The sequence below is a fragment of the Eschrichtius robustus genome, chromosome 16 (assembly GCF_028021215.1).
Source record: "Eschrichtius robustus isolate mEscRob2 chromosome 16, mEscRob2.pri, whole genome shotgun sequence".
Classification (NCBI taxonomy): domain Eukaryota; kingdom Metazoa; phylum Chordata; class Mammalia; order Artiodactyla; family Eschrichtiidae; genus Eschrichtius; species Eschrichtius robustus.
Window position 1 is genome coordinate 29,219,944 of NC_090839.1, and position 121,896 is coordinate 29,341,839.

A 121,896-nucleotide genomic window follows, 5' to 3' on the forward strand; every position below is an offset into this window, starting at 1 on the left:
TCTGAAGTAGTGAGTGTGATTTCTGTTGCCTGTCCTTGCATCTTTCTTCAAGTCTGATTCAACACCTCAGTAATGGCTTTATCTTTATGAGGTCAGAGCAAGAAAGGCAGGGCTGTAGTCTTATGTACATTGACCCATCCCTTGATGCAAGGGTGGGTTTAATAGAGTGTTTCAAAGGCAGTGACTGGCAGCCAAATTGTGGCGGCATAGTGGGCTGTGTGATCTGCTCCTTGCCTTATCTCTCCAGCCATTTCCTTTTCCAACCACCCTTCTTCTCACTAAGCTCCAGCCACACAGGCCTCTTCTATCCTCCTTAAAAATGTCTTACTCTCCACCCCTGCTTCCTCATCACAGTGCCTTTGTACATTGTTTCCTCTACTCTTTGCTTGGCTGACTCCTTTTCATCTTTCATGTTTTGGGTCAAACATCATTTTTTCAAAAAGATATTTCCTTGTAAACTAGATTTCTCCTGTTTTCATCTATTTCAGTACTCTGTTCTTTTCTCTCATAACAAATGTAACAAGTCATGACGTATAGCTGTTTGCATCGTGATTGATGGGGTTCACATGACTCTGAACTCGGTGAGGAAGAACCAAGTCTATTCTGTTTGCCATGGAATCCCCAGCACCTAGAACAATGCACCATGCAGCAGATGCTCAATTAACAATTGTTGAATGAATGAATGAACTACCACCTCCCAAATACACTAGAGGGAAGGAATCTCTGAAAGAGAAGGACCTGATCATGGCATTAAAGGGAATAGGATGGTCATATAAGATAGGGAACCTCGTACTCACCTTACATGGGGTTTGGTGAAGAATGAATGGGAGGACTCAGGTGAGGTGCTCCAAACAGGGAGCAGGTGGAGGTCACCTAGGTTGGGCCATGGGGGTAAGTGGGTGGGCCCTTACCTTGAAGAAACTTGGAGATGTTCACATGCCCACTGAGGGGGCTTTGCAATTCACTGTGAGCCACTTGGCAGGTGACCTGGGAGTGGAGTTAGGACAAGGCAAGGGTCACCAGGGCAGTGCTGATGATGGTGTAGGAGGAAGCATTTCCAGGACGGACGATGAGGGTGGAAGCTCCACATCATTTTCAAACCATTTGACGTGTACATTTTTGGGAAAGAAGCCAGTTAATATGCAGGTGAGATTCACTACCTGGCCTGGGCTGACCCTGTTGGAGGGGCCAGAAATCTCTGGAAGAGAGGGCTTAGTTTTGATCAAGGCAAGATGGAGAGAGACGAGAGAGAAATGAACGTGGCAAGTTACTTTCTAGTACAATACCCACCCTTATGGGTCACCCACTAAGACATCACCCCAATCTCTCAAGTTCAGTTTTCTCCTCTTCTTTATTTTTATTATGACTCTTCTTATCATAAGAGCTTGCCAGTTGACCTCATTGATTTGCTTCTCCACCTTTGCACCCACGCTCAGAAACCAGACCTTGGTGATCGTGCTAAAATGCAGGTCCGAACATGTCATTCTCCCTCCCTTCCTTCCTCCTTTCCTCCCTTCTTAAAGTACTTTATATAAAAGTCATATAAGATGTGTAAGGCTTCCCTGGTGGTGCAGAAGTTAAGAATCCGCCTGCCAATGTAGGGGATATGGGTCCGCACCCTGATCCAGGAAGATCCCACATGCCACGAAGCAACTAAGCCCATGTGCCACAACTACTGAGCCTGTGCTCTAGAGCCCACGAGCCACAACTACTGAGCCTGCATGCCCCAACTACTGAAGCCTGCCTGCCTAGAGCCCTTGCTCTGCAACAAGAGAAGCCACTGCAATGAGAAGCCCATGCCCCACCATGAAGAGTAGCCCCAGCTCACTGCGACTAGAGGAAGCCTGTGCACAACAACGAAGACCCAGTGCAGCCAAAAATAAATACATAAAGTAAATAAATTTATTTTAAAAATATGTAATGAAAAGTATCAGACCCCTAGCTTCTTCTCCTTGCGAAAATTATAAACCAAACACTTCTAAGTATTTTAGCTGATTCTGTGGACATTTCTTTCTGTGTTTCTAAATAACCTGCTTATATTATCATTTCTCTCTCAATATTATATATTATGGATAGACCTACTACAATAGAAGGTGATGATTTAGTTCTCTTACATTTCCCTCCACCTGCCACTCACACTTCCCCTTCTCACATCCTCCTATCATGGTCACATCCAAATCTTTAATTTTTATCAGGATTCAGCGTTTATAATATTATGACCAAAAGAGTATTGATCACAACTGGGCCATGTCATATACCATTATTATATTTCCCTCTTGTACAGCGTTTTGTTTTCCTAGGAGTTTTTAATGGTTTCGCTCTTTTCATTTGCTCACTGTTCTCTGAACTTATGACAAATTCTGGGAGTGCACAAAGACTTATCAGAGGGTATAAAGGCTGGAAATTTTAAAAAAAGTTTTTATTATGGTAATTTGTAAGCACACATAAAAATAGAAAGTACTCATCATGGGACTTATGACAAATTCATCCCTAAACTTTCTACCAGATGGGTATAACTCCTCTCAGTATGTTTGAAAGCACTAAGTATTGTAGTGGGCTTCTGTTTGGGGTACATGTTTGTTTATGACAAATTCATCCCGAACTTTCTACCAGATGGGTATAACTCCTCTCAGTATGTTTGAAAGCACTAAGTATTGTAGTAGGCTGGAAATTTTAAAAAAAGTTTTTATTATGGTAATTTGTAAGCACACATAAAAATAGAAAGTACTCATCATGGGACTTTAACAATTATCAACAAATGGCCAATCTTGTTTTCATCTGTAGTTCTCCTACCATCCACTAGGTTATTTTAAAGGAAACAGCAGACACTATCATCTCACTCACAACTACCCCAGCATGTACATTTCACAGTTAATAATTCTTTTTTAAACACAATCAAAGCCAAGATCACACTTACAACTTAATAATGATTCTAGTATCACTTAATACTTTTCACCTTTTAAATTTTCCTGCTTGTCTCCTAAATATCATTTTACAATTGGTTTGTTTGAATCAGGATCCAAACAAGAGTCATATGTTGCTCATTTTGCATTTCTGTCCAAGTTCTGATATCAGTCATTCCCCAAAGCAGCCCTAGTTCTTTTAGTGGAAATACTATCTAGAGTACATAATCTGTGTACTAGCAGTGCTCATTACTACTGAGTTGTCATTGTTCCAGGTCTTTTTGGTGAATAGGGCTATTAAGTAAGTTTTTTAAAGGAGAAATACAATTAAATGTGTTAATACTTAATGTTGTAATTAATATCTAAGAATATCACTAATTCAAATCTATCACTAGCATACCGTTTTTACCAAATGGTATGATAATTGAATAGAGTTTATGATTTCCTTGTGGTTCTTTTTGTTATTAGGGTATGTGTCATTGGGGAGATATATATATGTATATTTATTATTATCATTATTATGTGTAGCATATGATCTCCAAGGCTCACCTAAATTCCTTGATCTTGACCTCTCCAGTGCACTCAGGACCACCACAAACCCCAGTATATGCATGTTTTCACCCAAAAGGTTTTTGGGTGGTTGCTTTTCTAGAAAGTTGCCTGTGCACATGGAATATTGGAAGTACTGGGCATCTGAGACCCTCTGGAAGCAGCTCTTAATCAATGACTATGAGAGAGTTAGTACATAAGTATTCCAAATTCCTTTCCTCTTCACAGGGATGAATCTGAGAATTATGTTCTGTATCATTTTCCATAGTTTCCCAACTGGAATAAATTCTAGTTGCCTATAGTGGTAGTGGGCTTAATGACCCACCCTTTACTGACTGTTTGACTTTATCACTGCCCTACTGGGGGTCTTTCACTCAAATCCTAGTCTCAAGATCTTTTTCTTGGTGGTTCCAAACTAAAACATGATGTCTTAAAGTCCCTTGAAATAATTCGTCTTTGTCTGGATAAGCCATCAATATATAGTTAGATTATTAGTTTCATCTTAGATTGAGTAATTTAGATATTTAGGTTTTTTCTTTGAAATTTTTGTTTAGTATTAATTATTTAAAATGTTCATGTGTTTGCAAAGTCAAAACCTCAATCAAGGTACAGCTAGAGAAGTCTAGCTTTCACCCCGTCCCTTCTACCCTGTTCCCTCACTCCCCTGTAGGTAAATATTAAAAATTTGATTTTGGTTTATTCCTTATATTTTAAAAAAATATATAAGCAAATATATACAGCTGACCTTTGAACAATGCAAAGGTTAGGGCACCAACATTCTGCACAGTTTAAACTTTACTTATAACTAACTTATAGTCTGCCTTCCAGCTGTGTGGTTCCTCCATGTCCAAATTTCCTCTGTATCCACAGTTCCTCATTTATGGATTCAAACAACCTCAGACCACGTAGCACTGTAGTACTTCGAAAAAAATTCGCATGTATGTGGACCCTGTAGTTCAAACCTGTGTTGTTCAAGGGTCAACTATATATGCTTGCATTCCCACTCTTCTTAACATAAAAGGTGGTGTGCTCCACACACTGTACTACATGTTGCTTTTCTTGTTTAATGTTATCCTATGGTCCCTCTGAAGCAGTGTGCTGAGTTCTTCTCATGCCCTTTTACAGTGCATAGAATCCCATTATTTGACTGACCATAATTTATTTAGCTGCTCATCTTTTGTTCTTACCAACAGTGTTGTAATGAAGAGCCTAAGCATAAGTCACTGTGCACTTATGTTAGTATATCTTTGGATACGTTTCTAGATGTAGGATTGCTGGGTCACAGGGTAAAGTGTAATTTTGTAATATGTTTATGTAATATGTGAATTTACTAGATATTGCAAAATTCTCCTCCTTATAAGTTATATGATTTTGCATTTCAACCAGCAAAATATGGAAATATCAGTTTCCTCACAGCTCCCCTACAGACTGTGGTGTCAAACTTTTGGACTTCTGACCAAGTGGGTAGGTGAGAAATTGTGTCCCAGTGCAGGTTTTTATTTTATTTTATTTTTTTTTAATGTGATGATCCATTTATTTATTTATTTATGGCTGTGTTGGGTCTTCGTTTCTGTGCGAGGGCTTTCTCCAGTTACGGCAAGTGGGGGCCACTCTTCATCGCGGTGCGTTGGCCTCTCACTATCGCGGCCTCTCTTGTTGCGGAGCACAAGCTCCAGACGCGCAGGCTCAGTAGTTGTGGTGCACGGGCTTAGATGGTCCGCGGCATGTGGGATCTTCCCAGACCAGGGCTCGAACCCGTGTCCCCTGCATCGGCAGGCAGACTCTCAACCACTGCGCCACCAGGGGAGCCCCCCAGTGCAGTTTTAATTTGCATTCCTTTTTATATAAGAGCAGTTGAACATAATTTTATATGTTTAAGAGACATCCATATTTAATTTTCTATAAATTATCTTTTTATATTTCTTGCCCATAATTCTGGAAGTTGCTTGCCTTTTTCTCCTAACATTTTAGAATTTCTATATGCATATTAGGAGTGATTCTTTGTCAATATTATAAGTTGCAAAATATTGTACACACACATGTCCATATACAAGTTTCTTTTTATACAATGTGATCAAATTATCATGTTTTTCTCTCTTTAATTCTGCAGTTTGAATTTTTGTTGGGAAGATTTTCCCCACTTCTAGGTTATAAAAGAATTCACACATGTTTTCTTCTAGTACTTGCACAGTTTGATCTTTTTTTCATTTAAATTGCTGATCCATGTGGAATTTACTTGGGTGTATTGTGGGACGAACTGTATACATCTGAATTTTTTATTCTGTTCCATGTGTTTGCCTACTAATGCTCCAAGTTATCCAGCACCATTGTTGAAAAGGCTCTTTCTTCACCAAACTGCCTTCAGATATATATTTTTAAGGAAATCAATTGGTGATATGCATGAGTTTGTTTGTGGAATCTCTATTCTCTTCCACGGATCTACTTGTCTATCTTGATGACAATACTATAGTGTATGATTGTTCTAGCTTTATAGTAATTCTATGCTCATGAGGGATATTGCTCTATAGATTTCTTTATCTGGTTTTAGTATCAGAATAATGCTGACCTTAAAGATTAATTAGGAAGCATTACTTCCTCCTCAATTGTTAGTATTTCTTCCTTAAATGTTTGTAGAATTCCTCAGTGAAGTCATCTGGGTCTAGACTTCTGTTGGTAGGAGGCTTTTAAAACTACAAATTCAATTTTTAAAATAAATATAGGGATAATCAGGGTGTTTATTTATTCTTGAGTGAGATTGGTAGTATGTGTCTTTTCAAAGAATTTGTTCATTTCATCAAAGTTGTTGAGTTTACTGGTATAAATTTTTTAATATATCTGTGGAGTCTGTAAGATGTCACCTCTCTCAATCTTCATATTGGTAATTTGTGTCCTCTCTCTTTTTTTCTAATTGTCTGTGTGGTTGGGAGTTTATCAATTTTACTGATATTCTCAAAGAAGCAGGTTTTGGTTTTATTGATTTTATCTGTTGTTCTCCATTTTCTATTTCTGATTTCTGCTCTGTTCTGTATTATTTCTTTTCTTCTGCTTACTTTGGGTTTCACTTATTCACTTCTTCTAGTGTTTAAAGTCACTTTTTCACTTCTATCCTAATACAGGCATTTTAGTGCTATAGCATTTCCCCTAAGTACCATCATGGATGCACCCTGCAAATTACGTATGTTGTGCTTTCATGTTCATTTAATTTAAAATACTTTCTAATATTCCTTTTGATTTCTTCTTTGAGGACATTTTATTCAGAATTGTGTCATTTAGTGTCCAAATGTTTGGAAAATTTCCAGACATTTTTGTTCTTATTAATTTAATTCCCTTGTGGTTAGAGAACGTATTTTGTACGATATGACTTATGTTAAATACACTGAGTCTCAATTCATTATCCAGAATATGATGTATCTAAGTAAATCTTCCTTTGCACTAAAAAAGAATATGTGGAGGAGACCTTCAAGATGGCAGGGGAGTAAGGCTTGGAGATCATCTTCCTCCCCACAAATACATCAGAAATACATCTACATGTGGAACAACTCCAACAGAACACCTACTGAATCCTGGCAGAAGACCTCAGATTTCCCAAAAGGCAAGAAACTGCCCAAGTACCTGGGTAGGGCCAAAGAAAAAAGAAAAAAACCAAGACAAAAGAATAGGGACAGGACCTACACCTCTGGGAGGGAGCTGTGAAGGAGGAAAAGTTTCCACACACTAGGAAGCCCCTTCACTGGCAGAGATGGGGAGTGGTGGGAGGCAGCTTCAGAACCATGGAGGAGAGCGCAGCAACAGGGGTGCAGAGGGCAAAGCAGAGAGATTCCCGCACAGAGGATCGGTGCTGACCAACACTCACCAGCCCGAGATGTTTGTCTGCTCACCTGCCAGGGCGGGTGAGGCATGGGAGCTGAGGCTTGGGCTTCGGAGGTCAGATCCCAGGGAGAGCACTGGGGTTGGCTGCGTGAGCACAGCCTGAAGGGGGCTAGTGCACCATAGCTAGCCGGGAGGGAGTCCAGGAAAAAGTCTGGAACCTTTTTGCAGCAGCCTCAGGCGCGCCGTCTGTTCTCCCGGGGAAGTTGTCCCTGGATCACGGGACCATGGCAGTGGCGGACTGCACAGACTCCTGGGAGGGGAGGTGTGGATAGTGACCTGTGCTTACACGCAGGCTTCTTGGTGGCTGCAGCAGCAGCCTTAGAGTTTCATGCCCGTCTCTGGTGTCCGCGCTGAGAGCCGCGGTTCGCGCCCATCTCTGGAGCTCGTTTAGGCGGTGCTCTGAATCCCCTCTCCTCATGCAGCCTGAAACAATGGTGTCTTGGCTCTCTTTTTTTTTTAAGTTTTTATTTATTTATTTTTTTTTAACCAACCTTAGCCACTGGGGCTAAACACTTACTGTGTTTGGGGTGTCCTTTTTGCAGGCTGCAGGTTCGTAATTCCCGTTGTTTTTGTTGTCTGTCCCCAGTGACTAAGGTTGGTTCAGTGGGTTGTGTAGGCTTCCTGGTGGAGGGGACTAGTGCCTGTGTTCTGGTGGATGAGGCTGGATCTTGTCTTTCTGGTGGGCAGGACTGCATCCGGTGGTGTGTTTTGGGGTGTCTGTGACCGTATTATGATTTTAGGCAGCCTCTCTGCTAGTGGATGGGGTTGTGTTCCTGTCTTGCTACTTGTTTGGCATAGGGTGTCCAGCACTGGAGCTTGCTGGTTGTTGAGTGGAGCTGGGTCTTAGCGTTGAGATGGAGATCTCTGGCAGAGCTTTCGCCGTTTGATATTACGTGGAGCTGGGAGGTCTCTGGTGGACCAATGTCCTGAATTAGGCTCTCCCACCTCAGAGGCACAGGCCTGACACCCAGCCGGAGCACCAAGACCCTGTCAGCCATACGGCTATTGGAAAGTTTGAGGTCTTCTGCCATCGTTCAGTAGGTGTTCTGTAGGAGTTGTTCCACATGTAGATGTATTTCTGATGTATTTGTGGGGAGGAAGGTGATCTCCACGTCTTACTCCTCCGCCAACTTGAAGGTCTCCCAACCATTGACTTTTAACATTATTATTTATCTGACTAGGTTTAAATATACCATCCTGCTGTATGTCTCATCTCTCCTTTTTTCCTTTTTCATTTTCTGCCTTTTTGGATATGATTGATTTTTTCTCTTTTGTTTATAGCTTTTACTGTTTGTAGTGTTATTTTATACACTTTTAAAATATATTTTATACATTTTTGTTTTTTATACATTTTTTTGAGTGATGTGTATGATTAACTCATCATTGGCTACCTTCAAGTGATAAGATACCACTTCACATACAATATAAAAACCTTCCTATAGTATATTTCTATTTATTTTCTCTTGGTTTTTGTGCTGTCTTTGTCATACATTTTGCTTTTGCATTATAGCCTTAAATATATTGTTATTGTGTTTTCTTTGAATGGTGGATTATGTTTTAACAAATTTAAATAATAAAATATTTTTTACATTTCTCACATTGTTACCGTTTCTCATGTTCTAAAATCTTTTGTGTAGATCCGGATTTCCATCCAGTTTAATTTTACTTGTGCTTGAAGACCTTTTAAAAAATATTTCTTTGTCTGTTTTAGTGGGAAGCAGCAGCATAGCACAGAGAGATCAGCTCGGTGCTTTGTGATGACCTAGAGGTGTAGGATAGGGAGGGTGGGAGGGAGGCTCAAGAGGGAGTGGATTTGGGGATATTTGTATGCATATGGCTGATTCACTTTGTTGTACAACAGAAACAAACACAGCATTGTGAAGCAATTATACTCCAATAAAGATCTATAAAAAAAATCAATCTCTATTCTACAAAAGTAAAACAAAATATCTCTTGTAGTGCAAGTCTTTTGGTGATAAATTCTAAAAGTCTTTATTTTAACCTCAATTTTAAATGTGGTAATATGAACATAGAATGAAGTGTATCATCTCAATAATTTTTAAGTATACAGTTTAATGGCATTAAGTACTTTCAAATTGTTGTGGAACCATAGCCACCATCCATTTCCAGGACTCCTTTCGTCTAATAAAACTGAAAAAAAATAGAGTGCTTCACAAATTTGCATGTCATCCTTCCATGGGAACCATGCTGATCTTCTCTGTATAGTTCCATTTTTAGTATATATGCTGCTGAATCAAGGAATTTATTTTTGAAAGATATTTTTGCTGGACAAAAAATTCTGGGTTGACTTTCTAATGATTCTTTCCTTTAAAAAATACTTTAAAGATGTTTCTCCACTATCTTCTGGCTTCTATCCTTTCTAAGAGAAATCCATTCTCACATTTATTTTTTTTCCTTTGTATCTAATGTTTCCTTTCCCTCTGGCTACTTTTAACATCTTTTCTTTATTATAAATTTTATGCAATTTGCTTATGATGCACCTTGGTTTAGTTTTCTTCATATTTTTTGTGCTTGGGGTCACTGAGCTTTTTGGAAACATAGGTTCATAATTTTCATCATATCTGGAATATATGTGACCATTATTTCTTTAAATATTCTTCCTGTCCCTTTCTTCTTTTGGAGTCTTGTATATATAGATATTAGATATTATAGTTTTCATCTCTAAAAGTGAAATATTGTTCTGTAAAAATATTTTCCATGCCTCTGCTTCACATAATCAATCTTTTCTGTAGCTACTTTATTGCATGCCAGACATTGAGAATTTTACTTTTTTGGGTGTTGAATATTTCACATTATAATAAATATACTTCAGCTTATTTGGGGACATGAGAAAGTGTCTGATCTTTTCATGTATTATATTTAAGATTTCTGATGCAAGGCTACAGCATTATTAAGTCTAGGGTTGAATCTTTTTCCTCTATTCTGGAAGAAATTTTATGTGTACTCTACCAGATACCCATGAATTTTGAGTTTTTTCACTCATGTTGGTGGTGACAGGCACTTGGCTGTTATGTCAGCTCCAGGGATTTTTTCCCCAGAGGCCATGTAATACACTCATGTACATATAGGTTCTCGTGTACACACACTTTTCATTACTCTGCTGAATGCACAAGATCCTTGGAGTTCTCTCTGTTTGTATCTCTCTCATCTTTGGTGCTCTACTCTGAAAACTTTAGGCCCATTGCCCTCCTTGGACTTCTAGCTCCTTCTTATCAAATCTGGGAGACATCCAAGCTCCATCTGGTTTCTCTTTTCCTGAATGGTGGGCTGGAAACGTTCTCAGAGAGTAAGATGGAAGCAATTTTGGTTCTAACCTAATTTGTTTCTATTTGTCAAGGATCACTGTCCTTTGTTGCCTGATGTCCAGTGTCTTGTCAACAACAATTTCATGTAGTTTTCCAGGTTTTAGTGGGAGAGTAAATCAAGTCCTTGTTAATATTTTGGTAGATTTTGCCCTAGAATTTAATTTAGTTTAAATTTGTTATTGTATCTATGTTCATCTTTTCTATGATCCCAACTGCTTTTTTGTATATATGAAGATTATTGATTTCTGTTTGTTGTTTTTGTAACTTTCTAATGTACTGAATTATGTTACTGTTTGCAATAGCTTAATGTTTTCCAGATACCATATTATCTACAAAGAGATGTAGTTTTCCCATTTCTTTTATAATTCTTACGCTTTTTGTTGCTTTCTTCTTTCTAAATCATTGTCTAATACTTCAACATGATGGTAAATAGTATTAAAAATTGTGGGCATGAATTTGAAGACTATTTAAATATTATAGCAATTCTATCTTCTTGAGATGCCCCTCTTAAAGCCATCAGTCCTCCTATTCTAGAATGACACAGTGGGCATTCCTATTCCTCTTGCACAACTGTTATTTTGGGAATTCCAATTCCTTATTCCTAGTTCCATTCTTACCTTTTCTTTAACTCCCATTTTGGTGAAGCAAAAATGGTGCATGAAATATAGTTCTTGTTGATCTTGAAAACTTGACAGATGGGCTGGGTATAGAAGTTTAAGTTGGACGTCATTTCTTCCAAGAATTTTGAAGGCACTACTCCTCGGCCTCCATTTTCTAATGTTGCCTTTAGACAGCTTGTGCTGATTTCATACAAATGTTCAAATAAACTGACTTTTAATTTTCAATTCTTGAACATCATATGACCCCTTTTCCCCCAAAGACTGCTTACCGTTCTCTTTGTTTCCACGGCCCTAAGGTGCTATGTTTTTAAAGATTAAAAAATTCTGTTGATGTCTGTTTCTATGGTTAAGTTATGGAGTAACTATGGGGTAAGTTATCACGTTCATTTCTTACAGGAAAAACATTATAACTATTAATTCATCAATTCAAACAGGGCTGAAATAATTGCTTTGCTTCTCAGGCTTCCCATTAATGGATGCTGTTTACAGTCTTGCAGGCTTTGTGTTCAGCCATGAATCTATCAGCCAGGACCACACCCAAGAATATATAGATTTACAGAAATCAAGGTCAATTTAAATGCGGTTTTTATAATTTTCTGCCTCAATAATTCTATCATTCTTTGTTTCTGTGAATCTATGGTTCTAAGCTGTTAAGATTACATTTTCATGTCTAATTGGTTTAATATGTGAATACTGACAATGTATACAAATATAATAATTGTTATGTTATAGGCACTCTTCTAAGTATTTTACATTTATAAACTCATTTAATTTGTAATCTTCACAACAAATCAACAACATGAGCACCTTTATTATCCCTGTCTTACAGAAAAGGAAACTGAGACACAGAGAACTTAAGAAACTCAAAAGTTACACATCTTGCAGTGGCAGAGTTAGAAGTTGAACCAGGTCATTTGGACTAGGAGTTTGTACGTTTACCTACTCTGCTTTCAGCCTATGTTGTAGGCCTTTGGAAGCTGGCAGATTCTAAAGGATTAGGAGTCTATTGAAATATGACTCTGTGGGTTATATTTCACTCTGCACTTTCACTGTGATTTCTCACTATCCCCATCTTCTATCCTCAATCTTGACATAAGAGCTAACAATGGGAGACCTTGGGCTGGGGCCTGGGGATTGTGACTGTCTTAGAAAAGAGGGCTGGATTTTCAGGGGTATGGACTTACCACACACAAACACCCAAGTACCTTGTCCAGACTTAAACTCCACATCATCAGGGCTTCCTCTCTGGAATTTCACACAGTAGTACATACCAGCGTCTGCTGGGGTGATGTTATTGATGTGGATGGAAAAGTCCCTGTTGTTTCTCCATGTAGTATCTGAAATATTTGTTACTTGGGGGAAGTGGCCTTCTTTGTGGTTGTAGGTTAACTCCTGGCCTGGCCCTTTTCCTCTGAACCACTTCACAGGACCCACGGAGAACAGAGAGGTCATGATGCAGCGCAGAGTGGCTGAATCTCTCAGTGTGACCAACACTAACTTCTCTGGCTGAATCACCTGCAGCTCCTCCTCACCTCCTACTCCTGGAAGGAAACACAAGTCAGCTCCAAGTCCCCTGCCATTGTTCAGCTGGGGCTGAACTGGTGTTCAGTTTCCTGGGTTCAGATTGAAGTTGAAATCCCACTAGTTCTTTCTTTCCACCATATATTAACTTTGGGGATGGACAGATTGCTGGAATGGGTGCTGAGAGGGTCACAGAGACAAGACAAGGCAGACAAGCAGCCCTTGCAAAAGCCACAGGCAGAGAAGTAATGGGAAAACAAGCAAATCTATGAGTAGCTGTTTAACAACCCTAGTAAATGATGAAATTTACATTTAATCCAAAGTCAAATGCTGGAGTCCATGGCAGAATAGCTGCAAAAGTTAAAAAAAAAATGAATGCAGGTCTCAGCATATTCAGTATTTCAGACTGCATAAATATGGAATAGTTGTTACCAAGATACGTGTGTCAATGAAACAGAAGAGAGAGCCTAGAATTGAACCCAAGGAAGTATGTGGAATTACTACACCATAAAGGTGACATTTTGTATCTGTGGTAGAAAGCTATCTGGAAGAAAAAAAATCCTTAAAAAGTGGCTGCATTCAGGGAGTGAGTGGGAATGGAAACATTTATTGTTTTCTTGTACATTTCTTCCTTGGTTGGATTATTTGACAACAAGCCTGTAATGTAATAAAAATAAAATGAAATGAAACATTCCTCCCTCTGTAAGGAAAAACAGACACAATTTTTACATTATTAGCATAGCCAAAAAATGAGGGATGTTCTCAAATCGCAGTGTTGCTGAAGGAGTGGCTGAGCAGGCACTCCCATGTTCACACAACCTTAATAGAAGGCCATGTGGCATCATAGTCCTGACTCTGTGATATGTATACATTGATGAATCCATTGTTTAACAAGCAGAGGGGAAAGACTTAAACCTCTTCTGGTCACAAATATTCAAAATGTCCCCATATCCACTGCTGCTCCTGTGTCATATTTGTTGAGATAATGTATTACTAACTTAGAGACACCCATATTTTATCAGGAAATTCTATATTTCAAAAGCCTTCGAAGTGCACTCATAACCTTTGACCTAGCAATTCCTCTTCTAGGGACTTATTCGAATGAAACAATCAGCCAAGGGTGAATACATTTTGTAAAGGAATGCCATTAATAGTATATTTACAATACAGAAAAGTTTAATGTGAGACACTTGTCCAAGAACAGGGAGTTAGTTAAGTAAGTGAAGGTACACCCATACAATGGAAATCCTATAGCTGTTAGAAACAGTGATGTATAATAAAGCATATATTGGGGATGTATTGATGATGATGTAGACACATAGATCAACGTGGAAAAGATATCTACTTATTATTAGTGAATGAACAAATAAAAATTCCACATTTAGTACTATCCCATTTTTGTTAAAAATTCAATTTAGACGGGAGAAGCAGAGTGAAGAGATTAAAGCAAAGGCTTGTGAATCCATTTGATGTGGGTTTAATGCCTCCTCTATCATTTGCTTGATGTTTGATCTTGAGAAAATTACTTATACTATGAGTTTCTATTTCCTTATCTAAGAAACATATACATTAAGAAAATAAAGCATCTTTTGTGCTTTTGTTGTGAGTCTGAAACTAAAAAAAAAATTGAGATATGTTCGGACTGCGCCTGAGGGTCCTCCTTCTGCTGTCCTGGAGTCCAAAGGGAGAACCCTGGCCTGGACACCAGGCTGATGTGGGCTCAAGGTCCAGATCCAGCCCTGACAAGCCTGGAGAGTGTGAGAAAGCCACTTCCTTCCTCTGTTTCGGTTTCCTCTTCCTATGACGCATGATGGATCAGTTCTCCTTTTCATGTCTGCTGTGAGTTTTAAATGAAGACACAGGCTTGTCAAGGACACAGACTGAGTGCTATGATGGCCAAAATCACTGGGACCTTTTTTATGTCTTCATATCTGCATTCAATAAACCCCGGAGGTTATAACAACCAGAGCATCCATAGAAGCTTTTGTGTGCCACACATCACTCTAAACACTTAAATATATTATATTAACTAAGTTATTTAATTTTCACCACAACCATATTAGTAAGGCTTTATTGTTTATCCCCATTTCACACATAAGAGAAGAATAGAGAAGTTTAGTAACTTGTGAAAAATCAGTCTATAAGTGATGAAATGGATTTGAATCCTGGCAGATTGGTTTCAAGAAATATTTATGCCTTTAACTACCTTACTACATGACCTCTGAACTGAGATGGGAAGAGGAAGGGTGCCTCACCTGTCTGCCTGGGTCTGGGTCAGCTCTGGGGAGAAGGGAGTGGACAGGAAGGAGAAACTACAATGTCAAGAATATAATGGTAGGATGCTGAGATTCTGGGAGGCTTAATAGTCTAAAAAGCACCATTTACCAATTTTTAAAATTGTTCTACATTGTGTGTGTAATATGTGGGATCTATCTATCTGTCGTCTGTCTATCTATCTATATTTATCTATGTCCCTCTTAGTTAAGGCAGCCTTGACTTCTAGGTTCTATGGTCTTCAGCAGGATGGAAGAGTCAGATGCCACACATTCACCTCCTCTCTCAGGATGGTACCTATTTCTGCAGGTAAACCCACAGAGGGTGATGGATCCTTCACCAGGTGCCAGGGATGTGGGGGTTGAGGAACGGCCAGGAATGCCTGTCACTGAGAAATGCCAGGGTGGGCTAAATGCTGTCTGGACATGAAATGGAGAGGAAAGGACTTCTGTAAGTAATAATTCCGGGGGAATTCATTTAGGATATTCTTGTTGTAAAAGAGAACATTTAGAGAAATATCTTAAAGAGGAAGAGACAGCAAAGAAAGAGGCCCTGGAACAGAGATCCATCCACTGCCAGTGGGGAAATGGTACCACTGCCACACTCAGGTGATCATCCCTGTACAGTGGTACCTGAGGCCGTGGCACTCACCTATAAGTCCCAGTAGCAGAGCCAGCAGCAAGGATGGCAGAGGCAGGAGGGACCAGGAAGCAGGGGTGGGCATCTTGTTGGCTCCTGGAGCCTGCTTTGTCAGAATATTGTCCTGGAGAGGCTTGGGACTCTTCTCTGTGGTGGGAAGTGAAACCTTGCCTCCCTGACATAAGAGGAAGTGACTATCATGGGAGGAAAGGGCTGTGGGATATTGAGAGTTCCTGCTTCTAGATTGTGAAACAGGAATCAGACACAAGTTAAGAAATTACTGCTATAAGGACCCCAAGATGCTTTGAGAGGCCCTGGCAGACTCTCTTAGTGCCTAGGCTGTGACCCCAGGAACCCACATTCCATCTCAAGGGTGTTGGTGGCCATTCCTCATCCAGGAGCCTCAGGGACAAATTTTGCCATATGGAGCATCTGTTCAGTCTTCTGTAACAGTCCAACAAGTGGGCTTAGTGAACTGCACAGCTGTTCAGGGGGAGAGCTCCTGGGATGGGGCCTCAGGGGAGTGGGGCCCTGTTCTCCCCCCTTCAGAGGTGTCAGTGGTAAAAATGAACCATGTCTGATGGGCGCCCCTGACTTAGAGAGTGCATGGCAGGGGACGTGGCTTTGGGTGAGCAAGGAGTTACATACGTGGAGGGGAAGGATGGCTGCTGTTTTAGAGGATGAAGGAGGCCTGTGGGAGGTGAGGAGGAGCCTTAGCGTGTTCATCTGCAAGGAGAACAACACAACCAGATCACAGCCAGGAGGAGCAGGGGTGCCCCTTCTGTCTGCTCTGGTCTGGGGCCAGCTCTGGGGCAGAAGGGAAGAAGGGAGTGGGATGAGCAGGGGAAACTCCCATATCAGGAATGTGCCTCCTCTTTACTTCTGAGCAGCAAGAGCCAGCACAAAAGACTGTATCCAGTCCTCTCATCCATGAGCTACTCCCTTCTATGGGCCCCGTGCCAGACACTGCCTTCTGTGATTCAGTTTCCCCTCGGCTCCCAACACTTGCCTCCGTCCTGCAGCAGACTGTATGATGGTGATGAGAAGTGCAGAACCAAAGAGGAAGTTAGAGACCAAATTAGATTGTTCTGTCACATGACAAGTTCTTTCTTAGCTTGAGATCTTGTTATTTTAGCTTTTTTTTTTTTTGGCTTTTTTTTTTTTTCTGACTGAGATTCCCTGTGGAGCCCTTGACAAGGAACTGGCTAGAGTGTTCCATTCATTTAGCACTCATCATTCCAACCCACTCCCTCTTTTCAACGGTGAGAGATTGTATTTTCCAGAACTGACTGCAGATATATCCCACTTGCTGCCATGCTATGAGGATGACCAAACTAGTACACACACAGAGACTGCATGAACAGGACACATGTAGGAATTCTAGCTGAAAGCCCAGTTAAGGTGCCAGCACAGCCAGTAGCAAACAGTTGTTTTTTGGGTTTTTTTTTAAATTGAAGCATCGTTGATTTACCATATCGTGATAGTTTTAGGTGTACAGCACAGTGATTCAGTATTTTTGCAGATTACATTTCATTATAAGTTACTATAAGATAATGGGTATAATTCCCTGAGCTATACAGTATATTCTTGTTAGTTATCTATTTTATATATATATATATATAGTAGCTTGTAGCTGTTAATCCCACATGCCTAATTTGTCCCTCCCCTTTCCCTCTCCCCTTTGGTAACCACAAGTTTGTGTTCTATGTTTGTGAGTCTGTCTCTGTTTTGCATATACATTCTTTTGTATTATTTTTTAGATTCCACATTTAAATGATATCATATAGTATTTGTCTTTCTCTGTCTGACTTACTTCACTAAGGATAATATTCTCTAGGTCCATCCACGTTGCTGCAAATGGCAGTATTTCATTTTTTTATGGCTGAGTAATATTCCACTCTGTGTATGTATGTGATATATATATAATCTCACATCTTCTTATTCCAGTCATCTGAGTACTTGGGTGACTTCCATGTCTTGGCTGTTGTAAGTATGCTGCTATGAATATTGGGGAGTGTGTATATTTTTGAACTAGTATTTACATTTTTTCTGGATATATACCCAGGTGTGGAATTGCTGGATCATACATTAGTTCTATTTTTAGGTTTTTGAGGAACCTCCATATTGTTTTGCACAGTGGCTACACCAATTGACATTCCCACCAACAGTGTAAAAGACTTTCCTTTTCTCCACATCCTCACCAAAATTTGTTATTTATAGACTTTTTGATGATAGCAATTATGACAGGTGTGAGGTGATACCTCACTGTGGTTTTGATTTGTATTTCTCTAATAATCAGTGATGTTGAGCCTCTTTTCATGTGCCTGTTAGCCATCTGTATGTCTTCTTTGGAAAAATATCTATTCAAGTCTTCTGCCCAGTTTTTGATAGGATTGTTTTTTTTAATTTTTGTTCAATTTTAAAGGTTATTTTGCATTTACTGTTATTATAAAATAGCAACTGTAAATTGTGTTGTATAATTTACGACATCCTTGAGCCTATCTTTTTTTTTTTTAACCAAACTTTTTTTTTTTTTTGGCTGCACCGTGTGGCCTATGGGATCTTAGTTCCCCAACCAGGGATCGAACCTGTGCCCCCTACACTGGGCGTGTGGAGTCTTAACCCCTGTACCACCAGGGAGGTCCCGCCAAACTTTTTTTAAAGTCCAGATAGTAAATATGATAGGTCTGAGTCCATACTCAGTTGTAGTTACTTAACTCTGCCCTAGTAGTACAAAAGCAGCCATAGACAACACATAAATGAATGGACATGGCGTTGTGCCTATAAAATTTTATTTATGAAAAACAGGCACCCAGCTTTGATGTTTTTGTTTAATTTCCAAATGTTTGTAGAGTTTTCTGTTATCTTGCCGCTATTGATTTTTAGCTTAGTATCATTAGGATCAGAGAATATACTATGTATGACTTTATTTAAGTTTGTTAAGGTTTATTTTGTGACCTAGGATATGACATGTCTCTCTTGGTTTCATGAGAGACATGGAAAGAATGTGTATTCTGCTTTTGTTGGAGTGTTCTATAAATGTGCATTAGTTTCAGTTGGTTGAAAGTTGCTTTCTGATTTAGTTTTCTTACATCAACTGAGTGTCCTACAATTCAATTCAATTCTGACACTAACTGCTTGGTGTTAGAGAAGTCCTTACAGGCTAAGGGGCTCAGTTCCACAAGACTGCCCCTGCTTCAGACTCTAACCTGAAGTATACCCTCTAGTCCTGGGTATCCTCAAGCCACTCATACTTTGCCTGGCTGGCCATGAATTTGGAGTTTCCCACAGGTTCAATAATTTGCTAGAACAACTCACAGAACTCATGAAAGTGCTGTACTTATGATTACCATTTTATCATAAAGGATAACAGTGAACAGCCAGATGAACTCTTTACAAGTCTGTAAGAAGTCCAAGCACAAGAACTTCTATCCTTGTGGAATCAGGGATTCCACCACCCTCTCAGTACATCAATATTTTAACCAACCAGGAAGCTCCCTGAGCCTTGTTGTTCAGAGTTTTTAATATCAAGATTTCTTTACATAGACATGTGTGATGAAATCATTGGCCATGTAATTGAGCTCACATTTCCAGCCCCACTATCCCTGGATGTTGGAGATTAGAAGGTTAGGCTGAAAGTTCAAACCCTCTAATCACATGTTTGGTGTTTCTGGTGACCAGCCCCCATCTGAACTGATCTAGGAGTCCCTCCAGGAGTCACTTCATCAGCATAACAGACATTCCCGTCACTCAGGAAATGCCAAGCTCTGTCAGGAGCTGGAGATAAAGATTTATAGACCAAATATAAAGACCCAATATATTTTTTATTATACCATAGTAGTGTTGTTCAGTTCTGTATTCTTGCTGATATTTTTGTTTACTTATTTCTTTGAGACAGGAGTGATGAAGTCTCCAATTATAATTATGGATTTGTCTATTTCTCCTTTCAGCTTGTTAATTTTGCTTTCATGTATTTTGATGCTCTTTTTTAGATGCATACACATTTATTTGTAAATTGGCACTCTGTGATTATGTGATGTCCCTCTTTATTTCTGGGAATTTTCTTTGCTCTGAAGTATAAATTATCTGTTATTAATACAAACAGTCCTGACTTAACAATGGTTCAACTTACAATTTTTCAACTTTACACTGGTGTGAAAGTGATATGGATTGAGTAGAAACCGATCATGAGGGATACAGTTAGAACCATTCTGTTGTAACCCATATCCATTCTGTTTTTCACTTTCACTAAAGCATTCAATAAATTACATGAAATATTCAACACTGCAGGTAAAATACATTATTTTGCCCAACTATAGGTTAATGTAAGTGTTCTGAGCACATTTAAGGTAGGCTAGGCTAAGCTATGATGTTTGGTACATTAGGTGTTTATTTATTTATTTATTTACTAAATAGTTTTTTTCTATTTTTTTTATACAGCAGGTCCTTATTAGTCATCAATTTTATACACATCAGTGTATACATATCAATCCCAATGGCCCAATTCATCACACCACCCCCACACCCCCGCAGCTTTCCCCCCTTGGTGTCCATACGTTTGTTTTCTACATCTGTGTCTCAATTTCTGTCCTGCAAACAGGTTCATCTGCACCATTTTTCTAGCTTCCACATATATGCGTTAATATACGATATTTGTTTTTCTCTTTCTGACTTACTTCACTCTGTATGACAGTCTCTAGATCCATCCACGTCTCAACAAATGACCCAATTTCGCTCCTTTTTATGGCTGAGTAATATTCTATTGTATATATGTACCACATCTTCTTTATCCATTCATCTGTCAATGAGCATTTTGGTTGCTTCCATGACCTGGCTATTGTAAATAGTGCTGCAATGAACATTGGGGTGCATGTGTCTTTTTGAATTGTGGTTTTCTCTGGGTATATGCCCAGTAGTGGATTGCCTGATCATATGCTAATTCTATTTTTAGTTTTTTAAGGAACTTCCATACTGTTCTCCATAGTGGTTGTATCAATTTACATTCCCACCAACAGTGCAAGAGGGTTCCATTTTCTCCACACCCTCTCCAGCATTTGTTGCTTGTAGATTTTCTGATGAAGCCCATTCTAACTTGTGTGAGGTGATACCTCATTGTAGTTTTGATTTGCATTTCTCTAATAATTAGTGATGTTGAGCAGCTTTTCATGTGCTTCTTGGCCATCTGTATGTCTTCTTTGGAGAAATGTCTATTTACGTCTTCTGCCCATTTTTGGATAGGGTTGTTTGTTCTTTTAATATTGAGCTGCATGAGCTGTTTACATATTTTGAAGATTAATCCTTTGTCCGTTGATTCGTTTGCAAATATTTTCTCCCATTCTCAGGGGTGTCTTTTTGTCTTGTTTATGGTTTCCTTTGCTGTGCAAAAGCTTTCAAGTTTCATTAGGTCCCATTTGTTTATTTTTGTTTTTATTTCCATTACTCTAGGAGGTGGATCAAAAAAGATCTTGCTGTGATTTATGTCAAAGAGTGTTCTTCCTATGTTTTCCTCTAAGAGTTTTATAGTGTCTGGTCTTACATTTAGGTCTTTAATCAATTTTGAGTTTATTTTTGTGTATGGTGTTAGGGAGTGTTCTAATTTCATTCTTTTACATGTAGCTGTCCAGTTTTCCCAGCACCACTTATTGAAGAGACTGCCTTTTCACCATTTTACATCCTTGCCTCCTTTGTCATAGATTAGTTGACCATAGGTGCGTGGGTTTACCTCTGGGCTTTCTATCTTGTTCCATTGATCTATGTTTCTGTTTTTGTGCCAGTACCATATTGTCTTGATTACTGTAGCTTTGTAGTATAGTCTGAAGTCAGGGAGTCTGATTCCTCCAGCTCCGTTTTTTTCCCTCAAGACTGCTTTGGCTATTCGGGGTCTTTTGTGTCTCCATACAAATTTTAAGATTTTTTGTTCTAGTTCCGTAAAAAATGCCATTGGTAATTTGCTTAGGATTGCACTGAATCTGTAGATTGCTTTGGGTAGTATAGTCATTTTCACAATATTGATTCTTCCAATTTAAGAACATGGTATATCTCTCCATCTGTTGGTATCATCTTTAATTTCTTTCAACAGTGTCTTATAGTTTTCTGCATACAGGTCTTTTGTCTCCCTATGTAGGTTTATTCCTATGTATTTTATTCTTTTTGTTGCAGTGGTAAATGGGAGTGTTTCCTTAATTTCCCTTTCAGATTTTTCATCATTAGTGTATAGGAATGCAAGAGATTTCTGTGCATTAATTTTGTATCCTGCAACTTTACCAAATTCATTGATTAGCTCTAGTAGTTTTCTGGTGGCATCTTTAGGATTCTCTATGTATAGTATCAAGTCATCTGCAAACAGTGACAGTTTTACTTCTTTTTTTCCAATTTGTATTGCTTTTATTTCTTTTTCTTCTCTGATTGCCGTGGCTAGGTCTTCCAAAACTATGTTGAATAATAGCGGTGAGAGTGGACATCCTTGTCTTGTTCCTGATCTTAGAGGAAATGCTTTTAGTTTTTCACCATTGAGAATGATGTTTGCTGTGGGTTTGTCGTTTATGGCCTTTATTATGTTGAGGTAGGTTCCCTCTGTGCCCACTTTCTGGAGAGTTTTTATCATAAATGGGTGTTGAATTTTGTTAAAAGCTTTTTCTGCATCTATTGAGATAATCATATGGTTTTCATTCTTCAATTTGTTAATATGGTGTATCACATTGATTGATTTGCATATATTGAAGAATCCTTGCATCCCTGGGATAAATCCCACTTGATCATGATGTATGATCCTTTTAATGTGTTGTTGGATTCTGTTTGCTAGTGTTTTGCTGAGGATTTTTGTGTCTATATTCATCAGTGATATTGGTCTGTAATTTTCTTTTTTTGTAGCATCTTTGTCTGGTTTTGGTATCAGGGTGATGGTGGCCTCATTGAATGAGCTTGGGAGTGATCCTTCCTCTGCAATTTTTTGGAAGAGTTTGAGAAGGATGGGTGTTAGCTCTTCTCTAAATGTTTGATAGAATTCACCTGTGAGACCATCTGGTCCTGGACTTTTGTTTGTTGGAAGATTTTTAATCACAGTTTCAATTTCATTACTTGTGATTGGTCTGTTCATATTTTCTATTTGTTCCTGGTTCAGTCTTGGAAGGTTATACCTTTCTAAGAATTTGTTCATTTCTTCCAGGTTGTCCATTTTATTGGCATAGAGTTGCTTGTAGTAGTCTCTTAGGATGCTTTGTATTTCTTCAGTGTCTTTTGTCATTTGTCTCTAGGTATTTTTTGATTTCTTCTTTGATTCCTTCGGTGATCTCTTGGTATTTAGTAATGTAGTGTTTAGCCTCCACGTGTTTGTGTTTTTTACATTTTTTCCCCTGTAATTCATTTCTAATCTCATAGTGTTGTGGTCAGGAAACATACTTTATATGATTTCAATTTTCCTAAATTTACTGAGGCTTTATTTGTGACCCAAGATGTGATCTATCCTGGAGAATCTTCCATGCACACTTGAGAATAAATTGTAATCTGCTGTTTTTGGTGGAATGGCCTATAAATATCAATTAAATCTATCTAGTCTATTGTGTCATTTAAAGCTTCTGTTTCCTTATTTATTTTCATTTTGGATGATGATCTGTCCATTGGTGTAAGTGAGGTGTTAAATTTCCCCACTATTGTTGTGTTACTGTCGATTTCCTCTTTTAGAGCTGGAAGCAGTTGCCTTATGTATTGAGGTGCTCCTTTGTTGGGTGCATATATATTTATAATTGTTATATCGTCGTCTTGGATTGATCCCTTGATCATTATGTAGTGTCCTTCCTTGTCTCTTGTAACATTCTTTATTTTAAAGTCTATTTTATCTGATATGAGTATTGCTACTCCAGCTTTCTTTTGATTTCCATTTGCATGGAATATCTTTTTCCATCCCTTCACTTTCAGTCTGTATGTGTCCCTAGGTCTGAAGTGGGTCTCTTGTAGACAGCATATATATATGGGTCTTGTTTTTGTATGCATTCAGCAAGCCTGTGTCTTTTGGTTGGAGCATTTAATCCATTCACGTTTAAGGTAATTATTGATATGTATGTTCCTATGACCATTTTCTTAATTGTTTTGGGTTTGTCTTTGTAGGTCCTTTGCTTCTCTTGTGTTTCCCACTTGTAGTAGAAATAACAGATTTCTGTTTATTAATCTTGCATCCTACAACCTTTCTGAATTCATTTACTAGCTCTAATAGTTTTGAGGTGGAGACTTTAGGGCTACCTATATAGATTATCATCTCATCTGCAAATAGTGACAGTTTTACCTCCTCCCTTCCAATTTAGATACCTTTTATTTCTTTTTCTTATCTGATTGCTGTGGCTAGGACTTCTTATTTATGTTAAAAAGAAGTGGTAAGAGTGGCCACCTTGTCTTGTTCCTGATTTTAAAGGAAAGTTTTTCACCCTTTCACCGTTAGGTATTATGTTGGCTGTTGTCATAAATGGCCTTTATTATGTTGAGATATATTCCCTCTATACCCAGTTTGATAATAGTTTTTATCATGAATGGATGTTGAATTTTGTCAAATGCTTTTTCTGTGTCTGTTGAGATGATAATGCTATTTTTGTCTTTCCTTTGGTTAATGTGGTGTATCACATTGATTGATAAGGATATCTTGAACCATCCTTGTGACCTTGCAATGAATCCAACTTATTCATGGTGTATGATCATTTTTATTTATTGTTGCATTCATTTTGCTAATATTTTGTTGAGGATTTTTGTATCTATATTCATCAATGATATTGGCCTGTAATTTTCTATTTTATAGTGTCTTTGTCTGGTTTTGGTGTCAGGGTAATGGTGGTTTCATAGAATGGATTTGGGAGTGTTCCCTCCTCTTCAGTTTTTTGGAATAGTTTGAGAAGGATAGGTATAAGTTCTTCTTTGTACGTTTGGTAGAATTCCCCTGTGAAGCTGTTCAGTCCTGAACTTTTGTTTGCTGGGAGTTTTTAAAATTACAGATTCAATTTCACTTCTAGTGGTTGGTCTGTTCAAATTGTCTGTTTCTTCTTGACTCAGTCTTGGCAGGTTGTATGTTTCTAGAAATTTATCCATTTCTTCTAGGTTGTCAATTTGTTGGCATATAACTGTTTACAGTATTCTCATGATTTTTTGTATCTTTTTGGTATTTGTTGTTATTTCTCCTGTTACATTTCTTATTATTTGGTCCTCTTGCTTTTCTTCTTGGTGAGTCTGGCTAAATGTTTATCAGTTTTTTTTATCTTTTCAAAAAAACCAGCTGCTCTTGGTTTCACCAGTCTTCTTTATTGTTTTTCAATTAAGGGTAGTTCTTCTGCCTTTTCATTTTACATAACCTTCTCTGTCTCTGTGAATTTAGATGAAACAGTTATCTATTGTGATCTTGAAGGGTTTTTTATGTGGGTATGTGCCTGTGTAGACTGTGTGTGCCCACTATCTTTGGTGTGAGGGCTGGATTTCTAAAAAATTTTATTTATTTATTTATTTGGCTGCATTGGGTCTTCTTTGCTGCACGCGGGCTTTTCTCTAGTTGTGGTGAGCGGGGGCTACTCTTCTTTGCAGTGCAAAGGTTTCTCTTGTTGCAGAGCATGGGGTCTAAGTGTGTGGGCTTCAGTAGTTGCAGTGCATGGGCTCAGTAGTTGTGGCTCATGGGCTCTAGAGTGCAGGCTCAGTAGTTGTGGTGCACTGGCTTAGTTGCCCCACGGCACGTGGGATCTTCCTGGACCAGGGGTCGAACCCATGTCCCCTGCATTGGCAGGTGGATTCTTAACCACTGTACCACCAGGGATGTCCTTGGGGGCTGGATTTGATGTGGATACCAGCCACGTCTTTCCTTAGGGTGTGCTTGACACTATCACCTTGATAGTAGGTGTGGCTGCTGTTGGAGGAGCTAGAGCTGGCACCAAGTGAGGCAGCACTTCTTCTCAGCTCAGTGACAGTCACCACCCTGTCAGGGGCAGGGGTTTGCTCCCAAGTTTCTGGAGAGGAAGTCCTGAGGGTCAGGCTGGCTCTGTTCCATTTAGGTGTGTGTTTTTCCTCCTCCTTGCACTGGTGCCTTTCCCCAAAGGAGGGGAGTGCTGAAGTAAGTGGGGCTCATTTATTTTTAAGTAAGAGATTTGACATGCTGCCTGTTTAGACATCTACAGCACTACTCAGATATAATCTAAGTCTTTTCTCCTGTTGTGGTCATCCCAAATCTAGTGCAAGTGTGTGGCATGGAATGGGTGGGGACTGCAGCATTGCGGTTACAAGAATTGAAGCAGCTGCACTGCTGTCTGAAGTATGGGCTGCTTCGATGGACCACTGCCCGATCTGGACCATTTTCCGGCCCCCTGGGTTACCTCTGCATCCTTAGATTGAGTCTTTCCCCAGGTCCTGGCTGCCCTAGATCCAATGCCAGGTTGTGGTGTGGAGTAAGAAGGGCCAGGGTGTTCACTCAGCCTGGATTGGGGAGTGCTGAAAGGCAACATCTGCTAGGGTAGACCTCTCTTAGCCCTTTCTGGCAGCAAGCCAGCACCTGTGCACTCCTCACAAGTGGAGTCTAGGTTTCTCCAGCCTTTCTGTCTGTCCCAGCCATTCTCCAAGCAGCCAAAGGGATTTGTCTTCTCCATGTAGGATCCCAGGATCCCTATCTGTGGCTTGAGCTGCTCACTCCCCAGGGTGAGTCTCCACCCATGTGATCTGCCTTTTCCTTAGTCCCCTCCCAGGGGCATAGGTCCCAACCTGATGCTTTTCTTCCCGTTCTACCGAATAATGTGGGAATATTTCTTACAGTCTTGGTTGTATAGGAGTTCTGCCAGTTTCCAGTTAGTTTTCTGGGGGAATTATTCCACATGTTGATGTATTTTTGATGTGTTTCTTGGGGGAGGTGAGTTCCATGTCCTCTTACTCTGCTATATTGAGCCCCCTCCCTTCACATTCTCTCAGTTGTTACACATATAAATGAACAAGGTTCCAGATGATTCCAGCCCCTTGAAGTTTTTACCCCTAGCTGAGGCTTCCCAGGTGAGGCCCCAGACAACATACAGCAGACACAAGCCATTCTTGTGTTTTGTCTGAATTTCTCAACCACAGTATCATTGACCATCCTGAAATGGTTGTTTATTTCCCCTATGTTTTGGGGTGTTTTATGCAGGAATAGTAACTAGCACACCATCCTTGATGATATTGCTCCCCATCCCCACTCATTAAACTTTAACTCCTTCACTGTATTTGGTATTCCTTGCTGGCAAGGACCATTGAAAATGTCATTAGGAGACAGGCTCTGGGGTCAAGGGAACTTGGTTGGAATTATAGGGCCACCTGGTGTGTGCATGACAGTGGGCAAGTCATCATCAACATGCCTACATCCTACTGTCTAGTTGGCATCTATAAACTGATCTCATTACTTACTTCCCCATCAGGCTGTTTGTCTTGCGTCCCCATCCACTCAGTTAGTCAAGCCAGAAAACCCTGGTGTCATTTTTGCTAACTCCTCTCATTCCTCCACATTCCTTTGTCTAAGTACATCTTAAATCCTTCTGTGTGTCTCTTTCTCCACATTTATGTCTGGCTTGGACGGCCTATCAATTTGCCTCACTTACCCTTTCCTGATTTCAGTCTTTTCCTCACACTGTAGCCAGAGGTGTGCTTTTACAACAGAAATCTGATCATGTCACTCTCATCAAGTGCCTTCTCACTGCTCTTAAGGTAAAACTAGAGTCCGCTCATGTGCTCAGCTGACCTTGATTGACACAAATGCTTTGCCAGCTTCAAATAGGAAGCCCTTTCTCAGCTACACTGGCTTTTCTTCAGTAAGGCAAACTCTACATATTCTCCCTTTCTGCATTGTACTGGGGATGCCCACCCCATCTCCTCTGTGTTATAGAAAAACTTAGAGTATTCTTAATTACCTCACCAGAATCTGTAATCATATATTTATGGTCAATGTTTGCCTTTCCCACTAGAGTGTATTCCTCAATGAGAACAGAGGTTGGGTTTGCTCTGTTTCCCACTGAGAATGCTCAAGATGTGGCTTTGAAGGGAGGGAATGGCTAGTGTATTCATGGTAAATGTTCATGCAGTGCAACAACTGGTGTCAACAACTGATCTGATCCTCCACAGAAGCATAGAGCCACAGGGTCTCTACATTTCTGGTATCCCACAGATTTTCTCTCCTCCAATTTTTCCTTCTTGGAGCTCCTCCATTTTTGGAAGCCCTGAGAGCCTGACAATCATTAACTAAACCACAGAGGTGACCTCACAGCTACCCAATCTTAACCTCACTTTGTCGGGGCTGTGCTTTACTCTTAGTATTGGACGATCCCTGGATGAATGTTATTGGGTGTCTAAATTGCTGGTGTCTTGCTTGTGGGTGAGCTTTGGAAGGTATTATAGAAAGGAATGGGTGAGGGGAACCACATGCCTGTTGGGTGGGATAAGGTCTGTGGATTTTAACACAGAAGACACCTACCAAATATTTTGTGAATTGTATATACAGACAGTTACCCCAAGTTTCCTTTAGAGTTAGACCCTAAACTCAGGCGACATTACTAAGGGTGAGAGTGGACATAGCTAAGAACAAAGAGGTGGTTGAGTTCCTAAGTGGGTCTTTTAAGCTAAAGTCAAGGTAGTAGACTATAGAACTAAGGTTTTTGAATGCAAGAGTCAGGTGTCTTGTGGAGAAGTTTTTGAATTCCTACTGCTTTACATTGAAAATAGTAACCAAAGTCCTGAAGGAAGCAACTAGTCATTCATTCAGAAAGTCTTTATTAGGTATCTGGTTGGTTCCTGCCACTGTTCTACACAAGGGGGTATAGCAGTAAAAGAAAAAGCAATCTTTTAGTTACCAAGGAACTAATATGCATGTCAGTGAGGCCATCTAATAAACAATCCAGTAAATACATAAAATGTCAGATGGTGATATTGTTACAAGAGGCATATGGCACTATAAAGGAGATGGGAATGCTAGACTTGGGGGTCCTAGAGTCTGTTAAAAGTAACATGATATATGGGTAGAGACCTGAAAGAAGTGAATGAGTGAGTTTTGCAGATATCTGGAGAAGACCATTCCGGGAAAAGAGGACAGAAAAGGAAAGGTTTAGGGAAGACAGTGAAGGTCAAGGGCCCACTGTGGCCAGAGCCCAGTGTGTAAGGGGAAAAGTGGAAGCAGATGAAGTCAGAGAGGTGGGGGCAGCTCGAATAAGGGCTTGTAGTCATCACAGACTTCTTCTGGCTTTACTTTGAGATAGGAAGACACTGAGGTGTTTGAAGAGTGATGGAGTCCCCCTGGTTCCTCTGAGGAGAAAAGTCTAAGGTGCATAAGGGTGGAATCAGAGAGACCAGAGTTAGGAAACTATTGCAATAATCCAGGTGAGTGGTAAGAATGACTTAGTACAAAGTGGTAGCCTTGGAGGTGGTGACAGGTGATTGGATTCTAGGTCTGTTTTGAATGTAGAGATGATAAGATGTGGGGTATGACTTGGATGTGGAGTATGAGGGAAAAGAGGATTAAAGATCATTCTAAGATTTTGGCACATGTAGTAGACAGCCCTTAAGGTGGCTCCCAACGATCCTGGAATTCACATCCTTGTGCAACTATTTTACCTTGAGTGTAGGCTGCACCTACTCACTGAATTCTAAATGAATAGAATACAGCAAAAATGATATCACTTCCATAATGAAATCACAAAAAAGCCTGTGACTGTTGTCTTGTTCTTCCTCTCACTTATAGTGAGGAAAATCAGCTGCCATGGTGTCAGGTGTCCCAGAGAGAGACCCATGGGGCAGTGAACTAGTGACTTATGTTGTGGCCACCAAGGACCTGAGTCCTGTCACTAGCTATGGAGGTGAGCTTGGAAGCAGATCCTCAGCCCCCAGTGAAACCTTCAGTTGATGGTAGCTTTGGTTGACACACTAACTACAACCTTTACGAGACTGTGAGCCAGAGGATCCAGTTAAGCCACAGTCAGATTTTTGACTGAAATAAACTGAGAAAATATTTGTTGATGTAAGCCACTAAATTGTGGGGCAATTTTAAAATCCAGGAATAGAGAAAAATACACCCAAATCTTTTAAGCTAGAGAAATTGTAGACCGGGCCCAGAGGGAGATGAGTTGAGTGAGCTCATGAAAACTTAGACATGAGAGTGGGATTCAGGACCCTTTGTTCTACCTTCCTGGGGAGATGGGGTGAGTCCCCCAAGGCCTCCTGTTCAGCTGCTCTAGGTCTTGTCCTGAGACCCTTTCTGGGGGCCCTGTGGTGTGTAAAGGAGTGTGGGGGGCAGGTGGTCAGTGAGTGAAGCTCCCTAGACCTGAGTGGCTTCCCCTCTCCTTCTCTCAGGCTGAATTCCTCAGGAAGGAAGGAGGTAACAGAGATTGAAGTTCCCACAGGCAGGGAAGGGAATAGCTGTCCATGCATCTACTCAATCAGTCAGTACATGTTTCTTGAGTGTATACTCATGCCAACATCTGCGCTCAGCCTGGGGAGGTGTGGGGAGTTGATATCAGCCTTGTGAGAGCAGACACTGCCCCTTCCTTGGGTCCTACATTTCTATTGTCTTTTGGACATCTTCTGCAAACCTTCGATCAAGCCCCCTTCCTCTATCACACTCCAGATGGAGCTACTTACAAGATTCTCTAGGAGTTCCTGGAAAAGTAATAATTGTGCGTCCTTCTCATATCTCCAGATGCACCTTGGCACAATGTAACCTTTTGGACATTTCTTCGACTAACTCATCCTAACCCTAGCCTGCTCCTAGACCGGGCTGTGGCCACCACTTTGTCCTACATCCTTGAGTCTCCTCTCAATTTACAGTCAGGTCCTCTGCCTCCCGCAGAAGAGAGGTAGACACCTCCATCACCAGCAACACTTTGTGGCCTAGGAGGAGAGTCCCAAATGAAAGGGTGGGCAACAGGAGCCGTCAGAATACATGTAAGTCCATACCCCAGGGTCCGTGCTTTCCCATCATTGGTGACAACTGTTTCTGCTGCAGTGTGTCCTGCCTAGCACAGAAACCTGAGGCAGAAGCCCAGGCAATCACAAATACATCTCACACTGCTCGGCTGGGATTTATCTAGAATATAGGAGGAGCATCCTCAATCATTTAATTATCTTGCATGACATTGCTTGCTCCTCAGCATAGTCCCATGAGATAGGTATTATTATCCCCATGTTGGTGAGAAAATTGAGGCTCAGAGATTTTAGGAAACTCTTTAGGGTCACAAGTTAGTGAGAGTCAAACCCATGTCTGAAATACTATGCTCATCATTGCTGTCCTTCTAGATCTAGAAAGTACAGGATATCCAGACATCCAGAGGGGGACTAGGAGAACAACAACATATCAGGGCATAGGTCATATGATTGTTTGTTTATTCTAGTAGTAAGTGGAGTATAAACATGTTCCTCTTTGGAGAATTTCAAGGCTTCCCTGCTCAGCATAGGACTTGAGCTCAATAGGAACTGAGAGAATAATAAGAAAACCTCCTGGCAAGAAATCATTAAGGTCATTCAAGGGGACATTGGCTCCCTGGTTTCGGTAAGGACCTCAGACCTTATCTAGTCCTCCCACGACCAAGTAACTGAAACCCACTTTTTTTCAGAGACCTAAGAGGATGTGAACAAATCATAAGCAGGAAATCTCTCTGAGAAGTTGGATTCGGTGTACTGTTTTCTAACAATTATATAATTTCTATTACACATCTTATAATTTTGAGTTGTTTGGATTATTTGGAAGTGTGTGTGTGTGAGAGAGAGAGAGAGAGAGAGAGAGAGAGAGAGAGAAAGCTTTACTTTTATAATTTATAATTTCGCAATTTTAAGAAAAAAGTTTTAAGGAAAGATAAATAAATCACTTGCCATTGACTACTTTTTAGACTTATTCAGAGGAGCAGAAACCAAAAATGTCATTTTTGAAGTGACCTCCTGCCGCCCATCTTGTTCTGCCTGGCAGGCGAGCACAGTGTCCTCTATGTGATCAGGTCTGTCCACCAGGATTGAGCTCTGCACAGTGTACAGTCCATCTCTCCTCTTGGTGTGTGTCAGGGTCTTATCCATCCAAGAGACTTTTCCATTCTTCAGCCAGGTCAGCCGTATGCCCTGGGGGAGAACTTCTTTACCTTGCAAGTGACATTTATCTTGTTCTTTGAGACAGGGTGTTCAAAAATAGACATGGTGGGTAGAACTGAAATAGCATAAGACAAAGGTTCAGATTCCAGGAAACAATCATGTCCACCTTACTTATTACTTGGTGACCATTTACTTAGCACCTACATAGCATGTGGCAGTCCCTAGCACATAGTAGGTACACAATAACTAGAAGATCCTATTATTATTTAGGCCTGTCCCCTGAAGTAAATTTGGGGGAAACTTCTCCAAAGCCAGGTGAAAGCCTGGCCGCATGTGGTGCCAACTACCTAGCATGGTCTTAGACAAATCAGCAGTCCCTTGAAGAGGATAAGGTAGGCTTAGGTGGTTTACATCACAGGTGATATAAGCATAGAAGTCCTGTAGAGACAGGACTACCTCAGCAGTACTGGAGATTTTGTAGGTATTGCTGTCCTTCACCCTGACCACGCGGGTCTGGAGGGATGAGATTTCCTTCCCATTTTTGAACCACTTCAGGATGATGTTTTTGGGAAAGAAACCATAGGATGTGCAGCTGAAATTCACAGCCTGCCCAACTAGGGCCCTTTCTAAGGGGCCTATTACCACAGGCAGAGAAGTTGGAGCTACAAGAAGAAAGATAATAAACCATTAATATTGGTGAGCCAAGAAGTATTGTGTGCATTTTATATAATTTTAATTCTGACAACTCTGTGACTGGTATGATAATGTTCATTTCATAAATAGGAAAATGGAGACTGGGACAGGCAAGGGACATACTAGCCGTTAGCAGAGCCGGAACTGGAATGCAGGTTTTTCTCTTAATCCTCAGGCCACATTGTTTCTCTGTTCAGGAGCCACTTTCCTATATCTTTACCATTTTTTGTATTGATTCTTCCTCCTACTCATTCTCATTTAATAACTTTTAGACAACTAGGAGTAGAAGAGAAATTTCCTCATCTGATATTTATTTATCAAAATTCTAAAAACAACATGTCATTTTTAATGTGAAATTTTACAAGAATGTCCTTTAAAATTAGCAACAACAGGACACCCACTCCACTGCATCTCTTCAATGATGTACTGGAGATCCTGGCTAATACAATGAGGCAAGAAAAAGTTATGAATAATTTGGAAGGAAGAAGAATATAATATACATGTACACAGAAAAAGATGCAATTAAATCTGTTGACCAAAATACTAATGGATTAGAATACCTACATATATTGGGAATTTGGGGACCAGCGAAAAAGTGGGCCAAGCAACATTTTGTGTTGGGGATAATTATTGTTTTATAAATCTCATTGAACATGGAAAAAAATCCTAACAGATTACATTCTTAAATCTAAAAGTTGGTAAAACTATTAGAGGAAAAATAATAAAAGAATATCTTTAGATCTAGATGATATCAAGGCAAGATATGACAAACATTCAAACAATATTTCAATCTTACATAAGCTTTCCCAGAGAATAGAGAAAGAGTACACTTCCCGTCTCAATTTTGAAGCTAGCATAACTTCAATAACAAAACTCCAACAAGGATAATATAAAGAAGTAAAATGACAGATCATAGATCATTCTCACTTAAGAATATAGATTGTAAAATTCCAAGTAAAACTTTAGCAAACCAAGTAATACACCAACACCCAGTTGGTTTTATTCCAGGAATGGAAAATTAAATTAATATTAGAAAATCAAACCATATAATTAATCACATTTACACATTGAAAGAAAGACAATAGAAACCATATGATAATCTCAACAAATGCAGGAAAAACATTAAAATATCAATACTCTATACCTGTTTTGTAAATAACTTCATTTGTACCATTTTTTTAGATTTCACATATGAACTCTGAAATAGTCACAGATGTAGAAAACATACTTATGTTTACCAAAGGGGAAAGGGGGGAAGGATAAATTAGGAGATTAGGATTAATACATACACACTACTATATATAAAATAGATAAATAATAAAGACCTACTGGATAGCACAGAGAACTCAATATTCTGTAATAACCTATATGGGAAAAGAATCTAAAGAAGAAAGGAGATATGTATATGTATAACTGATTCACTTTGCTGTACACCTGAAACTAACATAACATTGTAAATCAACTATACTCCTAAAAAATTTTTTTTAAAAATCAATACTCATCTTTAAATATTAATTGAAAATAGAAGTGAATTGCTTAATCTGGTAAAGATAATCTGTTATATGGACACTTATGCAATTGCTATTTTTGTTTTATACAAAATGGTAAAATATTAGTTATATCATATGGTTCATTCTAGTTTAAAAAATATAGCAAACATCATACTCAATGGGGAAACACTCAAAGCTTTGAAATCCTGACAATATAATCTTGCTTATTACCACAACTTCAATTTATTGTTTTATCAGAGGTCTAGGTTGCTTATTAGATCATGAAAGGGGTATATATAAAAGGCATAAAGATAGGATCGAAGACAATAAACTGTTATCATTACTGTATGCTATCATTATGCATCAAGAAAGTCCAAAAGAATCCATAGAAAAATTTTTAGAAATTATATTAGATATAAGCAACGTTGCTAGATGCAAAATCAATACACACAAATCAATTGTAAGAAAATTAGAAAATGAAAAAAAATTAATTGATGTCATTTATAATAACATCAAATATATCATGTAGGAATAAATCTAACAAGAAATGTGCCATTTTTATAGGAAAAACTACAAAACTTTATTGATTAACATTATAGAGGACCTCAATGAATGAAAAGGTATATAATGTTCATTGATAGAAAGATGATATGGTAAAGATATGTATGATATTATAAAGAGATGTATGTTTAAACATATATAAAGACATAAACATTTCATTGCTTCCCAATTGATAGTCAGTTCAATCCCAATTAAAATTCTAAAAGGTGTATATATGTGTGTGTGCTGAATTTAATAAAAATATTCTAAACTTTATGTAAATGAAAAAAGTCAAGCATAGCTAAGTAGAAGAACAAAGTGGGATGACTTGTTTTACCACGTATGAAAACTGACTCTGGAGCTGTAGTTATAAAGATGGTGCTAATTAATGGAGGGATGAACAAAGAATATACAACATGGAACAAATTACAGAGCCCCAGATCAAACCCACTTATATATGTATACTTAATTTTTGACAAATTTACACCATACAGAGCGGTGGGAGAAAAGGCATCTTTTTCAATAAATAAGGGAGGAACAATTAGATATCCATATAGAAAAAAATACAGTTGAACTCATATCATATCACAAACGTGTATTACAGGCTACATGTGAAAGGCACAAATATAAGGCTTTAATAAGTTATATAAGGGTATATTTTCAGGATTTTGGTGGTAAGGAAAGGTTTCTTAAACAAGTACTAAAAGCTATAACAATAAAGGAAAAGATTGACAAATTTGACCACATTAAAATTAAAACCATTGTCTTTGTTTTGCTAAATTCTTGATATGGATGCTTCAATTACTGGTTTTCAGTCTTCTTTGTTTTCTAATACAGGCATTTATGACTACATATATCCTCTAAGAACAGCAGTAGCTGCATGCCTCAAGTTTGATATTTCATAATTATTCAGTTCAAAATATTTTCTAATTTGCATTGTAGTTTCTTTAGGTGGTTTATTCAGATTATTTCCTAAGTTTCTAATACATAGCAATTTCTAATTATCTTTTTGTAATTGATTTATAGCTTAATGGCATTAAAATCAGAAGGTATATTCATATAAGTTCAATATTTTGAAATTTGTTGAAACTTACTTCACGACCCAGCATATGATTAATTTTGGTTAATATTCCACATGCACTTGAAACGAATATTTATTTTCCAGTTGTTGGGTGGAGTACTATATATATGTCAATTGAATCAACATTGTTAATCATATTGATCAAATATTTTTACCCTTACTGTCATTTCATCTGCTTGTCCTAATAGTTACCTAGAGAGCTATGGTGGTAGGCAGCCTCTAAGATGGTCCCCAATAATGGACACCTCCTGGTATTCATACCATTATGTAATCCTCTCCCCTGGATCTAGTGACTTATTTCTAATGATAGAAGAGCAAAAAATGATGGAATGACACTTCTGATATTAGTTTACAAAGAGACTGTGATTTCTATCTTCCTTACCCTCTCTTTCCTGCTATTCAAGAGAACCCGTCTGCCATGTTGTGAGATGCCCTGTGGCCTAGTGGAGGGTAACTATCTTCAACCAATAGCCAACAAAGACCTGACGCCTGACAAAAGCCATGGGAGTGATCTTTGAAGTGAATTTTCTCCAGTTGAGCTTTGGATGACTGCATTCCTGGCTGTCACGTGGACTGCAGCCTTGTGAGAGACCCTAAGCCAAAGTCACCCAACTAAGCAGCACCTAGATCTACTTCTGACCAACAGGTACTGTAAAATAATAAATGTTTATTGTTTTAAGACGCTAAGTTTTGGGGGTAATTTTTAAAAAAATTTTATTTATTTATTATTTATTTATTTATTTCTTATTGACTGTGTTGGGTCTTCGTTTCTGTGCGAGGGCTTTCTCTAGTTGTGGCAAGCGTGGGCCACTCTTCATCACACTGCGCGGGCCTCTCACTATCGTGGCCTCTCTTGTTGCGGAGCACAGGCTCCAGACACGCAGGTTCAGTAGTTGTGGCTCACGGGCCTAGTTGCTCCGCGGCATGTGGGATCTTCCCAGACCAGGGCTCTAACCTGGGTCCCCTGCATTAGCAGGCAGATTCTCAACCACTGCACCACCAGGGAAGCCCTGGGGGTAATTTTTAATGCAGCATAGAAAACTAATAGATTTGTTAAAATCCTACTACTATGATAGTGATTTTCTCTCTTTTATTTCTGTCATTTTGCATATTTTGAGGCTATATTATTAAATGTATACACATTTAGGACTGTTATAGCTTCCTGGTGAGTTGAACTTTTAATTGTTACAAAATTTGTATAATAATTCTTTACTTAAAGTCTATGTTGTCTGGGGAAACCTTCAAGATGGTGGAGGAGTGAGACGAGATAGCCTTCCTCCCCACAAATACATCAGAAATACATCTACATTTGGAACAACTCCTACAAAACACCTACTGAACGCCGGCAGAAGACCTCAGACTTCCCAAAAGGCAAGAAACTCCCCACGTACCTGGGTAGGGCAAAAGAAAAATCAAAAAACAGAGACAAAACAATAGGGACGGGACCTGCACCAGTGGGAGGGAGCTGTAAAGGAGGAAAACTTACCACACACTAGGAAGCCCCTTCACTGGCGGAGATGGGGGGTGGCGGGGGTGTGGGGGAAGCTTTGGAGCCACAGAGGAGAGTGCAACAACAGGGGTGCAGAGGGCAAAGCGGAGAGATTCCTACATAGAGGATCAGTGCCAACCAGCACTCACCAGCCTGAGAGGCTTGTCTGATCACCCACCGTGAGGGACTGGTGGGGGCTGGGAGCTGAGGCTTGGGCTTCAGAGGTCAGATCCTAGGGATAGGACTGGGGTTGGCTGCGTGAACACAGCCTGAACGGGGCTAGTGCACCACAGCTAGATGAGAGGGAATCCGGGGAAAAGTCTGGACCTGCCTAAGAGGCAAGAGACCATTGTTTCGGGATGTGGGAGGAGAGGGAATTCAGAGTACCTCCTAAACAAGCTCCAAAGATGGGCAAAAGCCACAGCTATCAGCGCAGACACCAGAGATGTGCATGAAACACTAAGGCTGCTGCTGCAGCCACCAAGAAGCTTGTGTGCAAGCACAAGTCACTATCCACACCTCACCTCCCGGGAGCCTGTGCAGCCCACCACAGCCAGGGTCCCGTGCTCCAGGGACAACTTCCCTGGGAGAACACATGGCACGCCTCAGGCTGTTGTAATGTCACGCTGGCCTCTGCTGCTGCAGGCTCTCCCCATATTCCATACCCCTCTCTCCCCCCAGCCTGAGTGAGCCAGAGCCTCCTAATCAGATGCTACTTTAACCCTGTACTGTCAGAGCGAAGAACAGACGCCCTCAGGCAACCTGCATGCAGAGGCGGGGCCAAATCGAAAGCTGAACCCCAGGAGCTGTGCTAACAAAGAAGAGAAAGGGAAATCTCTCCCAGCAGCCTCAGGAGCAGCAGATTAAATCTCCACAATCAACCTGATGTACCCTGAATCTGTGGAATACCTGAATAGACAACGAATCATCCCATAATTGAAACAGTGGACATTGGGAACAATGATATATATATACATTTTTCCTTTTTCTTTTTTTATAGGTGTGTATGTGCATGCTTCTTCACGTAATTTTGTCTGTGTAGCTTTGCTTTTACATTTCTCCTAGGGTTCTGTCTGGCCGTTGTTTTGTTTGTTTGATTGTTTGTTTCTTTTTAAGTATAGTTTTTAGCGCTTGTTATCATTGGTGGATATGTTTTTTGGTTTGGTTGCTCTCTTCTTTCATTTTTATAAATTACTTTATAATTTTTTATATTTTTAATAATTATTTCTTATTTTTTATTTTAATAACTTTATTTTATTTATTTATTTATTTTTTCTTATTTTCTACATTTTCTTCTGAGCTGCGTGGCTGACAGGGTCTTGGTGCTCCAGCCAGGTGATAGGCTTGTGCCTCTGAGGTGGGAGATCCAAGTTCAGGACATTGGTCCACCAGAGATCTCCTGGCTCCACATAATATCAAATGGCGAAAGCTCACTCAGAGATCTCCATCTCAATGCTAAGACCCAGCTCCACTCAACGACCAGCAAGCTACAGTGCTGGACACCCTATACCAAACAACTAGCAAGACAGGAACACAACTCCACCCATTAACAGACAGGCTGCCTAAAATCATAATAAGGTCACAGACACCCCAAAACAGTACCAGACAGGGTCCTGCCCACCAGAAAGACAAGATCCAGTCTCATCCTACAGAACACAAGTGCCAGGCCCCTCCAAGAGGAAGCCTACAAAACCCACTGAACCAACCATAGCCACTGGGGGCAGACACCAAAAACAACAGGAACTACGAACCTGCAGCCTGCAAAAAGGAGACCACAAACACAGTAAGTTAAGAAAAATGAGAAGACAGAGAAACAGACAGCAGTTGAAGGAGCACCAGAAAAAAGCACCAGAACAAACACATGAAGAGGAAATAAGCAGTCTACCTGAAAAAGAATTCAGAACAATGATAGTAATCATGATCAAAAATCTTGGAAATAGAATGGAAAAAAAACAGGAAACGTGTAGCAAGGACCTAGAAGAACTAAAGAACAAACAAACAATGATGAACAACACAATAAATGAAATTTAAAATTCTCTAGAAGGAATCAATAGCAGAATAACTGAGTCATAAGAACGGATAAGTGACCTGGAAGATAAAATAGTGGAAATAAGTACCTCAGTGCAGAATAAAGAAAAAAGAATGAAAAGAATAAAAGACACTCTCAGAGACATCTGGGACAACATTAAACGCACCAACATTCGAATTATAGGGGTCCCAGAAGAAGAAGAGGAAAAGACAGGGACTGAGAAAATATTTGAAGTGATTATATTTGAAAACTTCCCTGATATGGGAAAAGAAATAGTCAATGAAGTCCAGGAAGCGCAGAGAGTCCCATACAGGATAAATCCAAGGAGAAACACACCAAGACACATATTAATCAAACTATCAAAATTTAAATACAAAGAAAAAATATTACAAGCAGCAAGAGAAAAGCAATAAATAACATACAAGGGAATCCCCATGAGGTTAACAGCTGATCTTTCATCAGAAACTCTGCAAGCCAGAAGGGAGTGGCAGGATATATTTAAAGGGATGAAAGGGGAAAACCTACAACCAAGATTACTCTACCCAGCAAGGATCTTATTCACATTGGACAGAGAAATTAAAACTTTTACAGACAAGCAAAAGCTAAGAGAATTCAGCACCACCAAACCAGCTTTACAACAAATGCTAAAGGAACTTCTCTAGGCAGGAAACACAAGAGAAGGAAAAGATCTACAGTAACAAACCCAAAACAAATAAGAAATTTGTATTAGGAACATACATGTCGATAAGTATCTTAAATGTAAAAGGATAAATGCTCCAACCAAAAGACATACACTGGCTGAAGGGATACAAGAACAAAACCCATATATATGCTGTCTACAAGAGACCCACTTCAGACTTAGGGACACATACGGACTGAAAGTGAGGGGATGAAAAAAGATATTCCATGCAAATGGAAATCAAAGGAAAGCTGGAGTAGCAATTCTCACATCAGACAGAGTAGATTTTAAAATAAAGACTATTACAAGAGACAAAGAAGGACACTACATAATGATCAAGGGATCTATTCAAGAAGAAGATATAACAATCGAAAATATTTATGCACCCAACATTGGAGCACCTCAATACATAAGGCAAATGCTAACAGCCATAAAAAGGGGAAATCGACAGTAACACAATAATAGTAGGGGACATTAACACCCCACTTTCACCAGTGGACAGATCACCCAAATTGAAAAAAAATAAGGAAACACAAGCTTTAAATGATACATTAAACAAGATGGACTTAATTGATATTTAGCGGACATTCCATCCAAAAACAACAAAATACACTTTCTTCTCAAGTGCTCATGGAACATTCTCCAGGATAGAGCATATCTTGGATCACAAATCAAGCCTTGGTAAATTTAAGAAAATTGAAATCATATCAAGTATCTTTTCCGCCCACAATGCTATGATACTAGATATCAATTACAGGAAAAGATCTGTAAAAAATACAAACACATGGAGGCTAAACAATACACTACTTAATAACCAAGAGATCACTGAAGAAATGAAAGAGGAAATCAAAAAATACCTAGAAAAGAATGATAATGAAAACACGACGACCCAAAACCTATAGGATGCAGCAAAAGCAGTTCTAAGAGGGAAGTTTATAGCAATACATTCTTACCTTAAGAAACAAGAAACATCTGCAATAAACAACCTAACCTTACACCTAAAGCAATTAGAGAAAGAAGAGCAAAAAAACCCCGAAGTTAGCAGAAGGAAAAAAGTCATAGAGATCAGATCAGAAATAAATGAAAAAGAAATGCAGGAAACGATAACAAAGATCAATAAAACTAAAAGCTGGTTCTTTGAGAAGATGAACAATATTGATAAACCATTAGCCAGACTCATCAGGAAAAAAAGGGAGAAGACTCAAATCAATAGAATTAGAAATGAAAAAGGAGAAGTAACAACTGACAGTGCAGAAATACAAAGGATCATGCAACTACATGCCAATAAATTGGACAACCTGGAAGAAATGGACAAATTCTTAGAAAAGCACAACCTTCTGAGACTGAACCAGGAAGAAATGGAAAATATAAACAGACCAATCACAAGCACTGAAATTGAGACTGTGTTTTAAAATCTTCCAACAAACAAAAGCCCAGGTCCAGATGGCTTCACAGGCAAATTGTATCAAACATTTAGAGAAGAGCTAACACCTATACTTCTCAAACTCTTCCAAAATATAGAAGAGGGAAGGACACTCCCAAGCTCATTCTTCGAGGCCACCATCACCTTGGTACCAAAAACAGACAAATATGTCACAAAGAAAGAAAACTATAGGCCAATATCACTGATGGACATAGATGCATAAATCCTCAACAAAATCCTAGGAAACAGAATCCAACAGTACATTACAAGGATCATAAACCATGATCCAGTGGGGTTTATCCAGGAATGCAAGGATTCTTCAATATACGCAAATCAATCAATGTGATACACCATATTAACAAATTGAAGGAGAAAAACCTTATGATCACCTCAATAGATGCAGAGAAAGTTTTTGAAAAAAACTCAACACTGATTTATGATAAAAACCCACAGAGTGTAGGCATAGAGGGAGCTTACCTCAACATAATAAAGACCATATATGACAAACCCACAACCAACATCGTCCTCAATGGTGAAAAATTGAAACCATTTCCACTAATATCAGGAACAAGACAAGGTTGCCCACTCTCACCACTATTATTCAACGTAGTTTTGGAAGCTTTAGCCACAGCAATCAGAGAAGAAAAAGAAATAAAAGGATTCCAAATAGGAAAAGAAGAAGTAAAGCTGTCACTGTTTGCAGATGACATGATACTATACAAAGAGAATCCTAAAGATGCTACCAGAAAACTACTAGAGCTAATCAATGAATTTGGTAAAGTAGCAGGATACGAAATTAATGCACAGAAATCTCTTGCATTCCTATACACTAATGATGAAAAATCTGAAAGATAAATTAAGAAAACACTCCCATTTACCACTGCAACAAAAAGAATAAACTACCTAGGAAGAAACTTACCTAAGGAGACAAAAGACCTGTATGCAGAAAACTATAAGACGCTGATGAAAGAAATTAAAGATGATACAAATAGACGGAGAGATATACCATGCTCTTGGATTGGAAGAATCAACATTGTGAAAATGACTATACTTCCCAAAGCAATCTACAAATTCAATGCAATCCCTATCAAACTACCACTGACATTTTTCACAGAACTAGAACAATAAATTTCACAATTTGTATGGAAACACAAAAGACCCCGAATAGACAAGCAATCTTGAGAAAGAAAAACGGAGCTGCAGGAATCAGGCTCTCTGAGTTCAGACTATACTACAAAGCTACAGTAATCAAAACAGTAAGGTACTGGTATAAAAACAGAAATATAGATCAATGGAACAGGGTAGAAAGCCCAGAGATAAACCCACGCACATATGCTCACTTTATTTTTGATAAAGTAGGCAAGAATATACAGTGGAGAAAAGAGAGCCTCTTCAATAAGTGGTGCTGGGAAAACTGGACAGCTACATGTAAAAGAATGAAATTAGAACACTCCCTAACTCCATACACAAAAACAAAGTCAAAATGGATTAAAGACCTAAATGTAAGGTGAGACACTATCAAACTCTTGGAGGAAAACATAGGCAGAACACTCTATGACATAAATCACAGCAAGATCCTTTTTGACTCACCTCCTAGACAAATGGAAATAAAAACAAAAATAAACATATGGGACCTAATGAAACTTAAAAGCTTTTGAACAGCAAAGGAAACCATAAACAAGGTGAAGAGACAGCCCTCAGAATTGGAGAAAATTTTTACAAATGAAGCAACTGACAAAGGATTAATCTCCAAGATTTACAAGCAGCTCATGCAGCTCAATAACATAAAAACAAAGAACCCAATCCAAAAATGGGCAGAAGACCTAAATAGACATTTCTCCAGAGAAGATATACAGATAGCTAACAAAAACATGAAAGAATGTTCAAGGTCACTAATCATTAGAGAGATGCAAATCAAAACTACAATGAGGTATCACCTCAAACCAGTCAAAATGGCCATCATTAAAAAATCTAAAAACGATAAATGCTGGAGAGGGTGTGGAGAAAAGGGAACCCTCTTGCACTGTTGGTGGGAATGTAAATTGATACAGCCACTATGGAGAACAGTATTGAGGTTCCTTAAAAAACTAAAAATAGAACTACCATACAACCCAGCAATCCCACTACTGGGCATATACCCTGAGAAAACCATAGTGAGGTGGATGGAGTTAGAGTCTGTCCTACAGAGTGAAGTAAGTCAGAAAGAGAAAAACAAATACAGTATGCTAACACATATATATGGAATCTAAGGGAAAAAAAAAAGGTCTTGAAGAACCTAGTGGCAAGACGAGAATAAAGACACAGACCTACTAGAGAATGGACTTGAGGATATGGGGAGGGGGAAGGGTAAGCTCTAACAAAGTGAGAGAGTGGCATGGACATATATACACTACCAAATGTAAAATAGATAGCTAGTGGGAAGCAACCGCATAGCACAGGGAGATCAGCTCTGTGCTTTGTGACCACCTAGAGGGGTGGGATAGGGAGGGTGGGAGGGAGGGAGATGTAAGAGGGAAGAGATATGGGAACATATGTATATGTATAACTGATTCACTTTGTTATAAAGCAGAAACTAACATACCATTGTAAAGTAATTATACTCCATTAAATATGTTTTTTTAAAAAAGTAAGGTCTATGTTGTCTGGTGTTAATATAACAACATATGCTTTCTTTTCATTCACGTAATATAACTTTCTATGTTATTATCTTAAAGTGTGTTTCCTGTAAGTAGTTGGATTGAGCATAGTTGGATTGTGTTTTTATTTTATGGAGTCTGACAATCTTTATTAATTAGAGCATTTTTGCCACATATATTTAATATAAATACAAAAATATTTATGTTTTAGTCTGTTACATGTGTATTTGATTTCTATTTAGACTGACTATTCTTCGTCTCAATCTCCTTTCTTGCCTTCTGGCTATTTTAAAATTACTTTCTTTCTTTTTTTTATTATTTTGGCTTATGCATTCCTTTAGCGATTGCCTAGAAATTGCAACACACACTTTAACTTATTAAAGAATAATTTAAATTAGTACCCATTACTCTAGACAAGACAAGGATCATAGGACACTTTGGCTTCATTCATTTCCCTCAGTTATATTCTACTATTGTGTATTTAATTCTATAAATACTTTCAGGCTTACAAATGTTATATAACATTATTATAGTCATTTGTTATAATAATTACTTATACTTACTCAATATTTACCCTTTTAGTTGTTCTTCATTCCTTTTCACATTTCTGTATTTCTACTTGGGATTATTTTTCTTTTACATAAAGAACTTTCTTTAGCATTTATTTTATTGAAGGTTTGGTGGAGATAATTTATCTTTTTAATGAATGAAAATATTATAATCTCGCCTTTATAATTTAGAGCTTTTTATACTGGTTATAGAATTATAGGTGCATAGTTGTTTTCTCTCTTCCATATTTCTGTTGAAGAGTCAACAGAAATATGTCAGGACTATTATTATAATTTTGTGGATAATATCTTTATACTTTAATTGTTTTTAAAATTTTTCTCTTTATCTTCAGTTTCTAGAGTTTACTATGATGAACTTCGGTAAGCTACTTTTTTTGTATTTTCTGTGCTTGAGATTTGAAGTGTTTTTTATTCATTTGTTCAATTTTGGAAAATTTTCAGCCATCATTGTTTCAATAATTGCTTCTGCTTTATTCTTTTCCTCCTTCTATTTGGGGACTTGAGTTCCATTTTGTTTACTTCTATTATGTCCTAAATGTTTTACATTCTTTGCATTATTATCTTTCATTTTCATTTTCTGTGCTTCATTTTAGATACCTTCTTCTTACCTCTCACTCAGTTCATTAATTCTCTCTTTAGCTGTTTCCAATATGCTTTTAAGCATATTGATTCAGTTCTTAATTTTCATTTTTGCACTTTTTTGTTCTAAAAAACTCAGATATGTCTTTTTACAAATATTTACTTCCATTCTGTGGCTTGTCTTCTCATTCTCTTGACAATTTCTTTCACAGAGCATAAGTTTTTAATTTTAATAAAGTCCAACTTACCATTTTGTTCCATGGATCATGTCTTTGGTGGTGTATCTAAAAATGCATCATTTTACTTAAGGTCATCTAGGTTTTCTTCTATGTTATCTTCTAGAAGTTTTACAGTTTTGTGTTTTCCATTTGAGTCTGTGATCCATTTTGAGTAATTTTTTGTGAAGGGTGTAAGATCTGTGTCTAGATTCACTGAAACAGATTCACTGTTTTGCACATGGTTGTCCAGTTGTTCCAGGACCATTTGTTGAAGAGATAATTTTTGGCTCCATTGTACTGCCTTTGCTCCCTTGTCAAAGATCAGTTGACTGTATTTATGTGGGTCTATTTCTGGTCTCTCTATTCTGGGCCATTGAACCATTGTTTATTCTTGCTGAAGAGATCAGCAACTTAAAACTATCATGTGCAATAACCTCAAGCTAATCACAAACAAAAATGTAGAAAATATACACACAAAAAAGAGAAAGGAATATGAACATAACACTAAAGATAGTTATCAAATCACAAGAGACAAGAACAAAAGAAGAAGAAAGGGGAAAACAAAACCTACATACACAAACCTAAAGCAATTAACAAAATGACAATAAGAACATAGATATTGATAATTATTTTAAGTGTAAATGGACTAAATGCACAACAAAAAGACATAGATTGGCAGACTGGATACAAAAATAAGACCCATCTATATGCTGTCTACAAGAGACTCACTTCAGATCTAGAGACACATACAGACTGAAAGTGAGAGGATGGAAAAAGTTATTCTATGCAAATGGAAATCAAAAGAAAGCTGGAGTAGCAATACTTGTAACAGACAAAATAGACTTTAAAATAAAGAGAGTTATAAGAGACAGAGAAGGACACTACATAATGATCAAGGGATCAAACCTAGAAGATGATATATCAATTGTAAATATATATACACCCAACATAGGAGCACCTCAATATATAAGGCAAATATTAACAGACATAGGCAGTAACACCATAATAGTAGGGAATCTTAACACCCCTTTTACATTAATGGACAGATCATCCAGATAGAAAATGAATAAGGAAACAAGGGACTTACATAACACATTAGACCAATTGGACTTATGGACTTAACTGATATCTATCTATCTATCTATAATGCACACTTATATACATATCTATATATATATATACATATATATATATATATATATATATATACATACATATATACAATTCCATCTGAAAACAGAAGAACACATTCTTTTCAAGCACACATGGAACATTGTCTGAGATAGATCACATGCTAGGTCACAAAACAAGACTTGGTAATTTTAAGATTACTGACATTATATCAAGCATCTTTTCTGACCACAATTCTATGAGACTAGAAATCAACTACAAAAAACAAAACAAAACTGCAAAAACACAAATACTTGGAGGCTAAACATTATGATACTAAACAACCAATGGATCACTGAAGAAATCACAGAGGATATAAAAAATTACCTAGAGACAAATGAAAAAAAAAAAAAAAACAACACGACAATCCAAAACCTATGAGACAGAGGAAAAGCAATTCTGTGAGGAGGTTTATAGCAATATAAGCTTACCTCAAGAAAGAAGAAAAATCTCAAATAAACAATATAACCTTACACCTAATGGATCTATATAAAGAAGAATAAACAAAACTCAAAGGTATTAGAAGGAAAAAAAATCATAAAGCTCAAAGCAGAAATAAATGAAATAGAGATGAAGAAAACAATAGAAAAGCTCAGTGAAACTAAAAGCTGGTTCTTTGAAAAGAAAAACAAAATTGATAATCCTTTAGCCAGACTCATCAAGAAAAAAAGGGAGAGCACCCAAAATAATAAAATCAGAAATGAAAATGGAGAAGTTATGACAGACACAACAGAAATACAAAGGCCCATAAGAGACTACTATGAATAATTATATGTCAATAAAATGGACAACCTAGAAGAAATGGACAAATTCTTAGAAAAGTACAATCTCTCAAGACTGAACCATGAGGAAATAGAAAATATGAACAGTATTGAAACTGAATCAGTAAATTTAAAATTCCCAACAAACAAAAATCCAGGACCAGATGGCTTCACAAATGATTCCTCAAGCTCCATTCTTCTTTCTCTATATTGCTTTGGCTATTCATGGTCTTTTGTGTTTCCATACAAAATGTAAAATTTTTTGTTCTAATTCTGTGAAAAATGCCCTTGGTAATTTGATAAGGATTGGCTTGAATCTGTAGATTGCTTTGTGTACTAGAGTCATTTTCACAATATTGCTTCTTCCAATCCAAGAACATGGTATATCTCTCCATCTATGTGTGTCATCTTTGATTTCTTCCATCAGTGGCTTATAGTTTTATGACTACAGGTCTTTTGTCTCCTTAGATAGGTTTATTCCTAAGTATTTTATTCTTTTTGATGCCATGGTAGATGGGATTTTTTCCCTTGATTTCTCTTTCTAATCTTTCATTGTTAGTGTATAGGAATGCAAGTGATTTCTATGTATTAATTTTGTATCCTGAAACTTTACCAAATTCATTGATGAGCTCTAGTAGTTTTCTGGTAGCATCTTTAGGATTTCCTATGTATAATATCATGTCATCTTCAATCAGTGACAGCTTTACTTCTTCTTTTCCAATTTGGATTCCTTTTATTTCTTTTTCTTCTCTGATAGCTATGGCTAGGACTTCCAAAACTATGGTGAATAAAAGTGGTGAGAGTGGACATCCTTGTCTTGTTCCTGATCTAAGAGGAAATGCTTTTAGCTTTTCACCATTGAGTATGATGCTAGCTGTAGGTTTGTCATATATGCTCTTTATTATATTGAGGTAGGTTCCCTCTAGGCCCATTTTCTGAAGAGTTTTTATCATAAAATTTGTGTTGAACTTTGTCAAAAGCTTTTTCTGCGTCTATTGAGATGATCATATGATTTTTATTCCTCAATTTGTTAATGTGGTGTATCACATTGATTGATTTGCATATATTGAAGAATCCTTGCATACCTGGGATAAATCCCAGTTGATCAAGGTGTATAATCCTTTTAATGTATTGTTGGAGTCAGTTTACTAGTATTTTGTTGAGGATTTTTGCATTTTGTTCATCAGTGATATTGGCCTGTAATTTTCTTTTTTGTGTGATACCTTTCTCTGGTTTTGGTATCAAGGTGGTGTTGGCCTCGTAGAATGAGTTCAGAAGTGTTCCTCTGAAATTTTTTGGAAGAGTTTCAGAAATATAGGTGTTAACTCTTCTCTAAATATTTGATAGAATTCACCATTGCAAAGCCAGTATACTCCAAAAAAAAATTACAAAACAAATAATAAATAAATAAGAGCTAAACCTCAGTAGTTCTAGTTAATAATTATGTCCTATAGGCTAATTAGGACTTACCTGATGGTCCAGTTGTTAAAACTCTGTGTTCCCAATGCAGGGGGCGTGAGTTCAATCCCTGGTCAAGGAAGATCCACATACCGTGTGACACAGCCAATATAAATAAATAAATAAAGGCTAATTAATGAATATACATTTTGTTTGACTTGAGACAATCAGCCTTTTTCTGACTAATTCTAACTACCTCAAGCTAGTTAAATTTACAAGTATCTAGAATTCAAATTTAAGTGCAGGGCATACCACATTTACCACATCCAAGAAATGATATCAATATTCTCACTGTGGTAGTATTAGAACTTTAAAAAGAAACTATTGGTATTTCTCTGTTGGAAACGTATTGGGGTGAAGATGAGTATGTATAAATAAGTTTTTTTAAATGACAATTTTATTTCTGAAATTTCAACTTTGTAAAATATATTTCTGAGGTTTCACTTTTTAAATTAAAAATCTGCTGAAGATTTTTAAATTCCTAAAAAAAAAAAGGAAAAAGAAAAAGGAAAAGAAAGATTATGCAATCAGTGTATGACTCATTTCAACAGTTACCAATAATTACGTAATTACTATAACATAAATAGTAAATAAGACTTAACCAAAAAAAGAAAAAGAAATTAGCTGGGATTGTGCTGAAGCTGTAGATCAATTTTGCCATCTTAATAATATTAAGTCTTCCAATTCATGAAAATGGGATTTTTTTTTTTCATTATTTTAGATCTTCTTAATTTCTTTCCATATTGTTTGATAATTTTCAGAGTTTAAAATTGCACTTCTTTTGTTGAATTTATTCCTAAATATTTTACTTTTTGATCTTATTGTAAATAGAATTGTTTTCTTAATTTCATTTTCAGATTGTTCATCTTAAGTGTATAGGAACACAACTGTTTTTTTTTTTTATATTGATCTTGTATGCTCAACCTTGCTGAACTTGTTCAGTCAGTCTAATTGATTTTTACTGGAATTCTTAGAAGTTTTCTAAACACAAGATTATGTTATTTGTGAATATAGGTAATTTTACTTCTTTCTTTCCAATTCCAGTGTCTTCTATTTCTTTTTATTACCTAATCGCCCTGGCTGGAACATTTAGTACAATGTTGAATAGAAGTGATGAGAGCAGATATCTTTGCCTTGTTATTGATCTAATGCTTCCAGCCTTTGTTTAATAAATATAATATTCTCTGTGGGTTTTTCATGCTTACCCTTTATTAGGTTGAGGAATTTGCCATATATTCCTATTGTGTTGAGTATTTTTATAATGAAAGGGTTTTAGATTTTGTCAAATGCATTTTATGTGTCTCTTGAGAGGATCATGTAGTTTTCTTTTTATCCTATTGATATGATGCATTACATTGATTTTGATGCTAAACCAAACCTATCTATCAGACAAATCCAGATTTGTCATGATGTTTATTACTTTTTATATGTTAATGGATTCAGTTTGTTAGTATTTTGTTGAGTATTTTCATGTACATATACATAAAATATATTTGCCTATTTATTTTCTTTGTGATATCTTTGTCTAGTTTTGATATCAGGGTAATTTTTTGATCATGACTTTAACCTGTTTACTTGTTATAGCTAATTTCAAATGCTCTTTCTTCTTTAGTCAGTTTTGGTAGTTTTCGTGTCTTTCTAGGCATTTTTCCATTTCATCTAAGTTATCTAATTTATTTACATATAATTGTTAATAGTGTTCCTTTAGATTTCTTTTTATTTCTGTAATGTTAGTAGTTACAGAAATAACTTCTTATTTGATTTTTTGTTCTAGTAAATTGCCTTGTTTATTTTTATCTTATCTAGTTAAAGGGTTACCAATTTTATTGATCTTTTCAAAGAGCCAACTTTAGATTTTTTCAATTTTTCTTTTTTAAATTTCATTAGTTTTGATTTTTATTTAGGTTTAATTTGCTGTTCTTTTTAAAGTGTCTTAGGTGGAAGGTTATGTTATGATTTGAGATCATCTATTTTTATTTGGAGATGTTTACAGCTATATTTCCTTCTAAGTGCTTTGTCAGCTGCGTCCTATAAGTTTTTGAATATTGTTCTTCATTTTCATTCACCAGAAAGTATTTATAATTTCTTTTCTGATTCCTTTTTTGAATAAAATTGATTATTTAGGAATGTACTGTTTAATTTCCACATCTTTGTGGGTTTGTCAAATTTCTTTCCATTATATATGACTTCTAATTTTATTCCATTGTGGTTGGAGAATATACTTTGTATTATTTCTATTCTCTTAAATGTATTTAGGTTTGTTTTATTGATTATTGCATGGTCTATCCTGGAAAATGTGCCATGTGCTTTTGAGAAGAATGTATTTTCTGCTGTTGTTGGATGGAATGGTCTATGTATGTCTGTTAGGTCTGGTTGGTTGATAGTGGTTTTAAACTCATTTCCTTGTTGATCTTCAGCCTAATTGGTCTATCTATTTCTAAATTGAGATATTGAATTCTCCAACTACTATTTTTGAATTGTCTATTCTCCATTTATTTCTGTCAGTTTTTACTTCACATATTTTTGTACTCTGTTGTTACATGCATATATATAGTATTTCTATTGCTTTATTTCTGATGGATTGAATCTTTTATCATCATAAAATGTCCCTTTTTATCTCTTATAACATTTTTTTGTTTGTTTTAAAGTATATTTTATTGAATAACAGTATAGCAAGTCCTGGTTTCTTAAGGTTGTATTTACATGATATACCTTTGGCTTCCTTTTATTATCAATGTATTTGTATCATTGAATCTAAAATGTATCTTCTGTAGACAGCATATATTTGGATGTTGTTTGTTTGTTTTTTAAATCCAGCCAGACAATCTCTGCCTTTTGATCAGTTCATTTGATCCAGTCACATTTAATATTACTTTTTTTTTTTCATTTCGCAGTACCACACAGCATGTGGGATCTTAGATCCCTGACCAGGGATCAAAGCCACGCCTCCTGCAATGGAAGCATGGATTCTTAACCACTGGACCACCAAGGAAGTCCCATTACCTTTTGTTTTCTATGTTTATCATGTCTTTTTGTTCCTCTATTCCTCCTTTTTGCATTAAGTAAATATTTTCTAATGTAGCATTTTAATTTATTAAATTTCCTTACTATGTATTTTAAAAATCATTTCCTTAGTGGTCACTCTAGAGTTTATGATATATATGTTAACTCATCAGAGTCAGCTTCAGATTTATATTAATTCCAATGAGACATAGAAATGTTACTTCTATATAGTTCTATTACTCCTTTCCCCTTTTTTTGGTATTATTGCTGTACATATCACATTCATAAATGTTACAAACCTAAAGGTACATTGTTTTAGTTTTTACTTGATATAACTTTATGTCCTCTAAAAAAGCTAAGAGAAAAAAGAACTTAAATATTTATAGCTTTTGTCATATTCATCTTATTTATCATTTTTTGTTCTCTTCAGTTATTCTTGTGAATTTGAGTTAACAAGAAGAGTCATTTCCTTAGGCAAATTCAGCTTTGTTCTCAATCAATTCCTTTGTGAAGTTTTTGGCAAATATTACATTTCCATGTTATAGGCCCAATATGTTATGTACATATAATTGTATATAATTGTTTTTTAAAAATCTGTTAAGGTAAGAAAGGAGAATAAATATGCATTTATGCTATCTTTTATAATTACAAAATTACCTTTATCAGATATATATACCTTATATATGAAATACGTTATGTGTATAATTTCTATGTAATTTACGTATATAAATTATATAATATATTATAATTTATCATATATGTATATTTATCATACATATATATATATGGTGGGTTTGAATTACCAGCTGGGGTCATTTGCTTTCAGTCTTAATAACTTCTTTTCATATTTTTGTAAGTAGGTCTACTAGCAACAAATTATCTCAGCTCACAGGTTTTGTTTATCTGGGAATGTCTTTATTTTGCCTTAAATTTTGAAAGGTAGATATAAGGAATCCTAGCTGACTTTTTTCTTTGGGCACTTTGAATATGTGAGCCCACTGCCTTCTTGCCTTCATGGTTTCTGCTAAAGTTAGCTGCAGATCTTATTGGGGTTTCCTTGTGGGTCATTTTCCCTTGCTGCTTTTCAAGATTTTCTCCTATCTTTGCCTTCATCATCTTTACTGTGATGTGTCTGCCTGTGGATCTCATGCATTTATCCTACTTGGAGTGCTTTGAAATCTAGATGTGTAGATTATTTTTCAATAAATTTAGGAAGTTTCCAGCCATTTATTCTTTGCATATTTCTTCTGCTTCTTTTTCTTTCTCCTTTGCTTCTGCTACTCCTATGATACCTATGTTGGTGTGCTTAATAATGGCTTACATTTCTCTGAAGTTGTGTTCACTATTTTATTTTTCTTTGTGCTTCAGATTACATAATCTCTATTGATATTTTTTTCAAGTTTGCTACTTCATTGTTCTGTCAGTTCATATCTACAGTTGAGCCTTTCTAATGAAATTTACATATCAGTTACTGTGCCTTTGAACTCCAGAATTTCCACTTCATTCTTTTTTATAATTTCTTTTTATTGATATTATCTATTTTATACAAAATTATCATCACACTTTCCTATATTTATTTATTCATGGTTTCTTTAGTTCTTTGAACATACTTATAATAGTCACATTGAAGGCTTTGCCTGTTAATCTTGATATCTGAGTGCATTCACAAGCAGTTTCTGAACTCTCTGTCTCATACATCCACACCTCTTCTCCAACTAGAATGTTATTAGGAAGGAGTCAAAGCCATAAAACCAAAAAAATTCTGGGGGTAGGCAACCTGAGTTCTAATATCAACTGCCTGTGTACCTTCAGGCAAGCCCAGTCTCTGGGTCTCAACTTGAATCTATGTTAAATGAAGGATTTGGACATTAGGTGGACACATGCTGTTTTTAGCCTGTTAAACATTGGATTGATGGTTTCCCTACTTAGCACCTCCTCTCCCTTGCAATGATGAGTAAGTGAAATATTGGATATATGACACAGGAAGGAAAATTCAAATGATTCCCTGGGACTCATTTATGGAGGCTGAGAAGAAGCTCTTTTTCCATCCTGGTTGATAAGCTGGGGAATGAATGTTATTTTCTTCATTTATTCTCTCCATCGTATGGAAAAGATTCTTGTGTAACAGGAGAGAACAAATTCAGACAGAGATGAATAGAGAGGAGAGAATATCAGAGAATAAAGAGTCTTGGAGGCACTGAGCCCAAATCCAGACCTTTAGTCCTTGATTCCTAAAACTCTGTCTTGGATGCTTTGAGGAAGCTAGAATCCTCCACAGCTACGAGATCAATCAACTCTTATTTTTGGTTTAAACTAATGTATTGTGTTCTTATCCCTTGTAAGAAAAGATTCTTCAGTAATGTAGAGCATACTGGAGAAAGACCAGACCAACTTCACCCCTATTCCCTACTATCTGTACTCCTGAATATCCTTGAATCTGTTTCCTCACCTGTACAATGAGGACAAGCATCTTTACACTCAAGTTGCTAAGAGGATAAATACAAAAATGTGGGGAAAGTGCTTGGGATAGAGTAGATGACCCAATAAACAGTAATGTTATAATATCACCAGTTTAATCATTTCTCAGGTTGGGTATTGCTCAGATTTCAGATAGCATCACAAGTAGCAAAACACTAAAAATTATTAAGGGTTTGGGAACAGAATACATTTGATTTGCAATTGTATTTCAACACACTGTGGATGGGACTTTTATCACCTGTCATCCCTCAGGACATTGGTGATTTTAAACAAATTGGCTTAGGAAAGTATTTTCTCTCCCCTAACTTAGAGTACAGAAGTTAAGTTGAAACCAGGACAGTATGGCCATAAAATGTTGTCAAAACATACTCTTTATATCTCTGCACTCATCTACAGCAGATTTTTCAACTGATCCCTTTATGATGATATAATATCTGTCTGGAGCACATGGGCCACACAATTGTTTGTTTCCATTCAATAGAAAAGAGAAGTTATAAGTTTTCCAGATTTTCCTGCAAGCCTGTCCTTATCTCTTATAGACCAAAATTGGTTTAAGCCAGTCTCATATTTGAATCAACCACTGGTAGGGCCCATGACATTACCTTAATTGGTTTAGCTTAGCTATTGGGGCATGTTGAATATTGGAATGCTAAACAAAATATTTCTCATCACTCCATTAACCTTCCTGAGTCTCCCTTTCTCTTGCTGTAAAATACTTAACTCACAGGTTGCTGAGAGAGTTAAACAAGATCAAATGTACATAGAACTCTCAATAACTTTTGGCATACAGCAATTGTTCAGTGAATGGAGGATATTATTACTGAGGAGATATCACACACCAAGGGGTAGAGGAGACATCTCACCAATAACAGTCACCTTGGTGCCCTGACCTGACTGGTACTCTATGTCAGGTTTCCCTTCCTTGAACTTCATGCAGAAGTAGGTGCTGGCATCTGCAAGAGAGATTTCACTGATGCGGATGGAAAAGTCTCTGTTGCCAGCTTCAGCAGCGTTTCCAATTTGTTTTACTCTGGGAAAAACACCTCCTTTGAAATCGTAGATTAAGTCACGGTTTGGTCTAGTCCCCTTGAACCATAGGACGGGTCCATTTGGAAATGAATCTGGTACACTGCAACTCAAGATGAGTGTTTCCCCAGTTGTTACAGCCTGTGATATCTCAGCTTGTTGCACCGTGAACATTTCATCTGTGATTCCTGGAAAGAAACTCAAAATCATCTCCCATTTCCCTGGCTGTGGCCAGGAAACTGGATCCAGATCATGGTTGGGCCTCATTCATCAGTTGTTTTAGTGACATATATGAATACCCACACACTAAGTTCAGAGCAAGTGGAGGCAGATCTTTCCCTGAATGCTAACAGAAGGAAATCATTTCAGAGGAACAGATGTATCACCTCCCAATTTCATTTCTCAGCCCTTAAGAAAGGTAAGAGGAGAATGGAGAGGGAGGGGTGGAATTGTGAATGGGTAGTGTTCATAAAGATGAGTCCTTCTTCCCATCTAAATGCCAAAAATTCCCCAATACCTTTGGGGACTCATCCAAGGCCCTCATCTCACCCCACACATCCAGAGAGTTTGGGATTGGTCTTCATCTCTCCCCTGAAGGGCAATCAGTCACTGATTCTTGTGGAGACATTAGTGCTGAGAGGTGTGGAGAAAGGGGAAGACAAGAAATCAGAAACCTAAATATCAGGTGGACATATATTCTTGAAGGCAGAGTGTGGGTCTTTTGCTTATCTCCTCAAGAGGGAAGAGGGAGAGACTTTATTCTCCTCAAAAAAAAGAGAGTAGAGCCTCAAGGGGTTGCATTGATTTTGGAGGGTCCACCACTGATCCCTAACCCCCACTACCACCAACATTACTACCCCGTACAATGTCAGGTCATGGTAATAATCTCTCCCTTCAAGTTGTCAAGGGATAAAGATCACAGATGACCTAAGATTCAGGTTAGGGGGAAAAGGACCTCTTAGCTGGTGAGGCCAAGAAAGAATGGCAGGTAAGCTACCTGTACTCACTTTTTTCAGTTTGAAAGAAATATGTGAATTTTTCCTGGCCAGTTGGATGCCATGGAATGTGGCTGGACTTGAGGAAAATATTACTGGTGAGGACCAGCTTTCCTGGCAGAACAGAGGGACACACTCATCTCACTGTATTTCATTAAATTAATTCAGACGGTGGCAAGGAGAAGGAAATATTCATTGTTTTAAGAGAATAAGAGAAAAGCAGAGCTAGAAGTACAACTCTCAGGGCAGACCAGGGAAAGTTCAGGTACCAGGAGAGTGACTCAACCCCCTGGGAGAGTTTTCCAAACAAGACCTGAGAGTGGATGACACTCAGTATCCCTCCTTCTGGTCTCATAATTCCGTAGAAGCTACTCCTGGCTATAGTAGGAAAACACGCCCTGTCATTGACTCCTGGTGACTCCTTGGGTATCTGCCACCAGGCCCCAATCACATTTCAGATGGAAATGGGCAAGTGAAATTGTGCAGGCTTGTAGTGATTTTGCCTGCCTGAACATCCCTTTGGTTTGGTTCAGAAGATATTGGACATTTGGGCACAAACTTCATCTATGTTGAGATTTAATTCTGAATCTACAAGCTAACATGTGGCTATGAGGGTCAGCAAATAGAAATTCAGCCTCAGGGAGTAGGTTAGAAGAGAAACAATGGATAGTTCTCATTCCAGGATTGTTCCTAAAGTCTTAGAAAAGTTGGTCAGCTTTTAAGTCTTAGTTTGCTCACTTTTAGGAGCATGTAGTGCAATCATGCAGGTGCATTTTGCCTACCCAGTGTCTTTTTATATGGGAGTGTCCCTTGCCATACATATTTCATTGGGTTCTGTTGGAGTTGGCCACCATGGAAGGGAGTAACCTGTAACACATCCTAATTCAATATTGGGCACAGGCCCTCAGAACAGCTGATTAGAAAGGCCATCTGTAGAGTTCTAGCCCACAGTGTTGTTTGTTTGTGGATGAGGGGGCATAGTATCCAATGTGTAGTAATGATTTTGTGCATGTTACAGATTTTTAAATATTTATCTTTACAAACCCAGAAGTGGATTAGATTGTATTCACCATTTACATATACATAGATTACTTGTCCAGACGTATACTGGTCTGGATGCCCGTTTCTTAACTTGACACAGTAGTAGGTGCCAGTATGCTCAGGTAACACATTACTGATGCGGATGGAATAGTTTGTTTGGTTGGCCATGTCGTTATTTTCCATTTGGGTTACTCTGGGAAAGTGGCTTCCATTGAAACTGTAGATTGTCTTTTTGGCCCAGTGTCCTTGAACCATAAGGTGGTCTTTGCTGGGGACAGAGTAGACATGTGGCAGCCCAAGATTACAGCATCACCAGTGTTGACTGATACTAACTTCTCAGGCTGGTTCACCTGGAACTCTTCACCTGAAGTTCCTGGAAAAAACAGAATCATTTCTCATGTACCTTATTTTGGTCCAAGGTAGTCTGAGGTTCTGGTGTTATGTCAAGGGGGTCTGACTATGTAAGAGTGTATATTCTTTCAGCAACTTGTACTAGCATCATTTGTGTGAAAATTACAAATCTGGTTGTCATATGGGATGAGGGGATGGGGACAAATGTACAAAAATGAGGATGGCACCTTCCTTCTGCTTTGGGATATATATATAGTGTCCCAGAATTAGAGATAAGGTCCCAAGCTAAGGGCAATGTACTGATAGTCCACACATATTGAGTTCAGAGAATGACCTGCAGATTGAAGTATCTCCGATTTTCTACCAGCTCTTCCATGGTGAAAAGCCCACTCGTACAATTCCAGCCAAATAATCACTGACGTATGCATTCTCAACCAGGTCGATATTTTCCCTAACAGGTGAAAATCAGTTCTTGGGAGTTTACAACATTTTAGATAGTATACTGGTTTGCATTTCATAAAAACTCAACCCTCCCCAACAAAATCGTATCTTTATTATCTCTAGTATTTAATTGTTCTTGCTATGTTTTCTAGGGTATCACACAAGCAGCACTGACACTGAGTTAATGGAACATACACAAAATGTATGCAAGCTAAGTTGTACAAAACTATGAAGAACTTTCTCTTGATCAATTGCTCTATCTTATTCAGTGTATTGATTTTCTGTTGCTGTATAACAAATTACCATAAATTCAGTGGCTTAAAACAACATGTATTTACTATTTCATAGTTTCTTTGAATCAGAAATTCAGGCACAGCTTAGATGGTTTCTCTGCTTCAGGTCTCACCAGACTGCAATAAAGGTGTCAGTTGGGTTGTGTTCTTATCTGGAGGTTTGACTGCAGAATGTTCATTCTAAGTTCACTCAGGTTGTTTGCAGAATTCAGTTCTTTGTTGTTGTAGGACTCAGGCCTTTACCTCCTACATAATACCCACAGTTCCTTGCCAAGTGGGCCTCTACATAAGCAATTCCCACTGTGGTTCTTTGCTACTTCAAGGTCAGCAGGAGAGTGAGAGCAACTTTAGTGCAATGAATCTTTATATAACCTAATATAATCAGAAGAGTGACAGCCCATCACTTTTGCATTAGTCTTTAGTTAGAAGCATGTCACATACCCAGCCATATTCAGATGGGGACTATATAGGGGTGTGAACACGATAACAGCAAGGATTGTTGAAGATTACCTTATGGGTCAGTGCACCACACTAAGCAGGTACAGTTAAAATTTTAAGTACATTTTAATAGCTTTCAGTGCTTTAAAAAAACTTTTACCTTAAATTTTGTATTTAGTGAATTTTAACCTTACATTGAATGAAAAGACCAAGCTTTATACATACTCTTACCATGAAGAAAGCATGTGTGCATATGTGCATGTGTGCAAACACACATGTATATAGTACATAAACAGAAATATATATATTTGAGTTTTTAAATATATGGGAGAGTTGTTATAGATTGAATTGTGTCTCCCAAAAAACATGTTGAAATATTCACCCTCCAGTACCTTAGAATGTGAACTTACTTGGAAAGAGTCTTTACAGAGGTAATCAAATTAAAATGATGTCATTTGGGTTGGTTCTCTTCTAATATCATTGATATTTTCATAAAAAGGTGAAATTGGACAGAGGGGTAGACATGCACAGAAGAAAGGTGATGTGAAGATACAGAGAGAACACCAGCTGTAATCTAAGGAATGCTTGAGGATACCAGAAATGAGGAGAGTGGCATGGAACAGATTCTTGCTCACAACCCTTAGAAGGAACAAATCCTGCTGATACCTTGAACTTCTGGCCTCCAGAAATATAAGATAAGAAATTTCTGTTGTTTTTACAACCCAGTTTTAGTACCTTGTCATGATAGCCAAAGGAAATTAGTACAGGAGTGATTAGAAAAAATATCTTAAAAGAATTAAGGGGGCAATTATGATTTTTAAAAAATTTGAGAAACACTGAAACAAGGGAAGGCCATGGAGAGAGGAGGTTTCTTGGGAGGGAGAGCTGACAAATAGTCACCTCTACTGAGCTGGAGATTTGCTCAGAAGCTAAGACTTTCATTGTCAAAGTCAGAAAATGGGAGTTAATTTTAGGCACAATAGACACCCTCACCCCTCACATTGCTTGAGTCAGAAAACCTCCATGGAGGGGTTTCTAGGGCAGGGACCCTTAGGGTGATTAATTTCCTCAATGAGAGGGAAGTGATTTCATGGGAATCTTAGCTGTGCAATTAATTTTCCTTTTTCACTTCTTACTTGGGATGATAACTTTGAATTAATGTCATCAAATTAAGGGATATTTCTCTAAAACCAACAGATAAGTTTAAAATAAAAGTTGTCATTTATTTATCAAATATTAATTAAGCATATAAATAAGAAAATATTTGTTTTAAAGTTTGGGCCATTAGCCTATTTCACTTTCAAGCAGGCATACCCAGTTCCTGTCCCCAAGCCTAGTATAGAAAAATTGTTTTTAAAAATAATTGTATTGAATATAGTTGATTTACAATGTTATGTTTAATTTCTGCTGTACAGTAAAGTGATTATATATATATATATATATATATATTCTTTTCATATTTTTTCCATTATGGTTTATCACAGGGTATTGAATATAGTTCCCTGTGCTATACAGTAGGACCTTATTGTTTATCCATCCTATATATAATAGTTTGCAACTGCTAATCTCACACTTCGAATCCTTCCCTCCCCCACTCCTTCCCCTTTGGCAACCACAAGTCTATTCTCTTTAACTGTAAGTCTACTTTTTTTCGTATATATGTTCATTTGTGCTGTATTTTAGATTCCACATATAAATGATATCATATGTATTTGCCTTTCTGTTTCTGACTTACTTCACTTAATATGATAATCTATAGGTCCATCCATGTTGCTACAAATGGCATTATTTCCTTCTTTTTAATGGCTGAGTAATATTTCATTGTAATATTTTAAAAGCTGCAGCTTTAGGGTCAAGAACCTAATTTAACACAAATCTAGGGGCTGACAATGCTCTCTAGAGACCTGGAAGGCCAGCAAATGCCACCTACATATTCTTTCTCAGTAGCATCTCCTGAAAGAAGCTTGTGCGCATGTCTGGTGCCCTGGATTTTTGTAACTGCTGCTTTGGTGATGCCCACCTTGATCATCTAGCTCAGGTGGCCAGTTGGGCTCATGTTTGCAGGTCCCACAGGAGTGTAGCAAACAAAGAAACAGTTATTAAATAGCTATGCCCCAGGGCTTAGCACTGAGGCAGTAGCCAGGAATGCCCATTTCCCAGTATTTCCCTAAAAGAGGAAGGTATTTGCATACTTTAAAGGTTGTTGCCTGAGGGTCCACCTTCGAATCAGCCTGTAACTAGATGCTGGCTGAGATGCTCCCCTTTGGGACACTGACAGGTCTTAGAACTCTTAACTCATGGGAGCCACTAACAACAAAGGAAGCAACTTGGGCAACAACGGATGTTTGAGAGACAAAAGAGAGCTAAGGCTGAGCTGAAGGATAAGATTAATATCCTACACAAGTTGACGCTATCAAACTGGGAAAGGAAGCTGTTTTATCTAATGCATAGAAACCAAAACAGAGTAAAGGTGAATGAAGAAACAGAGGAATATGTTCCAAACCAAAAAACAAGATAAATCTCCAGAAACACACCTTAATGAAAAGAAGATAAGTGATTTACTTGATAAAGATATCAAAACAATGCTCATAAAGATGCTCACTGAGGTCAGGAGAATAAGACAAAAAAGTGAGAATTTGAACGCAGAGATAGAAAATATAATAAATGACCAAACAGAAATAACAGAAGTGAAGAATACAATAACTGAAAAAAAAATTCAAAGAGGGCTCCAACAGTAAACCACATGAAGCAGAAGAAAGGATCAGAGAACTCAGAAACAAGAAGTGAAATTCATCCAATTTAGAGGAGCAAAAATAAAAATGAATTATAAAGAGTAGGTATTGCTTAAGGGACTGATGAGACATCATCAAGTGGACCAATATTTTCACTATTGAGTTGAAGAAGAAGAAGAAGAAGAAGAAGAAGAAGAAGAAGAAGAAGAAGAAGAAGAAGAAGAAGAAGAAGAAGAAGAAGAAGAAGAAGATGAAGAAGAAGAAGAAGAAGAAGAAGAAGAACAACAACAACAACAACAACAACAACAACAACGACAACAAGAGCAGAAGAGGAAGGGAAGAGAGAGGGAGAGGCAGAAATCTTACTTGAAGAAATAATGGCTGAAAACTTTTCTAACTTGGAGAAAGAAACGGATATCAAGATCTAGAAAGCCTAGAGAGTTCCAAATAAGATGAATAAAAATGACCCACGTCAAGACACATTATAATTAAATTGTCAAAAGTGAAATACAAGGAGAGAATCCTAAAATCAGTGAGAGAAAAAAAACTTATTACATACAGGGGAACCTCCATGAGGGTATCAAAATCTTTGTGAGCAGAAACTTTGTAGACCAGAAGGGAGTATCATGATATATTCAAAGTGCTGAAAGAAAAAAAACCCCACAAAACTACCAACCTAGTATACTTTACCCAGTAAAATTGTCCTTCAGAATTGAAGGAGAGAGAGAGTTTTCCACACAACCAAAAGCTGAAGGAATTTATCACCATTTGACTGGTATTACAAGAAATGTTAAAAAGACTTATTCAAGCTGAAATGAAAGGATGGTAAATAGTGACAGGAAAACAAATAAAAGTATAAGTCTCACAGGTAAAGATAATATATAGTTAAATTCAGAATACTTTAGTTGTAATGGTGGTTGGTAAATCACACATAAATCTAGTATAAATGTTCAAAGACAAAAGTAGTAAAAATAACTTTAACAAGGTAAAAAGATGTAAATTGTGACATCAAAAACATAAAATATGAGGGGGAAGAGTAAAAATGTACAGCTTAAATATTAATTCAAATTTAATGTTTGTTAGTTGAAAACAGACTATTATAAATATAAGATGTTTTATATAAGCTTAATGGTAACCTCAAGGCAAAAATCTATATTAGATACACAAAGACAAAGACAAAGGAACTGAAGCATACAGCTATAGAAAATAATCAAATCAAAAAGGAAGAGCTGTAAGAGAAGAAAAAAAAGGAACAAAGGAATTACAAAGTAGCTGGAAAACAACAAAATGACAATAGTAAATGGACATCTATCCATAATTACTTTAAATGTAAATGGACTAAATTCTCCAATCAAAAAACATAGAGTGGGTAAATTAAAAAATATGACCCAACTATATGCTGCCTACAAGAGACTCAATTCAACTATAAGGACACACAAGAATTGAAAGTTAAAGAATGGAAAAAGATATTCCATGCAAACAGAACTAAAAGAAAGCACAGGTTGCTATACTGATATCAGATAAAATAGACTTTAAGCCAACAAACAACTGTAATAAGACAAAAAAGTCATTATATAATGATAAAGGGGTCAAACAAACAATAGGATGTGCTATTTGTAAATGTATATTTACAAATAGAGCAAAGGAGCACCCAAATATAGAAAGCAAATATTAAGAGAGTTGAAGGAAGAAATAGATAGCAATAAAATAATACTAAGGGATTTCAATATCCCACTTTCAACAACTACATGTTTAGATGATATGGACTTAACAGACATTACTCTCAACAAAGTGGCTATAGAGGGAAATTACCCCAAAATAGTAAAGGCTGTGTATGACAAGCCCACACTTCACATCATACTCAACAGTGGAAAAAAACCCAAACAAACACTGAAAGCTTTTCCCTTTAAACTCAGGAAACAGACAAGAATGTCCACTCTTGCCACTTTGATTCAACATAGTATTGGAAAACCTAGTGAGAGCAACTAGGCAAGAAAAAGAAATAAAAGTATCCAAATTGGAAAGAAAGAAGTAAAAATGTTACCATTTTCAGATAACATGATATTATATATACAGTTATTTTTCTTATACTTGATTTCTAATCTCATAGCATTGTGGTTGGAAAAGATGCTTAATATGATTTCAATTTTCTTAAATGTACCAAGGTTTGTTTTATTGCCCAGTAGGTGAGCTATCCTGGAAAATGTTCCCTGTGCACTTGAAAAGAATGTGTATTCTGCTGCTTTCAGATGGAATGCTTTATAAATATCAATTAAGTCCGTCTAATCTAATGTGTCATTTAAGGCCTGTGTTTCCCTAATGATTTTCTGTCTGGATGATCTGTCCATTGGGAAGTGGGCTATAAAGTCTCCCACTATTATTGTGTAACTGTCAATTTCTCCTTGTATGGCTGTTAGCTTTTGCCTTATATTTTGAGGTGCTCCTATGTTGGGTGCATATATATTTGCAATTGTTATATTTTCTTGGATTGATCCCTGATCATTATGTAGTGTCCTCCTTTGTCTCTTGTAACAGTCTTTATCTTAAAGTCTATTTTTTCTGATATGAGTATTGCTACTCCAGCTTTCTTTTGATTTCCATTTGCATGGATTATCTTTTTCCATTCCCTCACTTTCAGTCTGTATGAGTCCCTAGATCTGAAGTGGGTCTCTTGTAGACAGCATACATACAGGTCTTGTTTTTGTATCCATTCAGCTAGTCTATGCCTTTTGGTTGGAACATTTAATCTATTTACATTTAAGGTAATTATCAATATGTATATTCTTATTGCCATTTTGTTAATTGTTTTGGATTTGTTTTTGTTGGTCTTCTTTTTTCCCTTTCTTTTTGCTCTCTTGTGATTTGATGATTATCTTTAGTGTTGTGTTGGATTCCTTTTTCTTTTTTGTGTGTATATCCATTGTAGGCTTTTGGTTTGTGGTTACCATGAAGTTTTGATATAGCAAGTCTATATGTATAGACTTGTTATATCAAGTATATATATCTATCTATATATAGATATATCTTATATATCTATATATAAGATATTTGTGTGTTAGGTTGCTGGTCTCTTAATTTCAAATGTATTTCCCATTTCCTGCATTTGTACTCTCCTCTTCTCATGACTGCTGGTTTTGAGATCATATTAGTGTGTGGATGATTTCCTACATTTACTGTATGTTTGTTTTTACTGGTGAGCTTTCTCATTTATAATTTTCTTGTTTCTAGTTGTGGCCTTTTCTTTTCTGTCTAGAGAAGTTCCTTTAGCATTTGTTGCAAAGCTGGTCTGGTGGTGCTCAATTCTCTTAGCTTTTGCTTGTCTGTAAACTTTAGATTTCTCCATTGAATCTGAATGAGAGCCTTGCTAGGTAGAGTATTTTCGTTGTAGTTTTTTCCCTTACATCACTTTAAATATATCATGCCACTTCCTTCTGTCCTGCAGAGTTTCTGCTGAGAAATCAGCTAATAACGTTAGGGGGATTCCCTTGTATGATATTTGTTGCTTTTTCCTTGTTGCTTTTAATATTTTCTCTATGTCCTTAATTTTTGTCCATTTGATTAAAATGTGTCTTGGCTTGTTCCCCCTTGGGTTTATCCTGTATGGGTCTCTCTGCTTCCTGGACTTGGACGAATGTTTGCTTTCCCATGTTAAGGAAGTTTTTGGCTATCATCTCTTTAAATATTTTCTTAGGCCCTTTCTCTCTCTCTTCTCATTCTGGGACCCCTATGATGTAAATGTTGGTGCATTTAATGTTGTCCCAGAGGTCTCTTAGACTGTCCTCATTTCTTTTCATTCTTTTTTCTTTATTCTATTCCATGGCAGTGATTTCCATCCTTCTGTGTTCCAGCTCACTTATCCGTTCTTCTGCCTCATTTATTCTGCTATTGTTTCCTTCTAGTGTATTTTTCATTTCAGTTATCATGTTGTTCAACTCTGTTCTTTATATCTTTTAGCTCTTTGTTAAACATTTCTTGTGTCTTTTTGGTCTGTGCCTCCATTATCTTGCCAAGATCTTGGATCATCTTTACTATCATTACTCTGAATTCTTTTTCAGGTAGATTACCTTTCTCCACTTCACTTAGTTGTTCTTCTGGGGTTTTATCTTGTTCCTTCACCTGGAACATATTCATCTCCTGTCTCATTTTGTCTTTCTATGTTTGCAGTCTCCATTCCACAGGCTGCAGGATCGTAGTTCATCTTGCTTCTGGTGTCTGCCCCCTGGTGGGTGAGGCTGGTCTAAGAGGCTTATGCAGGCTTCCTTGCGGGTGGGTGCCTGCCCACTGGTGAGTGGAGCTGGGTCTTATCACTCTGGTGGGCAGGGCCATGTCAAGGGGTGAGGTTAGAGGCAGCTGTGAGCTCAGAAAGGCTTTAGGCAGCCTGTCTGTTGGTGGGTAGGTCTGTGTTCCTGCCCTGTTGGTTGTCTGGCCTGAGGTGTCCCAGCACTGGCATCTACAGCCTGTTGGTTGGGGCCAGTTCTTGGTGTCAAAATGGTGGCCTCCAGGAGAGCTCACACCAATGAATATTCTCTGGTACCTCTTCCACCAGTGGCCTTGTCCCCACAGTGAGCCACAGCCAACCCCTGCCTTCCCAGGAGATCCTCCAAGACCAGCAGGTAGGCCTGGCACAGGCTCCTATGAAGTCACTGATTTTCCCGTTTCCTGGTGGACACAACTTGTGTGCACCCTCCAAGAGTGGAGTTTCTGTTTCCACCAGTACTGTGGAGTTCCCATGATCAAGCCCTACTGGCCTTCAAAGCCAAATGTTCTGGGGGCTCCTCTTCCCAATGCCAGACCCCCAGAAGAGGGAGCCTGACATGGGCTCAGAACTCTCAGTCCTTTAGGAGAACTCTGCTATATAATTATTTTCCAGTTTGTGGGTCACCCACCTGGAAGGTATGGGATTTGATTGTATCATAAATGCACCCTCCCTACCTTCTTGTTGTAAATTCTTTGTCTTTGGATGTAGAACATCTTTTTTTTTTTGGTAGGTAGGTTCCAGTCCTTTTTTTTTTATTGATGGTTACTCAGCAGTTAGTTGTGATTTTGGTGTTGTTGTGAGAGGAGGTGAGCTCAAGTCCTCCTCTGCCATCTTGTCTCCATAGCCTGATATTATATACAGAAACCACTAAAGATTCCACCAAAAGTCTGTTAGAACTAATAAGCAAATACAGTAAAATTACAGGATATTAAATCAATATATAAAAGTCAGTTGCATTTCTATACATTAATAAAGAAATATTAGCAAAAGGAACTAAGAAACAATCTCATTTACAATTGCATCAAAAAATAAAATAGCTAGGAATTACACCAAGGAGGTAATAGATCTATACACTGGAAACTCTAAGACATTGATGAAAGAAATACAGAAAGAAACAAATAAATAATATAGTTCATGCTCATGGATTGGAATAATTAATATTAACAAATTTCCATACTAGCCAAGCAACTACAGATTCAATGCAATATGTAGTATTTTTCATGAAAATAGAAAGATCAATCCTAAAATTTAAATAGAAGTACAAAAGATTTCAAATAGCCAAAGAAATCTTGAGAAAGGAGAACAATGTTGGAGGCACCACAGTTCATAATATCAAACTATATCACAAAGTGATAGTAATCAAACCAGTATGGATTGGTATAAAAACAGACACATAGATTAATTAACAGAATAGAGAGCTCAGAAATAAACTCATGTATATATGGTTAATTAAATTTTGACAAAGAAGTCAAAAATAAAGAAGACAAAATTGACTTTAAAACAAAGACCATAACAAAAGACAAATAAGGGCATTATATAATGATAAAGAGGTCAAACCAAGAAAGAATATGGCATTTGTAAACAGTTATGCACCCAAAACAGGAGCACTTAAATATATAAGGACAATATTAACAGAAATAAAGGGAGAAATAGACATCAATAGAATAATAGTAGGGGACTTTATTATCCTACTCACAACAATGGATAAGCCATCCAGACCAAAAAATCAATAAGGAAACTCTGACCTTAAATGACACATTAGTCCAGGTGGATTTAATAAAATAACTTAATCACAATGGAACATTTCATCCAAAAGCAGCAGAGTACACATGCTTTTCAAGTACACATGGAGCACTTTCTGGGAGAGATCATATGTTAGAACACAAAACAAGTCAATAAATTTAGGAAGATTGGAATCAAATCAAGCATTTTTTTCCAACCACAACAGTATGATTAGAAATAAATTACAAGCAGAAAACTGGAAAAGACACAAATATGTGGAGACTAAACAACAAGTTACTAAACAATCAATGGGTAAATAAAGTTATCAAATAGGAAATTAAAAATTACCTTGAGACAAATGAAAATGGAAATACAACTTTCCAAAATGTAGGGGACACAGAAAAAGCAGTTCTAAGAAGGAAGTTCATAACAATACAGGCCTACCTCAAGAAACAACCAATCTCAAATAACTTTACATTTTAAAGGAACTAGAAAAAAGAACAAAGCTCAAAGTTACTAGAAGGAAAGAAACAATAAGGATCAGAGTGGAAATAAATGAGAGACTAAAAAGTAATAGAAAAGATCAATAAAACTAAGAGCTAGTTCTTTGAAATATTATCAAAATTGATAAAATTTTAGCTAGACTCATCAAGAAAAAGAGAGAGACCAAAGAAATAGAATCAGAAATGACAGAGGAGAAATCACTGCTGATACTACATAAATGCAAAGGATTATAAGGGAATACTAGGGCAATTATGAGCCAACAAATTAGACAACCTTGAAAAAATGGATAAATTCCTAGAAACATACATTAATGAAGAAATAGAAAATCTGAATAGACCAATACTAGTAATGAAATTGAATCAGTAATTCAAACAAGCAAAAAAAAAAACAAAAAAAACAAAAAACTCCCAACAAACAAAATTCCAGGTCCATATGTCTTCACTGGTGAATTTTACCAAACATATAAAGAAGAGTTAATCCTTATTATCCCCAAATTATTCCAAAAAATTTAAGAGGAAGGAACACTTCTAAACTGTTTTTATAAGGCCAGAATTACCCTGATACCAACACCAGAAAAAAACACTACCAAAAAAAAGAAATTATAGGCCAATATCCCTGATGAACATACATGCAAAAATCCTCAACAAATTATTAGCAAACCAAATTCAACAATACTTTAAATGGATAATACACCATGATCAAGTGCAATTTATTCCAGGGATGCAAGGAAACTTTAACATCTATGAAACAATCAATGAGATAAACCACATTAACAAAATGAAGGATTAAAAATCACATGATCATCTCAATGGATGAAGAAAAAGGATTTAACAAAACTCAGTATCATTTATGACAAAAACTCTCAATAGAGTGAGTATAGAGGGAACATAACTCAACATATTAAAGACCCTATATGACAAATCCACACATAACATCATACTCCACAGTGAAAAGCTGAAAACTTTTCTTCTAAGATCAAGAACAAGACCAGAATGCCCATTCTTGCCACTTTTATTCAACATAGTATTAGAAATCCTAGTGAGAGCAACTAGGTAAGAAAAAGAAATAAAAAACATCCAAACTGGAAAGGAAGAAGTAAAACTGTCACAATTTTGCAAATAACATGATACTATGTATAGAAAACCCCAAACACTCTACCAAAAACTGTTGAAACTAATAAATGAATTCAGTAAAATTTCAAGGTACAAAATTAATATACAGAAATCTGTTGCATATCTATATAATGATAAAAAAAAACTATGAGGAGAAATGAAGTAAACAATCCCATTTACAATTGCTTCAAAAAGAATGAAATACCTAGGAATAAATTTAACCAAAAGGTGAAAGACCTGCACTTAGAAACTATAAGACATTGATGGAAGAAATTGAAGATAACACATATAAATATAAAGATATACCATGTTCATGGATTGAAAGAATTAATATTGTTAAAATTTCCATACTATCCAAGGCAATATATAGATTCAATGCAATCTCTATCAAAATACCAATGGTCTGTTCCACATAACTAGAACATATAATCCTAAAATTTGTATGGAAACACAGACCAAGAATAGCCAAAGCAATCTTGAAAAAAAAACAAAGTTGGAGGTATCATGTTCCCTGATTTCAAACTATACTACAAAGCTTTAGTACTCAAAACAGTATGGTACTGGCACATAAACAGACACATAGGTCAATGGAACAGAATAGAGATCCCAGAAATAAACCCATGCTTGTATGATCAATTCATCTATGATAAGGAAACAAGAATAAAGATGGTCTCTAATAAATGGTGTTGGGAAAACTGGACAGCTACACGCAAAAGAATGAAACTGGACCACTTTCTTACACCATATACAAAACTAAATTCAAAATGGATTAAAACTTAAAAGTAAGACCTGATACCATAAAAATTCTAGAAGAAAACATAGGCCATAAGATTTTGACAATGGTCTTAGCAATATTATTTTGGATAGGTGTCCTCAGGCAAGGGAAACAAAAGCAAAAATAAACAAATGGGATCTAATTAACTTAAAGGCTTTTTCATAGCAAAGGAAACTATTGACAAAATGAAAAGACAACCCATTGAATGGAAGAAAATATTTGAAAATGGTATGTCCAAAATATATAAACAGCTCATACAACTCAATAAAAAAAAACCCTGATTTAAAAATAGGCAGAGGACCTGAATAGACATTTTTCCAAAGAAGACATAACAGAAGGCCACTAGTCACATGAAAAGATGTCCAAATCTCTAAACACTGAGGAAATGTAAATTAAAACCACAATGAGACACCACTTCACACCTGTTAAAATGGCTATTATTAAAAAAAAAAAAAAGAAACAAACAAAAAGTGTTGGCAAGGATGTGGAGAAATGGGAACACTTGTGCGCTGTTGGTGGGTATGTAAATTGATGTAACCACTATGGAAAATAGTATGGAGGTTCCTCAAAAAATAAAAACAGAACTACCATATGATACAGAAATTCCACTTCAGGGTATTTATTCCAAGAAAGTGAAAACACTAATTTGAAAAGATATATGTACCCATATGTTCATTGTAGCACTATTTACAATAGCCAACACACTTGTCCATTTGGGGGAATGGAAAAAGAAAGTGTAATATGTATATTGCGTACACAATGGAATATTATTCAGCCATAAAAGAATGAAAGCCTGCCATCTGCGACTACATGTTTGGACTATGAGGTCATTATGCTAGTGAGATAAATCAGACAGGAAAGACAACTACTGTATGATCTTACTTGTATGTGGAATCTAAAAAAAACAAACTCATAGATACAGAGAACAGATTGGTGGTTACAAGAAATCTGGGTAGTGGTGGTCAATAGGTACAAAATTTCAGTTCTAAGATAAATAAGTTCTGGGGTTGTAATGTACAGCATAGTGACTATAGTTATAATACTGTATTGTATATTTGAAGGTTGCTAAGAGAGATCTTAAAAGTTCTCCACACAATAAGAAATTGTGACCATGTGAGGTGATGGATGTTAACTAAACTTGCTATGGTAATTACTTGGTAATATATACATATATCACATCAATATGTTGTACACAGTAAACAAACACAATGTTATATGTCAATTAAATCTCAGTAAAACTGGACCAGAAAAGCTAAACTTATTTCATTTAAAGGATTGTTCTTATTACATGTGTTTGGCATTAAAGCTTTTTATTCTGTTAATAAATGATAGAGTAGATGATAGCTACATCTTTTAAGTCAGTAATTAATACAATTTAAAGTTGCCAAAATAAAAATTGAGAATCCACACTACTGTTTCAAACTGATCTAGGCCAATTTGATCATGCACAATATCTTTTAGATAGATATTGATAGCCACCAATAGTTGAGGTAGGAAAAGGCTTTAGATTTCTTCCCGCACAACTTTACCACCAAGTCATATATCACAGTGAGAATCACAGCCTAAATTCTGTCACACACACAAACATTAGCAATTAGATATAAAAAACTCATAGAGCCAGTTCTGTAAACCCAATGAAGTTAAACCTCGCTAAAGATAGTAAACACTATCTTTACAGTGTTTTTTTAAACCATCTTAACCATTTTAAAGTGTACAATTCAGTGCTGTTCATTATATTCACATTATTATGAAATAGATCTCCAGAACTTTTTCATCTTGCAAAACTGAAACCATAGCCATTGAAGAACTCTCATTTCCCCCTACCTGCAGCCCCTGGTAACCACAATTCTTCTTTCTGCCTCTATGAGTTTGACTACTCTTGATACTGCTTAAATGTAAAACCATACATTGTCTTTTTGTGACTAGTTTATCTCACTTAGCATAATATCCCAGTTTTGTTCCAGTTGTAGCATGTGACAGGATTTTTTTTCTATGATCATTAATAGCAGATATTTACTGAGCATCTGCTGAACACTGGGCTTGTTCTAGATATTTTTGACCAATGACAATAACAGGGTTAAATAAAACTAATCATTTTCATAAATTTCTCTGAATATGACACTAGATTTTATATGCTAAGATATCTTAATTAAACCTAGTATTAAGGTGCCACTTGTATTTTTAGGTAGTAATTTTTACATTTGTATTTACTTCATATGCATGGTTTTGTAAAATTAATACTTGTGCTTAATTCTGTATTAAAATACTTTCTTTGAAAAACCCAGACAACATATTGTTAGTCCATCGCTAATTTCATCAGCTTGCAGTCTTCTGCCAAACATTTCGAAAATATATTTTATTTTTATTGCAGTAAAAAAACATAAAATTCACCATCTTAACCAATTTTAAGTGTACAATCTGGTGTTAAGTTATTCACATCATTATGCAACAGATCTTCAGAACTCTTTTATCTTGAAAAACTGAAAATTTAAACCCACTGAACAACACCCCTTCCCCCTGATCCCCCAGCCTGTAGTAACAACCTTTCTACTTTCTGTTTCTACAAATTTTACTACTTTATATATCTCATATAAGTGGAATCATACAGTATTTTTCTTTTTGTGACTGGCTTATTTCACTTAGTTCTCAAGGTTCACCCATGTTTTAGCATGTGACAGGATTTCCTTCCTTTTTAAGGATGAATAATATTCCATTGTATGTATATACCCCATTTTATCTTTCATCCACTGATGGACTTTTAGGTTGCTTCTACTTCTTGGCTATTGTGAATGATGCTGCTATGAACAGGGAGTGCAGATATCTCCTTGAGACCCTGTTTTCAATTGTTTTGGATATATACTGAGAAGTGGGATTGCTGGAACATATGGTAGTTCTATTTTTAATTTTTTAAGGAATTACCCATCTCTTTTCCATAAAGGCTGCACCACTTTACAAGCAAAGCTCCCAATTTCTCCATATTCTTATCAACACTTTGTTATTTTCTGTTTTCTTTAAAAAAAAAAAGTAGCTGTCTTAATGGATGTGAGGTGATATATCATTGCAGTTTTGATTTACACTTCTCTAATGCTTTGTTAAGTTGGGCATTTTTTCATGTATGTTGGCCATTCATACATCATCTTTGCAGAAATATCTGTTCAATACCTTTGCCAATTTTAAAATCAGGTTATTTAATTTTTTGTTGTTGAGTTGTAGGAATTCTTTCTATATTTTGAATATTAACCCCTTATCTGATGTATGATTTGCAAATATGTTCTTCCATTCCATAGGAGGCCATTTCACTCTGTTGGTAGTGTCCTTTGATGTACAGTAGTTTTTGTAGTTTGATGTACTACCATTTGTCTACATTGCTTTTATCGTCTGTGCTTTTGGTGTCATATCCAAGAAATTATTGCCAAATCCAATGTCATTAAGCTTTTCCCCATGTTTTCTTGTAGGAGTATTATAGTTCTGGGTCTTACATTTTGGTTGGTAATTGATTGTGGTTAAATTTTATTTATGATTGGTGTAAGATAAGGGTCCAATGTCATTCTTTTGCAGGTGGATATTCAGCTTATCCAACACTATTTGTTGAAGAGACTGTCATTTCACCACTGAGTGTTCTTGGCATCCTTGTTGCAGATCATTTGACCAAAACATGAGGATTTATTTCTGGGCTCTCTACTCTATTTCATTGTTCTATAAGTCAATCTTTATACTGGTATTTCACTGTTTTTATTACTGTCTCTCTGTAGTAATTTTTGAAATAAGATCTTTTGAATAAGACATTCAACTTTGCTGTTTTTTCAATATTGTTTGGCTATTTCGGTTTCCTTGAGATTCCATATGAATTTTAGGATGAGTTTTTCTATTTCTGAAAAAAAATGCCATTAACATTTTGATAGGGACTGCATAGTATCTGTAGATAGCTTTGGATAGTGCTGGCATCTTTACAATATTAAGTATTACAGCCCATGATTATAGGATGTCATCCCATTTATTTGTGACCTCTTTAATTTCTTTTAGTAATGTTTTGTAGTTTTCAGTATACAAGTCTTTCACCATTTTGGTTAGGTTTATTCTTAAGTATTTTATTCTTTTTGATTCCATTGTAAATGGAATTGTTTTCTTAATTTCCTGTTAGGGTTGTTAATTGCATAGAAATACAACTGTTTTTTGTGTGTTGATTTTGTATACTACAACTTGCTGAATTAGTTTGTTAGTTCTAACAGTTTGCATGTGTGTGTGTGTCTGTGTGTGTGTGATCTGTAGGGTTTTCTACATATAAGATCACATCAAATGAGAACAGAAGTACTTTTACTTCTTCCTTTCCAATTTAGATGCCTTTTATTTCTTTTTCTTCTTCAATTGCTCTGACAAGGACTTCTAACACTATGTTGAATAAAAGTGGTGTCTGTTCCTAATCTTAGAGGAAAAGCTTTCCATCTTTCACCATTGAATATGATGTTAACTATCAGCCTTACATTTATGGCCTTTATTATGTTGAGGTAGTTTCTTTCTATCCCTGGTTTGTTGGTTTTATTTTTTAATCATGAAAAGGTATTGAATTTTGCCAAATGTTTTTTCTGCCTCAATTGAGATGGTCATATGGTTATTGCCCTTCATCCTGTTAATGTGATGTATTACATTGATTGATTTTCATATGTTGAACCATCCTTGCATTCGGGGACTGAATCTTGTAGGTCATGGTGTATATTTCTTTTAGTATGTGCTTGAATTTGATTTGTTATTACTTTATTGAGGATTTTTGCACAAATATTTATCAAGGGTATGGTCTGTAGTTTTATTTTCTTGTAGTGTTTTTGGCTTTGGTATCAGAGTAACAAGTTTCATAGAACAAATTTGGAAGTGTTCTTTCCTCTTCAATTCTTTGGAAGAGTTTGAGGATTGGTGTTAATTCTTCTTGAAATATTTTGTAGAATTACTCAGTGGAGCCACATAATTCTGGGTTATTCTTTGTTGGGTGGTTTGTGAGTACTGATTCAATCTCCTTACTAGGTATTGGTCTATTCAGATTTTTTATTTCTTCATGATTCAGTATTGGCAGGTTGTGTATTTCTAGTAATTTATCCATTCTAGGTTGTCCAATTTATTTATGTACAATTGTTTATAATATTAAAAAGTAATCCTTTCTATTTCTGTGGCATCAATTGTAATGACCCCTATTTCATTTTTATTTTAGTTATTTGAGTCTTCTCATTTTTTTGTTAGTTAATCTTGCTTAAGTTTTGTAAATTTTCTTGTTCTTTAAAAAAAAACCATCTCAGTTTCATTGATTATTTCTATTCTCTATTTTAAAATCTCTGCTCTAATCTTTTCCTTTTCTTCCTTCTGCTAGTTTTGTGCTTAGCTTGTTCTTATTTTTCTGATTCCTTGAGACAAAAAGTTACATTGTTTATTTGAAATCTTTCTTTTTTAATGTATGCATTCATCACCATACATAAACTTCCCTTTTAGCACTGCTTTCACTATATCCCTTAAGTTTTGGTATGTTGCTTTTTTGTTTTCACTCATCTCAATGTATTTTCTAATTTACCTTGTGATTTCTTCTTTGACCCATTGGTTGTTTAAGGGTGTGTTGTTTAATTTCCACATATTTTTGATTTTCCTTTTTTCTTCTGCTATCAAGTTGTAATTTCATTTCATTGTGATCAGAAAGGATATTTTCTATAATTTCAATCTTTTAAGTTTGTTAAAGCTTGTTTGGTGGCCTAACCTGTGGTCTATACTGGATAATGTTCCATGTGCACTTGAGAAGAATGTATACTCTGCTGTTGTTGGATGGAGTGATCTATACGTATCTGTTAGGTCTAATGTCATCCAACTCCTTTGTTTCCTAATTAATCTTCTGTGTGGTTGTTCATTTATTATTGAAAGTGTGATATTGAAATATCCTTCTATTATTGTGTTTCTATTTTTTCCTTCAATTCCATCAATGTTTGCTTCACATATTTAAACACTGGTGTTTTATGCATAAATATTATTGATTATTTTTGTTTGAATTGATCATTTTATTATTTTATAATGTCCCTCTTGTCTCTTACATCCGTTTTTTTACTTAAAGTCTATTTTATTTTCTATTAGTATAACCACCCTTGCTCTCTTTTGGTTACCATTTGCATGAAACATTGTTTTCCCTTCTTTCACTTTCAGCCAATGTATGTTCTTAGATCTAAACCAAGCCTATTATAAATAGCACATAATTGAATTTTTTAACCCATTTAGCCAATCTATGTTTTTTTTTTAATTTGGGAGTTGAATCTATTTACATTTAAAGTAATTACTAATAAGGAAGGACTTACTATTGTCATTTTGTTAATTGTTTTCTTCATGCCTTGTATATTTGTTGCCCTTCTTTTCACTTCTTACTGCATTCCTTTGTCTTAAGTTGATTTTTTTGGGGTAGTGGCAGGCTTTGATTAATTTCTTTTTCTTTTGTGTATACTTACATATTTTTTTGCAGCTTTCATTGCAATTACATAAAACACCTTAGAATTATAACAAATCTAATTTAAACTGATAACTTCAATTTCATACAAAATGCTACTACTTACAGGTTCACCCCTAACTTTGTTATTGTCACAAATTACATCTTTATATATTGTATACTCATTACCATATGTTTATATTTTTCATTAAAATTTTATAGAAAAATTAACAATGAACTTATGGACCCAAATTACAATAATAGAGGTTACTATATTTGTCCATGTCTTTACCTTTACTGAAGAACATTATATTTTTTGTGGCTTCATGTAGTTGTCCAGCACTCTTTCATTTCAGCTTGAAAGGCTCCATTTAGTCTGCTATACAGCAGAGCTAGTAACTCTCTGTATTTTTGTTTACCTGGGAAAGTCTTAAATTCCCTTTCACTTTTGAAGGATAGTTTTGCTGCACATACTCTTCTTGGTTGACAGGTTTTTTTATTTCTCAGCATTTGAATATATCATCCCATTGCCTTCTGGTCTGCATGGATTCTGCCAAGAAATCCACTGATAATCTTATACTGTATAAACTTCTTTGTATGTAATGAATTGTTTATCTCTTGATGCTTTCAAGTTTCTCTGTCTTTGACTTTCAATAGCTTAATTAAATGTGTCTCAATGTGGGTCTCTAGATTTACCCTGATCGGAGTTATTTCAATTTGTATGTTTGTTTTTACCCTCATATTTGGAAAGTTTTTGATTATTAAGTTTTAATAATTTCTCTGCTCTTTTCTATCTGTCTTCTTCTTCTGGGATTCCCATAATGTGTATATTGGTCTGCTTGATGGTGTTGTATAAGTCCCTTAGACTCTCCTCACTTTTCTTCATTCTTTTTTATTTTTGCTCTTCTGACTCAATGATTTCAAATGAAGTGTGTTCAAGTTCTCTGACTCTTGCTCCTACCTGATCAAGTCTGCTGTTGAACCCTTCTGGTGAATTTTCAATTCATTATTGTGTTTTTCATTTCCAGAATTGTTGTTTGGTTCTTATAATTTCTATCTTTTTGTTGATATTCTCATTTTGTTCATGCATTGTTTTCCTGATTTTTGTCTTGTTGTCTATCTGTGTGCTCTTTTAGCTCATTGAGTAGTTTTAATATTTTTGTTTTGAATTCTTCATTAGGAAGTCCAGCAATCTGAATTTCTTGTTTGTTTTTTGTTTCACTGTACTTTATTTTAGTTTATGTTGTTTTACTGTACTTTATTTTCATTAAAGTATAGTTGATTCACAACATTATATTTGTTTCAGGTGTACAACATAATGATTCAATATCTTTTAGATTATACACTATCTAAAGTTATTATAAAATATTTGCTATATTCCCTGTGCTGTACATTATATGCTTGTATCTTATTTATTTTATACATAGTACTTTGTACCTCTTAAACCCCTACTCCTACCTTACCTCTCTCCCCCACCCCTCTACCCACTGGTAACCACTAGTTTGTTCTCTATCTGTGAGTCTGTTTCTGTTTTTTTAATATTCATTCATTCTATTTTATAGATTCCACATATAAGTGAAACCATACAGTATCTGTCTTTCTCTGATTTATTTTACTAAGTATAACACCCTCCAGGTCCATTCATGTTTTCACAAATGACAAAATTTCATTCTTTTTTACATCTGAGTAATATTCCTTTGTATATACATATCACTTCTATATCCATTAATCTCTTGATGGACACTTAGGTTGCTTCCATATTTTGGCAATTGTATAACACTGCTATGAACATCGAGGTGCATATATCTTTTTGAATCTGTGTTTTCATTTTCTTCAGGTATATATCCAGGAGTGGAATTGCTGTATCAGATAGTAGTTCTATTTTTAGTTTTTTGAGGAACCTCCATATTGTTTTCCATAGTGGCTGCACCAATTTACATTCCAATCAATAGTGTCCAAGTTTTCCCTTTTCCCCACATCCTCACCAACATTTGTTATTTATGGTGTTTTTGATGATAGCCATTCTGACAGGTGTGAGGTGGTATCTTTTTGTGGTTTTGATTTGCATTTCTCTGATGATTAACAACATTGAGCATCTTTTCATGTGCCTGTTGGCCATCTGTATGTCTTCTTTGGAAAATGTCTAGTTCTTCTGCCCATTTTTTAATTGGGTTGTTTGTTTTTTTGATGTTGAGTTGTATGAGCTGCTTATATATTTTGGATATTAACCATTTATTCATATTATTTGCAAATATTTTCTCCCATTCAATAGCTTGTCTTTTTGTTTTGTTGATGGTTTCCTTTGCTGTGCAAAAGACTTTAAGTTTAAATAAATTAAGTAGTTTATTTTTGCTTTTGTTTCCTTTGGCTTAGGAGACAGATCTAAAAAATATTGGTATGATTTTTGTCAAAGAATGTTCTGCCTGTGTTTTCTTCTCAGAGTTTTATGGTTTCTAGTCTTACATTTAGGTCTTTAATCCATTTTGATTTTATCTTTGTATACAGCGTGAGAAAATGTTCTACTTTCACTCTTTTACATGTATCTGTCCAGTTATCTCAGCACCACTTGTTGAAGAGACATTCTTTTTGCCATTGTATATTCTTGCCTCCTTTGTCTTGGATTAATTGATCATGTAAGTGTAGATTGATTTCTGGGCTCTCTATTCCATTCCATTGGTCTATGTGTCTGTTTTTGTGCCAGTAATACAGTGTTTTGATTACTGTAGATTTGTAGTATAGTCTGATGTAAAGAAGCATAATACCTTTAGCTTTGCTCTATTTTTTCAAGATTGACTTGGTTATTTGGAGTCTTTTGTGGTTCCATATAAATTTTAGGATTATTTCTTCTAGTTCTGTGAAAAATGTCATGGGTATTTTGATAGGAATTGCACTGAGTCTGTGGATTGCTTTGGGTAGTATGGCCATTTTTAATCTTGTAACCTGAAGTTTTATTGAATTTATTTAATTCTAATAGTTTTTTGTTTTTTGTTTTTGATGAGGACTTTAGAGTTTTCTGTGTATAGTATCATGTCATCTGGGAGTTTTTGATTACTGATTCCATTTCAGTAGTAGTGATGTTTGTTCAGATTATCTATTTCTTCCTGATTCAGTTTTGGAAGATTGTATGTTTCTAAGAATTTATCCATTTCTTCTACATTGTCCAATTTGTTGGCATATAAGTGTTCAGAGTATTCTCTTATTCTTCTTTATATCTGTGTAGTATTGGTTGTAATTTCTCCACTTTCATTTTTTATTTATTTTGGTCCTCTCTCCCCCCTTTTTTTCTTGATGAGCCTGGCTAAAGGTTTATCAATTTTGTTTATATTTTTAAAAAAACAGAATTTAGTTTAAATAATCTTTCTTTTTCTTTCTTTTTGCTTTTTTTTGGTCTCTATTTTATTTATATCCTCTCTGATCTTTATTATTCCTTCCTTCTGTTGACTTGGGCTTTGTTTGTAATTTTTTTTTCCAATTCATTTAAATGGTAGGTTAGTTTGTGTGAGATTTTTCTTGTTTATTGATGTAGGCCTGTGTTGCTATAAACATCCCTCTTAGTACTGCTTTTTCTGTGTCCCATAGATTTGGAAAGTTGTGCATTTTTATTTGTTTTGAAGTATTTTCTGATTTTCTCTTTGATTTCTTCACTGACCCATTGTGTTTTTTTGGTTTGTTTGTTTGTGTTTAGTAGCATGTTGTTTAGTCTTCACATGTTTGTGTTTTTCCCATTTTTTTTTTTAGACTGTAAATGATTTCTAGTTTCATACCATTGTGGTCAGAAAAGGTGTTTGATATAATTTCTATCCTCTTAAATATGTGGAAATATGTTTTGTGGCATAGCATGTGATCTATCCGGGAGAACGTCCCATGTGCACTGGAAAAAAATGAGCACCCTGCTGTTTTTGAATGTAACGTCTTGTAGATATCTACTAAGCACAACTGATTTAGTGTGTCATTTAAGGCCACTGTTTATTTTTTTCTGGATGACCTGTCCTTTGATTTTAGTGGGGTGTTAAAGTTGACTACTATTACTGAATTATAGTCAATTTCTCCCTTTATATCTGTTAATATTTGCTTTCTATATTCAGGAGCTCCCATGTTAGGTGCTTAAATGTTTATCAGTGTTATATTCTCTTCTTGTATTGATCCCTTTATCATTATATAATGTCCTTGTTTTTTGTTGTTGTTGTTGTTATAGACTTAGTTTTAAAGTCTATATTGCTTGATATGAATAGTGCTTCTGCAGCTTTCTTTTAATTTCCAGTTTTTCATCCCCTCACTTTCAGTCTATGTGTGTCTTTAGCCTGATTTAGTTAGTCTCCTTTAGGTAGCATGTAGATGGGTCTTCTTTTTTATCCAGTCAGTTACCCAGTGTCTTTTGACTGGAACGTTTAGTCCATTGACATTTAAAGAGATTATTGATGTGTATGTACATATTGCCATACTTTTGGTTGTTTTTAAGTTTTTTCTGTGTTTTATTCTTTTAGTCTCTTCCCTTGTGGTTTGATATTCTCTTTAGTGTTATGCTTGTGTTCCTTTCTTTCTATTTTTTTGAGTATTTATAGTAGGTTTTTGATTTGTGGTTACCATTGGGTTCATATATGTTGATCTATATCTACTTGTTTTTAACTGATAGTCATTTAAGTTCAAATATATTCTAAAAGATTTACATTTAATCACCTCCCTCACCTTTTTGTTTTTGATGTCATATTTTACATCTTCATGCCTGTACCTAAACTGTTTATTGTAATTATAGGTGATTTTAAATTTTTTGTCTTTTAACTTTCATACTAGCTTATTCAAGTGGCTTGTCTACATTCTTTGCTATCTATATGTTTTTACTAGTGGGATTTTTCCCTTTCTTATAAATTCTCACTTCTTATTTGGTTTAGCATTGATAAACTCTTTTAGCTTTGCTTGTTTAAGAAGTTCTTTATCTCTCCTTCAACTCTAAGTGACAACCCTGTAAGTTGGAGGTTTTTACCTTTCAGCTCGTTAATTATATCATGACATTTCCTTATGACCTGCAAAGTTTCTGCAGAAAAATCTGCTGCTAGTGTTATGGGGGTTCCTTTGTATGTGACTTTTTATTTTTTTCTTGCTGCCTTAAAATTTTTCTCTTTATTTGTAACTTTAGCCATTTTAATTATGTATGTATTGGTGTGGGTCTCTTTGAGTTCATCTTTTTTAGAACTCTCTGTGATTCCCTATACTTGGAAATCTATTTCCTTCTTTATCTTTGGGAACTTTTCAGCCCTAATTTCTTTAAATACATTTTCTGCCCCTTTCTCTCTCTCTCCTCCTTCTGGGATTCCTATAATCTAAATGTTAGTATGTTTGACGTTGTCACAGATGTCCCTTAAACTATCCTCACTTTTAAAGTTTCATTTTTCTTTTTCTTGTTTTGACCGGGTGGTTTCCATTATTCTACCTACCTGAATACTTATGTGTTTCTCTATATCACCTAGTCTGCTATTAATTCCTTCAAGTGCAATGTGAAAAAGAGTCTCTTCAGCAATTGATGTTGGGAAAATTGGACAGCCCATATAAGTCAATGAAGTTAGAACACACCCTCTCACCATACACAAAAATAAACTCAAAATGGTTTAAAGACTTAAACATGACATGACACCATAAAACTCCTAGAAGAGATCATAGACAAAACATTATCTGACATAAATCATATCAATGTTTTCTAAGGTCAGTCTCTCAAGGCAATAGAAATAAAAACAAAAAAAAACAAGTGGTACCTAATCAAACTTACAAGCCTTTGCACAGCAAAGGAAACCATAAACAAAATGAAAAGACAACTTACAGAATGGGAGAAAATATTTGTAAATGATGCCACTGACAAGAGATTAATTTCCAAAATATATAAGCAGCACATACAACTCAACAACAACAAAAAACAAGCAACCTAATTGAAAAATGGGTAGAAGACCTAAATAGAGATTTCTCCAAAGAAGAAAACAGATGGCCAATAGGCACATGAAAAGATGCTCATCATCACTTAGAAAAATGCAAATCAAAACTACAATGAGGTACCACCTCACACTGGTCAGAATGGCCATCGTTAAGTCTACAAATAACAAATGCTGGAGAGGGTATGGAGAAAAGGGAATCCTCCTACACTGTTGCTGGGAATGTAAGTTGGTGCAGTCACTGTAGAAAACAGCATGGAGGTTCCTCAGAAAACTAAAAATAGAATTACCATATGATCCAGCAATCCCACTCCTGGGCATATATCCAGACAAATCTACAATTCAAAAAGATACACACACTCCTACTTTCATTGCAGCACTATTCACAATAGCCAAGACATGGAAACAACCTAAGTGTCCATCGACAGATGAATGGATAAAGAAGATGTGGCACATATATACAATGGAATATTACTCAGGCATAAAAAGAAACGAAATGGAGTTATTTGTAGTGAGGTGGATGGACCTAGAGACTGTCATACAGAGTGAAGTAAGTCAGAAAGAGAAAAACAAATGCCATCTGCTAACACATATATATGGAATCTAAAAAAAAAAAAAAAAGGTTCTGAAGAACCTAAGGGCAGGACGGGAATAAAGATGCAGACATAGAGAATGGACTCGAGGACATGGGGAGGGGGAAGGATAAGCTGGGACGAGGTGAAAGAGTGACATGGACATATATACACTACCAAATGTAAAATAGATAGCTAGTGGGAAGCAGCCACATAGCACAGGGAGATCAGCTCGGTGCTTTGTGACCACCTAGAAGGGTGGGATAGGGAGGGTCGGAGGGAGATGTAAGAGGGAGGAGATATGGGGATATATGTATATGTATAGCTGATTCACTTTGTTATAAAGCAGAAAATAGCACACCATTGTAAAGCAATTATACTCCAATAAAGATGTTAAAAAAAAAGAAAGACAAATCCAGCAAGAGATAGAGATGAGAGAATTTCAGAGAATAAGAGGCTTGGAGGCTGTGAGCCCAAATCCAGACCTTTAGTTCTTGATTCGTGCCTTGGGTGCTGTGAGGAAGCTAGAACCCTCCTCAGCTACAGGATCGCCCAACTCCTTTTTTTTTTGGTTTAAACTAATGTATCAATATTAAGTTCTTACTCCTTGTAAGAAAAGTTTCTTCACTAATATTGAGCATACTGGAGAGAGCCCAGACCAACCTCACCTCTATTTCCCACTGTCTGTACTCTTGAATCTCCTTGAGTCTCAGTTTACTCATCTGTACAATGAGGACAAGCATCCGCATGCTCAAGTTGCTATGCAGGTAAATATAATAATATGGGGAAAGTGTTTGGGATATAGTAGATGCCCAATAAACAATAATGTTTTAATATTACCAATTTAATCATTTTTCAGGCTAGGTATTGCTCAGAGGTCATAACAAAATAGAGAAACAAAATTAAAAAGTAAGACTTTAGGAACAGAAAAATCTCATTTGAAATTGTACTTCAGTGCTTTGTGGATGGTCTTTCTCAGCTGGCATCCATTAGGACAGTGCTGACTTTAGCAAAGTGGCTTAAAGGAGATGTTTTCTCTCCTATAATTGGAGGTCCAGAGGTGGGGTTGGAACCAAGAACAATTTGGATGTTTAATGTTGTCAACCCACACTCTTTACATTTTTGCACTTCTCTAGAGCAGATTTTTTCTCAACTTGGTTCCCCTCGTGGTCAAAAGATGTCTGTCTGGAGTATCTGGGAAAAAATTATTGCTTGTTCCAAGCCAATAGGAGAGAGAATTGCATTAGTTTCTCAGATTTCTCTTATGGACACAAATTGGCCTAAGTCAGTTTCATTTGAGTCACCTGCCATTAAGGGACTTGAAATTACCTTAATTGGTTTAGCCTAGCTATTGGTGATTGTTTGAATGTTGAAATGTTAAACAAAATATCTCTCATCACTCATTGACCTTTCTGACTCTCTGATTCTCCTCCTGTAAAACGCTTAAATCACAGGCTTCTGAGAGAATGACAAGATCAAATGAATGTTGTACCTTCAATAGTATTTAGTGGAATGTAACTGTTCAATGACTGGATGACATTATTACTGACACAATATCACATGACAGAAGGTGGAGGAGTCAACTCACCAGTCACAAACACCTGGGTGCCCCGACCTGACTGGTACTCTATGCCAGGTTTTCCCTCCTTGAACTTCACACATAAGTAGGTGCCGGCAACCGCAAGAGTGATTTCACTGATGCGGATGGAAAAGTCCCTGTTGCCAGCTTTGGCCGTTTTTCCAATTTGTGTTACTCTGGGAAAGAGACCACTTTTGAAATTGTAGATTAATTCACGATTTGGTCTAGTCCCCTTGAACCATAAGACGGGTCCATTAAGAAATGAATCTGGTACACTGCAACTCAAGGTGTGTTTCCCCAGTTGATACAGTCTGTGATATCTCAGCCTGTTGCACCTTGAGCATCTCATCTGTGGCTCCTGGAAAGAAACTCAAAATCATCTCCCATTTCCCTGGCTCTGGCCAGGAAACTGGATCCAGATCATGGTTGGGTCTCATTCATTAATTGTTTTAGTGACATATATGAATACCCACACACTAAGTTCAGAGCAAGTGGAGGCAGCTCTTTCCCTGAATGCTAACAGAGGGAAATCAGTTCAGAGGACCAGATGCATCACTTCCCCAATTTCATTTCTCAGGCCCTAAGCAAGATAAGCGGAGGATGGATAAGGAGGCCTGGGTTTGTGAATGGGTAGTGTTTATAGGCATGAGTCCTTCTTCCCATCTAAATGCCAAAAATTGCTCAATACATTTGGAGATGGATCCAAGATTCCTCTTCTCACCACACACATGCAGAGAGTTTGGGATTGGCCTTCATCTCTCCTTTGAAGGGCAACAGACATTAGTACTGAGAGGTGTGGAGAAAGGGGAAGGCAAGAAATCAGAAACCTAAATATCAGGTGGCATATTCTTGAAGGCAGAGTGTGGGTCTTTTGCTTATCTCCTCAAGAGGGAAGGCGGGGACAGTTTATTCTCCTCAGCATAAAGAGAGTAGAGCCTCAAGGGATCTCATCAATTTTGGAGGGTGCCACTGACGCCTAACCCCCACTTCCACCAACATTACTACCCCATACGATGTCAGGTCCTGGTTATAATCTCTCCTTTCAAGTTGTCAAAGCATCAAACCACAGATGACCTAAGATGCAGGTTGGGAAGAAAAGGGAACTCTTGGTTGGTGAAGCCAGGAAAGAATGACAGGTAAGCCACCTATACTCACATTTTTCTGCTTGAAAGAAATGTGTGAATTTTTCCTGGTCAGTTGGATGCCATGGAATGTGGCTAAACTTGAGGAAAACATTACTGGGGAAGACCAGTTTTCCTGGCAGAACAGAGGGACACCCTCATCTCACTGTATCTCATGAAATTAATTCAGAGAATGGCAAGGAGTAAGAAGCACTGGTGGTCCTCTGAGAATAAAAGAACAGCAGAACTTGGAGTATAACTCTCAGGGTAGACCAGGGAAAGGTCAAGTGCCAGGAGAGTGACTCAACCCCTCCAAGAGGGCTTTTCTAAACAAGACCTGGAAGTGGGTGACCCTCAACACCCCTCCTTCTGGTCTCAACATTCCCCAGAAGTTACTCCTCACCATAATAGGAGGACACACCCAGCCACTGGCTTCCTGTGTGGGGAACAAGGTGACTGGATTGTCTTGACCCCTCAGGTACATGTCACCTGGCCTCAATCTCATTCCATTTGGAAATGGATGAGTGGGATTGAGTGGAATTGTGCAGGCTGGAAGAGATTTCACCTGCCTGAGGATCCCTTTGCTTTGGCTCATGAGATATCGGGCTTTTGGGGGCAAACTTTAACCATGTTGAGATTCTGTCCTGAACCCAGAGCTAAGATGTAGTTGCAAGTGACTGTGACTGATATTCAGGGTCAGGAAATAGGTCATAATAGACACAGTGCATATTCCTGGGCCCAGGTTTGTCCCTAAACCTCAGAAAGGCTAGTCTTCCAAGTCTCAGTTTTCCAACTTTTTGGACATATGTGCAAAGAGTACATACATGTACTGCATTTTACCTACCCAACACATTTTCAACTGGAAATGTCCATTGCCCTATATTGTTTCTTGTGGTGCTGGCAGTTAGAGAAGGGCATGGCCTGTCAACATGGCTTGATTAAATATTGGGCATAGGAACCCAGAATGACTGATCAGAGGGGCCATCTGCAGAATCCCAGCCTACAGGGTAGTTTGTGTATGAAGGAGCATCATATCCAGTGTATAGTAATGATTTGGTACATCTTGAAGATTTTTTTAAAACTTACCTTAAAAATCAGAAAGATGGAGTTTGTCAGGCTGTACTCAACACTCACAGACACATAGGTACCTGGACCAGATATATACTCCATGTCAGGGTGCCTTATCGTTAACTTCACACAGTAATAGGTGCCAGCATCCTTAGGCGACACATCAATGATACGGATGGAATAGTCTGTTTGGTTGGCCATTGGGTTTACCAATTGGGATACTCAGGGGAATTGGTTTCCATTGAAAATGTAGATTAATTGTCTTTCAAGCCCAGTGACCTCGAACCGCAAGACAGGCCCTGCTGGGGACAGAGCAGGAATGTTGCAGCCCAAGGTTATGACATCTCCAGCCTTAGCTGACACTGAACTCTCAGGCTGGTTCACCTGGAACTCTTCACCTGAAGTTCCTGGAAAGAAACTTTGTGTCATTTCTCATGTTCCTTGTCTTGGTGCAAAATGTTCTGAGGGTCTGGTTCTAGTTCAAGGTGGGGTCTGATTGCACACTCTTAAACAACATGTATTGGCACCAAAGTATGAAAATTACAAATTTGGCTGCCATGTGGGATGAGGAGAAGGGGACCAGAGTATAGAAAGGAGGATGGGACTTTCCTTCTCCATCAAGATATAAGGATAGCCTGGAGCATAGTGGGCACTAAATAAACATATTTTCAATGAACCAATGAATACATTTATATTAAATTAAAAATGTGAAATAAAATTTGAGTCAGATTTTTCTTTAGGTCCCAGAATTAGAGACAAGGCCCCAAGCTAAGGGCATTTTGCTGATAACCAACATACTATATTCAGAGTGCAACTTTCATATAGAGGCATCTCCCTTTCTTCATGTGGAAGCCCACTTATCCCATGTGCCCAGTTACACGTCGAGACTTGCATTTTCCATGAAATTTACATTTTCCCTAAGGGGTGAAATATTGATCATTGGAGTATGAAAACATCTCAGTTATTACAATGTTTCATGTTCATCGATGCTCAACCCAATGCAACAAATTCTTATTCCTTAGTAGTTAATTGCTCTTGTTATATGTTCTTGAGTATCACACAAGGAGCAATGACATTGAGTTCATGGAAGATACACATAATATTTGCAAGATAAATTCTACAAACTATGGAAGATTTTTCTCCTGAATTATTTCTCAATCTTAGCATATTTGTTTTCTATTTTTGAATAACAAATTACCACAAACTTAGTGGCTTAAAAAAACATATTTATTATTTCATGGTTTATGTGAATCAGGAATTCAGGTATAGCTTAGCTTAGCTGTCGTCCACAGAAAGATGATATGAAGACACAGGGAAAATTCCATTTACAATTTAAAGAATGTTTGAAGCTACCAGAAGCTAGGAGAGAGGCCTAGAACAGATTCTCCCTCATAGTTTATAGCAGTTTTATTTGTAATTGTCAGAACTTGAAAACAGCAAGATCTGCAGTAGGTGAATGGATAAAGAAATCATAGTAAATTCAGACAGTGGGATATTATTCAGCACTGAAAAGAAATGAGCTAATAAGCCCTGAAAGGATTTCAATGAACCTTAAATGCTTATTACGAATTCAAAGGATGAGCCTACATGCTGCAGGATTCTAACTATATGACATGGAAACTATATGACATTAAAAACTAGGGCAACAATAAAAATATTAGTGGTTGCCAGGGGTTAGGATGGAAATAGGGATAAATAGGCAGAGCACAGAGAATTTTTAGGGTGATGAATCTACTCTGTATAATACCATAAATTTGGTGGATGCATATCATGCTACATCCAAACCCATGGAATGTAAAACAACAAGAGTGAACCATAATACAAACTATGGACTTTGGGTGTTAATAATTTGTCAATATAGGTTCATCAATTGTAACAACTGCACAACTCTGTTGGAGGATGCTAAAAGGGGTAGAGACAAAGATGTGTGGGGGCAGGGGGCACAATGATGTATGGGAAATCCTTGTACCTTTTGATCAGTTTTGCTGTGAACCTAAAACTGTATTGAAATATAAAGTCTATTATTTTAAAAGTCATTGCCATACGATGTGTCATCTAGATTTTCTTCTACATTATCTTCTAAGAGTTTTATAGTTTTGTGTTTTACATTTAGGTCTATGATCCATTTTGAGTTAATTTTTGTGAAGAGTGACTTTGTTCTTCTCCAGTAATGTGTTGGCTATTCGGGATCTTTTGTCCCTTCATATAAACTTCAGAATCAATTTGTCAATATCTATAAAATAACTTGCTGGTTTTTAATTGGATTGCATTTAATCTATAAATCAAGTTGGGAAGAACTGATATCTTGACAATATTGATCTTACTACCTATAAGATCTTACATACATATTCAGCTCTTCTTTGATGTCTTTGATCAGTTTTGTAGCTTTCTTCATACAGATCTTATACATATTAGGTTTATACCTAAGTATTCCATTTTTTGGAGCTAATGTAAATGGTCATATGTTTGTTTCAGTATGTAGAAATGCAGTTGATTTTTTGTGTTGATCTTGTATGCTGCCACCTTGTTGAACTCATTTAGCTCTGAGAGGTTTTTTTTTTTTTTAACATCTTTATTGGAGTTAGTTTCTGCTGTATAACAAAGTGAATCAGCTATACATATACATATATCCCTATATCTCCTTCCTCTGGCGTCTCCCTCCCACCCTCCCTATCTCACCTCTCTAGGTGGACACAAAGCACCATAGCTCTGAGATTTTTTTGATTGTTTGTGTTTTTTTAGTAGATTCTTTGGGATATTCTATGTAGAAAATCATGCTATCTGCAACAGTTTTATTTCTTCATTTCCAATATATATTTCTTTCGTTCTTCCTCTCTCTTTTTCTCTTTCCACTATGTTGAATAAGCGTTGTGAGGATAGATACCCTTGCTTTTTTCCTTATCTTAGGAAGAAAACATTCAGTCTTTCACCATTGAGTATAGTGATAGCTGTAGGGTTTCTGTGGATGTTCTTTATAAAGTTGAGGAAATTCCTCCCTATTTCTAGTTTGTTGAGAGTTTTCATCATTAATGGGTATTGGATATGTCAAGTGCTTTTTTGCATCAATTGATGTGATCATGCAATTTTTTCTTCTTTATCTTGATGTGATGGATTACAATGATTGATTTTCAGATATTGAAACTAAGGTCTGACTTATAGTATATAACATTATACAATGTTAAATTCTGTTTGCCAATATTTTGTTGAGGAATTTTGCATCTAAGATCTTGACAGATATTGGGCTATAGTTTCCTTTTTTTAAAATAATTAATTAATTAATTAATTAATTTTTTTGGCTGTTGGGTCTTCGTTTCTGTGCAAGGGCCTTCTCTAGTTGCGGCGAGCGGGGGCCACTCCTCATCGCGGTGCGCGGACCTCTCACTATCGCGGCCTCTCTTGTTGCGGAGCACAAGCTCCAGACGCGCAGGCTCAGTAATTGTGGCTCACGGGCCCGGTTGCTCCGCGGCATGTGGGATCTTCCCAGACCAGGGCTCGAACCCGCGTCCCCTGCATTGGCAGGCGGACTCTCAACCACTGCACCACCAGGGAAGCCTTATAGTTTCCTTTTTTATGTACAGTCTTTATCTACTTTTACTATCAAGGTAATAATTTCCTCATAAAATGAGTTAGCAAGTGTTGCCTTCTTTTCTATTTTCTTGAGGAGATTGTATAAAATTGGTGTTAATTCTTCTTTAGATGTTTGCTAAAATTCTCCAGTGGGCATGGGTGGCTGACATATTTTATTCTCTCAAGATCCAAGCCTTCCCCCCTTCTTCCTTATACTCAGATAATGGTCTTGCTTCCTCTTTCATCTGGTCTAAACCCCTCAAGTTATCTGCTGTGGCAATTGGGACTCAAAGTTTCTACCAACATGGACCAACATCCTTTGGGAAGAGACTCCACAAACCTGTTTAGGTTTTTCAGCAAATAGAGGCAGAACCACGCAGTTATGCTGGGGAGACTGCAGGGCTCAGGTTCCATCACTGATCTAAAGAGACCTCTACTGTGAACTTCTGGCCAGTGTTCTATGAGCGCTCAGACCTCTGCAAAGCTTTAACACTGATTATCTCCTGATGGGGGCATTGTGGATTCTTTTCTTACCTTATAATTTCATCTTTTCTAAGGTGTTTTTCTTTGTTTAGTGGGTAGCATATGTGTGCTGTTGATAAGTGAAAAGAAAGACCCTATGTTCCCAGTGGCTAGGGGATGAGAGCTGTGATGTGTGTTGTGCTTAGCCCTCTGAGCATGGGGATGAGTCCATTACCTGAGCAAAAGGGTATGGAACAGACACAGACACCAAGAGATTTTGTCAGCTGGGGGCCATTCAAGTCTACATCTCTAAATCCTGCCTGTTTTGCAGTGGGACAAAGAAATCCCTCGAAAAGAAATTCTACAGAAGTATGTGGGGAGAAAAGAGTAAACAGGCAGAGGGAGGTCCCACTCATCTGTAAGTTTCAGCAGCAGAGCCAGCAGCAGGGATGGCAGACGTGGGCAGGATGAGGAAACAAAGACAGACATTGTGTTGGCCCTTGGAGCCTGCTCTGTCAGAATGTGGTCCTGGAGAGGCCTGGGACTCTGTGCTCTGAGGAGAGACGACAGTTCCTGCTTCCATGATGTCAGAGGAAGGGGATCATGATGAGAGGAAATGCTGTGGGACTGTGACACTTTTTCTTCGAGATTATAAATTGAACAGACAAGGTTACTACAAAGGGATAATTTGCTGCTGGAAATGTCCAGGGTTTCCTGAGCTGAGGGGTGTGACACCTGAGGCTTGTGCTCCTTCCTGGGCCTCATCCCATCTTGGACATTCTCCCTAATCCCACAGCCTTTGCCTATCTAGCATCCTCAGAGACACAGTCTGGGCCAGAAGCTTCTGGAACCCTGTGATGGGCAGGTGTGTAACAGCTCCTACATGAGCTCAACATCTGGGCCTCACTGAGCTGCACAGCTGCAGGGAGGAGTCTAGATCTCTGTGGCCTCATCCTCTTGACAATAGAGTTTAACTTTACAAGAGATTCCTCCTCCTCACTCTAGAGGTGTCAAAAGTATAAAATGAGCCTTAATGCAATGTCTGCTGTGGGCTCCTGGCTTTGCTGTGGATCCCTGCATACAATACAGGAAGTTGCCTCTTTTCTCCTTCCTTCAGAGGAATTGTTTTTGACTGAGAAAGAGGTTAGAATTTTGGAGATGGTGATTATTGGTACATTACAGGATAGGAGGGTGGCTACGGGGAAGGTGGAGCTGTGGGGAACATTCTCAAAGAAGAAAAGCAACACACATAGAAACATACCTGGGAAAGTGAGGTCTGCCTCGCCTGTCTGCACTGGGTCTGGGCTAACTCTGTAGTAAGGAAGTGGAGAGGTAGAAGAAACACTCTCAGAAATAGAGAGGAACCAGCATGTTCGCCTCCTTCTCTCTCACCTCTGGAATGGGCTCAACCCCAGCACAATGGTTGTGTCCAGGGATTCTTGGCCCACTCTGAACTGGTAACCGTTTACTGTCCAAGCATCCATAGTCAGTCAGGCACTGACTGTTATGGCTGTTTTTCCGTTGGTTCCTTGTGATCCCTGCCTTTTCCTCAGGGACCAACTGGATGTCAAGTCCAGGAGAGGTGTTAGAAGAGGAGAATGCACAGCAAGACCCAAACATCCTCTATGAGATGACAAGACTCTCCCTCCCCTTGTGATGTCACCTTTCTATCCCATTGTTCTGGATGGATGAATTCCACACTGGGAAACCCATCGATGGACCCTGCTGAAAACTGGACAGCCTCTTTTCTCTAGCCTCCATCATCCTACCCTTCCTCCCACCTCCAGCCAAATTCACAGCTTCTATTGGACTCTAAAGTCTTCAGAGGGTGGGATTTTTGGTGGCATGATGGTCAAGAGCACTGGCTTTGGAATCAGATACATTTCAGGTTCAATTCCTGATTCCACTTCTTAGTAGTTGAGTAATCTTGAGCCCATAATACAGACCTATATATACTTTGACCTTGAAATCTTCATTTCTGTACCTCAAATATTCAAGGCTGAGTTCATAATCTACACTCAGACATTCTTTTCTCCCACATCACCCTGTTCAGTATGTGGCACATCATCTCTCCATTTGGTTAAACCAAGAAGGAATCCATGTTCTACATCTTCACTCATCCATTCATACCTATTCCCTATCAGACACTGTTAGTTTTACCTCCTAAATACCTCTTAAATCTAGTTCTCTATCTCCACCATCATCTCTTGCCTGAATGAAAACAATTACCTCCTAATCAGGCTACCCCAATTTCTTCCTCCCTGCCCTATAATCTCTTCCTCTTTCTCCAGCCAGCTCTTTTAGAACACAGATCTGATTACACAGCTCTTTGGCATAAACACTTTTTTGGACTCTCATTGCTCTCAATATAGTAAGACAATTTGGTATATGGTAGTATATATAAACAGTTCAATTCATCCTTCCATGACTGGTGTGGCCCCTAGAAGGCAAAGAAATCCTTGCCTTTTCTGGTACCGAGCACAACCTCTTTGCCTGAAACAGACTCTGAGGTGAAGACTAACGTGTCATTTTTCAAGAGGTACTTTTAGAATCAATATCTGTGGAAGGGAGGAAAAGGAAGCAGGATTGGTTAGAAGTTAAGCTGTAATGAAGTCCTAATGAAGACATCAGCTGGCCTCCCATGGATCTCTGGTGCTGACCTCCCATGGATCTCTGGTGCTAGGATGTTCCTTCAAGGTTGTCCTGAGCTGGGGTGAGAGAGCTGAGCTTTTATATCACAATGTTGATGAGTCAATGGACGTGGCATATTACCAGGCATGACTTTGGGCAAGGTGGGTCTACTCAGCTGAGGCAATCACAAGGAGGGATGACAGGTAAGGGCCATCTTCTGCAACCTGGTATAAAACAGCATCCTCCACACCCTATGAAACATCTTCCACCTGGGAATCCTTGGACTCAAGACATGTATTAACTTCCCCACAATTAGGTCCTCAAAGCTATCTCACATCACCCAGGTAACCCAAAGTTCTTCGACCCCACTTGGTCTGACCTGGGCTTTACTAATTGGAAAAGTTTAGGATGAATGGCATGGGGAACTGAGAAGCAGCTTTCTCTGGGATCTCTGAGTGCCTGGGTTAGCAGTGAGCTCTGGAAGAAGAGAGAGGAAGGACGAGAAGGAAACCTCAGACCTGTAAAGTGAGATAAAATGTGGGTATATTAACACAGAAGTGTCCCCACCACATATTTCCTTACATTGTTCCCAAGGGGGTGCAAGAGGACAAGATCTTAAATTTTATTTAATAGGTTAGAGACAGTTTTATATTTATAGAAAAATTGAGATGATAATACAGAGAGTTCCCATATACCCCTACACATAGTTTCCTATTATTAACAGATTACATTAATGTGGTACATTTGTTACAATTAACAATCTGATACTGGTACATTATTATTAACTGAAGTCTATATTCCATTTTTGTCTTAGCTCAGGCAGTTACAACAAGACTCTATAGACTGGGTGGCTTATAAACAACAAATTTCTCACAGTTCTAGAGGCTGGAAGTCTGAGACCAGGGTGCCAGTCTGGTCAGATTCTGGGGAGGGCCCTCATCCAGAGTGCAGACTGCCGACTTCTCCTTGTATCCTTCATGGTGGGAGGAGTGATCAGGCTCTCTAGACTCTTTTTACAAGGGCACTAATCCTATTCATGAGAACCCAACCCTCATGTGCTAATTCCCTCTCAAAGACCCCACCTCCAAATACCATCCCATCGGGGATTAGAATTGAACATACAAATTCTGGAGAAACACAAACATTCGTTCCATAACAGACTTCCTTAGCTTTTACCTAAAGTCCTTTCCTTTTCCAGGATCTCATGCAGATCCTTGTCATTTCTCCTTAGGCTCCTCTTAGTTTTGACAACTTCTCAGATTTCCTTGTTTTTGATGACCCTCACAGTTCTGAGTAGTTCTGCCCAGGTATACTGGAAAATGTCCCTCCATTGTAATCTTTTTGATGCTTTTCTCACAATTAGACTGGGGTTTGGATTTTGGGGAGGAGGTTACAGGGGAAAAGTGCCATTTTCATCACGTTACATCAAGGGTACATACTATTGAGATGATTTATGACTGTTGATGAACTCTCTATGACCTGACTGAATTGTATTTGACAGGCTTCCCCACTGTAAAGTTACTCTTTTTTCCTCCTTCATTCTGTCCTCTTTAGAAAGGAGTCACCACATGCAGTCCACACTTCAGTATTGCGGAGTTAGAGTCCCCATTCTTTAGGGTGAGGTATGTATGTAAATTATTTGGGACTTTTCTGCACAGGAGAATTTTCCCTCCTCCTCCACTTATTAATTCATTCAATTATTTGTTTACATCAATATGGACTCATAGATATTTTATATCTTGGGTTATAATCTTAGCCTATTTGGACTGCTAGAACAAAATATCACAGACTGGGTGGCTGACAACAGAGGTTTATTGTTCACAGTTCTAGAGGCTGGCAGTCGGAGATCAGGGTGGCAGCATTGTCGGGTAAGTGTCCTCTTCAGATCATAGATTTCTCACACTGCTGAAAGGGCTAGTGAACTCTGTGGAGGGGGGGGGGCCTCTTTTTTCCTCTTTTCTTTGGAATTGTGCATCTGAGACACAGAAAACGAGGATAATTATCTACTGACTCCTGTCTTCATTGGTTGAACATTGCCCTGGGAGGCATTAACTCACTTGTACATATAGATTTTGTGCATATAACAGAATGACTGAGCACATTCTTACAAGTGTTCCATGTAGAGGCAGCAGAGAAACTCCAGGGCAGAAAGTAAGAGATGCATGGTGCAATTGAGACAAGGAGCTGTGTGGGGTCTCTTTTATAAGGGCACTAATCCCATTCATGAGGGCAGAGTCCTCATGACCTAACCACCTTCCAAGGCAACACCTTCTAACACCATCACATTGGGTGTTAGGATCCTAACATGTGAATTTTGAGGAGACATTTAGATTATAGCACAATCCAATACTACTTTATTTCACTCAGATTGTTCCAGTGCCTTGGGAGCTCTTTTAGTTGGTTCTCACACACATTTGACATACTCCAATCAATGTCTGTTTTTTGTTTTGTTTTTTTCACTTACTAGTGATCTGGAAAATGTTTAATTTTTGAAAAGATTGTTTAAACACAAGGAAGAAAAAGTAGTCTTTAGCAAAAGGTCTTTAGAATACAAGAGCCAGGCGACTGACAAAGAAAAATTTTATTTTGATATCCAATATCTAGTAGAAACTAATATCCTCAATGAAGTATTCACTTAATCAATTTAAAAATGTAATGGCCTAGATATGGCAGCCACTATTCTGGCAACTGAAGACTCAGATAGTCCCTTCACTGTTAGAACTGACATCCTATTTGAGGAAGAGACACATACAGGGAGGCCTCACGTTGCATGGTCCTGACATGCATGAATTTCAGTTAGTTTAGTTAAATAATATCAGTTACCCACCCCCCCACACACATGGTTCAAATTTACCATAGTAAATTTGCCATGAAAAATTGCATAAGTACAAACTTTACCGCTAGCTCTACTTCAGTACACAAATCATATGTAACAGATGCTCATCGCAATCAATAACCGATCATGTTATTTGTTTCCAAGTCTGTAGTAATTGTTCACCGTGGCTGTTACACAGTTTAGGTACAGACAGCAAAGCATGTAGTTGTGTTGTCTCCTGTCTCTCAGTGATAAACTCACATGACATTTACAAAAATGAATAATTGCAAAAGGGAATTGGATACAAAGATGAAAGTGCAATGGAGAAACAAAAAGTGATGAAGCTGAAAGTGACATTCAAATTGAATGTAAGTGGATTATAGAAGAAATAGCTGACTCTGGGAATGTTACACTGATACTGATACAAAAATTCTAGATATATAGCCAAGAGGAACCTAATGAAGGTAAACTGACAACGTAAATGAGGAAAGTGGTGGTAACGAAAAGCTTGAAAATGTCCCAGAGGAAGTGACAACAGCAAATACTTCAAATCAAATGAAGTTTGTAAAGATTTCACAACACTGAGAGTACAAGGGGTAAAATGTTGGAATCTTGCTCAAACTTAGGAGTAATATAATTCACCAAGGCATAGAAAAGATGCTGGCTCTTTTGTAAATTATACAAGGAGAAGAAGGCAAACACTTCAAACTGCTCTTGATAAGTTCTGCAAAGAAATAAAACTCTTTAATTCTCAATGTTTCTAAGGTGTCAAGTTACAGTATACTAAATAAATATTAATTTTACTATTTTTTCATTTCCCTCTATATTTATAAATGACAGTAAGAGTCTCTAATGTTTAAAAACATTTTTGAAGGTCACATAACAGTTATTATCCCATTGATTATTAAGGTCATTTTTCAAGGTTTGTTTCCAAGTTATTTTAAGGTCCTGCTCCAACATGCAAAGTGAGAACTGCTTACATTTAGTATATCGGATAGTAGTAAGTGCTCAGGAGACAAATTAATCAGATTAAGAATTGGAATGCCGGATGAGAGACAGGTATTGATATTTTATACAGGGTGGTTTATGGAAGGTGCCTTTGATAAAGTGACATTTGAGCAGAGGCTGGAAAGAAGGGAGAGAGAGAGCCATGCAGACATTTTGGGGGAGGAAGCAGAGGAGTGATAGGATTTGACTTACATTCCCAAGGGATCACTGAAGCTGAAACAGGAAAGCCAGATAGAGACTATGACAATGGTGCAGGAAGAGATGATGGTGTCTGGAATCCGGGAGCAGTGGTGGGGGTGAGAATGTACAGATTATGGATACAACTCAGTGATGTGTTGGAGGGAGCTTGAACTGGCTCATGAGAGCCCACTGTTATGTTTTCAAGAATTTTGCAGGCTGGTTATTGAAATGTTGGTAGCTTGAAACTGGCCATCTTGGGACTCTTTACACCAAGAAATTGGCAAGTACTACCAAACAGGTTTCTTTTTTCTCTTTTGGAGAGTGGACTGTTAAACATTTACCATCTCACCTCTGGACATAAGCATTTTGAAGGTAAAATTGAATATGGGATATAAAAGAAGGAGAAATCAAGGATGATGCAAGGCTTCTGGAATGACAGCATGTGTACCATGAGCAACAGGGTTGGGAAGGATGTAAGATGTCAGAAGAACTACTGTTCCTATCACAGAGAGAGGAGAGAACACTACATTCTGAGTTGGAAGGGTAGGACATTTGGGCAAAGAGGAAGGAGAATACATTTTTTTCCTTAAAACCAAGAAGGGAGATCATGTGTACTCAAGAGGTAAAAGAGAATCTCAAAGGGTGGGGAGCTGAGTGAAGACAGGAACCCAAAAGACAGAATAACTCCTCAGAGAAAGGATATGAGTGTGTAGTTCATGGCCAAGTCCAAGGCGATGGGTGAGAGATCATCTGATCTGTGTTGATCTCACTTATTTCTCACATTCCAGGGAGATGTTGTGAGTCAGTCCCCAAAGCTACTTCCCATGATCCCTGCTCAGGACCATGTATGAAGACCCAGGTCTGGGGGCTTCAAGAACATGTGGGCAGGTCTCTATGGAGGGGAGACATTTGGAGCAGAGTTGTGGAAGCTCCCAGCTGGGTCCTTCTTCTAGACTGGGCCCCTCAGGGAGGGAAGGAGGCAGCAGACACTGAGGGTGGCACCGGCAGGGAGGAAGGAAGGAGCTGTGGGAAACAAGTTCGTATTTAATTACCTGCTCATCACTCAGGAAATATTCCCTGCATGTCTCCCACGTGCTCAGGTGTTCTCCTCCTGGGATACCTGTCCTGAGAAGATGGGCAGCCACTGAGATAGGACTCTGCCCCCTCAGTCTCCTCCCCAGGTCCTGATGCCTCTTCCCCAGCCCTTCCACTCTGACTTCTCAACTTTATTCTAAAATGAGGATTCCTTTATGATCAAAAAATTGTCTCTAGGAAGACCACCCACTCTGCTGCCCCTCATTCAGCACCCTCTGCCCACAGAACAGCTAGAAGACACCCTTTGGAAACCCCTGATCCAGCCCCCCTCCTCCAGGACCACACACACCTCCTGGGAGTTGGGCATCTCTAAGAGGGAAACAGGAAGGTATTGATGGAGGTGTCCCACCTTCTCTTAACTCCATGTGGGCCCTGACCCTGTGTGACCTGTTGGCTGCCCCCCACTACTGACCTTGTGCCTTCTAGGACAGATCTTGTCCTGCCCTCCCTCTTACCCCAACTTACAGTCAGGCCCAATGCTTCCTGTAGACAAAGATGACAGAGGCACCGACCACCAGCAGCACTTTGGGGCCTAGGAGGAGAACTACCAGGAGAGGAGAAGACAGCTCTGGGCCTGGAAATCAGGGGACAAGAGGAGCGATTAGAAGGACCACACAGGAGCCATTCCCAGGTGCCTCCACTTACTCCATCTGAGGCCACCTGGGCCCATCAGCACTCTGAGGCTTTGAACCTGCATCCTGTTCTGAGTTCAAGTTCAAGCAGAAATCAGGGTATAGACGTCCCTCATTCTCATCCACTCCCCTCTCAGGCTGCCAGGGTCCTATTACTTGAAGAGGAAATCCAGAACTGAAAATAACTGTGAGACAAGAGAAAAAGCACCAGATTCTAGTGCACAAGCTCTCACTAGGCCATCCCACCCTCACCCAGCCACCAGGAAAGGTACAGGAGATACAGACAAGGACAGCTAGCAAAGGAACCTAACAATATTAAATCCACCCTAAATTTGAGAATATTGGAAAAGTGTCCTGTAGAGAAGAGCACAGACAATAGGAAGGGGTTTCAAAGTATGCCTGATTTAAAAGAGTTGGCTCAGGATCCCCAGAATCTGTGAGTAAGTTACCTTATATATCAAAAAGAATGAGCAGCAGTGACTAAGTTAAGGATGTTGAAAGGAGCATATTATTTTGCATTTTCCGAGTGGAGCCCATGTAACCACAAAGATTCTTATAAGTAAAAGATGGAGGCAGGAGAGTCAGAGAAGGAGATGTGATGTCAGAAGCAGAGGTCAGACTGATGTGAGGCCCTTTGCCAAGGAGTGTGGGCACCTCTGGGAGGTGGAAAAGGCAAAGAAATGGATCCTCCTCTAGAGCCTTCAAAAGGAACACAGCCCAGCCACCCATTGTAGACTTCTGACCTCTAGAACAGTATGGTACTGCATTTGTCTTGTATTAAATCACCGAATGTGGTAATTATCAATACTTCCAGCGGCAACAGGGACATAATTCAAGGAGGACAGATGTGAATAAATGGACCGCCACTATTTAAAATTCATAACATCTGGCTAGAAAAGGCAAAAAGAAGGAAGAAATGTTGTTTGGCAATTGATTGGTGAAGGGAAAAAGAAAGAAGTAAGGGGAAGGGATTTAGGTTCCCGAAAGACAAAAGAAAACCAAAGAATTAGAGGGCTCAGAACTTTTCTCCCACTATCAAAACCAACCAACCAACCAAAAACTCCATTAACATATTGGACTATGCTGTACCGAGAGAAGACAGGTCCATTAAGACAGGAATATTGTAAAACAACCCAATACCAATAAAATGAACAATAAGATGTGCATCCTCCTGCCAGACTCACTGGACCCAGGACTGCCATGGCCAGAGCTCTCAGATGCCTGGGGTAGGCTGTAGGTCCCAGGCAGCAGTGTCACATAGGCATCTTACACTTTGCTCCAGCCTGCCAACCTAGACGCCCCCAAAAATCATTTCCAGCCTTACTATACTAGCAAGCATGCTGGGTCAGGCACAAGTAGGATCCAGAAGTACCAGCCCTAGTCTGAGCCCCAGCAGGAGATGGAATATTACAAAGCAAGTTCAAGTTGCTCCAAACAAGATGGTGTGGGCTCATCTCTCCTACCCTCCCTGTTAGTACAACTTGAACCCTAGAAATAACACAAGGGGTAAGCATAGGAAGACTCTGAGGTGAAAGAGGAGGCAGACCGGCTAAGAACTGGAGGAAGAACACAGGGCCCAGGCCCCCAGATCCACTCTCCTAACTCCCCAGTGGCAGGAAGAGACCCAGGTGTGGCATTAGAAAAACGAAAAAGTCCAAATCAATAATCTAAGTTCCTGCCTCAAGAAGCAAGAAAAGGAGGAGAAATATAAACATAAAGCAAGCAGAAGGGAGGAAATAATAAAGAAAGGAAGAAAAATCAATGAAGTTGGAAAAAGAAAAACAACAGAAAAATAACTGAAACAAAGAGCAGTTTCTTTTAAAAGACCAATGAAGTTGAAAAACTTCTGGTACAACTAACAAAGGAAAAAGGAGGAATGACACATTTCCCATAACAGGAATGAAACAGAGGACATCACTACAGATGCTGCAGACATCAGAAGAATAATAAGGGAATATTATGAAAACTGTACAGGCAGAAATTTGACAACTTAGAGGCAATGGAAAAAACACCTCAAAAAGCACAACCTACCACAGCTCACACAATATGAAATGTATAATTTGAATAACTCTAAATGTTTCAAATTATTTTTGTATGAAAAAGATTCTCAAGACCCAAATGGTGTCACAGGAAAATCAATGTCCTTAATCATATGACCACACAACTGGGTGTGCATAGATGACTAAGTTATTAGTGGACACAACTGTGCAATTTCTCTATATCTACTGTTTAAAGAAAGCTGTTTGTCTTCCCCTTCCTCTCTTTATTCTTCCGGGACATGGACACTCAGTGACCCAGCAATAACTTGCAGATGAGGACAACACCATATGGCATGTTAGAAGGAATGTGGGACTTTTAAAGGTCTTCTGGAGTAAAGACTTCTGGAAACCTGACTCGACTCTCTCCTGATGTTACATGACAGCCTACAAGACATGTTTCATTTATAGAAAGGGGGACTCTACATGTCCTTGGGACAATGCCCAGTTGAAGCAGAATGTGTCTGTAATTAGCATATATCTGTTGTACAGGCTGGTGGTCCCTGTCTTCAGTGACTCAGATTTGCCTTGACAGGTTAGCCCAATAACCTGGACTAAAGGCAACAAGTCTTCAACACACCCCCACCATTGCTCCCTATGTCCCTTCTGTAAACTCCAAACCCCCTGGGTGGTTGAAGCAGGAAAGGAGATCATAACTGAACTGAGATCTGCATTTAGTAAATGTGCAGTGAGCGATTGTGATCATTGCTGGTCCACTGTCACAAATCAGAGGACAAAGGAGTCCTGTGCATTGACCACTCATGGTCACCTGGGTGCCTGCTCCAAACTCAAACCTCACATTCTCAGGGTTCCCCTTACAGAATTTCACATAGTAGTAAGTGCAGACGTCTACTGGGGTGTTGTTACTTATATAGATGAAAAAGTCTAGGATTGAAGAGAGACTAGGAAGAGGTTAGAAAGAGCAAAGAGGAGGGAGGTGAGTGGACAGGGAATGCTGGATGTAATTACTATTAGTTGAAGAAAGCAAGAGGCAGGACCCTATGAACAGGATGATCTCTCTCCTTCCTTCCTTCCTTTCTTTAACTATATTTATGTCAAAATATCTAAAAAGAAGGTACCAAACTCTTATGAGTGGTGACTCTTGGAGTATGGGATTTGGGGCAGGTGAGCTTCAAAATTTTACTTTGTATTAATAGACTTCTAGATTATTCTATTATAAACATGAATTACTACTCTTAACATTTAAAAAAGATAACATTTGAAAGCCGTGTCATCGGACTGGAGGCTTCACCAGGTGTTCTCCATGTGTCCTGGTCCTTATGGGGAGCAGAGGCCTCCAGCATATGGGTTTTGTGACCGCCGGCTGTCCGTCATGCTCCACCTGGCAGGTGAGCAGCACAACCTCCCTGTGGGCAGGTGAGTTCACCAGGAGCCAGCTCGTCTGGTTAAAGGTCCCGTCCTTGTTCTCTATGAGGATTGAGGCTGTTTCTGTTTGGGATACATTTCCATTCTCCAACCAGGTCAGCTGTAGGCCCTGGGGGTAGAACTTGTTCACCTGGCAGGTGACGTTCACCTGGTTCCCTGCCGTGGGGTGTTGGGTAACCTCCAAGGTAGGCGGAACTGAAACAGTTCAGGCAGAAGCTCTGACCTTATGGAACAGACAGGTCACAGGGGAGGGGCTGGATAACGGCTTCCAGCACAGCAAGGGAGTCACCAGAGGACAGAGTCAGGCATGCAGCAGGTGTTCAAACACTAAGGGTCTCTTTGCATATGAATGAAATCATTAAGCACAGTACAGAGCACACAGTAGGTGCTCAAGGACTGGTAGCTCCTATTAAGGTTGTAATGTGTCCAATCAGCCCCTGGCATGCAGTTAGACTAAAACTGCAGCAAAATAAATGAAATCACCAGGCACATAGGGGCCTGGCTTATAGTAGGAGCTCAGTAGTTGGAGAAGCTATTGGAAAAGTAAAGGAAACTACTTAGCACAGTGTTTGGCACATGGTGGGTGTCCACCTGGCAGCTGCCATTAAAACAGTAGTGAGTGACCAGCTCATCTAGGAGCCTGGTGATGGGGCAGGACTGTCAGGAAGTAGATTCCAGGCAATTCAAGGCCTGGAGCAAAAAGCAGGGAGGAGGAGGAGCCTGGGGCCTTGGAGGCAGGTGTGGGCTTAGGCTGGTGTGAGGGGCACCTACCTCGGATGGTCTCAGATAAGTTGGCTGTCCCACGGAGAGGAGGGCCCCCTTGAAGCGTGACGTGGGCCACCTGGCAGATGACATGGGAGCAAGCATCCTCCGGGGCCAGCAGCACCTTGGTTGTGCTGGAGATGCTATAAGAAATGCTGCCTCCCTCTGGGTCCACGTTGGTCTGGGAGGCTGAGAGCTCGTTGCTATTTTTGAACCATTTCAGGGAGATGTTTCTGGAGGAGAAGCCGTGGGACTTGCAGGTGATGCTCACTGTTCTGCTCAGGTGTGACTCTCACCGCGGGGCCTGATACCACAGGAGGAGGGGGCTTGGCTACAAGAGGAACATTTATAAACAACATCATTGTGATTATCATCATAATGAAAAGCTTGTGAAAATGTTAACTCCTTGCATATATATATTATTTTTAAATTCTTCAAATAGCTCTGGGAGGGCAGTGTCATCATCATCTGACAGAGGAGACACACAGGTTCTCAGAGGTGACTCTGAGTCAGGGGCAGGGCTGACATGGAATTCCAGGCCTGAGTTCAAAGTTCACCTTCTTTCCAGGTGATTTCCCACCAATCTAGGCACAGGAACAATGGTACTGATCAGTCTTGCTGTCCTATTAACTATTCCTAGCTAGCCTCCCCTGGAAAATTTAACTACCTTCAGAGGAGTGTTTACAGAAGTAAATGCAGGGGAAGCAAGGGTTTAGTGGGACCACCATGGAAGCTAAACTAGGCTGGCCAGTGGATGAGAGGTTTCCCAGCTGTCCCCATGAAAGGGGACAGCAGGCATTATCCTTCCCAGGGTTGCAGTGAAGGTTAAATCAGGCAGTGGAAACATTTTTGCTTTGGGTAAAACACATACTTCACAAAATTAAATGCAGGTCTCTCTTTAACCCAGACTGTATTTATATCCAGAGTTGTCCCTTCAGGTATTTATAATTTACTCCATAATTTTCATTCTTTATACAAACATTCCAGTAGGACTAATGTGCCAATCCTGAATTTCCAAGTAAGGGAGCAAGGGGTGTTTTTCTGAATCCGGGTTCTTCTCTTGGGTCAAGTTTTGGGGTTGAAAAGAAGGATCACTGAATGTTGAGGGGAAAAAAGGTGGTTAATTTCTTAATTGTTATTAAATCAGAAGAGACACAGACACAGGCCTACAAAGCACCTAGAAGCACACAAATCAGCAAGTCAAAAGTGAGAGCGGTTTCTCCCTGTAGAAAGATCCTGTAGGGTGTCTTCTGATTGTTTATTATCACTCAACACCTCCTGTAAAAGTTGGCAAACAGCAAACAGTACCAATATCTGCATTTGCAAATATTTAACTTTTTTTCCTAAAACTCATCAGACATTTTGAGGACGTAGCAAGGAAGTGTTACTTGAATATGTCCAGTCACAAAATCAGCATCTTGGACATAACTAAAGGGACGAGAAGTCGTGATCAGTTACCAATTACTGAGAGTTTCTTCAGAGCCTAAGGATGGGCTCATCTCTTCATGACCCTTACTTAGTTCTTTAATGCCCCCACCAGCTCTGAGAGGGAGGGCAGGGTGTGGCCCCATTCATGGGATGAGGCTCAGGGAGGATGCAGCTGGCTAAGGACAGCCAGTGAGGAAAGGTCAGAGCACATCTCACTGTACACAGGACTCATTGATTTTGGTGTCTCTGTTCTTTATCCTTGAGCCTCAATGTCTGTTTCCATACAAAGTGATAAAAGCACCACCCTGGTAAGATGAGTGAGGATGTATGTAAAACACAGAGCCTGGCATATAGTAGGTGCTTAATCAATAACACCCATGATTGTTATCATAAGATGTGGTCATTCTTAGTTCTGAAATTACCTGTAAGTTTTTTTTAGGCAGTAAGAAGGCAAAACAAAAGCACAACGGAAGCACCAAGAAGAGCCTCAAATCCTGCTCCATGCAGCTGCCATGCAAAAATCCACATGAAAAAAGTAGTAGAAACACCAAATTATGAATCTCTCCCTCTTTTTAAAAATAATTCCCTCAGCAAAGAAGTTTGGGAAATTGACTTACAAAACATGTGAGATCACAAGCGTTTTCCTGCAGATCAGCTCTTTACAGAAGCTGGAAGCATTTCGAAAGGCAGAGGACAGATTTCGTCAGTGTCACTGTGGTGTGTTGAGGAAGGAGGGCTCTGGGCTGAGCAGGGAGTGTTTGCGGGGATTCCAGCGCCCGTTTACACACACACATGTGTAAAGATGGGAAAGTTTCCCCAGCGACGAAGCTCCAGTCTGAACAGGGTGGTGTGAGTGGGCAGGGAGCCACTCTCAGCCCAGGTGAGCTCACTGGGGAGGTGTCCCTGCCACTCCACTCGGGTTTGTTTTCTTGGGCTACTATGACCTGTCACCTTCATAGCCTATTGTGAAGCACCCACACCTTAAAGAGCTGTTCTCGTAGCCTCAGCACCAAGGAAGAGTCACCTTTGCCAGGGAAAAACCACAGCTTTCCCTCTGTGACCTCAGGGAACACATAGCTCAGGGCTCCTCTGCCCTGGCTGGGCATCAGCACCCTCTGCAGGAGTTAAAACACTCAGGCCCACGTCTGTGCAATTAAATCAGAATTTCTAGGGTGGAGATAGGGCCTTTTCAACATTTCCCAGGTGATTCCAATGAGCAGCTGAGGTTGAAAGGCACCCAGCCCCACCCCAACCCCAGTTGTACTTAGTCCTGGAGGGAAAGTGACCCATCTGAGGTCCTCTGGCTCCGGCACATCAGAGCTCACGTTGGTGGAACACATACCATGTGCCAGGTTCTACTCTAAGCTCTTGACATGTATCCCTCATTCAGTCCCTGCAGCGGCTCTGTGAGGGCGGTGCTGTCACTGATGGACGAGGACCCCGAGCCCCAATGTGAGGAGGGACTCATCAGAGGTCCCAGAGCCAGGATGGGGCAGAGCTGGGATGGGGGTCCAGGCAGGGGGCTCGGCCCAGGCTCTCAACCACTGTGCACTGAGCTCAGTGACACCCCGCCCACCCCATGCAGGGCTTCCTAGATCCTCTCCAGTCATCACAGACCTCTGAAAGGTAGCATGATTACAACCTTTTCATAGATGGGGAAACTAAAGACACAAGGCACTGAGACTTGCCCAAGACCACATAGCCTGGGAAGCCAACACCATTGCTCTGTCACCAGGCTCACTGTACCCTCAGGACATCCTGCAAAGGTTGGTGTGAATATTTACTTTCTACCCATGAGGAAATAAGGCCCAGAAAAAGGAACTGAGTCACAGCCTTGAAATAACACCTCAACTGGGGGGTCTCTACTCTGCTGGTGATTTAGACAGAGCACCTCAAATCCTTCCATCTCTCCTGAAAGGAGACCATGATGATCACCATTTTACAGATGAGAAAAACTGAGGCTGAGAGAAATGAAGGGACTGTCTCCTCACCCCCACCCCACCACTGTGTCCCACTATGTCCTGTTGCTTCAAGCTTTCATGTCCATCAACAGAGCAAGAACCCCACCTTCACGAGCCCCCACACTGACCACCACCCTCCCCTTTTCCCTCTGAGATTCTCGACTTCAAGCAACTACACGGCAGAGTGGCCTTTGAGTGCCCAGGCCTGGGGACCCTGTAGCATCAAGGGAAGACATGGGCTCCTGACACCTGAATCTAGAATATGAACTCTTGCTCACGCAGGGCCCCAAGCACCCTCCAGGGAACACCTCTCCCTCCTCATCCTCAGCTTGCAAAGCCAGGAATGGGCGTGCATGGTGCTGCTGGGATTGCAGTAGTCCCTCTCAGCTCTGTCCATTCTACCCTTCCCAGAGCTGTCCCCCGCCCCCCAGTGAAGGATCAACATCACAACAATGGGGAGAAAAAACTCCTGATGCTTTTGAGTGTGCTGAGCCCTGTCTTTCAGGAATATTTCAGCACATCATGAGACACTGCAGTATCTGTCCGATCTGGGTTGTAAAGCTAACCATGCTTCCCACATGAGATTTTTTAAAAATGCTTATTGCTGAAGAAGAGAACAATACAAGATTTTAAAAGGAGAGGGTGGAGTTTTCTCCATAGAGTGACAGGCACAGCTGGGGGTGCAGAGAGCAGAGCTGTGAGTCAGGCTGCTTGGGGTTCAGTCTTGGCTCCCCTACCTGCTCACCAGCCAGGTCCCCTCCCTGAGTTTCAGTTAGGGTAAAAGGAGAATAGACGCCCCCTCCCTCAGAGCACTGATTGTAAGGGTAAATGCCATGAGGAAGATTCAGCATCTGACAGGTTGCTGCTCTCTGGTCTCCTCCCCTCCCTCCTTTCTCATCCAGGGAATCATCTGGGCAGGCGGCTTGGAGAAGAGGGTGAGCAGCCTCCTGGGAGGCAGCAGATCTGAGTGGTGGTGGAGCCACTTACTACCTGTGATTGGCTGGGCAAGGGACGAAACATCTGGGGAATTTAGTAATAGCTACAAAATCAGGATAAAGCCATCTGCCCTTCCCATGTCTAGGGGTTGTGTGGAGACTCAATTGCTACCACATCTATGAGGGAAACTTGGCAATATCCTCACAAATTAAAATACACATACCCCCTGACCGAGCAATGCCACTTTCAGTGGGCATCTCCCACTTGATTAGAGTGATGCCTGGACATATTTATCCACTGCATTGCTGTTTTAATGACCTAAACTTGGGAACAACTTATTATCCATAAACGAAAGAGTGTAAAATGAAAGATGCTATCACCATACATTGGTGTGTATGTAGCTGTTGAAACAAAAAACAGCTCCTTAGGTGCTGACATGAATGCTTGATTTGGGATGATGTGGCTAAAGGTTGTGAAAGGTTTCCAGTCACCTGAGGCCTTAGGGACTGAATGAGATGACCATTCTGAACTTTTGGAAAACCAAGAAAAAAAAAGGGAAGGTGCTGACTCCTTGTTCAATGGTTAGGTGTAAAAAGTTCTATTCAACACCTACTATGCACCAGGCCCTTCCATGGAAAGAGTATCCAAACCCAGGGCAAGAAGGAGCCTTCCTGGAATCAGATCGGGTTCTGAGTGATCCCCTCACTCACTGGCCATGTGACAATGAACAAGGCCCCTGACACCTATTGGCTGCAGGCCCCCCATCTGTACTTGGAGAATGGGCTGGATGGGTCTAAGCTTCATCGTGTGCTGACATTTTAGGATTCAGGATCCTGGGCCTCTGGCAGAAAACCCTAACTAAGAACCTTTTTTGCCTCAAAGAGTTGAACAATATGTCACCCAAATGGGGAACCACTCTCTGGGGGCAAACATTCTGAGATGACCCAGCTCTGCTTAGAGTCTTCAGTAACTGAGTTGGTCCTTGAATCACATGAGGATTTTCTGGCAAGACCCCCAGCAAACACCCAACCTCTGGGCATCTCCACCAACCAGGGCTTTCAGACTAAATAATAAGCCTGTGTCTTTAAGGACTTTCTTTTCTCAGTGTGATGTTTCTAAAGACAAATAAAGAAAAATAATCCCCCCACACTTACAATACCTTATACCCCCGTCTAGGATAGATTTCTCCTCGTTGGAAGGAAAGAGAACATAAGCTTCATGTGAGAAGAGCCCTTGTTTGCTTTGTTAACTGGTAATTCTACAGCATCCAGAGCAGGGCCTGGTACACAGTAGGTGCTCAATAGGTGCTGAATAAAGAGAAGACTCAGCCACATTGAGGGGAGCACTCTCTGGAGGCAGAAAGTGAGGTCTATGACAGAGCAAGTCACTCAGATTTTCAGCTTCCTCATCCCTGGAGCCAAAGAGCTAGATGGGATTGAAAAGACAAGGGCTATGGAGCCAGGCAGACTTGCCCTACCTTTACCCATCATGGGGCCTTGAGCAAATAGCATGACCTCTCCAGGCCTCAACTTCCCTGATCTGTAGAAGGTAGTAAAATCAGCCAGGTCATGAATATAAGCACCCACTGCCACTCCAGATTCATAATTTTGGCTCAAAGAGTGGAGGGCATTCTTGTTGACATGCTGTCACAGACCAGAGGATGAGGAGTCTACGCCATACTCACCACTCACAGTGAGCTGAGTGCCTGGTCCAGACTTATACTCCACATCGCCAAGGCTCCATCTCCAGAACTTGACACAATAGTAGACACCAGTGTCTGCTGGGGTGATGTTACTGATGTGGATTGAAAAGTCCCTGTTGTTTCTCCTTGTGGTGTCTGAAACGTGTTACTCGGGGGAAGTGTCCTTCTTTGTCGTTGTAGATTAACTCCTGGCCTGGCCTGCTCCCCTGAACCACTTGATAGGCCCCATGGGGGAAGAGGAAGGTTAAGGTACAGTGCAGAGTGGCTGTCTCTCCAGCCACAGCTGACACTGACCTCTCAGGCTGAATCAACTGTAGCTTCTCCTCACCTGCCACTCTTGCAAGGAGACACAAAGCAGTTATTCATTCATCCTTATGTGATCCTGTAGGTTTTCTCAAGTGTTTATCAACAACAGCTTTCATTGACTGAGCGCACCATGAGCAGGTCTTGAACTCAGTCCACTGCACGTGTATCACATGTAACCTTCACAATAAACCTGTAACGTGAGACCTATTACAAAAGAGGAAACTGAGGCACAGAGAGGTTAAATAACATGGCAAAGAGTAGGTTTAAGTACCTGAGCCCTCTTTGCAAGTGTCATGCTTCACCAAATATTTCTGGCTGTCCACTTTCTGGCCTCATGGAGTGTTTCACTTTTTGGACTTCTGCATTGGGTGGGACTATGGCATTTTTAAGACCACTGAGTTGTGAGCAGAAATGATGGCTATATTTTGTGGGTTATGGATTTAATTGCAAGAAGCTTTATGGATCAACTTCCCTGTTCCACAAAGATCTATATGCTCATGATGTGGTTGGCTCCATCAACCTGGGTACTTGAGTGACAGTGATGTGCAAGCTCCCAACTTGCAATGAACTTGGAGTTTAATAAGAAATAAAAGATCGTTGCAAGTCCTTGGGATTTTTTTCCCATAGCATGGTCATGTTATATTAGTTTCCTAATGCTGCTGTAACAAATTACCAAAAATTTAGTGGCTTAAAAAAACAGAAATGTATTATCCTATAGTTCTGCAGGACAGAAGGCCAAATTTGGTATTACTGAGCAGGAGGAAACTGGGAGTCTGCTTGTGGATACAAACACTAGCAGCAGCCATTTGCGGGGACTTGTTCTACCACAAGGACCCTGGTGATGTCAAGTGCCATTTTAGAGCCCTACCTTTAGCCTACAATTGCCAGTGGCTTACCCACCCACCAGTGGGTTGGCACTAGTCCCAGGACAACCCAAGCTGCTCAGCCAGCTGCACAGGAACTGAGCCCTGCTCACCAGAAGGCCAGAACCAGCACAAGGCACCCCCGGGCCACACGACCACCTGTGCCAAAACTTGGCCCTGTTGCCAATGGGCTGGCACCCGCCCTGGGATGCCCAGGGCCATGCATCCAGCCTTGCCAGGATCAAGTCCTGCCTACCAAAATGCCAGGAGCCACCTCATGATGCAGGGCCAGGTAGCTAACCAGGCTGGATGCTAGCCTGCATGATCCAGCCTGCATGCTACCTGCATGATCACAATAGTCATCTCTGCCACAACAGGAGGGCCCACGCAGACCACAGAGGGGGCACCCCTAGACCATAAACCTCTGGTCACAAGGAGTATACTGCTGGGCCCCACAGGACTTCTCCTATACAAGGCCACTTCTCTAAGTTAGAGAAACTTAACTAACCTATCTAATACATAGAAATAAAAACAGAGAATTAAGCAAAATGAGGAGACAGAGGAATGTGTTCCAAATGAAGGAACAAGATAAAACTCCAGAAGAAGAACTAAGCAAAGTGTAGGTAAGTGATCTACCTGTAAAGAGTTCAATGTAATGATCATGAAGATGCTCAAATACTTGAAAGAAGAATTGATGAACATTGTGAGAATTTTAACAAGCTGTTAGAAAACATAGAGAAGAAACAAACAGAGCTGAAGAATATAAAACATTAAGTAAAAAATAGAAGGAATCAACAGTAGACTAGATGATACAGAGGAACAGATCAGCAAATTGGAAGACCCAGTAGTGGAAATCACCCAAACTGAACAGAAAAAAGGACTTTAAAATGTGAAGATTGTTTAAAAAGACCTCTGGAACAACAGCAACCATACTAACATTCACATTATAGAGGTCCCAGAAGAAGAGAGAGAGAAAGAGGCAGAGAACTTCTTTGAAGAAATAATAGTCAATAACTTTCCTAAAATGGAGAAGGAAACAGACATCCAGGTCTAGGAATCACAGAGTCCCAATCAAGATAAACCCAAAGAGGTTCACACCAAGACACATTATATTTAAAATATCAAAAATTAAAGATAAAAAGAGGATCTTGGAAAACAACAAGGGATAAACAATAAGGACCTGCTGTATAGCACAGGGAACTATATTCAATATCTTATAATAACCTATAATGGAAAAGAAAATGAAAAAGAATACATATATATATATACATATGTATATGTATCACTGATTCACTTTGCTGAAACACTGTAAATCAACTATACTTCAATAAAAAAAGAACCTTTTCCCAGAGCCAGTGGAGTGGCTTTGCATCTCATCATAAGCCACCTCTGCCCATCCCCCTAGCCCTCCAAGGGGCACCTGCACAGGAATCTGAGAAATCCTTTTCCAGAGTTCTAGAATGGAGACTGAAGGGTACCCAAAGATGCAAAGAAATAGAGAAATCCAGAGAGATCAAATAAGGTCACCAACAAATAAGATGATGGCTAAGGAGCCAGAAGTCACCATAATAGTGCCTCCCCAGGTTCAAGTTCCACCAGAGAGCCTTGATGAAGACTGTAGAAGACATTGAGACCAGGCCATGAAGGAATCCTCTCAACCCTGCAGCCTTCAGGCAGAAGTTCCAGAAAAAAAAAAGAATTCTGACAGAGGAAAGAAAAAAAGAGGATCATAAAAGCAGCAAGAGAAAAGCAATACAAGGGACTCCTGCAATACTATGAGCCAACTTTTAAGCAGAAGCATTACAGGCCAGTAGAGAGTGGCATAATATAGAAATATTCAAAGGAACTGAAAGGAAAAACTTACAACCAAGAATAATCTACCCAGCTATGCTAAATTCAGTTCTGAGGGAGAGAACAAGAGTTTTATTGACAAGCAAAAGCTGAAAGAGTTCAGGAGCACTAAGCCAGCTTTGCAAGAAATGTTAAAGTAGAAAAGACCACAACTCTAAGTAGAAAAGATCACAACTAAAAATATAAGAGTTACAAAAGGAAAAATCTCATTGGTAAAGGTAAACATACAGCAAAGGTGGTAGGTAAACCACTTATAAATCTAGCAGAAAGTTTAAAAGATGAAATCAGTAAAATCATCTATATCCACAGTAAGTAATTAATGGATACACAAAACAAAAAGATGTAAAATATGATGTTAAAAACATTAAATGTGACATGGAGGGAATAAAAATGCATGGTGGTTCAAATGTGTTCAAACTTAACAGATCATCAACTTAAAGCAATTACATATATTTCACATAGTTTACATATATATTTATTCACACATATATTTATATTACATTTATATATTATTATATTACATATATAATATATATATATATGTGTGTCCATATTTATATTTATATATAGTTATATATGAACCTCATGGTAACCACAAACCAAAAATCTATAACAGATACACACACACACAAAGAGGAAGGAATCTAAACATAACACGAAAGATAGTGATCAAATCACAAGAGTAGACAGAAAAAGAAGACAGGAACAAAAAAGAAATATGGAGCAACCAGAAAACAACAAAGTTGTAATAATATATACCTATCAGTAATTATTTTAAATGTAATTTGGCTAAATATTTCACTCAAAAGACATAGAGTGCTGAATGGATACAAATACAAGACCAATATATGCTGCCTACAAAGACTCACTTCAGCTATAAAGACACACACAGACTGAAAGTGAGGGGATGGAAAAAAGTATTCCACGAAAATGTAAATGCTGTGATGGCAATACTTATACAAAATTGACTTTAAAACAAATACTGTAATAAGAGACAAAGGAGAACATTACATAATGATAAAGAGACCAATCCAAAAGGAGAGATAAAAATTATAAATATGCATGTATTCAATACAGCAGCATCTAAATACATAAAGCAAATATTAACAAACATGAAGGCAGAAATTGACAGTAACACAATAATAGTAGGGGACCTTAATACCCTACTTATATCAATGTATAAATCATCCTGACAGAAAACCAATGAGGAAACTCTGGCCTTAAAAATACATTAAGAACAGAAATATAAAGAACATTCCATCCAAAAGCAGCAGAATACATATTCTTTTCAAGTACACATGGAACATTCTATAGGATCGATCCCATGCTTGACCACAAAACAAGTCTCAACAAATTTAAGAAGATTGAAATCATATCAAGCATCTTTTCCAATCACAAAAGTAAGAGACCAGAAAGCAAATATAAGAGAAAAAAATTGAAGAAAAAAATATACACGTGGAGACTAAACAATATGCTACTAAACAACTAATGGGTCACTGAAGAACTCAAAGAGGAAATCAAAAAGTAACTGGGGAGAAATGAAATGGAAATGCAATCATCCGAAATCTGTAGAACACAGCAAAAGCAGTTCCAAGAGGGAACATTTTAGGGATACAAGCATACCTTTGAAAAAAAAGTCTCAACAATCTAACTTTATATCTAAAGGAACTAGAAAAAGAAGAACAAACAAAACACAAAGTATATAGAAAGAAAGAAAAAGAAAGAAAGAAAGAAAGAAAGAAAGAAAGAAAGAAAGAAAGAAAGAAAGAAAGAAAGAAATAATATCAGAGCAGAAAGAACTGTAATTAATAGATACTGAAAAAACAATAGAAAAGATCAATGAAACTAAACAAAATTGATAAACCTTTAGCCAGACTCATCAAGAAAAAAAGAGAGGACCCAAACAAATAAAATTAGAAATAAAATTAGAAAGATAAGATACAACCCACCACAGAAATACAAAGGTCATAAGAGATCACTATGAAAAATCATAGACCAATAAAATGGACAATCTAGAAGAAATGGATAAATACCTAGAAATGTGCAATCTCCCAGACTGAATCAGGAAGAAAGAGAAAATACGAACAGAACATATACCATATAACTGAATCTGTAATAAAAAATTCCCAACAAACAAAAGTCCAGGACCAGATAGCTTCACAGAGAATTCTAACAAACATTTAAAAAAGAGTTAACACCTGTCTTTCTCAAACTATTCCAAAAAAATTAAAGAGGAAGAAACACTTCTGAACTCATTTTATGAGGTCACCATCACCCTGATACAAAACCAGGAAAAGACACTACAGAAAAAATAAAAGAAAATTGCAGCCCAATATCACTGATTAACATAAATGCAAAAATCCTCAAAAAAAGTTAGCAAACCAAATTCAACAATACATTAAGAAGATTACACTAGGGAGAGAGGAGAAGATGGAGGAAGAGTAAGACGCGGAGATCACCTTCCTCCCCACAAATACAACAGAAATACATCTACACGTGGAACTGCTCCTATAGAACACCCACTGAACGCTGGCAGAAGACCTCAGACCTCCGAAAACGCAAGAAACTCCCCACGTACCTGGGTAGGGCAAAAGAAAAAAGAAACAACAGAGACAAAAGAATAGGGATGGGACCTGCACCAGTGGGAGGGAGCTGTGAAGGAGGAAAGGTTTCCACATACTAGGAAGACCCTTCGTGGGTGGAGACTACGAGGGGCAGAGGGGGGAAGCTTCGGAGCCATGAAGGAGAGCGCAGCCACAGGGGTACGGAGGGCAAAGCGGAGAGATTCCCGCACAGAGGATCGGAGCCAACGGCCAACACTCACCAGCCCGAGAGGCTTGTCTGCTCAACCACCGGGGCGGGCAGGGGCTGGGAGCTGAGGCTCCGGCTTCAGTCGGATCCCAGGGAGAGGACTGGGGTTGGCGGCGTGAGCACAGCCTGAAGGGGTTAGCGCACCACAGCTAGCCGGGAGGGAGTCCGGTAAAATGTCTGCAGCTGCCGAACAGGCAAGAGACTTTTTCTTGCCTCTTTGTTTCCTGGTGTGTGAGGAGAGGGGATTCAGAGCGCCGCCTAAACGAGCTCCAGAGATGGGCGCGAGCCGCGGCTATCAGCACGGACCCCAGAGACGGGCATGAAATGCTAAGGCTGCTGCTGCCTCCACCAAGAAGCCTGTGTGCAAGTACAGGTCACTATCCACACCGGCCCTCGCAGGAGCCTGTGCAGCCTGCTACCGCCAGGGTCCCGTGATCCAGGGACAACTTCGCCGGGAGAACGCACGGAGCGCCTCAGGCTGCTGCAACGTCACGCAGGCCTCTGTCACTGCAGGCTCGCCCCGCATCCAAACCCTTCCCTCTCCCCGGCTGGAGTGAGCCAGAGCCCCCAAAGCAGCTGCTCCTTTAACCCCGTCCTGTCTGAGCGAAGAACAGATGCCCTCAGGCAACCTACACGCAGAGGCGGGTCCAAATCCAAAGCTGAAACCCGGGAGCTGTGCGAACAAAGAAGAGAAAGGGAAATTTCTCCCAGCAGCCTCAGAAGCAGTGGATTAAAGCTCCACAAACAACTTGATGCACCTGCATCTGTGGAATACCTGAATAGACAATGAATCATCCCAAATTGAGGAGGTGGACTTTAGGAGCAAGATATATTATTTTTTCCCCTTTTCCTCTTTTTGTGAGTGTGTATGTGTATGCTTCTGTGTGAGATTTTGTCTGCATAGCTTTGCTTTCACCATTTGTCCTAGGGTTCTGCCCATCTGCTTTTTGTTTTTCTTTCACTTTAACAATTTCTTTTTCTTTTTTTCTTAATAATTATTTTTTATTTTTTATTTTAATAACTTTATTTTATTTTATCTTACTTTATTTTATTTTATCCTCTTTCATTTTTTTTTCCTTCTATTTTTTCTCCCTTTTATTCTGAGCCATGTGGATGAAAGGCTCTGGGTGCTCCAGCCAGGCATCAGGGCTGTGCCTCTGAGGTGGGAGAGCCAACTTCAGGACACTGGTCCACAAGAGAACTCCCAGCTCTATGTAATACCAAACAATGAAAATCTCCCAGAGATCTCCATCTCAACACCAAGACCCAGCTTCACTCAACGACCAGCAAGCTATAGTGCTGGACACCCTATACCAAACAACTAGCAAGACAGTAACACAGCCCCATCCATTAGCAGAGAGGCTGCCTAAAATCATAGTAAGGCCACAGACACCCCAAAACACACCACCAGACGTGGACCTGCCCACCAGAAAGACAAGAACCAGCCTCATCCACCGGAACACAGGCACTAGTCCCCTCCACCAGGAAGCCTACACAACCCACTGAACCAACCTTAGCCACTGGGGACAGATACCAAAAACAACAGGAACTATGAACCTGCAGCCTGCGAAAAGGAGACGCCAAACACAGTAAGATAAGCAAAATGAGAAGGCAGAAAAACACACAGCAGATAAAGGAGCAAGGTAAAAACACCCGACCTAAAAAATGAAGAGGAAATAGGTAGTCTACCTGAAAAAGAATTCAGAATAATGATAATAAAGATGATGTAAAATCTTGGAAATAGAATAGACAAAATGCAAGAAACATTTAACAAGGACCTAGAAGAACTAAAGAGGAACCAAGCAATGATGAAAAACACAATAAATGAAATTTAAAATACTCTAGAAGGGATCAATAGCAGAATAATTGAGGCAGAAGAACGGATAAGTGACTTGGAAGATAAAATAGTGGAAATAACTACTGCAGAGCAGAATAAAGAAAAAAGAATGAAAAGAACTGAGGACAGTCTCAGAGACCTCTGGGACAACATTAAACGCACCAACATTCGAATTATAGGGGTCCCAGAAGAAGAAGAGAAAAAGAAAGGGACTGAGAAAATATTTGAAGAGATTATAGTTGAAAACTTCCCTAATATGGGAAAGGAAATAGTTAATCAAGTGCTGGAAGCACAGAGAATCCCATACGGTATAAATCCAAGGAGAAACACGCCAAAACACATATTAATCAAACTATCAAAAATTAAATATAAAAAACATATTAAAAGCAGAAAGGGAAAAACAACAAATAACACCCAAGGGAATCCCCATAAGTTTAACAGCTGATCTTTCAGCAGAAACTCTGCAAGCCAGAAGGGAGTGGCAGAACATATTTAAAGTGATGAAGGAGAAAAACCTACAACCAAGATTACTCTACCCAGCAAGGATCTCATTCAGATGTGATGGAGAAATTAAAACCTTTACAGACAAGCAAAAGCTGAGAAAGTTCAGCACCACCAAACCAACTTTACAACAAATACTAAAGGAACTTCTCTGGACAAGAAACACAAGAGAAGGAAAACACCTACAAAAACAAACCCAAAACATTTAAGAAAATGGGAATAGGAACATACATATCAATAATTACCTGAAATGTAAATGGATTAAATGCTCCCACCAAAAGACACAGACTGGCTGAATGGATACAAAAACAGTACCCATATATATGCTGTCTACAAGAGACCCACTTCAGACCTAGGGACACATACAGACTGAAAGTGAGGGGATGGAAAAAGATATTCCATGCCAATGGAAATCAAAAGAAAGCTGGAGTAGCAATTCTCATATCAGACAAAATAGACTTTAAAATAAAGACTATTACAAGAGACAAAGAAGGACACTATATAATGGTCAAGGGATCGATTCAAGAAGAAGATATAACAATTGTAAATATTTATGGACCCAACATAGGAGCACCTCAATACATAAGGCAAATACTAACAGCCATAAAAGGGGAAATCGACAGTAACACAATCATAGTAGGGGACTTTAACACCCCACTTTCACCAATGGACAGATCATCCAAAATGAAAATAAATAAGGAAACACAAGCTTTAAATGATACATTAAACAAGATGAACTTACCAGATATTTATAGGACATTCCATCCAAAACCAACAGAATACACATTTTTCTCAAGTGCTCATGAAACATTCTCCAGGATAGATCATATCTTGGGTCACAAATCAAGCCTTGGTAAATTTAAGAAAATTGAAATCGTATCAAGTATCTTTTCCGACCACAATGCTATGAGACTAGATATCAATTCCAGGAAAAGATCTGTAAAAAATACAAACACATGGAGGCTACACAATACACTACTTAATAACGAAGTGATCACTGAAGAAATCAAAGGGGAAATCAAAAAATACCTAGAAACAAATGACAATGGAGACACGACGACCCAAAACCTATGGGATGCAGCAAAAGCAGTTCTAAGAGGGAAGTTTATAGCAATACCAGCCTACCTCAAGAAACAGGAAACATCTCGAATAAACAACCTAACCTTGCACCTAAAGCAATTAGAAAAAGAAGAACAAAAAAACCCCAAAGTTAGCAGAAGGAAAGAAATAATGAAGATCCGATCAGAAATAAATGAAAAAGAAATGAAGGAAACGATAGCAAAGATCAATGAAACTAAAAGCTGGTTCTTTGAGAAGATAAACAAAATTGATAAAAAATTAGCCAGACCCATGAAGAAAAAAAGGGAGAAGACTCAAATCAATAGAATTAGAAATGAAAAAGGAGAAGTAACAACTGATATTGTAGAAATACAAACGATCATGAGAGATTACTACAAGCAACTCTATGCCAATAAAATGGACAAGCTGGAAGAAATGGACAAATTCTTAGAAATGCACAACCTGCTGAGACTGAACCAGGAAGAAATAGAAAATATGAACAGACCAATCACAAGCACTGAAATTGAAACTGTGATTAAAAGTCTTCCAACAAAAAAAACCCAGGACCAGATGGCTTCACAGGCGAATTCTATCAAACATTTAGAGAAGAGCTAACACCTATCCTTCTCAAACTCTTCCAAAATATTGCAGAGGGAGGAAAACTCCCCAACACATTCTATGAGGCCACCATCACCCTGATACCAAAACCAGACAGAGATGTCACAAAGAAAGAAAACTACAGGCCAATATCACTGATGAACATAGATGCAAAAATCCTCAACAAAATACTAGCAAACAGAATCCAACAGCACATTAAAAGGATCATACACCATGATCAAGTGGGCTTTATCCCAGGAATGCAAGGATTCTTCAATATATGCAAATCAATCAATGTGATACACCATATTAACAAATTGAAGGAGAAAAACCATATGATCATCTCAATAGATGCAGAGAAAGCTTTCGACAAAATTCAACATCCATTTATGATAAAAGCCCTGCAGAAAGTAGGCATAGAGGGAACTTTCCTCAACATAATAAAGGCCATATATGACAAACCCACAGCCAACATTGTCCTCAATGGTGAAAAACTGAAACCATTTCCACTAAGATCAGGAACAAGACAAGGTTGCCCACTCTCACCACTATTATTCAACATAGTTTTGGAAGTGTTAGCCACAGCAATCAGAGAAGACAAAGAAATAAAAGGAATCCAAATCGGAAAAGAAGAAGTAAAGCTGTCACTATTTGCAGATGACATGATACTATACATAGAGAATCCTAAAGATGCTACCAGAAAACTCCTAGAGCTAATCAATGAATTTGGTAAAGTAGCAGGATACAAAATTAATGCACAGAAATCTCTTGCATTTCTATACACTAATGACGAAAAATCTGAAAGCGAAATTAAGAAAACACTCCCATTTACCATTGCAACAAAAAGAATAAAATATCTAGGAATAAACCTACCTAAGGAGACAAAAGACCTGTATGCAGAAAATTATAAAACACTGATGAAAGAAATTAAAGATGATACAAATAGATGGAGAGATATACCATGTTCCTGGATTGGAAGAATCAACATTGTGAAAATGACTCTACTACCCAAAGCAATCTACAGATTCAATGCAATCCCTATCAAACTACCACTGGCATTTTTCACAGAACTAGAACAAAAAATTTCACAATTTGTATGGAAACACAAAAGACCCCGAATAGCCAAAGCAATCTTGAGAACGAAAAATGGAGCTGGGGTAATCAGGCTCCCTGACTTCAGACTATATTACAAAGCTTCAGTAATCAAGACAGTTTGGTACTGGCACAAAAACAGAAATAAAGATCAATGGAACAGGATAGAAAGCCCGGAGATAAACCCACACACATATGGTCACCTTATCTTTGATAAAGGTGGCAAGAATATACAGTGGAGAAAAGACAGCCTCTTCAATAAGTGGTGCTGGGAAAATTGGACAGGTACATGTAAAAGTATGAAATTAGAACACTCCCTGACACCATGCACAAAAATAAACTCAAAATGGATTAAAGACCTAAGTGTAAGGGCAGACACTATCAAACTCTTAGAGGAAAACATAGGCAGAACACTCTATGACATACATCACAGCAAGATTCTTTTTGACCCAGCTCCCAGAGAAATGGAAATAAGAACACAAATAAACAAATGGGACCTAATGAAACTTTAAAGCTTTTGCACAGCAAAGGAAACCATAAACAAGACCAAAAGACAACCATCAGAATGGGAGAAAATATTTGCAAATGAAGCAACTGACAAAGGATTAATCTCCAAGATTTACAAGCAGCTCATGCAGCTCAATAACAAAAAAACCAACAACCCAATCCAAAAATGGGCAGAAGACCTAAATAGACATTTCTCCAAAGAAGATATACAGATGGCCTACAGACACATGAAAGAATGCTCAACATCATTAATCATTAGAGAAATGCAAATCAAAACTACAATGAGATATCATCTCACACCGGTCAGAATGGCCATCATCAAAAAATCTAGAAACAATAAATGCTGGAGAGGGTGTGGAAGAAAGGGAACACTCTTGCACTGTTGGTGGGAATGTAAATTGATACAGCCACTATGGAGAACAGTATGGAGGTTCCTGAAAAAACTACAAATAGAACTACCATACGACCCAGCAATCCCAATACTGGGCATATACCCTGAGAAAACCAGAGTTCAAAAAGAGTCATGTACCAAAATGTTCATTGCAGCTCTATTTACAATAGCCAGGACATGGAAGCAACCTAAATGTCCATCGACAGATGAATGGATAAAGAAGATGTGGCACATATATACAATGGCATATTACTCAGCCATAAAAAGAAATGAAATGGAGGTATTAGTAATGAGGTGGATGGAGTTAGAGTCTGTCATACAGAGTGAAGTAAGTCAGAAAGAGAAAAACAAATACAGTATGCTAACACATATATACGGAATCTAAGGAAAAAAAGAAAAAAAGGCCATGAAGAACCTAGTGGCAAGACGGGAATAAAGACACAGACCTACTAGAGAATGGACTTGAGGATATGGGGAGGGGGTGGGGTGAGATGTGACAGGGTGAGAGAGTGTCATGGACATACATACACTACCAAATGTAAAATAGATAACTAGTGGGAAGCAGCCGCATAGCACAGGGAGATCAGCTCGGTGCTTTGTGACCACCTAGAGGGGTGGGATGGGGAGGGTGGGAGGGAGGGAGATGCAAGAGGGAAGAGAAATGGGAACATATTGTATATGTATAACTGATTCACTTTGTTATAAAGCAGAAGCTAACACACCATTGTAAGGCAATTATACTTCAATAAAGATGTTTAAAAAACAAAACAAAACAAAACATTTTTACCTTTACCCAATGGAGGTTTATTTCAAGTGGCAAATTTTACTAAAATTTAACTGCTTTATTAAGAAAAACTCTAAACATATAGTTAAAAAAATACTACTTCTCTAGAAGTAGGGGTTGGCAGACTTTCTATAAAGGGCCAGATAGTAAATATTTTAGACTTTGCCGTATAGTTTCTCAACTCTGCTCTTGTAGCAGAAAAGCAATTATGGATAATATGTAAATGAATGTGCATGGCTGTGTTCCTATAAAACTTTATTTATAAACAT

General features: G+C 38.4%; 2 protein-coding genes, 1 non-coding gene and 2 pseudogenes across 3 annotated transcripts; all 5 read right to left on the minus strand.

The window, feature by feature from the left end:
* LOC137750362 (signal-regulatory protein beta-1-like) overlaps window positions 1-15,787 on the minus strand; it is a 20,531-nt pseudogene extending 4,744 nt beyond the window's left edge.
* Window positions 9,478-9,580, minus strand: LOC137750826 (U6 spliceosomal RNA). Its single transcript, XR_011070608.1, has one exon. It is a non-coding gene; the product is annotated as a U6 spliceosomal RNA (small nuclear RNA).
* A 14,691-nt stretch (window positions 15,788-30,478) lies between the features above and the next one.
* LOC137750363 (signal-regulatory protein beta-1-like) lies at window positions 30,479-65,496 on the minus strand. The gene is given in 7 exon segments (XM_068524746.1): window positions 30,479-30,552; window positions 32,088-32,402; window positions 53,169-53,273; window positions 54,900-55,250; window positions 57,128-57,337; window positions 57,340-57,471; window positions 65,418-65,496. Coding segments are annotated over 7 exon segments (1,266 nt in total).
* An 18,295-nt stretch (window positions 65,497-83,791) lies between these two features.
* LOC137750364 (signal-regulatory protein beta-2-like) lies at window positions 83,792-90,945 on the minus strand (annotated as a pseudogene).
* A 7,707-nt stretch (window positions 90,946-98,652) lies between these two features.
* LOC137750366 (signal-regulatory protein beta-1-like) lies at window positions 98,653-110,419 on the minus strand. Its single transcript, XM_068524747.1, is given in 8 exon segments — window positions 98,653-98,759; window positions 102,106-102,162; window positions 102,165-102,434; window positions 103,011-103,275; window positions 103,277-103,332; window positions 109,011-109,171; window positions 109,173-109,364; window positions 110,268-110,419. Coding segments are annotated over 8 exon segments (1,260 nt in total).
* Between the last annotated feature and the right edge of the window lie 11,477 nt (window positions 110,420-121,896).